The sequence below is a fragment of the Dendropsophus ebraccatus genome, chromosome 1, assembly GCF_027789765.1.
Source record: "Dendropsophus ebraccatus isolate aDenEbr1 chromosome 1, aDenEbr1.pat, whole genome shotgun sequence".
Lineage (NCBI taxonomy): Eukaryota > Metazoa > Chordata > Amphibia > Anura > Hylidae > Dendropsophus > Dendropsophus ebraccatus.
Genome location: NC_091454.1, coordinates 117,799,049 through 117,916,980, shown reverse-complemented (window position 1 = coordinate 117,916,980; position 117,932 = coordinate 117,799,049). Strand labels below are relative to the sequence as shown.

Here is a 117,932-nt window from a genome sequence, read left to right as displayed (position 1 = left end):
AAATAAAAAATAAACAATAGAAAAATGAGTCAAAAAAAAAAAAAAAAAAAAAGGTCTCTTTAAAATGAGCGGTACCGCTGGGTGCCGGCCGGTTGCGAAGTAATATTGCTTATACCTTTAATTGTAAGCTACTAATTCCACTCTAGTTGCAGTTCAGTTTAGAGGGTGGTCTTGGACTTGTAGTCCTTCCAGGTACATATCAAGACTCGGACTGATAGTCTTTTTTAACGTGTTTTACAGACACCCTTTTAGACTAATAGTCCTCCCGAGTCATCAAAGTATGGTCTGCTTTGTTAGATCAGTAATGATATTTTACGCAAACAGTGATATCAGACACAAACTTATGGCGTTTGTAGCGCCTCTCACCCGTCCCGAGGTGGCTGGTGGTATCGCTTCTTTCCTCTCTGCTATCAGCTCGCAACGGCCGAATGAGGTTAGCGGCTAGTGTAGCGATCCCGCAGCGCGTCCTCGTGGTTCTGAGGATACCTTCGCGCGCGATGGTACAGCCTCGATCTCGTCACAGATGACTCCGTCCGGGACAGGGTGGTAAAGATGGTTGTGGTATTCCAAATGGCAAGTGTCCAGATGGTACAATACAATCGGGGGGCCCCCCAGAGGGACAATGGGTCAAGAGTAAATCCCAAAAAAAGGGAAAAGAAAAGAAAAATAAAAAATAATAATAATAATAAAAAAAAAAAAAAAAAAAAAAAAAAAAAAAAAGAAAATGAGAAAAAATAATGTTCGGTTTAAAATCACAATAACTAATCTGATGTAGCATTAGTCTGTATAATTGCCATACGCGTTTCAAGGTTCTCAATGTTTAACCTCTTCGTCAGTGGCGATGATGCTAGTCTTTGCAGGCCCATTTAGTGGGATATTTGTAGTCAGTTACTGATTGATCATGTGATCATGTGATTGATCATGTGATTGATCATGTGATATCCAGAAGAAACTCAGGACTGGATTTGGGTATTTCAGACCATCAGTTACTGATTGATCATGTGATATCCAGAAGAAACTCAGGACTGGATTTGGGTATTTCAGACCATCTTTTGCGATCCGCATAGAAACCCATTTTCCGTATATTCTATGCATACTCAAGAGTTCTTCTGGCATATATTCTTATGAACGTTGTAAACTGCAGGTTACAAGGGTGCAATGGTAAAACACTCAACAGCGTCTGGTTGTATTGTTATTATTGCTGTATTAATACATTCTAGAAAACGCATTACAAACGCAGCATGTGTGAACAGGGGCTAAACACAAAAAACACGAAAAAGGAGAGATACAAAAGGTAAAAGATCGGGGTATAGGGATAAATATACAAAAGAGAAAGATTTGAGGTAAAAGACCGATTAAGTGAATGAGAGTATGCAATATTGTTATGCTGTAACTAACCCATGCAATGTTTACCAAAATTTTCTGATATAAGTATCCTCATCCTCGCATAACGTGGGCAAGTTAGACCACTACATGTGACCGTAAATCATAATAAATTTACTCATAAATACCCACTCCATAGGGTATATCCCATATATCGTGAATAGTAATCAGTGACCCGGGTATCTCAGGATCCGTGGCCCAAGTGGCAGGGACGGCTCCGGCGCCGTGAAAAACGGCCTGGCACGTAGCCGGCCATGACACAGAGGCCGCCAGGACAGGGACACCGGTCACAAAGGGATGGAAGGGGACAATCACACAACACCAGTCACAGAAAACCAAAGAGCTCCATTTCTGCATTCAAGCCTCTGGGTTCAAGGCTATCAAACTCAAATATCCTTTGTGATTCTATTCTAGACATCTTACTTATATGGTCACCCCCTCTCCAATCTTTTTTAACACTTTGGATTGCTGTGAAGGATAGTTGGGAGGGGTCACAATTATGGACCTCTTTAAAATGGGATGATAGAGGGTGAGTCAGTTCTCCTTTTTTGATGTTTCTGATGTGCTCGGTGATCCTAGTCTTCAACTGTCTTTTCGTGCGACCTATATATTGCTTCGGGCAGTTACACTGAATAATGTAGATGACACCCCTAGAGTTACAGGTCAGAAGTTCTTTAATATCAACTCCAAATTCATTCGAAGTGGAGTTGACCCTCAAAGTATGTCTGGGAGTATTAGTACTTTTACAACCCAAACAGGTGCCACATTTATGAAATCCCGGGGTTTCCAACCAAGTTCTGCTAGATGTTGTTTGAGATGCTGTCCTGGATACGGTTGGTGCCACCTGAATCCCTAGGTTCGGGGCTCTAGTGTAAACTACTGGGGGTCTTGATGGGAGAAGGGGTCCTACTGTTTTGTCTCTTTGGATTAGATGCCAGCTTTTGGATAAGAGTCTTACAATTTTCTTATGGTCAGTGTTGAAGGGAAGGATAATGGAGTCTGTTCTTTCTGTAGGGATTCTGTCAATGGGATCAAAGAATGATTGTCTATCTAGTTCTCTGACTTTAGATAATGAATTAGATAGGATATTAGCTGGATAATTCTTTTCTTGGAATCGTGCTGTCATTTGCTTGGCTTCTATCTCAAACTGCTCAGTTCTTGTACAATTTCTTTTTAGTCGCCTAAATTGACCTCCAGGGACATTCATTAGCCATCTTGGAAGATGGCAGCTGTTATAGAGAATGTAACTGTTTCTTGCAGTAGCTTTCTGGAAGGTCTGGCATTCCAGACCTTCTTCAGATGCCAAAATGTGGAGGTCAAGAAATTCAATTTCGGTTTTACTGATTACTGGGGTTAATTTTATGTTCCATACGTTGTCGTTGAGTTCATTTATATAAGTCTCTAGATCATTCTGGGTCCCATTCCATATAAGGACAATATCGTCTATATATCTCCGCCATAGGACCAGGTCCGCACCCAGCTTAGGGGTGACAGCTGTTTCTTCCCAGGAGGCCATGAATAGGTTGGCAGAACTGGGCGCGAACCTGGTGCCCATGGCGGTACCTGTTCGCTGGACATAGTAGTCCCCCTCAAAGTAGAAGTAATTATGTCTCAAAATATAAAGAATGAACTCTAATACTAGTTGTATCTGGTCAGATTTCATATCGCTATTCTCCAGATGGCTCCTAACTGCCTCTATCCCACGCTCGTGTTCTATGATGGTATAGAGGGAACTGACATCCATTGTTGCCATAATGTGGTTGGTACTCCAAGCAAATTGTTCTAATAGTTTAATAGTATCTGTCGTGTCTCGTAAGTAATATGGTGTCTTCTTTACATAGGGTTGTAGGAGTTTATCTATATATTGTGAAAGGTTGGAGGTGATTGAACCTATGCCCGAGATTATGGGACGACCGGGATCGCTACACTAGCCGCTAACCTCATTCGGCCGTTGCGAGCTGATAGCAGAGAGGAAAGAAGCGATACCACCAGCCACCTCGGGACGGGTGAGAGGCGCTACAAACGCCATAAGTTTGTGTCTGATATCACTGTTTGCGTAAAATATCATTACTGATCTAACAAAGCAGACCATACTTTGATGACTCGGGAGGACTATTAGTCTAAAAGGGTGTCTGTAAAACACGTTAAAAAAGACTATCAGTCCGAGTCTTGATATGTACCTGGAAGGACTACAAGTCCAAGACCACCCTCTAAACTGAACTGCAACTAGAGTGGAATTAGTAGCTTACAATTAAAGGTATAAGCAATATTACTTCGCAACCGGCCGGCACCCAGCGGTACCGCTCATTTTAAAGAGACCTTTTTTTTTTTTTTTTTGACTCATTTTTCTATTGTTTATTTTTTATTTTTTATTTCTATTTATTTATTTATCTGTGTATTGAACCTTTATGTGCATTTATTTAATGTTCCATGTATTAATCCTCATTTTTGATAACTATAGGAATGCGTATATATGTTTTTATCTTCTGTTGATGAATATTTATATCATGCGCTATTTATGATTATATTAAATTAATTTATTACTGTCCAAATCTTGGCCAGATTAGTATATGTTTACGACCTGTACAGGTAACCATTTCAACTGGTAAGATAGGACTGTTGTGGTTTAGAGGACTAAAAAAACTTTATGTACTAGCAAGTTAGATTAGTCTAACCTACTGATAGTTCCCCTTTAAGTATGGTGCCAGTTGACTAGTTGGTTTCTTTTAGAGAGATGGTAGTATGGAAATTTAGATAAATCAATAGGGTAGAGTAGGAGAATAGTTCTGATATATGATAATAGGTGGGGGATTCCATGACAGTTTATGGCAAAATAAATTGTAACCATTCATGTTGGATATTTTTCCTTTGAAATATACCTTCTCATGTTTATATGGATTTGGTTGGTCAGAAAAATATTTAAAGAAGATGGGATGCTCAGTGTCCCTCCAGTGTCCTGTGTTCCTCAGTGTCCCCCTGCCATCATCCTCTCCAGCAGCCACAGCCCGCACAGCTCTAGGAGTTGGGTCGTGACATCACCATGTTATCCAGGAAGTGAAGCCTTAATACAGTAGTAAGTGCAGGGAAAAAAGCCCTTTATAAGCATTTCCCGTAATAAGTGTATATTGGTGATTCGAATAACTTTTGGGGGGCAATACAATAATTTAATAAAAAAATTGGCCGAACTTTTCTGTTAACCTCTTAAGGACGGAGCCAATTTTCGTTTTTGCATTTTCGTTTTTTCCTCCCACATGAGCCCTTATTTTGTGCAACACTAATTGTATTTTGCAATGACAGGCTGAATTTTTGCATAAAGTACACTGTGAAACCAGGAAAAAATTCAATGTGTGGTGAAATTGAACAAAAAAACGCATTTCTTTTATTTGGTATTTGTTTTTACGCCATTCGCCCTGGGGTAAAACTGGCTTGTTATGCATGTTCCTCAAGTCGTTACGATTAAAACGATATAGGACATGTATAACTTTTATTTTATCTGATGGCTTGTAAAAAATTCAAACCATTGTTAACAAATATATGTTCCTAAAAATCGCTCCATTCCCATACTTATAACTAGAGATGAGCGAACCTCAAGCATGCTCGAGTCCATCCGAACCCAAACTTTCGCATTTGATTAGCGGTGGCTGCTGAAGTTGGATAAAGCCCTAAGGCTATGTGGAAAACATGGATATAGTCACTGGCTGTATCCATGTTTTCCAGACAACCTTAGAGCTTTATTCAAGTTCAGCAGCCACCACTAATCAAATGCCGATCGTTCGGGTTCGGATGGATTCGAACCCGAACCCGGTTCGCTCATCTCTACTTATAACGCTTTTATCCTTTGGTCTATGGGGCTGAGTGAGGTGTCATTTTTTGCGCCATGATGTTTACTTTCTATCGGTACCTTGATTGCACATACAGATGTAGCCAGGCTTAACATGAGTAGTAGCCAGGGTTAACTTGATCACAGTAACACATTTAATTAACTTTCTAATTGACTTAACATAGCTCCCTGACACAATTGCTGTGTCAAGTTTTTCTGGATTTGATGCGACCAAAAATGCACAATTTTGCACTTTGGGATTTTTTTGCGCTTACGCCGTTTACCATGTGAGATGGTCCCCCCTATATCCCCCTTATAGATGGTCCCCCCTGTATCCCCCTTATAGATGGTCCCCCCTGTGTCCCCCATGTATCCCCCTTATAGATGGTCCCCCCTGTATCCCCCTTATAGATAGTCCCCCATGTATCCCCAGTATTGATGGTCCCACCCTTGTATCCCCCCTTATAGATGGTCCCCCCTGTATCCCTCTAATAGTACCCCATGTATCCCCCTTAAGGATGGTCCTCCCTGTATCCCCAGTATAGATGGGTCCCCCATGTATCCCCCTAATAGTCCCCCATGTATCCCCCTTATAGATGGTCCTCCCTGTATCCCCAGTATTGATGGTCCCCCCCTTGTATCCCCCTTATAGATGGTCCCCCTGTATCCCCCTAATAGTCCCCCATATAAATGGTCCCAACTGTATCCCCCTAATAGTCCCCATGTATCCCCCATATAGATGGTTCCCCCTAATAGTCCCCCATGTATCCCCCATATAGATGGTCCCCCCCCCTGTATCCCCCTAATAGTCCCCCATGTACCCCCCCTGTATCCCCAGTATAGATGGTTCCCCATGTCTGTGCAAAAAAAAAAAGCAACAACACAACTCCTCTCTCCTCCTGCAGTCCGGTCTGGCTGTCGGCTGATGCGCCGCTCCCGTCTCTGTCCACTCCTGTCCCTGGCAGTACATGCATCAGTGAGTTCTGTGCGCGCCAGAGATGTCACTTCCGGCACGGGGGCGCTTGTTATCGATGCACCCTGCACCGGAAGTACTTCCCCAGCGCACCTCACTGACCTCAGTGATGCATGTACTGCCGGGGACGGGAGCAGACAGAGACGGGAGCCGCGCGTCAGCCTGGGGCCCGTCCAAGCCTTCCTCTTGTGATCGCAAGCAAAACTGGTTGCGGTCACAAGGGGGAATGGGAGGAGGGCCATGCGGTCGCTACGACACTGCGCATGTGCTAAAGCTGTCGAGGGTAGTGTGTGTCGTCCTGACAGTGTGCCACTGATATCACATTTTCGCATTGTAAACTGGGGGAGCTGCACATGCGTGCTTAGGGGATAAAGCCTATGCCCACAGTTAGGACACTCAGCACGCATGCACCACTCCCCCGGTCTATGGTGCCCATGCGAACGTAGAGAAGAGGCGTACTGCCTCTTCATTACATTACTGAAATGATAAACAGCGCTCAATGGTGTAAAACCATATGGCTTTAGTCTCTGCAAGTGAATAAGTTGAAAACTTTCACCTGGGATAGTTGTGCAAACCCGAGGCACAACACTCACAAGGGCGTAAACCAAAGTTGAACCGCAGCCACTCTCGTATATCCTCACCGGATAAACAATAGACTAAAATACCTCCACTCCAATACAGGTGCAACAGGCACAGGTCCAAAAATAATGTACATTATTTTATTTTTGGACCTGCGCCTGTTGCACCTGTATTGGAGTGGAGGTATTTTAATCTTCATTATAGTGGAAGCCTCAGGTCGGTTCCAAGTGTTGTCAGATTCACTTTAAGAAAAAAACAAAGAAACACAAAATTAAAAAATAAATAACAAACATCAGTTTCTGGCCCACACCTATATACATCCCATATATGGAAAAGAAAACACATACAATTTATTTTTATTTTTTTTAAGTATTTTAGCAACACTTTGTGCTGTTAATAAACCCAGTAGAGGTGATTTATCAGGTCTGGTGTATTTGTATGCTGGTCATACCTAAATCCACTCCCCCATGCCCCACGCTGGATTCACTGGGAGGCCTTGCCAGTCAGTATAACCAGCGAATCCTAGGCTGCCCAGAGTCAGTCACCAGCTTTGGATCCGATGTAGATTTATGCCATAATTTACAACTTGCAGACACAAATCATGGTAAATCAGGTGCCAGAGGAGGCCACACCTTACTTATTTATTTTCTTATGTATTTTACTACTGAGGTTCAGGTTATAAGTGATACAATATAGTGGATTCAGTGATCTGGTGTCATCCAGCCTTCAGTGCTATATTAAAGAGAACTTGTTGCTAGTTTGATGCTATCTGAACCAAGACCAGCATGAAACACTGACAAGCTCCGTTATCTCAATGATGCATGAGTCACTCTAAATGACTGCGCCATTTCACAGAAGCCACAGTTGTACCACTGGCTGGTAATCAGGCTCCGAGTCAATGGGGCGGTCCACAGGCCCTGACTGACTGGTCTCTCACTATACACAAATGAGTGAATCATATATCTATATGATAAGGGAGTCTATGTTTCATACTGCCTGTAGCTTGGGCTGCATGAAACTAGTGACAGGTTCTTTTTAATAATGTCACAGGGTTCAACAGAAACTTCCTCAATACTGGGACATAGTGAAAAATAATATCAACAGAAGGAATCCATCGATCAGGCTGCAGCCTGCCATTAACCCATTAAACGCTGCGATTGCAGCGTTTAAGTGTAAGTGACAGGGGCAGTCCCCTGTCACTTGCCAATCGGGTCACACTGCAGGGGTCCCAATTATTTTAACGGACCGTCTCTTACCTTCCTCCGTGCGGTCCGATCGGCGCTCTGTTGCTTGAGTCTGCCACAGGCAGGCTCAATCAGCAGACTGTCTATTACACAGATCAATGCTATGCCTATGGCTTAGCATTGTACAGTGTATGCAATCTATGGATTGCATGTAAAATTCCCCCAAGGGGACTTAAAATTTGAAAAAAAAACAATCCTCATCGTAAACGTCGTAAACGAAAAGAGGGAAAAAAGCGTCAGGATTGCCGATTTTTTGTTACATTATATATTTTAAAAAATGTATAAAAAGTGATCAAAACATCCGAGCTACACAAATAGGGTATTAATAAAAACTAGAGATCATGGCACAAAAAATGACACCCCATACAGCCCCATAGGTGAAAAAATAAAACCGTTATAAGAGTCACAATAGGGCCATTTTATTAATAATTAAAAATAAAAAAAAATATATAACATTAGAGAATCTGCGTAAACCTACATATGGTTTTATTCGGACTGACCTATAGAATAATAGTATCATGTCACTTTTATCGTATAGAACATTACGTAGACAGGGGAACCCCCCGAAAGTTACAATATTGCAATCCTTTTTATGATTTCACCAATTTATATTTTCATAAATAATATTTTGGGGTTCCAATATACATGTTATAGTATAATGAAAGACACCATTACAAAGTACAACTATTCCTGTAACAAAAAAAACAAGCCCTTACATGGCTCTGTAGATAGAAAACTGAAAGTGCTAGAGCTCTTAAAAGGGGAGGAGGAAAAAACGAAACGCAAAAATGAAAATTTGTGCTGTGCACTGGGTCATTTTGGGCCTGGTCCTGAAAGGGTTAAGCACAATTCCCCCAAAATGAATACAAAGAACCTTTCACATGAAGGAAAAAAATGTATATAAAATGCCAGTGTATCCTTCTCACTCTGTATTGTAATTGTATGAATTCTCTGAATTAAGCATTTACTGTAATACAGTGTTAATCAGTGCTAATGGAGTGACCTTTGGTATATCCAGGTGCTGAGTTATTATCTATAAGTATCTCCATAGTGGACACCTTTACTTATAATATTAGAGAATGTGTAGTACTAGTACCAACAGATGGTTACAGAAGTACCTGCCAGAAAAAATGCTACATGCAATAAACACAGAAATGAACCACAAGAGTTGTAAAGGTACCTTATTTGTCATCTATCTTACACATGTGTCAGCTTAGCAATACCATGGGAAACACTGCCGGGGTCCCGAGGTAATGCACAAGAGCAACTGAAATCCAAGCTGCTAGGAAAAGAAACATGATGGTTCTCAAGGCAAGAATCACACAAGAGTCAAATCTAAAAAGAAGGAGAGGACTTTTCCTATCTTTAGTATTCTCCATGTGTTAGGCTTAAAAACTGTCACAAAGACAGCATGTGTAATTTCAGCCTAAGGGTAGCTTCACACGGAACTGATCCGCTGCAGATCCCTTCACTGTCACTTTCAATAGGATTACATACTCCTATTGAACATACATACCTATTGAGTATGTAAAAGGCAGCCCTCTTAACTCCCCGCAGGCCGGAGCATACATTACTGGGTCCATGCTTTGGCTTTGGGGGCCTCCCAGTGTCTGGACGTCCCACTCAGCTAATCAGTGCGCTGCCCCGCCACAGCTGAGCGGGACAGGGTTGCGCGGGACGTCCAGACGCTGGAAGCTCCCAAAACAGGCCGGAGCACGGACCCAGTAATGTATGTACTGGGCCACGGGGGGTAAAGGGGGCTGCCGCTTACATACTTACAGAGGGATGACAATTCCACTGCGAGTCTGTAATCCTATTGACAATTACAGGAGGGGAATTGCAGCGGATCTTACTGTGAACCCGCAGCATGAAATCCGCTGTGATTCTGTTACGTGTGGACCTACCCTAAGGCTGTGTTCATACAGTAAAAGAAAAACAAAATATGACAGTAAAATATGTATAAAATGTGTCCGTATTTTGAATCTAATAATGTGCTACAAGTCTATGGAAAAATAGCAGCCTGTGCACACATTGTAAACATTTTCTTTTCACAATGTGTAATAAGACTGACTTTTTCCCATAGCCTTTAATGTACCCATGTAGTAGATTCAAAAAACAGACGCGTTTTATACCTATTTTAACGTCGTATTCTGCTTTCCTTTACTGTGTGAACATACTGTAGCCTGAGAGTGTGGGAGACTAAACAGAGGCACAAATGAATGCAGACTCTATAGATTATTAAAGATAAGATTTAAGATTATAGATTATTTCATGTTTAAGGCTATAAAGCAGTTACAATTATTGCAATGTTACAATTAATAGTTGGATTCTATGGCTCGTGATTTATGGAATGCTTCAGACTTTATATTATTATTATTATTATTATTATTATTATTATAATTATATATTAGTATTATACTTGCTCTTTCATAGTTGATGACAAGAAATTTCTTGATATATTCCAAAATATCAATGTACATAGTGTCGAAACAAGAAGAAAACATTTAATAAAAGTTAAGGCACATGCAATGCAAATGATCAGGAACACAAGATTTGGTATCTATATTATAAGACAGAAAGGTCATTTGTAAGTATGTACAATGTGTTACATCCAAAGAACTTTGTGTGTATATAGACAAAATACCTGTTTGTATGCACACACCTGAGCTCAATGCAAAAAACCAACCATGAACAATGAAGGATCAGCGTACAAATGTCTTTCTATCAGAAATAAGTTTAATCCCCAAATACATTCTGATTGATTAATAACACCCAGAAAAAACTGCACTTAAGGATAAAGGTTTTTAAGAATGTGTTACTAGTGCAGCCAGATATCTTCGTATGTCTATCATGTACATGTAGGAGGTGAAGTAAGGGAAATAAAGCGGCTTCAGTGTAAATATTTGGCTATAGCTGGCAATTCTATTGAGCAGCAGTGACTATTTCTGTAAGTAAGCAGGTTAAAATAAAATTCTAATGAAACCTTGATACTACATAGCCACTAAGATTCCTTCATGTGTCGTGTTATACAAGTGTATTCAAAGGCAAAAGGGTTAATACATGTGTGGTGTGGTGAGTTTAGTCTACCTAAAACTGGTGATGGGAGTCTCTGTTTTCCCATAAATAGAACATCCCTTAGACTGCAAGGACTATATAATGTAATGTCCAGCATCCCTGACAACCTTGCGAGGGGCTGCTGCTGTCACAGGTACACAGAAATAGCACTAGATCAATTTCTGCCATATTTCACAGTCCGTTCCATACAATTCACACACACACACATATAGATATGTATGTATACAGTTCTCTTAGGTGCATATAATTTGCTGTCTGCAGGTGAAAATATATTTTCTAGTTTACCTTCAAATCTTAGAAATACTAAGTGAATGATTTTTGGATATATGTTAAATTGGATCAATATTTTCACATATGTCTGGCTGTGTTCTTCAGGGAGGATGGATATGCAGAGCCCTCCTTACAATCAATATCTGGTGGCACGAGCTGTTTACTCAGACCCAGCTTTTCAGGAAGAAAATGAAAAGAAGGAAATTATCCAGAAAACTATTAAGGAGAGGCTGCAAAAGAACTGCAGGTAGTTACTACAATAAGATGTGGTACCATTGGGTGACATTAGTGCTGAGAGATAACTACTGAACATTTTTACAGTCAGCTTGGTTTTCTATGGATTAAGTAGTAAATTACTGTACCAGAGCAGTGAGGACATAATACTCGGATACAGAAATCTATTGAAGTTGTAACTACTGATCCTTGAGCCAATCTAGGGCAATGGGATCCTGGATGTCCTGTCTACATAGTCACATGCCTGACCATAGGCACCCCAAGTACATTGAAAATGTTGATCTCAAGGAACCTATTTTGCTTTTACGTGTACATCAGCTGAGATTAAAAGCATGTTTTTTTTGTCATGTATTGTTAATCTTCTGTGGCTAATGAAGATCTGTACATTTGTTGTCTTTCTCTAATCATCCATATCTTATTATCCCTACAACTAGGAATATCATATTTTCTGCTTTCAGTACCTAAAGAGTTTTATTGAGTTCAAAGATACTTGTATACACCCATCACTAAGCTCCCCCTGGTGGTGGTTGATAGCAATCAGAATTTTAACATTTGCCTTAATGTCTATTTAAAAGGAAAGGGTTGGAGCATGCACCCCTCTAAATATGTAATTTAAGTAACCAGCTGTACATTTGGTGATGATGTGAGGCACACATTGAAATACTTTTTGAAACATTTTGTCACCATATTCCTTCTGGTTTCTTATTCTAAAGCTGTACATCCAGAAGAGCTCTACTGATTGTGAAGTCATTTTTTCCTGTCCTGGACTGGCTTCCAAAATACAGATGGAAGGAATGGTTTATAAGCGACCTTATTTCTGGAGTCAGCACAGGGCTTGTCGGTACATTGCAAGGTAAATCTGATAAATGAAGGCAGTAGTTCTGAGATTGTATTGTCTATCGTATTGCTATTTTAAAATAAGATATTAAGATCAAATATACTCATTGGGTAATCCACATTTGGACCCCACCATTTATTACAAAGACCAATGGTAAATAATCAGGCTACAGAGCTGTATTGTAATACTGCTAGACTAGAGGGCATCATTCCTCGTAGCTTTACAAATAAAGCTGGAAAACTATGTTTTTCTGATTTGAAGTCAGAATTACTACTAGACAATCACTCTGAAAAGACAGACACATGAAAGATTCATATTTATCTTGTAGCTTTTGCAGATTTTCTTATATTGTAAATATTGTATTATTCATGGTGTATAACTATGGTCTGCCTGGTATTTATTATGGACAGGTCTGGCTTTTGCATTACTCGCTGCGGTCCCTGTTGGATATGGCCTTTACTCCTCATTCTTCCCCATTTTGACATATTTCTTTTTGGGAACATCCAAGCACATCTCAGTGGGTAAGTTATCATATAGGTAAAAAAATTAAAAACATTTTACATTGTGATAAGCAAAGTCAGCTGCTTAGTTCATAGACCTCAATATCCAAACATATGGAGAATATACTAAGCATTTTAAATCTGACTCTCATGATAACTACATATTTCTTATATACTGCAAATTTATTTTAACAACATATCTTATTGTCAACCTTCAAGTGAGTAATCCATGTTGTATGATCTACAAGCGGTAAGAGAGAAAAGGGAAGTGGCCGCTGCTCTCAGAATGATAAAAATTCGGATCACATTTTATAGACCATGTAAAGATTGGTTAGACCTACTAGTTAAAGGGGTATTCCAGTGAATTTTTACATTTTATAACATAAAAACTTATAAGTTCTTATCAGCAGTTGCCATCATGTATATGTAATATATTTGTATATATAATATTTTAAATTATTAAACCATATCTGCATGTTTCAACAGGACCATTTCCAGTGGTCAGCTTAATGGTGGGGTCGGTTGTTTTGAGCATGGCTCCTGATGATAAATTTGTCATACTAAGTAACAACACCGGATTGAACAAGACAGTGATAGACACAGTGGCCAGGGATGCGGCTAGAGTTATGGTTTCGGGAACACTCAGTTTCTTAATTGGAATAATTCAGGTAATAAACATTTCTTTTGAAATAAGTGATGCCACCTGCTGACAACTGAATGATAATGCCACTGATCTCTGACATTCACATGTGTAACACTGCCTATCTTTTATTGATCTTTGTGTTTTTCTTTCAAAGCTTGTACTCGGGATATTTCAGATTGGCTTTATTGTCAGGTACCTGGCAGATCCTTTAGTTGGGGGCTTCACCACAGCAGCTGCTTTCCAAGTATTTGTCTCCCAAGTCAAAACATTGCTCAATGTTCCCACACAGAACTACAATGGCGTTCTTTCTATAATATATGTAAGTTTACCATCATTTTAAATTATGTCTTTTCTAAAGTTTCTATATTGAAGCTGTCAGTTGGCATCTACATGCACTACTTGAGTGTAAAATACATATATGTAACCTAATGTCACTAGCACGTGGTAAATGGTTCATTTTTATTTCTTCTTGTTTTGATACAGACAATTATTGATATCTTCAAAAACATAGGAAAAACCAATATTGCTGATCTGATTGCTGGACTTCTGACTTTGCTTGTGTGCATTGTGGTAAAAGAATTAAATGACAAATACAAGCACATTATTAAAATACCTATCCCGATAGAAATTTTGGTGGTATGTGCAGTTTTTGTACTGATGTATAAACAATATGGATTTATATAGTTCATTTGCTTAGTATTTTATTTTATTTTAAATATAGACTATTGTGGCCACAGGGATTTCATATGGAGCTAACCTAGCAGGAAAGTATAATGCAGGAATTGTCAAAACAATCCCCAATGGGTAAGTGTTTATTTACTTTGAAATTTTACCTGCCTATAGAGATGCAGTGTGTATCACTATGTGTCAGTAAATATCTGAGCAAACAGAGCAGAGTTCATTGAGTACATTGTATTCTGTATTAACCCTTTAAGAAGAGCTGTGTCAGTACAGTAGCACAGAGATATAAACAGTTTCGGAGCTCACAGCATTAAAATAAATGATGATGCTGGGAGTTCTGAAGTTCGGTCCGTAACAAATCAACTGTATATATGGACTATGCATGGAGCATGAGAATAAGGCCATAGTGTTCTACAAGTCCACCATAATATATCTTTTGAATCAAAAGACAGATTCATTTTTCTAGTTGAAGGTGACGACAGTCTGTTGTGTGTAGATGAGATGCACTGTGCCATCTCCAGGAATATTGGAATGCACTAATAGGATAAAGTCTTCATATTATATTAAAGGGGTTATCCAGCAAAAATCTTTTTATTTCAAATCAACTGGTGTCAGAAAGTTATATAGATTTGTAATTTACTTCTATTAAAAAATCTCAAGTCTTTCCATACTTACTAGCTGCTGTATGTCCTGCAGTAAATGTTTTATTTTCAGTCTGACACAGTGCTCTCTGCTGACATCTCTGGCCGAGACGGGAACTGTCTTGGTTTGCTATGAATCCCCATAGAAAACCTCTCCTACCCTGGACAGTTTCTGTCTTGGCCAGAGATGCCAGCAGAGAGCATTGTGTAAGACTGAAAATAAAACACTTACTGCAGGACATACAGCAGCTCATAAGTATAGGAAGACTTGAGATTTTTTAACAGAAATCTATATAACTTTCTGACATTAGTTGATTTGAAACAAAAAGATTTTCGCTGGACAACCCCTTTAATCTGCTATAAAACACATACATTTATTTATTTTACTAAGTAATATGATTTATAAGCCATTTACATGTTGCTAGAATAGTCTTTATAATAAATTTTTTTATTTTTTTTGTAGTTTTATACCTCCTATGACACCAGATGTGAGCCTTTTTTCAGAAATGATTGGCTCAGCATTTTCAATAGGTATTGTGGCCTATGCTGTTGCTGTTTCTGTGGGGAAAGTGTATGCTACCAAACACAACTATGCTGTCAATGGAAATCAGGTATGTGTCTTCTACACATTGCATATTATATTTGTTGTATCATGCTATACTGCAACCATGTGTAGACATCATATATTTTGTAGCAATCACTTAGGACAAAGCAAAATGTTTGAGGCTAGAAACTGCAGTTTTTTGCAAAAGACAGGACTTCTGCTGGATCCACTTCTGGTTTTGGCACAAAAACTACAGTGGCAGTATTCCCCAAAACTGCAGTGTGTCTCCAGCCTCAAGAAGTTTTCTGGGTGAACAATACTGGTGAGCTATTTCCAGCATAGCATATCAGTGACTGATCAGTTGCTTGACGCCTGCACTACATAGTAAACGACACCAGAAGCCATTGTCCCAGTTAAAGCGTAACTGTATCCAACCAGCTCTCCAAAACCACTGGTACTGTCCGTTTGATGGAGTAAGTCCTTCCTGCTCGTGTCTTTTCAAATGCGCCTGGTGCCTTGGTTAGGGCTAAAAAGTTATCTTTTAATCTGCAGCAGCCAAGTCAATGTGGTGTGGCCTAGAGTGTCTGTGCCCTAGGCCTATGATGCCTCTACTTTCTTCCTCCCTCCCTCCTTCCCTCCTCATCATTAGAAACACCCCTGGCAGGATTTCTCCTATTCATTGTTTATCTAAACAGTGCACATGTGCTGCTTTGTTAAGGTATATGTGCACTGTTTAGACAAGCAATGAATAGGAGAAATCCTGCAAGGGGTGTTTCTAATGATGAGGAGGGTGTGGAGAAAGAAAGGAGAGGTGTCGCAGGCCAACAGGACAGACGCTCGAGATCAAGCTACTTTGACTAAAGGCCCTATTACACTAAAAGATGTCTGACAGATTATCTAAAACATTTTTTTCAGCCAAAGCCAGGAACGGATTTGAAAAGAGGAGAAATCTCAGTCTTATCTTTACGACCTGTTCTCTGTTTATAGTCCATTCCTGAGTTTGGCTGAAAAAATCTGTCAGATAATCTGTCAGACATCTTTTGGTGTAATAGGGCCTACAGCTGCTGCAGATTGGTTGGTGGTTACAGTATTGATTTAACTGTGTAGTTGTGGTATCCTGTAACTACAGCTTAAAGGGGTTATCCAGTGCTACAAAAACATGGCCACTTTCCCCCTACTGTTGTCTCCAGTTTGGGTGGGGTTTTGAAATTCAGTTCCATTGAAGTAAATGGAGCTTAATTGCAAACCACACCTGAACTGGAGACAACAGTGGGGAGAAAAGTGGCCATGTTATTGTAGCGCTGGATAACCCCTTTAACTCCTGTTCAAGTGAGCAGCAGCCAAGCTGCAGTAACCAGGTGCGGGCACATCACAGTGAACATAGACAACAGCTTCTGACCCTGTTCACCGTGTAGTGCGGGCATCGAACAGCTGATTGGCATGGTTGCCGGGTGTTGGCACCCTGCCAATCAGTGACTGACTAAGCTGTTCTGTTAAAACATATTTGCAATCCAAAATAAAAATCTTTATGTAATAAATAGGGATGTGAGGAGTATGTATGAGCATAGCAGTATTGCCAACAAGCTTTTAAAATGATTATGTGCTTTATATAATATTTCTTTCTATTTGCAGGAGTTTATTGCCTTTGGGATTAGCAACATTTTCTGTGGTGCATTTTCCTGCTTTTGTGCCACCACTGCCTTGTCACGTACAGCTGTGCAGGAAAGCACAGGTGGAAAGACTCAGGTTAGTTGTTGCTATGTGTTTCAAATGAATGTTTGCATCCACTAGGCTGTGTTCACACAATGCAGTTTTTTTACAGTACTGTTGGGGTACTGTTTCAGTACTGCATCCCTTTAGTGAAAACAATGCAGTACCACAACAATACTGCAATGAAACTGCAAGTGTGTGAACAGAGCTCTAGGAATGTTCCAACTTTACAGTTGTTGTTTTTGTAATAATGGACGTTATTTTATAATGATGGCTGTAAATAATGATCATGATCATTATTTACAGCCGCCATTATCAAAATCTGGCATTTTTGCACATAAACAAGACCTTGTGGTAATGTGGGAAGAGCCTATTAAATAAACATATGTCATGTAACATCATTTTGTGTTGCAGATAGCCGGTATAATTTCAGCCTTCATTGTGTTAATTGCTATAGTGGCACTCGGAAGACTCCTTGAACCATTACAGAAGGCAAGTAACTTCTGAACAGATTTTATTTAATAGGAAACGTTGTATTTGTGTTTTTTTACTGCCATTTTTGTAGCACTTTGCTTATAGTCTGGTCACAAAGAATTATCCCAAACTAGAAGAAAGAGGCCATGTTTTTATAGCGCTGGATAACCCCTTTAACAGCAGGTTACATGTGTTTAGTCATAGGTATTAGCACATCACATGTAATATAGTTTGCACATATGTAATATGGATTGCATCCAGAGTTTTAAATGCTTTTCCCACTCCTACACCAAGCTTTTTTAATGCAGATATGTAAATTGTGAACTTGTGGTACTTTCTAGGGAATCCCCTATAGTAATGTGTTGTTGAATCAGTTTCATGGAAATGGCTGCTGCTCCGTTCATAGTCTGTGAAACTACTGGAGAAATCTAAGTCCTGTACTCAGCCATCTTCAGCAGCTCCATAAACAAGTCATTGCTCATAATAATGAGTCAGGCCTAGGTTCTGAGGATAGGAGATAATACATTTTAACTCAGAATACCCTTTAAAGAAACATATTTTTCTTCTATATTTTTCTTTAAATTCCTTTTATGACTGAATAACATTAACTTTTATAGCATTATAGAAAATTTACATCTAAAAAGTATGGTCATGTACACTTGATGAAGAGTTTACATCACATAATTCCTTCTTAGAAGCATATACTATTTTTTAAGGTTGCGTTTAATAATGTACAAACTGTATATACTACACACAGTAAATTCAGCCATCCCACCTGTGATATGGAGTCCTGTGCAAGGAAATCTACATAATCATTCCACAGCCGTAGTCAGTAGAGGTCATTCAAGTGATCCAGTAACAAGGAATCCCTGTAAAAAAATGATTGGTGTCTTCTAGAGATGAGCGAACCTTCTGATCCCGAACTTTCGGCATTTGATTAGCGGTGGCTGCTAAACTTGGATAAAGCCCTAAGGCTATGTGGAAATCATGGCTATAGTCATTGGATGTATCCATGTTTTCCAGACAACCTTAGAGCTTTATTCAAGTTCAGCAGCCCAAGCTAATCAAATACCGAACGTTCGGGTTCGGATCGACTCGAACCCGAACCCGGTTCGCTCATCTCTAGTGTCTTCTAAAAATATGTCCAGTATAAACATTAGATAGCATCTGATGCATTTCAGCTAGGTGGCCATACTCATTGTAATAGAGCCTTATTCAGTCATAGGGAATCCCTTGTTGTAGGATTACTTGCTATGAACTTTGTTTGTTTATCATTGTAGGTTTTCAGTTATTAAGAATATTGCACAATAATGGTTAATGTATTTATCTTATTACAGTCGGTGCTGGCGGCCATTGTAATAGCAAATCTTAAAGGGATGTTCTGGCAAGTTTTTGATGTGCCTCGTTTATGGAGACAGAACAAGTGGGACTCTGTAAGTATTTAAACCAATTATATGAGGCACAGATGTACCAGAACCATTTGGAACCTGACTAGTCATACTTATAACATTTACATTCATGGAGTGGAGTTCAGAATTACGGTACATCTTCAGTCTATCATTGCTTGGTACTACTGCAGGAGGACAGATTGAGTCGGATAGTCTAAATTCTAAAAAATTTTAAGTTAGCATTTAGGGTTGTTATAGGTAAAATAGTAAATATACTTTCTTCATTCTACAATGATGAAAAGTTCTGGTAAAACATAAGCTGAATTGCAACTATAACAAGTGATTGCATATCATTGAATATAGAATCACTTGCTAATCAATGAAGGTACAAATGCTGGGCTAGAATAAAACAGCCACAGTTGCATAGTTGCAGTTCTCTGCACAGTGACTATATTCAAGTAAGCTGTGCAGAGAAAACGTGGTTAGAACCCTATCCAGCAGCAGGAAATGGTCTATACTACTTATATTTTTTATCCTTCATCATTAGTATTTATTAGGCTAATGAGGTGTTTCTGCGCATTGGGGCCCGGCTATCCCATCCCTTCTATCTAATACTGTTAGGAGGGACAAGCCAGCCAGGAAGGATTGGTGGACTTAGGGCCCTATTCCACTGGACGATAATCGTTCAGATTATCGTTAAATCGTTTGAATCTAAACGATAATCGTTCGGTTGAAATGCAGGTAACGATTAACGACCGAACGAGAAATCTTTGATCGCTATATAAGACCTGGACCTATTTTTATCGTTGCTCGTTCGCAAAACGTTCGCATTGAATAAGACATCGTTCGGTCGTTCGCAATAGATGCGAACGCATTAGCAAATAAATAGCGAAGAAAAAACAATCGCAATTACGATCATAAGAAACGATTATCGTTCCATGGAAATGAGTGAACGTTTTCAGGTCTTTTGCAATAGCGGTCGTTTGAGATCGTTAATCATTAACGATTATGCAAACGATAATCGTCCGGTGGAATAGGGCCCTTAGGATAGTAGCCTGCCCCCGATGCAAGAAAACACATAATTAGCATATTAAGTTAACTGCTAATATCCAGAAACCTTCATCTGTGCTTTAGAGACATATCGGCAGGTTAGATGACCAGGGCATTTCACTGTGAAAATCATGCAGAGGAATAAAGCAAAAGAAAAATATTCTCACTGTTCCCATTATATTTCTCTCTGGGGACTCGTGCATGATATGGCATAAATCTTTCTCTTGAATAAAGCAACATAGCATAATATTCTGTATAACTTTATCAGATAGACATAGACATAGATATAGACATAGGTTCGTTAATGCAACAACATAAAGATTTTATTTTGTTTTGTTTAGGTGATCTGGGTGTTCACATGCATTGCATCTATCATATTAGGACTTGATTTGGGATTGCTGGCTGGTTTAGTATTTGGATTACTAACCCTTGTTCTACGAGTTCAGTTGTAAGTACTTTTTCATTATTAGAATATATAAGTTAAAAAGTTAAAACATTTTTGCACGAACCTCCCTTTTGCACAAAAATGTTGCCCTTTTCCAGTCTGTGTTGGTTATGCCAAAGGGGGTAGGAAGAGGGGTGGACTTTACAAGAAAGGGATGTGTAAAACGTAAAGGGGTTATACCAAGATTAAAAGTTACCCCCTATTCACAGATGAGGGCCCAACAACTATTGGGAACCCAACATTTAATAACAACAGAGGTCAAAAGTCTCTCTAGTGAATGGAATAGCATTGTGAATGCTCAGACGCCACTTCATTCACTCTTTATGGCATCTCTGGACAGTGAGACAATCTTCCTATAGAAATTGAATGGAGCTGTGAATAGGAGATAACCACTTTAAGGCTATGTTCACACTGCGTAAAACTACGGCCGTAGTTCTCGCCGCAGAACTACGGACGTACAGTAGTTTTGCGGGGTGGGACATAGCTTCATTTTGAATGGGATCCCGGCCGGAGCGTACACACATCGTATACGCTCCGGCCGGGAGCCCATGCGGCGCCGGAAAAAACTGACAGGTCAGTTTTCTGTGGCCGGAATTCAGTGAATTCCGGCCACAGAAGGACCTGTCAGTTCACACAGTGAAGCGAGCGGCTCCGGCCGCTTGCTTCACTGTGTGCTATGCGGCCGGAAAGATCACCCGGCCGGGGTCACGGAACGCCCGGTTGTTCACGTAATGTAAATATAGCCTAAAGGTGTGCCATGCAGATATATAATACCATGCAAGGTTCTCCACATTATGTTTCATGAAATGTTGTGATACTTTACATTCTAGCCCCTCATGTGGTGCACTAGGAAATGTTCCTGGAACTGAAATCTACAAAGAAGTAAAAAGATACAAAACTGTAAGTAAACTAAATAATTGAGTTTTATGAACTTGCCAAAACTGTGTATAGTAGAGCTAAGGTTATGTCTTAATACCATTATTATCAGTAAACCCTTATGATATCACTCGTATTGTAGCGATTGTAAAAACTTAACTACAACATCTTATAGCATATAACAGGAGTGACTGACTATATGCAAAATAATGGTTAGTTTTTATGTACAAGCAGCCAGTTAGCATCCACTAAAATGCAGCCAATGAGCACCAGAGAAGTTACTTTAAAAAGGATGGAAAATATATTTGCATTCCAGACACAGGCAAGAATCCAGGACTTACTAACTCTTACCCTTACTAAGTCTTATGCAAACTCACTGTCTTTCTGGAGGAGATTCTGCTTTTGCAAGTATTGCCTTAAAAAAAAAAATTATACAACTGATATCTTCACTGACAGCCAATACCACCCTGTGTCAGTACCCTCCCTCCCTGAATCTTAAAGGGGTAGTGTGGCGCTCAGAAATTATTCACAGAATAACACACATTACAAAGTTATACAACTTTGTAATGTATGTTATGTCTGTGAATGGCCCCCTTCCCCGTGTCCCACCACCCCCACCCGTGTACCCGGAAGTGTGGTGCATTATACATTACCTGATCCGTGTCGAGGGCCATCCGCCATCTTGTGCCAAACGTCATCTTCGGACGGACGGCCGAGTCGCTGCCGCCCGTCCCCCCTCCGCCGCGTCACAACTGTGCTCAGCTGCGATTGGCTGAGCACAGTTATGCTCAGCCAATCGCGGCTGAGCATCGGATGACGCTGCAGAGGGCGGCCGGCATTCGGTAGTCGGAGCTGTTCGCCGTCCGCCCGAAGAAGACGTCACTCGCTGAAGATCGGAGACAGGTGTCGGCACGTGACAGGTATGTATAGCGCACCACACTTCCGGGTACACGGGTGGGGGTGGTGGGACACGGGGAAGGGGGCCATTCACAGACATAACATACATTACAAAGTTGTATAACTTTGTAATGTGTGTTAGTCTGTGAATATTTTTTTACTGCCGCACTACCCCTTTAAACATTCCTTTGTAATATGGTTGGGTAGTCAGGAGACAAAGTAACTTCTTTGTGACACCAGGTGCACATGTATGCTAGAAGTGTGGAGGGGGCATATGGAGTGGGTGCAGGAGCTGGGTCTAAATGCCTGAACCCCCCTCCCAACTTCCTATTTGTTGATCATAACTTAGAGAAATCTGTACAGCACAATGAAAACAATACTTAGAGATCTGCGTATACTGCCCAGGGAAGTCTATGGAGAGTGGAGAGGTGGGTAGGAAGGTGGAGCTAAGGGATAAAGAAGGAAGAGAATTCTAGAAACAAAGAAATACTGCTGTCTCATCCTAAGTACTCCATGCTGCTGCTACTTCTGATCATTTGCTTCAAAGAGGTCGGAGAGCAGGATCCTGTTTTCTGTGTCTATGTAGTGTATCAGAGCCATCTCAGAGGCTAATTTCCATCCACTATGGACCTGAGTGCAAGGAAAGCTGACATATAGAGATGGAGCTTGCAGAGAGGTAACCAGAGAGGGACATGCCAGTTACAAATGGGCATAAATAATGCTAGTACACACATCATATAAATAAATAAATGAAATAAAAGGTAAACTTTGAAGTGTTAAAGGCCTTTAAGCCTCATGTAGCTCCTGATACATAACTAGTAGTAAATTAAATTCATTACTATTAAACATACCCACCTAACCCCTCAAGTAATTGGTAAGTTATAGTCAATATGGCAGATTTATAAAGCTGTCTAATAAAAATATTTTAATTTGCTGTCCATAGCAACCAATCACAGCACAGCTTCCATTTTTAAAGAGCAGGGTATGAAATGAAAGCTGTGCCGTGATTGGTTCATATGGGCAACTTTATAAATCTTTATAGTTAAAAGAATTGTGGCAATAAAAAAAATTGATTAATTGCATTATGTAAAATCAAACATATTTCAAATGTAGCAGCATTTCTGAAACTGTTCTGTTTAAGAGATACAGACTTGATAATCTCCCATGTGCCTGTATTACTTGTTGGGCCAAGCATTACTTTACTGAAAACAGCACATTTGTTCTACTTTACATATATGTAAGTGGCACAAATCTCATTTTGCCAACTTTGCTTCATGACACCACCCCTTTAAGACAAATTTTTTTTTTTAAAGGTTTTAATTTGTATTTTCTACGCAGGTTGTGGAACCAGAAGGAGTTAAAATCATTCGGTTCACTAGTGGTATTTTCTATGGTAATATTGATGGACTAAAAAGTGGCATCAAAAAAGCTGTGAGTGTATAACCTTTTGTTTTTATTACTAAGTATGAGTTAAAAATACTGCCTCCTATTGTACGTTATAAGTAACTATATTTTCTGTTTCATCATAGGTTGGGTTTGATGCTGTCAAAGTTTTTAATAAGAGAACTAAAGCACTACGGAAAATAAATAAACTGATTAAGAAAGGACAGCTAAGAGCAACAAAGGTAATGGCTTGTCCCCACATCTCCTTTGTTATTGCTTTAAATAAGCTTTATCACATATGATAGTCTATTAGATGATCAGAATATTAGAACTCACTATAGAGTTTATTAATGATATCTTGGCCATTGTATGCCAGGGAACAAGTATGCGTAAAATTGCTTCTGTGGGGCGGTTTAAGAGCTTATTTGTGTACCATGGTCTGAAGTTTTTTTTATTGTTACCACTTTGGTGTAGGAGGGGATATACAATTTGGAGGCTGAGTAGTAGAGAGCATATGGTATGTCAGGGAACAGCTAATATTTCTAAATATCTATAGTATGTTTTGTAAATGACTACAAAATATTTGATATAGCTTGTAATAGAATTCAGAATTCTATGTTTAGCATATGATGACTCTCATCTAAAGATATGCAAGTGTATTAAATATGCTCACCCAATGTGTCACATACAGCAAAACTTACTATTGCTGTGGGACTATGAAGGGACTTTTCTATAAATTGTGTTTGTATATGCTTATTTATTGTCTGCACTGTATAAATATTAACTCCTTTTGGTATGGTGGAACCTATTTAGCTTAATAAACATTATTTTCCTTACTAGAATGGTATCATCAGCGATGTCGGTACAGATAATGAAGGGTTTGAGCCAGATGATGACATTAACGAACTGGAAAAAGAAGAAAACCCAGAAGTGAGAGAAGTGGAGATTCAAGTCGACTGGAATTCAGAGCTGCCAGTTAAAGTGACTGTTCCCAAAGTCACTATTCACAGCCTTATTTTTGACTTTGGACAAATACCTTTCCTAGATGTGGTTGCTGTAAGATCATTAAAAGTGGTAAGTCAAATTCTGATTTCTTGGGAAATACTATTCTTTATGAATACATCTCAAGTATGAATACTTTTTCAAAAATCATAACTTCTTTAACATAGACGTTGGCTCTGTCACTACGGGATACTTCATGAATGCCACGATTTCCCAATGGTAAAGGTCTTATTGCCCATAAACTTATATTCTTAAAATTATTATAGTCTTTAATGGTTACCAAAACAAATTATGTTCAATAGTAAACTTTTTAGACTATTAGACTTATCAGGAATAGCACAATAACAAAGTATATGAATAAAGACATAAGCTGGAAAAATTACATGAAAAATGAAGCAGAAAAAAATTGAAGAGTAAATCCTTGTCTCACAGATGCAGTGTGAAATTTTTACTGTCTGTGAAATGCAGATACCAGGTGCACCCACTACCAAATGTATGGAGCTAGGTCACAGTGCTTGATGGCGTATACTTATGCTACGTTTACACAGAGAGATTTATCTGACAGATTTTTCAAGCCAAAGCCAGGAACAGACTATAAACAGAACAGGCCATATAGGAAAGACTGAGATTTCTCCTCTTTTCCAATCCATTCCTGGCTTTTGCTTTAAAAATCTGTCAGATAAATCTCTCTGTGTAAACACACCATTAGGATAGGCCTTCAATTAAAGAAAAAAAAGGAAAACCTTGAAATTACACATTTCTGACTGCTGTTTAGACTAATTTCTTTTATTTTGTTCGCCATTAAAGCGACTCTGTACCCACAATCTGCCCCCCCCCCCCCAACCACTTGTACCTTCGTATAGCTGCTTTTAATCCAAGATCTGTCCTGGGGTCTGTTCGGCAGGTGATGCAGTTATTGTCCTAAAAAATACTTTTAAACTTGTAGCCGTTTCAAACTAACCTGGCCTAGATTGTGTGTGCCCAGGCTTGCACCACCTCTCTGTCCCTCCTCCCCACCCTTTTCACCATTAGGAATGCCCCTGGGTAGTTTTTATTTTCTATTCATCACTTGTCTGAAAACTGCACAGGTGCCTTAATGATCCAACACATGTGCAGTGTTCACACAGGTGATGAATAAGAGAATACCTGCTTGGGGCATTCCTAATAGTGAAGAGGGTGGGGAGGAGGGATGGATGGCTGGTGCAAGTCTAATGCACAGACACTCTAGGCCACGCCAATTTGACACAGGGCTGCAAGTTTAAGGGTATCTTCACACGTAACAGATCCGCAGCGGATTTCACGCTGGGTGTTTGCAGTGAAATCTGCTGCGGATCATGGTAGTGTGAAGGTCTTTGGGGGTTACATATCCGCAGTGGTATTTTCATTCCACTGCGGATATGTAACCCGGCCTCTTTACACACTACCAGGATCTGCAGCGGATTTCGCTGCAAACTCGCAGCGTGAAATCCGATGCGGATCCGGTACATGTGAAGCTACCCTAAGGGTACGTTCACACTTACCGGATCCGCAGCGTATTTTCTGCTGCGGATCCACAGCAGATTTCACTTAAATAACTGAACACAGCATCAAATCTGCACCATCAAATCTGCTGCAGATCTGCTGCGGATCCTGTAAGTGTGAACGCACCCTAAAAGTTGTTTTTTAGGACAATAACTGCATCACCTGCAGAACGGATGCCACGACAGATCTTGGATTAAAAGCAGCTATCCGAAGGCACAAGTGGGTTTTTTTTGGGGGGGGGGTCAGATTGTGGGTACAGAGTCACTTTAAAGGGTATCATAACTGCAAGAATATAATTATGTTTTCATCTTGTTGAGAGCAATAAGACTTTATTTCAAAGGGTTAACCATTCTTTTTCCTATTGATAAAAAATGTTTGCATGTATGTATGTCTCTAAATCACCCTCTTACTAATATGTGAATATTATTTATGTACTGATTTTCCATTGCTTATTAAAGGGGATGTCCAGCGGAAAAATTTTTCTTTCGAATCAACTGGTGTAAGAAAGTTATATAGATTTGTAATTTACTTCTATTAAAAACTCTCAAGTCTTCCCATACTTATTAGCTGCTGTATGTCCTGCAGGAAATATTGTTTTATTTTCAGTCTGACACTCGGTTTTCTATGAATCCCCATAGAAAACCTCTCCTACTCTGGATAGTTCCTGTCTCGGCCAGAGATGTCAGCAGAGAGCACCGTGTCAGACTGAAAATAAACAACATTTCCTGCATGACATGCAGCAGCTAATAAGAACAGGAAGATTTGAGAATTTTTAATAAAACTAAAATAAAACATTGGAGGATATTTATCAAACTGGTGTAAAGCAAAATTGTCTTAATTGCCCCTAGCAACCAATCAGATTCCACCTTTCATTCGTCACAGATTCTTTGAAAAATGAAAGGTGGAATCTGATTGGTTGCTAGGGGCAATTAAGAAAATTCTACTTTACACCCGTTTGATAAATCTCCCCCATTGTCTTGTTTTTCTGTGCCTAACCTCCGTTTCTAAGCAGTCTTTTGATTTTTATAGATATACAAAGAATTCAAAAGAATTGATGTGGATATCTACATTGCAGCTTGTGATGGTAAAAACATCTATTCCTGTATATGTTTTCTTTTATGACACCATTTGTCACCATCACTTGGACCTGATGCAGCTGATATAAAATAAGTGTATGTTTTTCCTTACCTTTAATAGATCACGTGTATAAAAAATTTGAAGACTGCCTCTTTTTTGATGACCAAATCAAGCCAGACATTTTCTATTTGACTATTCATGATGCAGTGTTATATATAGAAGAAAAGAGAAAGTACTGTGAAGGACACGATCCACTAATGGAGAAGGTAAAGGAAGTGTGGCTTACTTATTTTAACATCTATAAATCTTTTCTGGATTGGCTTTTGTGACATGCACAGACAAGGTGAGGAATGGTGAACTAGCTGCAATAGACGGTAAAAGTATTGTCTAGATGAGAAACCTAGCCTTTATACTTAAGGCTAGCTTTACATCTTGTCACTGTGACATGTCAGACGCTTAGTGAATTTATAGGTCCAGTACAAAATTCATATCTGATAAAATAAAACGTCTGTTTCTTTTTAAGATCTCACTAATGCAAGAATCAAAGGAACCCCTGGAATACACAGATATTGAGCCAAACCCAGAACTAGATGCCCAAGAGGAGGTAAGAAAATGAAACATACAATTGCTGTCAGCCACCACTTTTTCATAAAGAAATAAAGTACTAGGTTCCAAATATACTTGAATATTATAGTGTTCTAGTAAAGTGTGAGATGCATTGCTTTGAGTATGTATTACTCTGGTGCTTAGTAACTGACTCATTGTCTTTTATTACTTCACAGGCTCTCAGAAGACTTGCTTCATGAACAATGCCACTAGAAACTCTAAATTGGGATGTACAACATTTACTTTCCCTTGTATTCTTAAACAACCTATTTTTTCATGTGTTCAGAACTTGTCAGTTTTAGGCTAGCCCATATGGACAAACATTTACAAGTTAAGTGCTCATAGGAGATCATGCAGTATGGGAATAACAAAACAAAACATAATAGTGTTGCTTGTTTCATTCATCTGACAAATGAAGCTTTGGTAGAGAATGTGTTTTCACATCATTCATAAAGTGGTCAGAATGGAAAAAAAATCACACCTAGTTACTGCAGGTTTCTTCTGGACACAGTTTAAGCACTTTAGCATTAATCGAGTAAGTACAGTAACAGTACACAGGGCATTACTATGACCATCACTGTGCTAATAAAACCTCAACTCCTGTGGCTGTCACGTTGTCAGTTATCATTATACAACAGCAGGAGAATCACAGGTTAGAGACAACTGTACAATGACTATTAGTAAGGACCCTGAATTAGTATATTTTGTTTGATAAGTTATTTCTAGGAACGACCAAATTTACAGTAGGAACAGAGCAGATCGCATTGTTAGGATCAGCCGGCAGTTTGTCACACTGCTGGCTTTGAAGTTAGTGCCGCTCCACTCCAGGTTCCAGGAAAAGCTGGATCCAGTCCTGGGAAACTGGGAGAAGCTTCCTAAGACTGGATCCAGCTTTTCCCAGCATCCGGGGAGGAACAGCACAGAGTTTAAAGCCCAATCCTAATAAAGCGATCAGTTTTGTTCCTACTGTAAATTTGCTCATCCCTTGTTATTTACCTTTAAATCTGTAAGTGTATACAAAAAAAATTATCATATAATATTATTATAGGTGCTATCTAATATTATTGCACTTTAATTATTGATTTCCATCTTATATTTTAATGGGCAAAGTCAAGGGGCACTTTGATTCCTGCAAAACACTACCTCCCATGATGATTCTCTGCCTGATGAGATCCTGAGAGTGTAGGGACTTTAGTAGTGGCTAAAGCGTAACAGATTTCTACAGTTTTTCAAACCATGATATGTGTCTTCATATTTATATATCTATATGTTATCAGTTGGGCTTTGTTGTATTTAAAGGAGAAGTCCGGCAAAAATCTTCATTAAAGTACTGTACTGCACCCCCCCCCCCCTCCTCCAATGCATACACAAATATACACGTATGACTGGAAATGCTTATTAAGTGCTTTTTTCCCTGCACTTACTATTGCATCAAGGCCTCACTTCCTGGATAAAATGGTGATGTCACGACCCGACTCCCAGAGCTGAGCGGGCTGTGGCTGCTGGAGAGGATGATGGAAAGGGGGATGCTCAGTGTCCCTCCAGTGCCCTGTGACCCTCAGTGTCCCCCTGCCATCATCCTCTCCAGCAGCCACAGCCCGCACAGCTCTGGTAGTCGGGTCGTGACATCACCATGTTGTCCAGGAGGTGAAGCCTTGATGCAGTAGTAAGTGCAGGGAAAAAAGCACTTTATGTGCATTTCCCGTAATAAGTGTATATTGGTGATTTGTATCACTTTTAGGGGGGCCATACAATACTTAAATGAAAATTTTTGCCGGACTTTTCCTTTAACTGCAAAGAAGGATTAGTGTAGAGCTGTACAACTTAACAATGTGGAGACGTTTGTTGGAACAATGTACGTCCCAGATGGCCAAGTCTCAGTGAAGTGAAGACACATCTTAGCTGGTGGAAAAACAATTACCATAAGCCCTAAATATTTTATTTCACCCATGTGCAAAAGAACAAGACAAATGCTAGCTACTAAAAAAAAAATAACTATGAAAACATAATAATCAACTGATCTAAATGTTTCTATGAAAACTGTTTTTCTCTTTAGATACCAATAGAGAACTAATATGGCATTCCCATTCCGTGATTGTTCCCTGAATCTACATAATACAGTATAGAGCTGGGTTATTGTCTGTATAAATATGGTTTTGTGAGTTTCTTGGATTTAATAAAAAAATGAAATATTTTCTTTTATCTGAGGCCACCATTATTACAATCATCTTGATCTATTTTTATTAACGATTACAATACAGAGACAGTGCTCCAAGCCAGCTGTGTTTTACATTTGATAACTGACTAGCCTTTTCCCTGTCCCTGGTGGCTGAAACCCCAGAGCAGGCCCACAAGGTAGCAAGGGGCCAGGTTCCTGCAAAACATGGACTGGCCCACCCCTTTACCTAGTAGGCATAGCCTGAATAAGAAGCACAACACATGCATAGAACAGCCAATGGGCTGCCACTCTTTGGCTTTTTCTACAACTTTCTCTATTTTCTTTCCTCTAACCCCTTAAAAAAGTACAAAAGCATTGAAACTATACTGGGTAACTAGGGTTGCTCTATGTATAGACTAATACAGACTTTATTTAAGAGAACACCTAACTTTAGACATTTAAAAAAATGGAGATTGTTGGAATGATGTGCAATATTAACCCTTAGAGGACCCGGCCAATTTCTGAATTTTTTCATAAAGTACACTGCCAGAACCAGAAACCAGAAAAAAATTCAAAGTGTGGTGAAATTGAAAAAAAAAAACGCATTTTGTTTATTTGGGAGGTATTTGTTTTTACGCCATTCACCCTTGGGTAAAACTGACTTGTTATGCATGTTCCTCAAGTCGTTACGATTACAATGATATGTAACATGTATAACTTTCATTGTATCTGATGGCGTGTAAAAAATTCAAACCATTGTTAACAAATATATATTCCTAAAAATCCCCTGGGGGACTTCTAGTATAAGTGCACTGATCTCTCATTGAGATCTATGCTGCATAGATATGCAGCATAGATTGATAAGATAGGCACATTGATTGCTTCCGGCTGCTGCAGCCGGAAGCAATCGGGTGCCGAGCCAGGATCAGCACCATTACGGTGCTGACCCCGGAAGGGGTAAGATGTGTGGATCGCTCCTCCGGGACAATGTCATCTTCGGGAGGCCGGCCGAACCAATTCAGCCGTCCCTCATGCCGGCCCCCCTCTACCGCGTCATCAGCTGCTCAGCCACGATTGGCCCAGCATAACTGTGTGACGTTGTCGACACAACATGGCGGCAGGGTCGACAGCGAACACGTAAGTATAATGCACCAGCATTTCTGGGGTGGGGGGAACATGGGGAAGGGGGCCATTAACTTAAATAACACACATTACAAAGTTGTATAATAGTGTTATTTAGTGAATAAAAGTCAAACGCCGCACTACCCCTTTAAAGACCTGAGTAATTTTTCCCTCCCTTCTTAAATGGTTATTCAAAGAACTGCCTGTTCTTAGGCTTAGTTCCTCTCTAGTAACAGAGACACCAATATGGAACACACTGTGTATGGGACTGTGTACCTGAAATCTGTAAGCCTGTCTGCCTCCTCCAGAGAACCCACACTGTCCCTGAAAGGTAAATCAAGGCTTTCCTCTCAGCTGTTCCTTGTGTTCTTGCTGCTGTATGTACACAGTGCTGCCTTCTTAATGTATTCCCCAACTGCCTCCCTTTAGCTTGTCATCGTGTGCATCAGCTGTTCAGTGCTTAGTCCTTGCTTTGCTGTTTCTTTAATTTGTGCTCGAAAAGCCCCTTGAAAAGTCAGTGCATCAGTAAGCCTTCTCTCTCCATGTGCCATCTATAGTAGTGTACTGTAGATCCCCCAGCACAGTGCAGCCTGTTCAATCTAGTGCATTTTCACCAGTACTGTCATGGTATAGTGGTGAGGAATAGGTGCTGTGACTTACCGGAAAAGTATGGGAAAGGAAGTCCCTGTGTGTGTACTACCAGTAAACAGCAAAATTCTGGGACCCATGCAGGGTCTCTCAAGGGCTTAATAGCACTAAAATCACCATGTCATCACTCTAAATAGTTAAACGAACAAAACCATGTACATTAAAAATATGTAATTAAATGTACATTTTATTAAGGTATCATTGACTCATGCCTGATTTGGACTTTAATCTCTTAAAGACGGAACCAATTTTTGTTTTTGCGTTTTTGTGTTTAAAAGGCCATAGCACTTGCATTTTTTCACCTAGAAACCCACATGAGCCCTTATTTTTTGCATCACTAATTGTACTTTGCAATGGCAGACTTAAATAAAATATGCTGCGAAACCAGAAAAAAAATTATGTGCGCGGTGAAATTGAAAAAAAAAATGCAATTCTTTTTCTTTGTTTTTCGTTTTTATGCCGTTTGTCCTATGGAAAAACTGACATGTTATACGTGTTCCTCAAGTCGGTACGATTAAAACAATATGCAACTTGCATAACTTTTATATTATTTGATGGCTTTTAAAAAAATATAACCTCCTACAGAAAAAAAGGTTCCTTAAAATTGCTCTGTTACCATACTTAAAAAACTTTTATCCTTTGGTCAATGGGGCTGTTTGAGGTGTCATTGTTTGTGCCATGATGTGTTCTTTCTATCGGTACCTTGATTGCAAATATGCGACTTTTTGATCGTTTTTCATTACAAGTTTTCTGGATTTGATGCGACCAAAAATGCACAATTTTTGCGGGTCTTTGCGCTTACGCCGTTTACCGTGCGAAATCAGGAATGTGATAAATTAATAGTTCGCGCAATTACGCACGTGGCGATACAAAACATGTTTTTTTTATATATATAAATTGGGAAAAGGGGGATGATTCAGACTTTTATTAGGGGAGGTTTTTTTTTTTTATTAATGAAACCCCTTTTTTTTTAAATTATACATTAATTAGAAGTTCAGTGTAGCTGTATTATACAGCGCTGATCCATGAGATCGGTGCTCTATTGCTTTGGTCTGCTGCAGACCATTACAATAGAATACCGAGGCGGGATCAGCGGCATTCCGACGCTGAGGCCCGGCCCGGTAAGATCAAGGGATTTCCCCCTCCGCGATCGCATTTCGGGGGGGAGCCCGCCACTAACCACCAGGGATGGGCTGCAAATAACACTGTTAGATGCAGCTGTCATCTTAACGGTGTTAATTAGCGGAAGCGGCAATCGCTAGCCGCGGTCCCGTGCTGCAGATAGCAGTCGGGATCACGGCAGTTCAGAGCGGGGTCGCGGCGCAGTCCCCCTCTGAACACCTCTTGCGGACATATGCCGTACGGGTACGGCATGTCCTTAAGAGGTTAAACACTAGGGGGACATGTATGAAAAGGCGTAAATGCCTTTTTTAGGCGCAGATGGGGCAAACTGGCATAAAAATATTCGCAAATGTGATGATTTTTGATCACATTCACAAATTAAAGAGTTACATCATTATACACTCAATAGGGTACCGTTATGAAGACCGGCAAATTAGGCCCCGCTGGATTCACTAAGAGGTGCATGCCTCTTAGTAAATATGGCCTAACCTGCACCTGCCACACAGAGGGTGCAGAAACGTAGACCTGTTCCTGAGGTGTAGATTATAAAGTAAATGTCCTCACATAATTTTTTATTGTGGATAACTAATATAATTATATGAATCTGTGGTGACAACTATCCTAACAACATAGAATATAATCTTGTGAGCTGGTGATTGCCAAACAACAGATCTCAATATTGACAAAGCTAGTCTAATAGCACCACATCTAAACTTAAAGGGACTTGGTCTCTAAGTGTATGCTTTTCTATCTAAGGGAAACAAACTACAGACAGAAATACTAAACAGGACAATGCAATACAATTACATTGTACTTACATTGGTTCTGTGCAGCTTTTCTCCTTACATCAAGGAGAATGATCACCATGCTACGTCACTCCCTCTGCCCACAAAGGGTGCAGGTGGGAGGAGGCAACAGGACCTCTCATACAAATAGAGATGAGTACTATGCAGTGTTTGGGGTCCTCAAAGAGGATATCTTCAGAAAGACGACACAGAATAATAAAAATAACATTGTTATGTTCAGCGTTTCTGTCATTAGGTTAGCATGGCCTAAGCTTACGCAGACTTACCTTTCCAATAACATGGCAAAAAAATATTGAATTACACATCCATATTAGGCTGGGTTCACACTATGTTATTGTTTACGTTTCATTTTGGTTAATTTTGCTGTATACAAAAGCATCAACTTTGCTACTGTATATAACAAAAAAAAACTATATGTTGCATAAGTGTAAAAAAAACCTGTATATGTTGCAAGAGGTTTTTTTTTTTTTTTTTTTTAAATTTAAAGTGTCATTTATAACTTTCAAAATCTAAATCAACAGTAGATGTGATATAAAGCAAGTTTGCAATATACATTTATTATTTTGTTGTTATTGTGCTGTAAAACAAAGCTGAACTTACCAGAAATCCATGCCCAGTCTCCTGAAGGCAGATTTTCTGACTTGTGCTGGTTAAAAAAACCCAGAGTAAACACAGGAATTCGGGCCACTACAGAGAGTCACGGCTCAATGTGTCCGTCAGTCACATACCTGCCTTCTCTCTGTGAGCGCTCAGACGGCCTGAAATACACAGCACTTCCTGTTTTCTGACTCTATGAGAAAAAAAAAGTCAGAACACAGGACGTGCCGTATTTTCCATAACTAGAAAAAAAAAAAAAGACTGTAAATTGCAAACTTGCTTTATATCACATCTACTGTTGATTTAGATTTTTAAAGTTATAACAACAGTGACACTTTAAATGGGTTCTGCTGTATGGCATACAGCAGAATCCATTTAATGTATGCATTTAAATCCCCTTCAAGAGTATAAAACGTATACATTAAATGTAATTGCAACCACACTGTAAATCCACTGCAGCAAGTGCCCCCTCAGCTAGTGACTGGCTGGGCAGGCATTTCCAGCAGGGCTGACACATAGGACGAAATGGCAAGTAGTAGGGACCGAACACTGTCAGAATAGCAGCTGCGAGGATTAACAAAGGTGAGTGTTGTTTTATATTTTTAGAGCGATTCTGTACCCACAATCTGCCCCTCCCAAACTGCTTGTACCTTCGGATAGCTGCTTTTAATCCAAGTTCTGTCCTGGGGTCTGTTCGGCAGGTGATGCAGTTATTGGCCTAAAAAACAACTTTTAAACTTGCAGCCCTGTGTCAAATTAGTGTGGCCTAGAGTGTGTATGCCCTAGGATTGCAACACCCCTCCTCCCCACCCTCCTCATCACTAGGAACGCCCCGGGGCAGGATTTCTCCTATTCATCACCTGTGTGAACACTGCACAGATGCCTTAACAATCCAGCTTGTTGTTTTTTAGGACAATAACTGCATCACCTGACAAACAGACCCCAGGACAGATCTTGGATAAAAGCAGCTATCTCAAGGTACAAGCGGTTTGGGGGGTCAGATTGTGGGTACAGAGTCACTTTAAAGCGAGGGTATGTTTACATTGAGAAATCAGTGTGGAATCTCAATCAGATTCCGTGTCAAAATGCATGTGGAATCCGCTTGAAATACCGCCCATAAAATATGAACATTTCTATTTTCCATTGTGCATAATAGGTTTATTCATGCACAAGGCGGAATTTCTGCCAGTAAAATTCCATTGCGCATCCGTGTTCCGCCTCAAGAATTGACATGTGAATTCTTTGGTCAGATTCCGCTACAGAGTCCTATAGAAGCCAATGGGGCTTGAATTCTACTTGAATTCTGCCAGAGCTGAGTAGGTGATTTCAAGCAGAAAACTTTTCTCTTCAACTCCTCGCCTATTCCTCAGTGTGAACATACCCCAAGGGAGTGAAAGCAAAGGCAGCAAAATGGTGTTAAGAGTGTGAGGTGGAGGCCAGGTGTCTAGGACCACTTGCATTTGTGTGTATACTTTTTTTGTCAGCAGCAATGTTTTTATACCATTTAAATGGATTTTATAGCCTTAGTCTTTGGCAATAGGAATTGCACCATGCTATTTAACTTTTCATGCCAATAGAGGGCAATATACATGCATATGATATGTGTTGTTGATGCACTGCTTGCATATTATTATGATATCTTATTAAGATATGGTGTGCAATTTATCTGGTCTCCTTCTTCCATGGTCATGTTTTTTTTTAACCTATAAGTGTTTTTTTTAATTGGTGGGTTATTAACGCTGATTACCATATTGCCTGATTGCAGCTATTTGATGATACAAATTTGATGCTGTGTTCCATCATTTAGTTACCTTGATATCTGGAGTATAAAATCTAATCTAATCAGCAACACATTCTGCAAGTGTGAATTGACCCTAAAAGTAACAAACCATTAAAAAAGAAATATTTATTGGATATTGACATATTTTTACCGACCTGCATAATAAAGTTAACATGTGATTTAGCTTGACATGCCTAGGAACATAAAAAAAAAATAAAAAAAAACATGGCATTTTTTTTTTTTTTTTATTTACACCCTTTTCTAAAAATAAATGGGATAAACAGTGATCAAAATGCTTCTGTCTGTTTCCGTTCAATAGGTGTCTCAGCAATTAGACCCAACTGGTTAAAACTTTTTACATGTCAGAAGTTTTTGAAAGCGACCCCACTGGTTAATACTCATAGATGCAGGGCTGATGATGTGTTTTAGACCTTATAATGCTGAAACTAAACAATAGTGGAGCGTGGGAATTTTGTAAAATTGCAATAACTGCATGTCCATGTCCTGGTAAATAATGACCCATATATGGATGCCAATCTAAAATCTAGCAAGCTTGATCATTTTAGCTACGCCACCTGAAGAGGAGGTTTCCAATATGAGGTTAGTTCTCTGTGGTTTTCAATAGGTACATGGTGCCCAGGAGTGGTGTAGCCAAAAGGCTGGTGGGCCCTGGTGAAAAATTTTAGGTTGTGAGAACTGCAGAATGACAGCAGGTGGTGAGGGGGGCCGGTGATTGTAACCTTTGTGATCCCTATAGCTACACCACTGATGCCCAAAAATCAATTCTAGTAATTTTAATGCTCTAAAAGCCATCAATCCCTGCAGTATGACTAAACGGTAAAATCCACATATATGGCAATGCAATACCTTGTAGAACTTGCTTAACAATTGAAGAAGTGCGCGTCTCTGGGGCGCAAGCTGGACACAGCATATGGGGCACTAGAATCACAGATCTGTAGAAAACAGCTTTTCAGTAGAAAACAGTTTTTACTTTACTGTGATTTAGTTTCTGGAAAACAGCAGTGGGGTCAAAATGTTCACTATACTATAAAAATGCAGTGCCAGGTGTAGTTTCCAAAACTGGGTAACTTTTTTAATATTATTATTTAATGTCAGGCATCTGCAACTGGGGACCAGTGCTGTGTAAAGAACTACATATTACTGGGAAAATTTAAATTTTACATTTTCATGACCAAATGTCAAAAACTTTACACAAACACCATTGTGTCAAAATGCTTACTAGACCTCTATATGAATTCCTTGAGGCTGTACTTTTCAAAATGAAGGGGGGGGGGGGGGGGTCCTTAAGGGGTAATACCTTACTCCTAAATTGTCACATGCATACTCCCCTGTATTCATTGGGAAAATTATGGGATAAACTACATATGTTAGTCAATTTTCAAGGCCTAATCCTAATAAATTTTACAATACACTTGTGAAGTTGGTGAATGCTCGCCAAACACCTTGATAAAACCATGAGAGGTATAGTGAAGACGCCAACGGCCTCCTTCCCTCAGTAAGAATATTGAAGATTGGATGTGGATGGGTTTTTTAGCATGACCACAACACGAAAATAAAAGTCAGAGCAACTAAGGAGTGGCCCCGAAAGAAGCTTTTCAAGGATCTGGAGTGGCATAGCCAGTGCGCAGACCTGAACCCAACAGAAAATCTTTGTAAGGAACTGAAACTCAATGTTGCCCAGTGACATCCCCAAAACCTGAAATATCTGGAGAAGTGGGACAAAAGCCTTGCTGCAGGGTGTGCAAACTTGGACAAGAACTACAGGGAACATCTGACCTCTGTAACTGCAAAGTTATGCTTTTCTATTGTATCAAATACCTATTTCATGCAATAAAATGAGAAATAATTATTTCAAAATCATACAATGTGATTTTCTGGAATTATTTTTATAAATTCTGTTACAGCTGAAGTATACCTACGCTAAAAATTACACATCTCCCCATTCTTTGTAGGTGGGAAAACTTGCAAAATTGCCAGTGTATTAAATTATTTTCCCCACTGTATCTGTGAAAAGTGGGAGACTGTGCAAATAAAAAAGAGCAAATGTTGATAAAGACATATGGAGTAAAAAATGCGTTCGGAGGTGTTCACGGCCTTAAAAGGGAACTCCGGCCAAAATAAAAACATCAGCTGCAGGTAGAGGGGCTGCAGTAACATAACAAAGAAACTCTACTTACCTGTCCCTGTGCCCCCATAGCGCCTTGTCACACGCTCCCTGACCACTGTCAGTCTCCAGTTTCTCCCTTGGTCCAGTTGTCATCATGACCTGGAGGAAAGTGATTGGCTGATCGGGCATTCTAAAGCCTGGATCGTGACTTTGCAGGGGATCCAGGAGCCCAGTGGCGGTCTGTGAGCAGTAAGGCAGCACGGCAGAGGCATGTATGTGGAGCTTATTTATTATGTTCCATCACCCCACCTGCCTGAAGCCAATTTGAATTTAAAAAAAATTCTTCTCTCTGCAGATCCTCTCAAGCTCTGTCTGGGTGCATGGGGACCATAGGTGGACAAAGAGATAAAGGGGTTGTTTGGTCATTAGTTATAATTAAAGTGTCACTGTCATGAATTTTTTTGCAGAAATCAATAGTCCAGGCGATTTTAAGAAACTTTGTAATTGGGTTTATTAGCCGAAAAATGCATTTTTTTTTATCATGAAAAAGCAGTTTGAAGCTCTCCCCCCTGTCTTCATTGTTCTCCTATGGAGAGAGCTAAATAAAAGACCAAAACAGGACAACAAAGAGTTAATCTACAAATACCTCACCTGTTATCTCCTCTGACAGTCACCACTGACCTCTCTGAGCTCTGATTACAGCTGTCACCCAGCTCTGTGTCTGTAATCATCTGTTATCTGCTTTCTGCTGTCGGCTAACTCCCCCCCTCCCCCCCCTCTCCCTAGAACAGACTGGGCACGTCTGATGCAACAAGTCACAATTTCCTAATTTTTTGCAGTGGATGGAAAAGAAAAGGGAGGGGACCTGGGAAAAGGCTTTTTAAATGCAGATAATGGCATATTTGGCTAATAAACCCAATTACAAAGTTTCTTAAAATCACCTGGACTATTGATTTCTGCAAAAATAAATAATAATAAAAAAAAAATACGACAGTGACTCTTCTGGGCCTGCGGGGAAAATAACAAATGTGTATACTTACCAGTCCACTTCCGTCACCACTGCAGGTTTCCAGGCTGCTCAGTTGCCTGCCATCTTCTTCAAAACATTCACTGATAAGCTTATTAAACCAAATGTAATTTTTTTAAGGTACCACCCCCCTCGCTGCTGCCAGCATTTGTGTTGGGAGAGTGGTGATTGCTATCACTGCTCATTCAGCTAGAGCAATAGTAGAAAAAGATGAATGCCGTCAGAAAAAGACCACTGGGTTCATTAAAGGCCCTATTACATGAAACGATTATCGTCCGTATTTGGACAATAATCGTCTAGTGTGGTAAAAGGCAACGATCAGCCGACATAAACGATGTCAGCTGATCGTTGCAGTCATTTGTCTTTCTATATGTTGAAAGACAAACGACTATGATAGCAGCGATCTGCTGCCGTTGTTCCATTGAATAGAAGCGGCGCAGTAGACTGCTGCTATCTGCTATGGGCTGCCCGGAAAATCTTGCGATCACCCGGGCAGCCCCCCCTGTACTCACCAGCTCGCTACTGACACGTGTAATAGCATCGGCAGCGAGCGGGGAACGAGGAGCAAACGAGTGCTGTCAGTCGCCCCATGTAATCCCCGGCTTCAGTCTGCCCTTTTAATATTCCCTTTATTATTATTTTAGGATACATATGTGTTTATCCCAGGCATGTTTACATTCTAGTATTGTAAATTTAACAATTACTTCTGCTAGAAGTTTGTTCCAAGCATCTACTACTCTTTCAGTCGTCTCCTCACGTGAGACAGGAAAGGACTGCTCCCACTCGGTTGCAGTTTTAACACTCAGACCTTGACTAATCAAACCTTTTCACTTCTCTCTTATATATTAACTTTATTTTCGTGACAGTGTCTCTTTAAAGCGACTCTGTACCCACAATCAGCCCCCCCCCCAAACCCCTTGTACCTTCGGATAGCTGCTTTTAATCCAACATCTGTCCTGGGGTCCGTTAGGCAGCTAATGCAGTTATTGTCCTAAAAAAATACTTTTAAACTTGCAGCCCCGTGCCCAACGGGCGTGGCTTAGAATATCTGTGCCCTAACCTTGCACCACCCCTCTGTCCCTCCTCATCATTAGGAATGCCTCTGGAACATTTTCTGTCTGAACATTGCACAGGTACCTTAACAATCCGGCCCATGTTCAGTATTCACACAGCTGTCGAATAGGAGGCAATCTGCCTGGAGCATTCCTAATGATGAAGAGGGTGAGGAGGAGGGACAGAGAGGGTGTGCCAGCCTAATGCATATACAATCTAAACCACGCCCGTTGGGCTCGGGGCTGCAAATTTAAAAGTTGTTTTTTTAGCATAATAACTGCATCACCTGCCCAACGGACCCCAGGACAGATCTTGGATTAAAAGCAGCTATCCGAAGGTACAAGAGGTTTGGGGGGGGGTCAGATTGTGGGTACAGAGTCAGGGTCGATTTACACATAAAGATTATCTGACAGATTATCTGCCAAAGATTTGAGGCCATAGCCAGGAATGGATTTTAAAAGAGAAGAAATCTCAGTGTTTCCTTTATGACCTGATCTCTGTTTATAGTCTGTTCCTGGCTTTGGCTTCAAATCTTTGGCAGATAATCTTTCAGTGTAAATGGACACTCACTTTAATGACATTTTCCTAAGTGATATAAGACAAGTTAAAAAGTTTTGATCAGACGGGGTCAGGATGCTGAGACGCCCAGCGATCTCTAGATGTCTGTGAGAAAACATACTGGGATGGCGAGTGCCTGCTCTGGGGGCTCAGCGGTCTGTGGAAGGCGTTATGGACGGGTAAGCTCAGCTCAGGCCTCTCACCTCACCAATAGGTGTTTTAGCCCCAACTGCCTGACACTATGGAGATTACTCAAACACAAGGGCAAGTATTTATAGCAGATGTAGCAGAGCTGCCTCAGTCACCACATGGAACAGCACTGGAATATCACAGTACATTGTTCCGAATGTGCTGCTATTTACACTCTGCGGCTCTGCCGTATTCACATCTAGCGGTAATAGAAAACTCATTACAATGAGTTCCGATAGGAGTCTGTAAAATAACCTTTCTATGAAACAAATATGTGACCCGTCTGAGTGAGTACAGAACGGACCGTCTGTGTGAGTGCCGTGCACGCGCCCCCTTCGTGACGTCTCCCCAAGCGCCCTCCTTCTGGGCCCGTTCGTTAGCAGTAGTTGTTTCCGCGCATGCGCGCTGTGGTTTGTCGGTGGCGGTCTTTTTTCTTCCTTGGAGCTCTCTTTGGCTTCCGCTCCCGGAGTGCCCCGCGCCGCACCATGGACCATAGTGGTGAGTAGAGCGGGGGCCAGATTGGCTAATTCGTAACGACTCCCGTGTTTTCTACGCTGCGTCCTCCCGGTCCTGCACTCTCTATGTGACGACGATTATCAGCGTTGGTTACTTGAGATGTGCGTTACGCGGTGGCGGCCTACAGCCGGCCTGGGGCCTGGTTACGCCGCTGCTTCCTGTGGAGCAATGGGCGGTGTGGAGGCCTCTCCTGTCACCACGGGCGGCCGGGCGCGCAGCTCATGCCTGCCACATACGGCTAGTCGTTAGTCCGGGCACCTCGGCTCTTGGTTACTATAGAAACACACTGCTGTCCTCTCCCCCTGCATGGAGGAGCGCCCGTACTGTGCTCACAGCCGGCTCTTCTTACTGGGCTTACTTATAGTAGTGATAGGGGGAGAATATCAGTAATATTACATAGTGTAAGAGAATATCAGTAATATCACATAGCGGGAGAGAATATCAGTAATATCACATAGTGGGAGAGAATATTAGTAATATCACATAGTGGGAGAGAATATCAGTAATATCACATAGTGGGAGAATATCAGTAATATCACATAGGGGGAGAGAATATCAGTAATATCACATAGTGGGAGAGAATATCCGTAATATCACATAGTGGGAGAGAATATCAGTAATATCACATAGTGGGGGAGGATATCAGTAATATCACATAGTGGGAGAGAATATCAGTAATATCACATAGTGGGAGAGAATATCAGTAATATCACATAGTGGGAGAGAATATTAGTAATATCACATAGTGGGAGAGAATATCAGTAATATCACATAGTGGGGGAGGATATCAGTAATATCACATAGTGGGAGAGAATATCAGTAATATCACATAGTGGGAGAGAATATCAGTAATATCACATAGTGGGAGAGAATATCAGTAATATCACATAGTGGGAGAGAATATTAGTAATATCACATAGTGGGAGAGAATATCAGTAATATCACATAGTGGGGGAGGATATCAGTAATATCACATAGTGGGAGAGAATATCAGTAATATCACATAGTGGGAGAGAATATCAGTAATATCACATAGTGGGAGAGAATATCAGTAATATCACATAGTGGGAGAGAATATCAGTAATATCACATAGTGGGAGAGAATATCAGTAATATCACATAGTGGGAGAGAATATCAGTAATATCACATAGTGGGAGAGAATATCAGTAATATCACATAGTGGGAGAGAATATTAGTAATATCACATAGTGGGAGAGAATATCAGTAATATCACATAGGGGGAGAGAATATCAGTAATATCACATAGTGGGAGAGAATATTAGTAATATTACATAGCGGGAGAGAATATCAGTAATATTACATAGTTTGAGAGAATATCAGTAATATCACATAGCGGGAGAGAATATCAGTAATATCACATAGTGGGAGAGAATATCAGTAATATCACATAGTGGGAGAGAATATCAGTAATATCACATAGTGGGAGAGAATATCAGTAATATCACATAGCGGGAGAGAATATCAGTAATATCACATAGCGGGAGAGAATATCAGTAATATCACATAGGGGGAGAGGATATCAGTAATATCACATAGCAGGAGAGAATATCAGTAATATCACATAGTGGGGGAGAATATCAGTAATATCACATAGTGGGAGAATATCAGTAATATCACATAGTGTGAGAGAATATCAGTAATATCACATAGTGTGAGAGAATATCTGTAATATCACATAGTGGGAGAGAATATCAGTAATATCACATAGTGGGGGAGAATATCAGTAATATCACATAGTGGGAGAATATCAGTATTATCACATAGGAGAGAATATGAGTAATATCACATAGTGGGAGAGAATATCAGTATTATCACATAGGAGAGAATATGAGTAATATCACATAGTGGGAGAGAATATCAGTAATATCACATAGTGTGAGAGAATATCAGTAATATCACATAGTGTGAGAGAATATTAGTAATATCACATAGTGGGAGAGAATATCAGTAATATCACATAGGGGGAGAGAATATCAGTAATATCACATAGTGGGAGAGAATATTAGTAATATCACATAGCGGGAGAGAATATCAGTAATATTACATAGTTTGAGAGAATATCAGTAATATCACATAGCGGGAGAGAATATCAGTAATATCACATAGTGGGAGAGAATATCAGTAATATCACATAGTGGGAGAGAATATCAGTAATATCACATAGTGGGAGAGAATATCAGTAATATCACATAGTGGGAGAGAATATCAGTAATATCACATAGCGGGAGAGAATATCAGTAATATCACATAGCGGGAGAGAATATCAGTAATATCACATAGGGGGAGAGGATATCAGTAATATCACATAGCAGGAGAGAATATCAGTAATATCACATAGTGGGGGAGAATATCAGTAATATCACATAGTGGGAGAATATCAGTAATATCACATAGTGTGAGAGAATATCAGTAATATCACATAGTGTGAGAGAATATCTGTAATATCACATAGTGGGAGAGAATATCAGTAATATCACATAGTGGGGGAGAATATCAGTAATATCACATAGTGGGAGAATATCAGTATTATCACATAGGAGAGAATATGAGTAATATCACATAGTGGGAGAGAATATCAGTATTATCACATAGGAGAGAATATGAGTAATATCACATAGTGGGAGAGAATATCAGTAATATCACATAGTGTGAGAGAATATCAGTAATATCACATAGTGTGAGAGAATATCTGTAATATCACATAGTGGGAGAGAATATCAGTAATATCACATAGTGGGAGAGAATATCAGTAATATCACATAGTGGGGGAGAATATCAGTAATATCACATAGTGGGGGAGAATATCAGTAATATCACATAGTGGGAGAATATCAGTATTATCACATAGGAGAGAATATGAGTAATATCACATAGTGGGAGAGAATATCAGTATTATCACATAGGAGAGAATATGAGTAATATCACATAGTGGGAGAGAATATCAGTAATATCACATAGTGGGGGAGAATATCAGTAATATCACATAGTGGGGGAGAATGTCAGTAATAAAACATAGTGGGGGAGAATATCAGTAATATCACATAGGGGGAGAATGTCAGTAATAAAACATAGTGGGAGAATGTCAGTAAGGGTGGGTTCATACTGAGGAATTCTCGCGAATAAACTCTGCAGAATTCCGCAGTATGTCTGCGCGCCTTTCCGCCGGCTCCATAAACACTATTCTATGGGCCGGCGTATTCCGCTATCGGCCGAAAGACGTGACATGTCACTTTTTTCGGCGGATAGCGGAATACGCCGGCCTATAGAATGGTGTCTATGGAGCCGGCGGAAAGGCGCACGGACACACGATGGAATTTCGCGGACATTGTTCGCGAGAATTCCGTAGTGTGAACCCACCCTAATATCACATACATGGAGTACACAAATACTACTGTGGTGGAAGCATAGAATAAAAGTACATGGAGGAATAGATCATTATTACTATATAGCGTGGTAGGTTAGTAATAGTACATGGAGGAGTAGATCAGTATTCCTGGAGCAACAGGAATAAAGGGGTTGTCCTGGATAAACTATGGATCTAGGCTGCTGGGGACATAACAGTGATGTATACTTACCTGTCACAATCTACCTCAGCTGCCTGTTCCCAACCACCTGCTCTCCACCACTGTTAGTGTTTTTACAACATCCCCTGACATGCACTTCTGGCATACTCAGCTCTTTCTGTCGCTCCATAGGAATGAATAGAGTCGACGGAGTTCGATATGGAGATTAGCGGGGTACAGAGGTCGCCCCAACCCTGCAATCTTCTACTTTTTCCCTATCCTGCGAATAGGGGAAACGTTGATTTTTCCTGGAATACCCCTCTAATAGGAAAAAAAAAATTCATTAATAAAAAAAATCCCATCCCATAATAAAAAATTAAATCCCCTCCCTTTTCCCATTTTAGCACATTTATTTGCTATTGCTGTGTGCAGAATCACCCAAACTATTAAATTATCACATTCCTGATCTTGCACAGTAAATGGTGTAAGTGCAAAAAAATGGCAAACTGCAAAATTTTTAGCTGCATCAAATCCAGAAAAATTGTAAAAAAAGTCACCTATACGAAAGCAAGTTACCAATGGAAAGTACAGATCATGGCGCAAAAAATGACACCTCACACAGCCCCAGAGACAAAAAAATAAAAGCGTTATAAGGATGGGAATAGAATTTTTTTAAAAGCAGTCAGATGTTATAAAAGTTATACACGTTGCTTATCGTTGTAATCGTACAGACTTGAAGAAATTAGATAACATGTCTGTTTTAATGTAGTTGAAAAAATGCAAGCGCTGTGGCCTTTAAAACACGAAGAGGAAAAAGCCAATGTGAAAAAATGAAAATTGACTCCATCACTTTTCATATGTTGCTGCCCATGGTATGAATAACAATTCCTTCCGTACTGGTTATTATCTGTTCAGTCTTCTTTCCCAAGTTCTGAGTTGCTGCTTTCTGCTGAAGACACAAAAAACTGAGTGTGAGTTTTCCTCTCTGTCTCCCCGTCCTCCCCCTCCCCTCTGAGACAACTGATGTAAACAAGTCCCTGGCAGGTTTATCTGCAACCTTGTAGCTTTTTTGTAATGTTGGGCGGTTTAATCTGACGTCACGTTGCTGACAAACTCACTGTGATTAACCCTCCCAGCATTACAAAGTTGCTGGGGCCTGTTTACATCAGCCACAGAAGGGAGGGGAGGGGAGACAGAGAAAAAAAAGCTTACACACAGTTTTTTGTGTCTTCAGCAGAAAGCAGCAGCTGAGAACTGAGGGAAGGTGACTGAATAGATAACAAGAGGTATGGAAGGAATTTTTAGTCTCACCATGGACAGCAACATATCAAACGTTATGTTTGAACCGAATACCCTTGTAATAAGGCTGCAGTAACAGCGCTGCGTGGCTGCTTCATTACAGCGCGGCGCTTATGAATACAGTCTCCCCCGCTCCCAGCATCTAATTACAGATGCTGTCCAGGTGTGGGGGGACTCTGGTACTGGCATTCCACGTCCGTGTTCCGTCAGGAACAGGGAACGTAGGAATGCAGCCTTAGGTTAAAAAATATGAGTCTATGAAGTTCAACTTAAAGGGGTATTCCGACTAAGAACCCTTTTAGGCAATGCCCGTGGAGGGGGGTGGATAAGAACGATTACATGCACTTACGTGCTGCTGCCTGCATTCCACCACTCCGATTCCCCGGTGTGCAGCCACTTCCTGGTCTTGAGATGTGACGTCACTGCTCCAGCTCAGCCACTTTTTGGCAAAGGCAATACACCGCCACAGCTGCTGAATAGACAAATCTTTTTAAACTACCTGGCTTTTAAGCAGATTTCACATTGCAGGTTTTATGCTGTGGTTATTAATGTAAATGGAGAAACATATTTGATTAATACCGCTCCAGTTGTTGGCCGCCTCCTGGTTGTGAGACGGGACCTGGTATGCGAGGTGGCAGGCCTGATTTAAGTGGGCCTGCTACGTCCATCCTGGACAGCTTACTGGTGGTTAGAGGGGATCGGAGCGGCATCAGCGCTGGAGCTAGTGAGGTAAGTGGATGTTTTTGCTTTCACCCACCCCTCCCCCGGCCATATTGGGAAGAGAACACACACAATTGATTCTTCAGGAGTCATTGACAAGCATAAAGAGGAGAATTATGAATTTTTCGGTCTTCCCAGTCCTCTGTGACAGCTATCTGTGGTCTGGTGGGGTGAGCATAGAAAGTAAGGACCCGGTTTGGTTTCAGGGATTTCTCTGATGGTGTCTGTTCTTCTCTTTCACAACTCACCCTGCTTTAGGGTGCATTCACACGGTGTTTTCAGCGGCATGCTGTGTTTTTTGTTACAAGTCTGAAGCACAGGAACAAGCAGAAGTAAATACCAGTCAATAACATGCAGCATCAAACATGCTGTGGACTACGTAGGGATGTGCTCTTATTCAATAAATATCACTATTTGCATGTAAAAACTCTACTTATGATATCTACCTACGCACTGTATAGATGCAGTATAATGGCTAACCAGTGTCTTTATTGCATCTCATTTCAGACAATGATTTACAAGGGACGAATAGCATGGGATCACTTAGTGGACTCGATGTCAGACGGCGGATTCCAATTAAACTGATTTCCAAACAGCCAAACAAAAATAAACTCTCAGCTCGACCAATGAGAAATATGCCCAGGATCCCTTCAAAGCCACAGCAAGGTGAAGAAGGTATATTGTTGAGTAGCTATTTAGTGTATATTTTATTCCATGGGCCCTACATTCCACAGTAACATTTAATCCCCTCCCCCATAGAAATACAAATAGCCCCCCCTTTTCTCCTGAAAATGTCTAAACTGCAAATTGGTATCACTGTGTCCACTATTAGGCCAGGTTCACACTACGTATAACACCGGCCATTCTGTGACCCGGCCAGGTCACAGAACAGCCAGTGTCAGAGAAGATCATCCTGGCCGGTACTACAGTACTACAATGATGATCTTCATTTCTGATGAATTGGGATGCGGGCACATTAGTGTGTGCCTGCATCCTATTCACCGCTGCTCACAATGGAGCGTGCGGCCAGGGCCGCACACTCTATTGTGTGAACTGACAAGTCTTCTACGGCCGCTATTCAATGAATTGCGGCCGCATAAAACTGCCATATCAGTTATATCGCGCAGCTGGATGGAATCCTGGCCGGAGCCTTTAATATGTGTATACGCTCCGGTTGGGATTCCATTAATTCAAATTCAACGTATGTTTTGCATAAATCACGGCTGTTGTTGCATATTCCATCAACTGCCGATATTTCAGTAAAACGTTCGTTGTGTGAACATTGCCTTAAAATAGAAGATTAGAACAATATTGATCATGCTGTAAACACTGCTGGAGAAAAAAAGGACAAAGTGCAAGAATTGGGGGTTTGGCTGTTCATATCCTAGAAAATAAAGGAATATTAAAGTGATAACCCTGTAGCCCTGTCTACTCTAAGATGTTACTGTGCCAAAAACAAGACCATATGTAAAATAAGTTAAAATGAATTTGCCAATTTTGATTTTCAATTTGTATTAAAAAAAAGTAAAATTTTTCAAAAATAGTGAAACATAACACACAGTATGAATTGGGTATTGATATAGTAGTACCCAAAGGCTAAAAACATGTCAGATTTATGACAAGGAACAGTGTAAAAACTATCTGGGTTAGGCTTTAAGTACACTTGATAAAATTAGGTACTATGATAAAATTAAGGGTGTCAATGTAAAGGACTTATGGTCCTGTTAAATCAAAAGTTACATCTCTTAGAAGATGAGGAGGAAAAACAAAAAATGAAACTTGGCTGAATCCTCAAGGATGAATTTATTTTTTAGAAAATGTAATTAAAGAAAATATAGGCAGAAATTGTGTCTGTGTGATTTGCTCCTAGTGAGGTATTACCAGCATTCTTGGTAAATTCATAGTGTCTGAGCTTCATGTAAATGAAAATATTTTTTTATTTATATGGTCAATACTTAGTGGGAATTTTTTTCTTTCAAGAAGGTTTTGATTATAATGAAGATGAAAGGTATGACAGCAAAGGAAGCGATATGTTTGGTAATCAAAGAAGATTTCCTGCTCACACTTTCTGGGACTTTAAGGTACAGTTTTTTATTAATGAATGTATTTATTTTATATTGATGCATTAGCAGAAATCAATAAAATTGCATAATTTATAATATAAAGAAAGGTTATAATACCTTTCCTTATATATGAGTTTCACAGTTTCATACTACCACAATATTTGGTATTTTCTAGTCCGTGCACAGAAAGTAACGACTCCTCCTTAGATACTGTTCGTTTTTTATTTCTTGTAAATAGGTTTACCATCTTGTATTGATGGCATTTCCCAAGGATATGCTATCACCTTGTGATCTGTGGGGGTCCAGACTCTGGGACCTGCTTACAGTTGAGAAAATAAAAGGGTCTTAGTGCCTTCTGCCCAAAGCAACTAATCACAGTTCAGTTTACAGCTCTGGTAAAATGCAAGTTGAGCTGTGATTGGTTGCTGTGGGCAGTTTACACCATTTTCTGTTTTATGCTGTTTGTTCTGAGCCATACGTATACACTTATTTGATTTGTTTCACTGTGCTGTTATTTATCATTGATATTAGTTTGATTACACAACCTTTCTATATGTGTTTTGTTTTTACAGCTTAATCTTATAGGAGAAAAGGATGATACGCCTGTTCATTTCTGTGACAAATGTGGCCTGCCAATCAAAATATATGGACGTATGGTAAGTGGTAGCTGAGGTAGAGCTTGTCTGTCTTGCTTAACTATTTCTGGCCATTCATTTGAACAATGTGTTTTCTTTGGCGATAACCACAGGCTTTTTTTTTACAAGGAGTGCTTCAAAGAGAGATTGCTGGCAAATTTTCATAATAATGGAAAATTACTTGCTAGGGTCTTCTAACTTACCAGGGCTGTTTAGGGGTTATCCAGGAGTAGAAAAAGCACAGCTCCTTTCTTGCAGAAATAGCACCACCCCTGTCCCCTGTTACTTCAACAGAACTGACCTGAAAAACCACACCCAGACTGAGGACAAGAGTGCTACTGTTTCTGGAAGAATGCAGCCATGTTTTTCTAAGCCTAGATAACCCTTTTTAACTCTTTTGCGTGATCCCTTAAATTCGAGATTCTGTGGTACTTGCAGCTTGGTTCCTTTAGGGTGCGTTCACACGTATAGGATCCGCAGCAGTTTTGATGCTGTGTGCAGTTATTTAGATCAAATCTGCTGTGGATCCGCACCATGAAATCTGCTGCGATACGGTATGTGTGAAGCTACCCTTAAAGTGAATGTTGTTTTCAGAAGAAAGCAGCTATGTTTTCTAATACTGGATAACCCCTTTAACACCACAGACAATAACAGATACTACTGCATGTTACTGAGATGTACAGAAGTTGCAAAAACAGCATCCCCTCTTCAAGTCCGTTCCTACTCTACCTGTCCCTACTGTTCTCTGCTTATAATATTAAAGGGAACCTGTCACCCCCCGTACCGGGGTGACAGGCTCCCGACCCCCCGTTAGAGACCCCTATACTTACCTCATCCCGCCGGGTCCCGCTTCTGGATTCGGTCGGGTCCCGGAGATCTCAGCCGCTGCAGCCCGGCGCGCGCGCTGAGAGATGAGTCCAACACTCATAGAGAATGACAGGAGAGTCCAGCGCTCCGTCATTCTCTATGAGCGTTGGACTCATCTGTCAGCGCGCGCGCCGGGCTGCAGCGGCTGAGATCTCCGGGACCCGACCGAATCCAGAAGCGGGACCCGGCGGGATGAGGTAAGTATAGGGGTCTCTAACGGGGGGTCGGGAGCCTGTCACCCCGGCACGGGGGGGTGACAGGTTCCCTTTAATGCTGAGAATTCTTTATTCCCTTTCATCTACTGCCCCCTACTGATTGGTGTACATGCGGCAGACATCAACTAAAATAATTTACTCATTTAACAAAATTGTGTAGCATTGACACATTAACCAATGCTCACGTGTTAGTTGCTCACCATAAGGATATTATAGACAAAGGGAATATATCACTGGATAATGTTGGAATTCTTTTCTTTAGCTAACAAAATATATTCCTCAGACTAAGCCATTTAAAGGGTTTCCCACTTTCCTACATTTGTTGGATAAAGGTTATTTATGATGATGTCATCACATGTTTTATTGATGCTCTGCCCCATCATGTAAAGTCTATTTCCCTTGCTTCTCTCCCTTCTGTGTGATCTGGAAGGGCAGCTCATCCATAACATGGCTACTGATGGAGGAGCATGTGACTATTCACACAAGCCTCTCCCATAGTAATACACTGCACAGATGAATCAGCAGAGGGGGCTGTGTAACATGTATGCATGCGCTTTTATCTGCAGCCACATTATGGATGGGATTAATTATATCAGATGAATTTTATTGTAAGGGCTGCAGGATAGTAAATCATCTGCCTTTTATTATATTTCTTTTAGATACCTTGCAAGCATGTTTTCTGTTATGACTGTGCTCTTCTTCATGAGAAAAAAGCAGATAAGCTTTGTCCAGGGTAAGTTTACTTTACAATTTTCCTGCCTCAATATGTAAGGGTTCATGTTCTGTTTTGAGAGTAATATGTTTTGTAGTTTCTTCAATTTTATTGGATAGTTTTTATAATCCATGTTGAGGCAAAATATATATAGTATCACTTTGTTTTAGTTGTAATATTAGTTTTAAAGTTGTTCTGTCTATTTTTGATAATGTAGACATGCCTAAGGCTGCATTTGACATACCCAGTAATACGCTAGTCATCGTCATCATCATGTTCTTTATAGCCTAAAGATGTGCTTATTGTTGTCTTTTCTTTTTTTACTTTTATTTTGTGGTATAATGTTTTTCTTTCCCCTTCCCAAAAGAACTCTTGTTGAAGAAAGTACTGACACCTATAAACGTGTAAGGTAGGTTTTACAAGAATGGTCTATTTTTTTTTTTCTTTTTTATATGAGAGCACTGCACAGGGTTGGTGGTAGTATGTTTCTTTTTCATGGCCATGGCAATTTGTACTGACTGTATTTTACAATGACAGTACTATATACTCAAAACAGAAGCCAACCCCAGTGTAGGTTAAATGTACAGTATATTTCTACACTATGACTGATATAAGCCATGGAGTGGCCTTTATCCACTAAAGTAGTTATTCAGAAAATAAATTGCTCTTGTAGCCAACCCTGCCACTCATGCCACAATATGTTTCTTACCTGCCTGAGAGTACCTGATAGGTAAACTTTTACCCTTGTATATCATCTTACTGTGTAGCTGTCATAATTCCTCACCTTGTCGGCGTGCAGTCGACACTGCTGATGGAAGTCTGTTTAACTGTGGTAACAACCACACCAGGACTGTGCTGTGCACAGAATAGGGGTCTTGAACAGATCCAACTTGGTCTGGTAGTGTCCATAGTAATGCAGTCCACTGCATACCAATCAGCTGATTAAACATCCTGACACGTAAGCTGTGAGTAACTTATCATATGATGATGTTTTCTATGAGACAGTAATCAATGAAACCTGCCTTGTTTGACTTTGTGTAGAGATATCCAATTGAGAATAAATGTCTTAAGAGGGGAAAAAATTGTTGCACAGATATAAGGTTGTTTTCCAGGCAAACTGTGTTTCTCTGAAAATAAGACGTAGCTTAATTTTGCAGGCTTTTTGAAGTAGGTTTGACATATAAGCCCTACTCCAAAATATAGGCCCTAGTTACTGTATAGTCAGTTGACCAGTGGCTTCAGATCCTTCCTTTCAACAATGTTTTGTTCCCGCAGGAAATGCTCACTCAGCCGACTGCTACCAGTAGTGGTAGAGCGGGCATTTCCTACATGAAAGAAAAGTCTTTAGAAGCAAGAAGTGGAGACTGAAAGTCATAACAATAGCAGCTCTGGGGGATTGGGGCAATGTAAAACTTTCTGTATGCCTGGATATATATATATTTTTTAATTACATTGCCAATTTAATCGTCAAGAACTTTTTTTTGTACTTGTTGCAGTGTTCATTAACACAACACATTTTTAATGGCTTGGAAAGATCATGGCTCACATTTGGCCCCCATCTAGCCACTACAATCAGTGTACTGCAAAATGATACGGTGTAGTAGACTGAGCTGTTCCATTCCTTGTAGTCCTCCAGCGTTACAAAAAATGGCCACTTTTCCCTGTCATGTCTCCAGATTGGGTGGGGTTTCAAACTCGGTTCCATTGAAGTGAATGGAGCTTAATTGCAAACCACATCTGACCTGGTGACAAGAGAGGGGGAAAAGTGGCCATGTTTTTGTAGCGCTGGATAACCCCTTTAAAGAAAGTTTACATTTAACATATGTCCTTGTTTGACATCCTCTACATGACTACCTTGGTAGCTTTTAGCTAAGTTGTTGTAGAAAATTCCTTAATATTTCTTAAATAGAGAATGCTTGATAATAAGAGTTATCCGGTATAGGAAAAGTATAGCTGCTTTCTTTCATAAATTGCATCACACCTGTCCTCAGGTTGTGTGCAGTATTAACTCTGTATAAAGTATTGCAACTCAGTATCATTTAGGTATATGAAACAAACTGAGGACATGAGTGGTTGTGTTTTCTGGAAGAGAAAGCAGTTGTGTTTACTCTAGGCCTGCATAGCCCCTTTAATTTTGCCACAGATCTGGATGTGTTATGCACCAGGCCTGTTTTTAGGCCCCATGCATATGACTCCTCATTCACTGAATTGTTGTCTGGCAGCTCTACCAAGCAGCATACTGCTTGCCTTCTTTCAAGCCTAATGGGAGTGCAAAGTTACAACAACACCTCACTACTAAACTAGCTTGTTTACACATTAAAACAAAAAAGAAAATTTGAAATGCAAATTTACTAAGCAAGTATAAAAGCTGGATGTCCTGGCCAACTGCATGTTTTACTGACTCTAGTTTGGATCGGTAAACCTATAAACAGGCTGGGGTGCTTGGCAGTAATATGTGCACAAAATGTGCCTGTAATAGGCCTAAGGTTTATGCTGCATTTTCTGATTAGCCACAAGTTAACCCCACAGTAGGACGACACACTGAGGTCTGTGTTTTGCTGAGTACACCTAAAGGTCCATCCCAAATGCAGAAATACTGTTTTATGGTAGTAATAAATATTGGTAACGTATCCTAGTGGAACTTTAAAGAGTATCTATCATCTGCAATTCACATTCCAAACAGCTGACACTGTTAAATAGCTGTTAGGGCAAGGTGACATGTGCATGCCGATTGGGTAAAGCTTCCTTATGACAGGTACACTGATTAAGAGAGTCCATCTTGGTAGCAAGTACTATTATACAGTTTCTTTATATGGGAAATAGTTGTCACGAAACAGTTCTGTAGTTTGTTTTTGGACTTGTCAGCATAGAGCCATTATTACAGAAATGCCAATCTGTCAACTAAATTCTAAAGTAATTTATTGTCTTTTTCAGCTGTAATGATCCTGTTCAGAGAATCGAGCAATGTGCACGTGGAACGCTCTTCATGTGCAGCATCGTGCAAGGATGCAAGAGAACATACCTGTCGCAGAGAGACTTGCAGGCACATATTAATCATCGACATATGAGAGCAGCAAAGCCAGCAGTCCGGCCTCAGCCTGAACCAATCCATCCTCCTATGGCTCCACCCCCCACTGATCTGGCTGATCGTTTCATAATGCCCCCAGATAAGCACCTTTTAAGTCACATGCCACCAAAGCAGCACATACTGATGCCCCCACCCCCTATTCAGCATGTGCCACATGAGCATTTTAATCAGCAACATGAAGATATGCGTGCTTCTCCTGCTGAAATGTCCATGGCTCCGCCTCCACCTCGCAATGTTCCTCAAGATGCTTTCAGAATTAATACTAGAAAACACAGCAACTTAATAACTGTACCTATACAAGATGATTCTGGTTCTGGAGCTAGGGAAGCTCCTCAAGTACCCAGTCCTCTTCACCACCCTGAGTATCCTGGTCAACCAGTAGTAACTCACCCTCATCATATTATGCCTCCACAGCAACATTATGCACCACCACCTCCACCACCACCCCCAATAAGTCATCCTTTGCAACACCCTCCCCAGGGAGCGGGTACACCCCACCTGGTGTACAGCCAAGGACCCCCACCACCTTTGACAACTGCTCCACCACCAATTACACCTCCACCTGGACATATCATTGCTCAGTTGCCACCCTACATGAATCATCCTCCTCCAGGACCTCCACCACCACAACATGGTGGTCCACCTGTAAATGCCCCTCCTCCACATCATTACAATCCTAACTCTTTACAACAGTTTAATGAAGAACAAGGAACTCTTAGCCCACCTTTCACACAGCCTGGGGGAATTAGCCCAGGCATATGGCCTGCACCAAGGGGACCTCCGCCACCTCCACGAATGCAGGGTCCACCAAACCAAGCCCCTATTCCTGGGCCCCATCATCCTGACCAAGCTAGATACAGACCATATTATCAATAATTTATCGATTGAACTGCTAGATTTTATTTTTCTGCTTGATTACTTTGAACTTGCGTTACAGTCTATTGCTGGGGTCTGGTGTGTACATACCGTTTTACTTCCTAATCCATATCCTTTAACCAGCAAGGTAATTATGTAATTGTGTAAACACAATATAATAACTTGTTTCCTCCCAATCTATAGCCCTAACAGTTTAAAGTCTCTTACCACTTTGCCTCTGCCTTTTGTTTCTGTTACAGCACATCTTTAGGTATAAGTTGTAATGGGTAATTAAACTACTCACAATGAATGTATATTTAGATGTACAGTTGTATTTGTTGCCCTTTAAATGGAGTGAGTTATAATGCAGTAACCCCTGCTGTTCAGTAGTCTGGTATTTTTACCAGTGGTTGAATAAATATACTTTGCTAGAACTACTAGATATTTACATTCATTTTATATTCTGTAATAAGTTTTATTGTGTTCATATTACTGTGCAGGCAATACAGTTGTGTACTGGAGGTCTGGGTTAACTAGTAAAAAAAAAAAAACATCTGGTATGTAAGGGTCTGTTTACATTGGCTGAATAACTTTTATGGCTATGTTCACACATAGTATTTCTGTCAATCTTTTCGTCAGTGTTTTTTTTTTTTTTTTTTTTTTACTGAAACTAGGATTGTGTTAAAACGTAAAAAATGTGCAAATCTTTCCATTATAAATTTGTCCTGTCAGTTCAATGCCTGGTTTTGGTTTTAAAAAAAAAAAAAGACTGACCTGATGGAAATAAGTGCTTTAAGTGCTGCTCAACTATATTCAGCTCATAGAAGGGAGAAATGGAGTTGTTGCAAGTGAATGGCTGCACAAACAATCTCTGATTATTTATTGTATTCTTGGTAGCCCATCTCCTGTTTCTCTAGGGAAATAAGCTGCTGTCAATGAATTTTCTGACTGCAGAAATAATGTGGTCAGTTAATAAATGAGCATTTGCTCATTTGTCAGCTGGTCGCAGGATCTTTTAACTGATGCAATCATAGTTTGTGTTTTCAGCCAATAATGGCCTTATGTACAAGGGTCTTAACTGGTTATTAAAGGGGTTATCCAGAACTACAAATACATGGCCACTTTCCCCCTACTGTTGTCTCCAGTTTGGGTGGTGTTTTGAAACTCAGTTCCATTGAAGTAAATGGAGCTTAATTGCAAACCACACCTGACCTGAAGACAACAGTAGGGGGAAAAGTGGCCATGTTTTTGTAGCGCTGGATAACCCCTTTAAGCACCGTCATCTACTTTTTCCCCTCAGCAGTAGGCTGCTATATTAGTAATTGTTGCTTGCTGCATCAAAGATCAAAGATTACAAAGATCTCTTAGGCGCTGTACATTGCCACTTTTCCTTTAAAAAAAAAAATAGTGCCAAAGCAAGTCTACTGGATAGATAAATTAAAAAATATATATAGATATAGAAATATATATACAGTAATGGCACAAGCACGGAGATAAAGGATCACCGAAGCACTCACCGGTTTGTAGTAGTCTTCAAGAGTTTATTACATAAACATCACAGGGAGGGGAGATGGTGAGTAAGGTGCGGGAGCGTCTCTGCAAACAACGTTTCACGCCGAAGCGCTTTGTCAAGTTCAGAGTACGTCACTACCGGGGTAGGTGTGTCTTATATACAAACAGTGTACATGAATGAGTCTTGAAACACAAAAAACAAGTGATTAGAGAAAAAACAAATATATATATATCTTACAAGAAAACGCTCCAATCATTCCTTTCGTTGAGCCCCCCAGGGCCAGTAGCGTCTAACTTAGCGATCCATAGAGCTTCATGCCTAAGTAACCTTTGATGCCTATCGCCTCCCCTTACATGTGGCTCAATACGTTCTAGGCCTAAGAAGCGAAGGCATTTGGTGTTCCCTGCATGGACCTTATTCACATGGTCAATGAGCCGTGGGACTCCTTTACCCGTTCTAATAGAGTATGCATGTTCCTTATATCGTGTCCACATTGGTCTCTTAGTTTTGCCGATGTAGAACCGATTGCATGGGCATATGATGGCATAAACAGTGAAGGGGGTTCTACATGTGATAAGGTTATCAATCTGGCAATCTACACCGTTGAGTTTAACGTAGTCAGTGGGAATGAGTTGGGAGCAGTAATTACATGTACCACAGCGTTTATTACCCTTTATAGTGCTATGACTTAACCAATCGTTGCGCACTCTTTTTTGGGACATGTTCACATTAAGAACATCACCGATGGTGCGATTCTTACGATAGGTAATAAGTGGGCCTAATGCAGCTACCTCTAAGTTCTTCGTCCTGTTCAAGCAAATGCCAATGCTTGTGTATGCTATTGGCAATAATATTATTTAACGGGGAGTTCTGGAATGCGAAGGTGAATCTATTAGTTTCTTTATCGGGACTGGACTTTGGTACAAGTAAATCGGCTCTAGAGAGTGTATTGGCTCTTTCCCTGGCTGTAGATACAATATTACGGGGATAGTTCCTTGCCAGTAATCTCTGTTGGAGGGCATCGGCTTGCTTAGAAAAGGACTCATCAGTACTATTGATTCTCTTAAGGCGGACCATCTGACTGTAGGGGATTGAGTTTTTTACTCGGGTGGGATGCGAGCTCCCGTAATGGAGTAGAGCATCACAAGCAGTTTTCTTTCTAAAAACCGAGGTTTCTAATCTGCCATTGGTAGCTTGTACCTGGACATCTAGGAAATCCAGAGAGGTACCTCCTATGGTGTATGTGAAATACATGTTAACCCCGTTGTTGACGTTCAGGTAATTAACAAAATCAGTGAAACTGTCGTGGCTGCCATCCCACACAACGAAGACATCGTCGACATAACGAAAGTATGCTCTGATGCCTCCGATGTGTGGGTTATGGGCACTAAATACCAGATCATTTTCTAGCTTAGCTAAAAATAAATTAGCGTATGTGCAGGAGACCGGCGTACCCATCGCGGTGCCGACCTCCTGCACATACCACTGATCATCAAACAGAAATACGTTGTTACGTATTGAGCCACATGTAAGGGGAGGCGATAGGCATCAAAGGTTACTTAGGCATGAAGCTCTATGGATCGCTAAGTTAGACGCTACTGGCCCTGGGGGGCTCAACGAAAGGAATGATTGGAGCGTTTTCTTGTAAGATATATATATATTTGTTTTTTCTCTAATCACTTGTTTTTTGTGTTTCAAGACTCATTCATGTACACTGTTTGTATATAAGACACACCTACCCCGGTAGTGACGTACTCTGAACTTGACAAAGCGCTTCGGCGTGAAACGTTGTTTGCAGAGACGCTCCCGCACCTTACTCACCATCTCCCCTCCCTGTGATGTTTATGTAATAAACTCTTGAAGACTACTACAAACCGGTGAGTGCTTCGGTGATCCTTTATCTCCGTGCTTGTGCCATTACATTTCTGTGTTTCCTGCCGCAGCACCCCGGTATTAGTCTGACACATTTGTTGTGGACGTCTATCCATTGTGCCTCACCTGCATTCATTACCCTTACACACCGAGAGTGCGGGCACTACGTTCTCCTTGTTTGATTCATATATACAGTAATACCTTGGTTTTCGAACGCTTTGGAACTCGAACTTCTTGGTATTCGAACGAAAATTTACCCAGAAGTAGTGTTTGGAATTCGAACTTGGTTCTCGAACGTTTTTCGAATGTTTTTGCGAGCGTGGATGGTGGGTTGTACCTGGCGAGTTAAGCAGTGGTGAGGCTTCACATACAGTACAGTGCTGTATAAGATTGCTGGAGTGCATATACAGTGCAGTAGTAGTACAGGCAGTGCACCACCATCTCCCATACATTATTGCTTGGATGGGGGGGACACTATACAGTAAAGGATGGGTGAGGAGCTGGTGACTACTGTACTATAATTGCTGGTTCTGATGAACATTTCTTATGTTTAATGTCCTGTATAGTACTGTACTGTAGTGATTATACTGAGCACTTATCACTGTAATAAATGAGTATTGTAGGTAATTATTGGTGGCTGCTGGAACCAATTAATCGCATTTACATTATTTCCTATGGGAAGACACTGCTCGGTTTTCAAACTGCTTGGTTCTCAAACTGTCTTCCGGAACCAATTAAGTTCGAGAACCGAGGTAACACTGTGTATGTGTATATATATATATATATATATATATATATATATTATACACACTCATATACTCACCGGCCACTTTATTAGGTACACCATGCTAGTAACGGGTTGGACCCCCTTTTGCCTTCAGAACTGCCTCAATCCTTTGTAGCATAGATTCAACAAGGTGCTGGAAGCATTCCTCAGAGATTTTGGTCCATATTGACATGATGGCATCACACAGTTGCCGCAGATTTGTCGGCTGCACATCCATGATGCGAATCTCCCGTTCCACCACATCCCAAAGATGCTCTATTGGATTGAGATCTGGTGACTGTGGAGGCCATTTGAGTACAGTGAACTCATTGTCATGTTCAAGAAACCAGTCTGAGATGATTGTAGCTTTATGACATGGTGCATTATCCTGCTGAAAGTAGCCATCAGATGTTGGGTACATTGTGGTCATAAAGGGATGGACATGGTCAGCAACAATACTCAGGTAGGCTGTGGCATTGCAACGATGCTCAATTGGTACCAAGGGGCCCAAAGAGTGCCAAGAAAATATTCCCCACACCATGACACCACCACCACCAGCCTGAACCGTTGATACAAGGCAGGATGGATCCATGCTTTCATGTTGTTGACGCCAAATTCTGACCCTACCATCCGAATGTCGCAGCAGAAATCGAGACTCGTCAGACCAGGCAACGTTTTTCCAATCTTCTACTGTCCAATTTTGATGAGCTTGTGCAAATTGTAGCCTCAGTTTCCTGTTCTTAGCTGAAAGGAGTGGCACCCGGTGTGGTCTTCTGCTGCTGTAGCCCATCTGCCTCAAAGTTGGACGTACTGTGCGTTCAGAGATGCTCTTCTGCCTACCTTGGTTGTAACGGTTGGCTATTTGAGTCACTGTTTCCTTTCTATCAGCTCGAACCAGTCTGCCCATTCTCCTCTGACCTCTGGCATCAACAAGGCATTTCCGCCCACAGAACTGCCGCTCACTGGATGTTTTTTCTTTTTCGGACCATTCTCTGTAAACCCTAGAGATGGTTGTGCGTGAAAATCCTAGTAGATCAGCAGTTTCTGAAATACTCAGACCAGCCCTTCTGGCACCAACAACCATGCCACGTTCAAAGGCACTCAAATCACCTTTCTTCCCCATACTGATGCTCGGTTTGAACTGCAGGAGATTGTCTTGACCATGTCTACATGCCTAAATGCACTGAGTTGCCGCCATGTGATTGGCTGATTAGAAATTAAGTGGTAACGTGCAGTTGGACAGGTGTACCTAATAAAGTGGCCGGTGAGAGTGTTTGTGTGTATATATATATATATATATATATATATATATATATATATATATATATATATATATATATATATATTATAAATAAATACCTTGTGCCTTTCATATATGTCTGCGCTTCCAGAAGGTAAAAAAAAAAAAGTCTTCTATTTTCCAGTGTAAAGTGTCAGAGAGGATTTACCAAGCTCCTGATATTCAGCAAGCTTGAAAGCCTCCTTGCTCTCCCCTCCTATACCTGATCGACAGTCATCTTCAAGCAGAGATAGGGCTGGGAGGAAAGTGAGCAGGTGAGTGATAGAAAATTAAGGACTTTGTAGCTCTCCTGTAAAATCTCTAAAGTGTTTCCAAGGGCAACAAAATACCCTACAACATGATTCTGCGAATACCATTCTTTATGGTTGGGATAGTGTTTTTCAGCTTATAAGCCTTTCTTGTTTTGCTCCATACATACCATAGTCACTATGGCCAAACAGCTCTATTTTTGTTTCATCAGACAAGAGGACATTTCTTAGAAAACATCTTTATCTCTGTGCTGTTGCAAACTAATTTGCCTTTCCTATGGTGGTTTTGGAGTAGTAGCTTCTTCCTTGCTGCTTGGCCTCTCAATTGTTACTGTTGATATAGATACTTCTGTACATCTTTCCTCTAGGTCTTCATCTTCCAGCATTGATTTTTTTAATGTACGTCTCTAGGCAACAGAACACACCCCCATCCTCCATGGTATGATGGCTATGTGGTCCCATAGTGTTTTAAACTTGCATAATATCAACTGAAAAGATGCATGTGGTGCCATCAGGCATTTGTAAACTATCCCCATTGATGTAACGGACTTGTGGAGGTTCATCTTTTTTTTTTTTTCCTGATGTGTGATTTTTGATTTTCTGTTTATGTCAAGCAAGAGTATAGCAGGCTTTAAAATACCGCCACAGGTACACCTCTAAATACTGTGCATGTCTATTAGCCTTTAACTTATTTTAAGATACAGTGTATTTGTAAAATATGTGTATGTAAATTTCTGACACATTTGGGATTTAGATTTAGGAAATTACTTGTTAAGGGTAGCTTCACGTCCTGTATCGCAGCAGATCTTGTTTGCGATCATTTATTGTTAAATAAACTAAATTGCTAAAAATAGCTTTGTCTGATAGGACCAGTGTGATACTTTTAGCTAAGCGTGGGATAGCCACCAAGGGATTGAAGACTTTTTTTTTTTTTTTTTTTGTTCCCCAACAAGTGTAGAACAAATTTAGAGTAGCTTCACACGTACCGTATCGCAATGGATTTTCTGGTGTGGATCTACAGCAGATTTGACTAAATGAATGAACACAGCATTAAATCCGCACTGTCAAATCTGCTGCGGATCAAATCTGCTGGGGAACAAAAAAAAGTCTTCAATCCCCTTGGTGGCTCAGTGATCAAATGCACTACTTACTGGCAGCACCATACCTGTTCCCCTGTCTGCAAATTGCAGGTAGATTTAAAGGTACTGTATTTAAACATGACTAGCTAAAAGTATCACACTGGTCATTTAGGGTCCTATTAGACAAAGCTATTTTTAACAATAAACTATCGCAAACAAGATTTGTCGTTTATCGTTAAACTAAAATCATTCACCATATTGCACAGAATTATAGTCGTTTGTTGTGATTGTTACTACGATAGTTTACTTCATCTAATCCCAGCAAAAAAAGGAACGATGTGGTATTACACAGAATGATTAGTGAACAAATGCGGAATTAAAGTGAATAATCAATAAACGATTAACCATGATTTTAGGGTCAGATCTAAATCAACGACACATGAACAATTTTTTGATTGTTGCCTCTTATTACACAGGACGATTATTGTTTAAATTTGATATAACTATTTTCTGCACCATAATCATCCCGTGTAAAAGGGTCCTTAGTTAGGCCTAGTCTTCTAAAATAATTCCTTGAAGGGGAACTCCAGGTAGAGTTTAAAAAATTAAATAAACCTACTGCAGAAGCATACAGTATTGCTTACCTGTCTAACACAGTTTTTTAACTACCAAAAATCTATTTGTTTTGGGGGTCTTTGTTCTGTATTTTGTGGATGTACTTCCTGGTTGAGCAGTTGTACACAATACTACAGGCTCCAGAATGCAATGCTTTCCCTCAGCTGTTCATCACAGTCCTCCACCCTGCCCGTTCCCCACCCAAATCTGTTGCTGAACATCTAGGCTGTGTTCACACATTGCAGTTTCATTGTGTTACTGAATTATTTGCAGTATTTTATATAATTTCATGGTGGTCCCGACCACACAGCACACTGTATTCTCTACCTGTAACACCACACAGCACACTGTATTCTCTACCTGTAACACCACACAGCACGCGGTATTCTCTACCTGTAACGCAGATATTGGAATAGAATTTTTTGAATTTCATTTAAAAAAAATTTCTTTTCATCTCCACGCACATTTAGTGATCAAGCATCTTTTATCTTTGAAGTTGAGCCTACAATAAGGACCTTATCCGATATTACCTTACATTGGATATACTGTGTATGCCTTGTTTTTTCTCCAGGTGGGATTGGTATTGCCGGATCTGATCCTCTCTGCCATTTAGCAAAAATACTGTGTGTGAACATAGCCTTAAAAATGATACAATAATGAGAAAAAAAACATCTATTTAATTTCCATCAGGGGATTCAAACCAGAGAATGAACTGCTGTCAGGTCTCCAGACAGGTGAATTACCCCTAGACCACAGCTCCAACACATTAGGGAGGAGAGATTCTTTCAGAGATAACCTGCCTACAGAGGACTGATCTGCAATCTGACAGCTGAGCAAGCAGGAGGCCGGGCAGCATTGATTATTCATGAAGAGGGAGGAGGATGCATGACAAGTGTGGCACGAACAACTGCTCTGTGACAGTAGGAGACATAAGATTGTACATAATACACTGCACGGAAAATTACCAAAAAGGCACCATGCTTACTGGGGGACTGCCAGCTACAGCACACTGTCAACACCTTAGGTAGTGCCCGGGAGCTGACGGATTCCCTTTAAGAGCAGATAACTCTTCAATTCCTCGCCTTTTGCTCAGTGTGCATGAGCCCTTAGGCCCAGTTCACACTGAGCAAAAACCGCAGCGGAGCTCTCGCCATTCTCAGTGTCATGCAGTGGGTGAATGGCGAGGAAGCGGGCACGTGCACGGTTCGCGGTTTTTGCTCAGTGTGAACCCGACCTTACAGAGTGATATAGGGACAGAGAGGATAGGAATGGTGGAAATTGGCTGATTGAAAAATTTTTTTAATTGTTTTCCGATTTTTGAAACTTTTACAACAACATGCTTTAAAAAATTCTCCCTTCTGTAATAGTCTCAGTATTGTAGCTACTATAGTTTTAGCTTTTTTAATTAAATTTGTTAAGATTCGTTTTGTGAATCTTAACGAGTTTGACCGAAAATTTATGAAGTTCGCAAACCAAATTTCCAGCTGCCTCGCTCATCTCTAATGGAAACTTCTAATTGCTTATGCCAATCCTATTTACAATAAGGCTCCCTACGCTAAATAAACCCTGTGCATATTGTGCAACAAAAAAGAATTACAAAAGGTTTCATCTGTATTAGGGTATGTGCACACTGCGGAATCCGGGCAGATTACCGACCACAGATTCTGCCACCCCCCACGCATTTCCGCCCGTGCCATAGAGTCCATTCTATGCATAGGCAGATTTCGTTGGCCCCCAAAAGAATGAACAGCTTCATTCTTTCGGTGGACGGTCGGAATCCGCCTGCACATAGAATGTAGTCTATGGCACAGGTGGAGATGCGAGCGGTGGGTGATCCACTTGGATTCCATAGAATGTTGTTTATGTCATTGCCTGCATTACAGTTATTTATTAGCCAAATCACAATCTATATCTTGGGAGATATTAGTGATGAAAAAAAGGTCAAATATCTGAAAAGAATTACTTTATGTTTTGGAATTTATTAGAAAAAGAATTCTCTATTGTTCTCATGTTCCTGGTTAAAGTGATCAATAAACTTTGCCAGTTTAACATTGTTTCATTGATTTTCTACACATGGATGTCACTACTTTGTGCATTACCCAGGTAGGATAATGGGTCATGGCTTGGAAATAAGACTGCATATTTAAAAAATCTTTGTGTAGAAGGTAGCCTTTATAAAGATAAACTAACTTTAATTTAATTGGTAGTCCATCTGCTATGGGAGGAAAAAACGGCACTGTCAACACACAACCCACTTGTGTTTAATGTAAGACTAATAGTGTTAAAGTTACAATTATTGTGTAACCACAACATTTCTGGCTGACCAAGGCATTGACTTCATAAAACCTCGGAAAGTGTCCTGTGGTATCTTGCATCAAGATGTTTGTAGCAGATTCTTTAAAAGGAGAGTGCCAGAGAATGTTTTGGTAAAAATTTTTCACTTTATTGAATTTAATAGTAAAAACAGAGAAAGAACGGTGACAAAAGAAAAACTGTTTGTGAACAACTAATAAAAAACGCCTGCTGTTTGCAAAAGACGTCCGATAATAATGATCATGTTTATTATTGTGCCGCCTGCGGCAAAAACGTCTGTTATTCAATGCATTGTGTGCATTGGACGTCTGTCTTTCAATTGACTTCAATGCATTGCCAATGCAGTAAAACTGACTTTTTTTTAATATGAAAATCGTCCGCCTTTTCAATATTTTTGATGTTATGTGAACATGAGTTTTGTAACTTGTATGGTAGGGCCTGACATGCTAGATGCTAGGACTGATCCCACTGAAAACCATACAATTGATCCTTATATCAGTTTCCATCTGGCATTTTCTACCTAACTGGAGGGAAACTGGTATATGGGAATGAACCCTTAGAAACCAAGTTACCACCTTGAACTGTCATGTTTCTGCATCTATTCCTGAACAAACTTTGCATAGTGTTGCAGGGCACATTATCCTGCTGAAAGAGCAATACAGTGGTACCTTGGTTTAAGAGTAACTTGGTTTAAGAGTGTTTTGGTTTAAGAGCTCACAGTTTTTCAAAATTGTGACTTGGTTTAAGAGCTCCCTGTGCTGGGTGGGGGCGCGAGTAGGGGAGGGGCATGGTCTGCATAGCAGGGTCTACAGCCCTGTACTCTGACCCAGGAAGTCTCCCTCACCTTCCAAATCATAGCAGATCCACTCCAGGCTGGGGCTTACATCAGGGGACAGGACTGTGAAGGTAATCTCTCCATAGCTATTACCCCTCTCTCCCCGGACAGAGAGCGCTGCATGTATGTGCCCACATCTGCCCTGCTCATGCCTTCATGCTCCCTGCAGTCTCTGTCAGCCCTTGTGTTTCCCATCCTCTCCATTACTGTACAGTAACTTATAATATCACATATTCTGCTCTTTCTGAATGTTTGTTTCATTTGTTTTACATGTTTTTCAGAATAATAAATCATTATTTTGGGGGTGTGGAACCAATTGTCTGCGTTTCTATGATTTCTTATGAGAAAATTTGCTTTGGTTTAAGAGTGGATTTGGATTACAAGCACGGTCCCGGAACCAATAATGCTCGTATTCCAAGGCACCACTGTACTTCTACTTTACTGTTTAGGTAGGTAGTAGTCTTGAATGGCAGGCACTAAGACCTTACACCCATGTTCCAGGCACGGTCTGTAAATACAGACAATGTGCTGCTGAGCAGAGAAAGGAGCTCCTGGCATCATCATTCATGATGATGCCTGAAGCCCTGAATCAATTTAAATCTTCGTGCTACTGTACTGACACAGCTTCGCAGGAGTTCTATGTCTACAGCACATAATCTGTATTTACGGACCATGCACGGAACGTGGGAATGATAATCTTGATTGACCTCTTTACATAGTGCGTCCTGGTTCTTTCTCTTTAGCACAGTGCTTAACAGCAGGACAGGAAAAGTTCACAGTGCAGGTAGGTATAATACACTCCCCAATAGACCGGGTCCATGTAATATCTATAAAAGAGTTTAACAAAGGCAGTGATCGGAAGTGAAATGTGCCATTTGATTATAGCAATGCAACATTTCAGCTATAACAAACCTTTTTTTTTTTTTTTGCTACAGTTTACTTTCTGTACATTATCCATCACCTACCCATCTAAATGTTATTTAATGTGTCATTATATATATTTACATGATTACATAATTGCTTACACCATCATTACTGTATGGCTGCATTAATATAATACATTTACCTTTCATGTTCAGCCACATGCTATACATATATAATTCATAATAAACATAAAAATACAGGTAAGAGTTGTCCTTTCAGTTGTTTGGCATTATGTTAGTGTCCTATATTGGTAATAGAAGGTAGCCATTACATTAGCCTTAGGGTTGGCATGTAGAATCTGCACTATTAAATTACATGACTAAACTGCTCCTCCTCCTCCATAGACTTCATGTTAGTACACGGCCTAGGAATGCCGCTGTGTGGGTCCAGTCCAGGTTGCAGATGCAAGAGTTGTGGAATGACAGATACAAATAGAAACAATCCTTTTTTTTCTTTACAATAAAATGTGCTCATCAGTAAGCGAAGTTACATCACAGACTGCTTTCTATGTAGACCTGTTTACTTCACGCATTTATTACATACAGAAATCATTCACATGTGGAGCCCTTTAAGAAGGTAATGTGCTGAGCGGCTTCCTGTGATTACAGCTTCACCCCAGTCTGAATCTGTAAAAAAGACATTAAGAACTTTACATGTCTAATATCGGCTCATATAGTTATTGTGCTTCCCAAGGCTGTGTTCACACACAAGCAGTAACGCAGTGAAAATGCTATGTAAATGCATCAGTTAATTGCAGTAACTAAACATTTAATTGCCATCCAGCCGCATGTAGTCAGCTAGTAACTACATTTGGGTCACTTCTGAGTATATACACGTTTGGGCTGGGACGCAAAGCCATAGCCATAGCACTCCATGCTTTGGGTCTAAGTAAAACATGTATATGTTCGGGACATAAAAAAGCAGGATTCGTGCCTCTCCATGAATAGATAGCCCAACGTTACATATTGACTTTTTGTCGACACATCTGTCCCTCAGAAGGCACATTTGGGGTGTGTACCCCTAATCTCAAAAGGAAAATCTACATGGCAACAAAGCCAATAGCTACTGATCAAAGTCTGCATGTAATTTTTTCTATAACATGCCTAACTGGCAGTTGTTGAGACCTCTTGCTATCACCTTTAGGATGAGTTCACACAATTGGGGTTTTCATTGCAGTTAATAAATACAAAGCCAGAAAAAGTAAGGGGGGATTTATCAAACTGGTGTAGAATAGAATTGGCTCAGTTGCCCCTAGCAACCAATCAGATTCCACCTTTCATTCCTCACAGATTCTTTGAAAAATGAAAGGTGGAATCTGGTTACTAGGGGCAACTAAGACAATTCTACTTTACACCAGTTTAATAAATCGCCCCCTATGTGGGAGATTGATCAAACCAAGGTATACATTTATTTTTTAGCCTGCTTTTTGGGGTTAATTGGGGCACAAATATCGAGAAATGCCCCCTCTACACCTATATAGCGCACAGGACTAGCAGACTTGAGAAAAAGCGCACTTTTTGTGCACTGGGTGTCCTTGCACAAACAAAATGAGCTTTTTTCGACGTTGCGCTAGGCACAGACACTGATAAATGTGCCCCTGAGACGTCTCCAATTTCAAATCCGGTCCTTTCTTAAAGGGGTTATCCAGCGCTACAAAAACATGGCCACTTTTCCCCCTACTGTTGTCTCCAGTTCAGGTGTGGTTTGCAATTAAGCTCGATTTACTTCAATGGAACTGAGTTTCAAAACCCCACCCAATCTGGAGACAACAGTAAGGGGAAAGTGGCCATTAGGGATGGTCTGAACCGAGTTCGGTTCGTACGAACCCGAACCCTCGGTAATGATTCCCGCTGTCCGCCCGCTCCGTGCAGCGGGCGGATCCAGCGGGAGGAACGCCTGGGAAACTGGGATACAGCCATAGCCATAGGCTGTATCCCAGTTTTCCAGGCGTTTCTCCCACTGTATCCGCCCACTCCACGGAGCGGGCAGACAGCGGGAGTCTGCTGCCGAGCGTTCGGGTTCATACGAACCCGAACCTCGGCAGGTTCGGACCATCCCTAGTGGCCATGTTTTTGTAGCGCTGGATGACCCCTTTAAACCCCAATCATCTGTTGGACACCAAAAAACATGTCATTTTGGCCTCCCTTTGGGTTGTTTCTGTTTTTCTGCTAGATGGAATAGAGCAGACCTAAGTGCTAATCCACGAGAGACAAGGGAGAGAGAAAAAAGCCAGGCAGCAGCGCCTCGTGTGATACCGTACAAACAAGTCAGTTAAAAATGCAAGGTGCTGATGGGGTGCTCACCTAATCCATGAGAGGCATTTGTTGGGGAGTCCCCTGATGTATTCCACACAAAAAGGTGGGAAAAGATCCTGCCTGATAAACTGATAGCATAGTGCTATGGGTGAGGTCTGTCCTGAAGGAGCCACAATGCTGATTTAACCCCTAGACGACCCTGGACATAGGGTTACGTCATGGAAGTCTGTCCCCAGACGACCCATGACGTAACTGTACGTCCTGGGTGTTTCTCCCGCTATGAAGCGCGCTCCGGAGCGGAGCGCGCTTCATAGGAAGTGGGGGCCGGCTGCAGTGAGCAGCCGGGACCTCACCGGTAATGACACGCTGCAGCGATCGCGCTGCCGCGTGTCATTAACCCCTTAAACGCCGTGGCGTTTAAGTGTAAGTGACAGGGGGAGTCCCCTGTCACTTACCGATCGGGACCCCCGCAGTGTGACTGCGGGGGTCCCGATGGGTAAAACGGACTGCCGGAGGTCTCTTACCTGCCTCCCTGCGGTCCGATCGGCGATCTGCTACACTGAGCCTGCACAGGCAGGCTCAATGAGCAGATCGCCGATAACACTGATCAGTGCTATGCCTATGGCATAGCAATAATCAGTATAGAAATCAAACTAGTGAATGTAAAAGTCCCCCAAAGGGACTTCAAATGTGTAAAAAAAAAAAAAAAGTTCAAAACACTATTACACTACCTTAAAACACCTCCCCCAATAAAAGTTGAAATAACCCCTTAACCCATTATATAAATAAAACATATAAAAATAAATAGATAAACATATAATATACCGTAGTGTGCGTAATTGTCCTATTAAAATATAACAAGCGTCATTGTGATCGGTGAATGGCGTACACGAAAAGAGGGAAAAAAGTGCGCGGATTACCGATTTTATGTTACATTATATATTTAAAAAAATCAATAAAAAGTGATCAAAACGTCCGATCTTCACAAATATGGTATTAATAGAAACTAGAGATCATGGCGGAAAAAATGACACCCCATACAGCCCCGTAGGTGAAAAAATAAAACCGTTATAAGCGTCACAATAGGCCCATTTTATTAATATTTAATTGCCAAAAAGAAGGATTTCATAAAAAAAATACATATATAACATTAGAGAATCTGTGTAACCTGCATATGGTTGTGTTCGGGCTGACCTATAGAATAATAGTATCATGTCGCTGTTACCATATAGTGCATTACGTAGACACAGGAACCCCCCAAACGTTACCATATTGCATTCTTTTTTACGATTTCTCCTATTTATATCTTCATAAATAATATATTTGGAATTTCATCATACATGTTATGGTAGAATGAAAGACGCCATTACAAAGTACAACTATTCCTGTAACAAACAAGCACTTACATGGCTTGTAGATAGAAAACTGAGAGTGCTAGAGCTCTTAGAAGGGGAGGAGGGAAAAACGAAAACACTAAGATCAAAATTTGCGCGGTCCACTGGGTCATTTTGGGCCTGGTCCTCAAAGGGTTAAAGGGGTAGTGCGGCGTTTAAAAATTATTCACTAAATAACACACATTACAAAGTTACACAATTTTGTAATGTGTGTTATGTAAGTGAATTGCCCCCTTCCCCATGTTCCCCCCACCCCCGGAAGTGTGGTGCAGTATACTTACCAGATTACTGTCAACCCCGGCCTCCATCTTGGGTCGAACGACGTCATCTTCGGGAGGGCGGCCGAACCGCTCCAGTCGTCCCTCATGCCGGCCCCCCTCTGCCGCATCATTAGCTGCTCAGCCGTGATTGGCTAAGCAAAGTTATGCTCAGCCAATCGGGCCGGCCTCCCAAAGATGACGTAGTTTGACCCAAGATGACAGCTTTTTGGTTTGGTTTGGTTTTTGTGTTTCATTTTAGACTTTTAAACTTTTCTTCCCCCTAAATCATGTAAAAAATTGTCACTATCTGGCGATAGGATTACTTTTGGGGTTTTGAATTGGTCACAGATATGTTGCATGAAATTCTACAACTGTGCTGTTTCTTTAAATGGAGCTTGAAAAATGTGTGTGATTCTCCTGGAAACAACATCATTAAGTTGAATGGAAATTCCTGCAACAAATCTTACACATGATGTGTGAATATATTTCAATTTTTCCTGACCAATGAATACAGGAAGTGCATCAATGCCGTCCAGTTTTCGAACCCGATTCATAAAAAGGATGTTCTAGAGCTGGAGAGGGTACAAAGACGGGCAACTAAACTAATAAGGGGAATGGAGCATCTTAGTTATGAGGAGAGATAAAAAAAATTAAATTTGTTTAGTCTGGAGAAGAGACGTTTAAGGGGACATATGATTAATTTATTTAAATATATAAATGGCCCCTACAAGAAATATGGGGAAAAGATGTTCCAGGTAAAACCCCCTCAAAAGACAAGAGGGCACTGCCTCCGCCTGGAGAAAAAAAGGTTCAATCTCTGGAGACGACAAGCCTTCTTTACCATGAGAACTGTGAATCTGTGGAACAGTCTACCACAGGATCTGGTCACAGCAAAAACAGTAGAGGGCTTCAAAACAGGGCTAGACAAGTTCTTAGAGCAAAATAATATACATGCATATGTATAGAACCTATCACCCCTCCCCCTTCCCTGTATCCATCCCCTCCGTGGTTGAACTTGATGGACATGTGTCTTTTTTCAACCGTATTAACTATGTAACTATGTAACTATGCAATGTGCGCTGGATGTTCAGTCAATGCACTAAACAGCACTTTAACCCCTTAGCGACCCATGACGTATCTGATACGTCATGGTGCCGCGGGGGGTGTTCAGAGCGGGGTCCCGCCGGGACCCCGCTCTGAACGGCGCTGATCCCGGCTGACACGTGCAGCCGGGCAGTGCCTTTATTAGCCGGCGCGGGTCCCGTTGCCGCGCCGGCTAATTAGGCCTCTAAGTGCAGCTGTCAAACCTGACAGCTGCACTTAGAGGCTTCAGACCTCACGTCCCTGGTGTCTAGTGGGACGGGGGGGGGGGGAGATCCGTTCTTCTGCCCGTGCCGGGCCTCAGCGTCGGAATGACGCTGATCCCGGCTCGGCAATAGATTGCTATGGCCTGCAGCAGGCCATAGTAATCTATGACCGATCTAATCGATCTTTGCTGTGTATATACACAGCATTGATCTCTATGAGAGATCAGTGCTGTCTATATACAAGTCCCCCAGGGGGACTTCTAGTTACAGTAAAAAAAAAAAAAGTAAAAAAGTGTTTTTATTAATAAAAATCCCCTCCCCTAATAAAAGTCCAAATCACCCCCCTTTTCCCATTTTATAAATATAAATTAATAAATAAATAAATAAATAAACATATTTAGTATCGCCGCGCGCGTAATCGCCCGAACTATTAATTAATCACATTCCTGATCTCGCACGGTAAACGGCGTCAGCGCAAAAAAATTCCAAAGTGCAAAATTGCGCATTTTTGGTCGCATCAAATCCAGAAAAAATGTAATAAAAAACGATCAAAAAGTCGTATATGCGCAATCAAGGTACCGATAGAAAGAACACATCATGGCGCAAAAACTGACACCTCACACAGCCCCATAGACCAAAGGATAAAAGCGCTATAACCCTGGGAATGGAGCGATTTTAAGGAACGTATATTTGTTAACAATTGTTTGAATTTTTTACAGGCCATCAGATACAATAAAAGTTATACATGTTATATATCATAGTAATCGTAACGACTTGAGGAACATGCATAACAAGTCAGTTTTACCATAGGACGGACGGCGTAAATGCAAAACTCCCCGAAATCAAAACAAATTCGTTTTTTTTTTCAATTTGACAGCGCAAATGATTTTTTTCCGGTTTCGCAGCATATGTTATGGAAAAATAATGCCTGTCATTGCAAAGTACAATTGGTTTCGCAAAAAATAAGCGCTCATATACGTCTCTAGGTGAAAAAATGCAAGCGCTATGGACTTTTAAACTTAAAATGGAATAAGCAAAAGCGCAAAAACGAAAATAGGCTTAGACCTTAAGGGGTTAAAAGAAATATACTCACTGTGTATTCGTAATTCATGCTTACTGGTCTATTTAAATGTTCTCTTTCATCAAACTTTGTCTCTTTCATTTCCTCCTAATAAAAATATTAAATGTAAAAAGTTATTGTAATGGAAAAAGTGTAAAAGGTCAAGTAGTGAATTGCATGATGCATTAAAATGGAAAAGAGAATTGGTTTAATAACTTTGATTGCTCATGTAACCCATACTCTTTGCTCTTTTTAGATTCTATACAGAAGTTGACAAAAGCATTGGGCCAGATTTATCACAGTGTGTAAAATAGAAACTGGGGTAAACAGCCCATAACAACCAATCACAGCTCAGCTTTCATTTTACCAGAGCTGAAAGCTGAGCTGTGATTGGTTGCTGTGGGCAGTTTACACTAGTTTCTATTTTACACACTATGAAAAACCTGCCCCATTGTCTATTTTGCAGAACAGTTGTTTCTCATTTGTTTTGGGCCAGCTTAACTTGAGTCTTTGTTCACATATATCATTTAATTAGTGTTAATTAGGACCATTTTGCAGTGAATTGCGCACTTTTAAAAAAAAAATGCTATAACAATTGGAAAATGTTTATTTAACCTGAAACAATCCTCCTTTAATAAGATCAATATCCATATGAATTGGCACGTATTGTTACCCTCTATATGCTTAAAGGGAATCTGTCAGGTCAATACCAGGTATTAAGCTGCAGAGCCAGGCACATAGGTGATAGCGAGATAAAAGAAATGATGCCTTTGTCTTTGCTGATGGCCATTTGTAGTGTTATAAAATTGCAATTCTCTATGCCTTAATTGATTCACATACAGGCCCAAGCCTCCAGCCCTGAATGTCCTAATAATATTAGTCTAGTGTCAAAATGTGTGTAAACATTGTTGGATGAGAGTGCAATGATGCATAGTGGATGCTTTGGACACTACACAAGCACTTTTACCATAAGACAGGTTAGCGGTAGGAGTTCAGGATATTCTAGTTAAACCAACTGGTATATTTACTTGCTTTATAAGTGTAGCCGGCTCAGCACCACGAGGCTTACTTACTTGATTTGATATTTACTTGCTTACATTTTTTCTATATCCTGAAACATCCTTGCCTAGGTTTGTAATAACAGACACCATGCAGCTGCATGCATATGATATTACCTTAGCCTCTTTTGATTTTGTTATGCTATCCAGATTCTTCTTTTCTAGTACATATAAGACTGCATCATGGATGGTAAGGAAAATCATTGAGGTGGTAATATCATCATCAAAAAATCCACATCTTATAAGTTTTTCCAAAAGATTACCTGAAAACAGAAAAAAAGCCAGAAATACTGTAAGAAACATTGTTTATATGCACTACTTCACCGTTGGTATATATCTAAGCTTTAATCACATAAAAGGTCACTCAGAAAAAAAATGTGATCATTCCAAGTCCTATTCTACAAAGTTTGAGGACCATTTAAAGGCTTTAGAAACCAAAACGATTAGTCCTGAAATAAATAAATGCTTAAGTAGATAACACTTTGTGTAATTAAAGGGGTTATCCAGGCTTAGAAAAACATGGCTGCTTTCTTCTGGAGACAGTATGACTCTTGTCCTCAGTTGAGGTGTGGTTTTGAAACTCCGTTCCATCAAAGTAAATGGAGTTTAATTGGAAAACCACATACAACCTAAGGACAAAATTCATACTGTTTCTGGAAGAAAGCAACCATGTTTTTCTAAGCCTGGATATTAATGTATATAATATATGACTTTCACTTTTTGAACTGAATAACTGAAATAAAGAATACGTGCCCTATTACACCAGCAGATTATCTGACAGATTTTTTTGAGCCAAAGCCAGGAATGGAGTATAAACAGAGAACAGGTCATAAAGGAAAGATTTCTCCTCTTTTCAATCCATTCCTAGCTTTGGCTTAAAAAGATCTGTCAGATAATCTGTTGGTCTTACCAGTCATTAAAAAAAAATTGTATGTCAGAGGGACATACCATAGCAAAAGGTTTTATTGGTAGAACGAGCAGCCACATGTTCCTCTCTCTTTTCTGTGTCTGGGACCAAAATGGCCCCATAAACTTGCATTGATAGTCCATCCAGGTCACGTGACACAGAATCTGGAGTGAACGCACTAATGGTGCATTTACACGGAACAATTATCGTTAGAATTTTCACAGGTACAGGCCTTCCACGTCTGTGTTCCGTGCAGAACACGGAATGTGTGAATGCGGCCTTAAGCATATCTCTGAATGCTGTTAAGAGCAGTTCTAGTATGATGACTGTATATATAATCACATACAAATATATATAGAAAATATAAAATCTACTATCAGAAAGTTTTTTTAATTAATTATTATGAGGGTATAAAAAGGTGACTTACTGTCAATTCCAGCAATATACACATCCACATTAACCTTAATAAAGTCTTTCAAAATCTAAAAAAAAAAGGTTTTTTTTTTTTATTAAATCTTAATAAAGCATACTGAAATTCTTTTACAACAGTAAAGAGAACAGTCCAAGTATTTTATCTTATCTTTTCTCCTGATTGCTTTTGAATAGATGGTTTAACCCTTTCAGGACCTGGGAGCCTGGAACTATAAGTCCATTTTCGTGGTGTGTTCCCTCTCATAGACATATAGTTGTTTTAATAGAATGACAAAGGCTGCAGAAATTTGATAACTAATGTTGGTCTGCATATTTTTCTGTGTTCATTGTGAAAATAAAAAATTCTGGGGTAAAACCATATAATATTTGAAAAAGGATGTATGTTAATTTTTACAGCCTTAGGCCAGGTTCAGACTATGTAAGTGTGCGGCTGTATTTGCGGCTGTAATTGTGCGGCGGTATTTTTGGTGGTTCATGCGTACGCTGGAAAGTATAGGATATACGGCTGCACAGTGCACACTATGTATGAATCTACGGCCCGATCGTAAACGGACCCGTAAAAAATGAACAAGACCATTGTTTGCGGCTGGAAACGCGGCCGTGGATTGACAGGCGGTCCGTACGGAGTACTTCAAAAATAGCCGGCAATGATGCCGAATGCCGATGCCTCTAATAGTTAATATATTAAATTACTAAAACACATTTTCTTTGTATTAAAGTCCCTTTCGTTGTTCAATAATTTAATTCTAACTAATCCATCATTTTGCAATTAAATATACTGTTAAAATAAATATATATATAAATAAATGTATATTTATATATATATTTATTTTTTGACAGTATATTTAATTGCACAATGATGGATTCGTTAGAATTAAATTATTGAACAACGAAACTGAATTTATTTCATCGAAAATGTGTTTTATTAATTAAATATTAATTAGTACAGGAAGCTCCATAAGCCGTTAATTCATATTGCCGGCAAAAGAGCATTCTGTACTAATCATCACTTTACTTTAATGAAAACATCAAATGTTTCTTCTAATTATGTTATCACAATAGCATTATTAGAAGAAACCTTTAGAATTATATGTGCGCTCAGCTGATTGGCTGATCGGCTCAGCGCACATATAATGAGCCGGTCCGCAGCACAGTGACTTCATTGTGCTGCGGACCAGCGAAGAGGACACATCGGGGTGAGTATAGAGCTCTCCCCACCCCCTCCCCAACACTGCACCCCTCCCAGCAAGGAAGGGGGGGTCAGTTAACCCCTTCCTTGCTGGGATGGGTGCAGTCTGACATCAGTCTGGCCCCCAAGGGGTTAAGGGGGATGCAATACATCCTCCCTTAACCCCTTGGGGGCCAGACTGTAAGCAGCGATCTGTAAAGATGCTGCATACTGTAAGGAGCACAACACCGCTCACAATGATGGGTGTTGTGCTCCTGTTTGTGTGTTTTTTGTGTGTTTCTCCCTTTTTGTTTTTCAGATATCGGTATCCTGGGGATTCCGTCGGATTCCGTGGACTACGTCGATGACCAGCATTTTTTTTTTTTTTTTAATAGAATGGTCAATGAGGGGTGTGGGGGTGTTTTTATTTGAATAAAAAAATTTTTTAACTTGTGTCTTGTCTTTATTTCTTTACTTTATAGACTTAGTAGTGGAAGCCGTCTAATAGACGGAATCCATTACTAAGTTGGGGCCTAGTGTTAGCCGGTATAAAATGGCTAACACTAACCCCCTATTATTACCCCAGTACCCAATGCCACCAGGGGTACTGGGAAGAGCCGGGTGCCAGTGGTCCTGGAGCGTCAAAATTGGCGCTCCTGGACCGGGCAGCAGCAGGCTGGTAAGATTTAGGCTGGGGAGGGCCTAAACCAATGGCTCTTCCCACCCTGGTGTTACCAGGCTGCTGTCGTTTAGTTTTTAACCCGGCTGGTTCTAAAAATAGGGGGCACCCTATGCGGTTTTTTTAATTATTTATTTATTTTTTTTAAAAAATATTACCTGTCGTAGCGTGCGGAATTTACGCCGTGGTGAACGGTGTAAACGGAAAAAAACCCACCAGGATTGCTGATTTTTTTCAATTATATATTAGAAATTATTTTTATAAAAAGCAATTAAAATTTTTCTTTTACACCAATATGATACTAATTAATACTAGAGATCATGGCGCAAAAAATGACACCCCAACCAGCCGTGTTGGTGGAAAAATAAAAGCGCTATGGCTCTTAGAAGGCGAGGAGGAACATTGTATTAATTTGGCCTGGACACCTGGGCAACAGTGACTTTGGTCGTGAAGGGGTTAAGAAAGAAAAGGCTTGTGTGAAAACCAAAATAATAATTTTAGATATATGTTACTACCTCTACCAGGGGTCTTCAACTGGCGGACTCTCTGCACTCTTTGCTGCTCTCTGCACGGTAACTATGAGCGCTCGTTACGAGCCGTTGGCTCCCTCCCTGTCAGTCACTCTTGTGGCCGCAGCGGTCACAAGAAGCTGCTCTCTGGTGCCAGCGCTCGAGTGATGTCAGTGGAGCGCCGGCGCCAGGACAAGGGGAGAGCGGGGAAGAGAAGAGGAAACGCCTGGACCCAGGGGAATATAAGTGTTAGTGGAGCACAGGGGGGCTATATACTACTGGGGAGCACAAAGCTGGGGTCTATATACTACTGGGGGCGAGCACAGGGGGACTATATACTACTGGGGGAGCATACAGGGGCTATATACTACTGGGGAGTGCACAGGGGGCAATATACTACTGGGGGAGCGCACAGGAGGCTATATACTACTGAGGGAGTGCACAGGGGGCTATATACTACTGGGGAAGCACACAGGGAGTCTATCTACTACTCGGGGAGCGCACAGGTGGCTATATACTACTGGGGGAGCGCACAAAAGGACTATATAAGGGCTGGTGAGAGAAAAATGCCAGTTTTCCCACTAATAAGCATCAATTCTGTATGTAAATAGTTCAACAACGTTTGTGAAAAGTTAACAAAACATCACGTTTACTACTGATGTTCAGCTCGGAACTTCACCTGACAATAGACCCCGGTAAGTGGACCTTCACTAAAAGTTGTTGAGCACCCCTGACCTATACTATCCTATACTATTGGGGCAAAATTGCCCCAACTTTACAGATAGATACATAGCTGCTAAAAAACATAAATGTGTTTTAAATCAACATCTGATTTGGATTACATACCGATTTTAAGCCTTTCATTCCAGACATATCAAGAAAAGACACTGCTCCAAAGTCAATAATTAAACTATGGATATCGATTTTGGGAACTTTTAAATTGCTTGGAAGATCTGAATTCCAGTCGATGACAAAGGGCAGGTCAGATATGTTTATTGGTTGATCCAGCTCTTCAATATGGTTATTGTCCAGTTCTTCTTCAGATTCATAATGGTTTTCTGGTATTGATACTGTACCTTTCTGCAATAGAAAGTGAAATCCAATAAACTAAATTACAAACATAATAAGGTTATTTAGACTGCAAAATTCACTGTCCCCCAGTTCTATAATCTATGTACTTATACAGTATATCTGTGTTAATATGTATTATACAATCCAAGGCCAAAAAATTTGGATATTCTTTAAAATTATTGGGAGGAATTTAATAATGCTGCCACATGAAAACTTTTGAAACAAAAAGTCAGAAAGTTTTCAGCATGTTATTTAGTAGTTGTTCAAAAAAATTGGGTCAACATCTACACAAAAAAAAACCTGATAAATTCCTCAGGTAATATAAAGTCATTTTAGCTATGAAATAATATAAGGCAAACATTAGCAGTGGAATTGGTTATACCGAATTGTCCAGTGATTTTAATGTTGCAATATCAGAGGAAGACTCCATGCATTACCACCACTGCACATTCACTAAAATATAATATAAAAATATTTCTCTCCCTCAAAGCTCCACAATGCTTACTTCCCTCAACATCTCCATCCATAATGTTGTCTACTACCCTACCCTGGATTTATGTTCTGCCAATAATTTAGGACTAATATCTTCAGTAATCTGAGCATCCCACTCTTTCTTCTAAGGCCCAAATTTAGTGTGTAAAATAGAGATTTGTGTAAACTTCCCATAGCAACCAATCACAGCTCAGCTTTTAGCTTTGGTAAAACGAAAACTAAGTTGTGATTGGCTACTTATACCAGCTTCTATTTTAGACTCTTTGAGCAATCGGGGCCTATTACTTTTCTTCAAGCTCTGAGCAATTAAAATAATTCCTAACATCCATAGAGTCAAACATGTCATAAAAGCACAGATCTTGCCTTTATTTAATTTTAAAAAAGTTAACGAAATGATTGGTATAAGGAAATACTTATGAACACTCACAGGAAGGATCTGGAATTCCCCTTTTTTTATCAACCTCTTTATTTTTCTTAGAGCTTTGTTGCGTTTGCGTAACACTCTCAGTGGATTAAAACCTGCCTGTAATAGATAGATGTAATGCACTGTTAAAATTATATTTTTTTAGGACATCAAAGCTTTATTTCATATTTTTTTGGAACTTACAGCATTTATTAGTTTATCTTTAAAAAAATCAATATTGGCAAAAAAAATTGGTGATGGACATCTGAATATCTTGATTCCGTGATGCTCATAGATCTGCAAAAGACAAACAGAAGAGTTCAGCTATAACACAAGGTGTTGGATTAAATTGAAAAAACATAGTTAAATCTACCAATATCATTCTTGTTAACCCTAAATTGTTAATGGGGTTTTCTGGGCAAATTGAAAAGGCTTCCCTGGCCCATAACACAATAAAAGTGCCCATATTTACCACCTCGTTCTCCTTCTTGCTCCCCCGCAGCTCCTGTTGCCACATTTTCTGGTCTTGGTTGCACCTATACTAGCAGCTTGAAATCACGTTTTGCTCCCAGCTCAGCTTCGTGGTTGGCTGGGCGGGAGCGGAACATCATGCTGCCAGAGCGGAAGGGAAGATTCCTCAGTTGGAGCCACGTACAGTGAAAGGAATAAGTAAGTAAGGGCACTTTTATTGTTTTATGGCATGGGGAGGCAGTGCAAGAAGATTTCCGGGCAAACTTTATGGTTCTGTTGTGTTTGTGACTTACATTTTTATAGTCTTTTCTATTTCTGTAAATGTCATATCCTCCAATATTAGCCACTTGGGAACATTTTGGACTTGAAAAAAAGCACAAATAACCAATTAAACACCACAATGCTTATCTGTTTTACAATGTCATTTTCCAATGCTTTTAAAGACTTAAGTCAGGTTATCCAATTGGAATGTTGGGAACAGTAGGTGCAAAAAGCTTTATTATTTTCACATAAGGCTCATCAAAACTTTACCATGGTTTATGTCGGGGGGGGGAGGGGTTGTTCTTTGTTTTCAGGTGCACTTCCTGTTATGTATTTAAACAAGTTCAGTGTAATTGTGTATCACACCATGGCTAAGGTGCCCTGCTCTGAAACACATTAGCGTTTCTTGATGTCCTTTATTTTTAATATGCAGCGGAATCTGTAAAGCGCAGTGGAATCTGTTGGGGGCTATACAAATAAATTATTATTATTATTATGATCCAATAAACTACAAGTTTTACTGCACTTGGAGCTAAAGGCTGCTTCATTTGTTAAACTCTAGAGAATTACTGGGAGTCAGCCACTATTCTGCATTGCATGCACCTGCACAGGGACCTGTATACACTGTTAGGGTAGCTTCACATGTACCGACTCGCATCGTTAATAATGCTAGGAGTCGGCTAGGTCCTGGCAGATCACTTTCACTACATACACACAGCGGTCTGAATGACCACTGAGTGTATGTAATTCTGCTGGCCGCCTATCCCCTTCTGTTGCCGCCTGGCTCCCGCTCTGTATACATTACCTGTCCTCGCTGCACGGGGTTCCGGCGTACTGCTCTCCCGCCCGGCCAATCAGTGGCTGCGGCAGGGCAACACACTGATTGGCCGGGCGGGAGAGCAGTACGCCGGGACCCCGTTCAGCGAGGACAGGTAGTGTATACAGAGCGGGAGCCGGGCGGCAACAGAAGGGGTTAAGCGGCCAGCAGAATTACATATGCGCAGCGGTCTGAATGTAGTGAAAGTGTGTATGTAGTGAAAGTGATCTGCCAGGACCTAGCCGACTCGCAGCGTTATTAATGCTGCGAGTCGGTACGTGTGAAGCTACCCTTAATTGAATCTGGTGAGCTGCATCTGCTAACTCCGAAGCAGGTGTCGATTTCTGCGCAAGCCCTGTAACAGACGCAGATCCTGACAAATTTTAGTAAATCTGGAAGGGCAGTTGGTGGAAGGGCTTTATTTAAGATCTGCGTACGAGTACCTCCACTTGTCATATAGCAACAGTGGTTGTACCTATCTACATCTTCCAGTTATAGGCCATAAATACAGACTTCTTAGAGAATAATGCACTTGAGTACTTACAATTGTGCACGGAATACTACTGTCAGCAGCTCAAATCCTACTCCTGCTGCCAGTCCAAGGTCAAGCCCAAGTAAGACAGCAGCAAGAAAGGTCACCACCCATACTAACTGCAAATAATAAGTGAACAATGATAAGTAATTTGGATATCTTTTATTATACAAATATCATACTAATACCTTACCACTAAATATGAATAGACAACATCCATGGAAACTTACAGCAGGGAGAGCAAAGGATACGGCAGGGAGAAGGGGCGAATCTGCTTCTTTTCCCTGGTGTACGCCCTGGCCACAGCCTTCATAAATGTTCCCCAATATGTGGAACTCTGCCCTGTCACAATTTCAACCTACTACTAGCACTCTCTAGCATGCCTTGAAAATATATTTGCTCAAAAAGACCTATGTCACATATTAATGGTCCATACACAATTTGGCGTGGTCACAGATATGTCCCTTCTACTCTGTCCTCAACCAGCTAGCCATGTTGCATAATGTGTTATAAATTATAATTTTATTTAATTTTCACCTTGCCAGTTGTAAAGCGTCTGCAATATATTAAGGCCCCCCCTGCACACACCAGGAAAATCTATTTGGATTTATTAGGAAATCTGGATAGATTTCCTAACCCATAGGGTTCTACTGGGCATGGACACCCTTCAGGATTTTTCCTGAAAGGTTTTCATGCTGGAAAATAGGCCCAGAAATGATGGAACATGACCTATATTTGTCCTGAGTTATGGCACAGATGCCCCATAAAACCCTTTGGGGGTATCCAGAATTCTGGACAGCTGTGAATGCACATTTGGAAACTGTCCGGAATTCCAAATGCAAAGCTTATGAGCCCAGGCCAGCACCAGCATCAAGTCAAAAGCCACCGGGTTCTGATGCTGGCCCTTTAACTGTTCACGCTCCTAATCAGGACTGCATACGGTTACATCCAGCACTCTGTTTGACAATCAAGCATTCTTCTAGCTGGAAGCAGCATTATGCCTCCAACCACAGGAGCATCCATCTACTCCACCCAGCATTGCGGCACACGAGTGACATCAATCATGTGCTCGCAAAGCCACTGGAGGGGAGCACCACCACAACCTGCAGTATCAGTATGTTTATTTCTCCTCTGCTCCACTGATGGTTTCCTGAAGCCTCCTGAAAGGCTTCCTGATCAGAGTGTCCTGACCATAAAAACAGCCATGGACATGTCAAGGGGGCCTAGAATATTTTTGTCTTCAAGTTTAAAATACTGTACATTACTCTATCTTTGTAATAGGTCTTTTTTCATCGATGGTACTGTAATTCTAAGTGGTAAGTTTTTCCTTGATGTATACATTTTACCCATATATAAACTAGAGTTGTGGCCATAACAATAATCGTTAAAACAAGTCTTTCTATAATTAAGTCCCTTTGAATTTTCTAGATAAAGTTATCTAAATGACTTGGCAATTGTAATTTACAGAGTTTGAAACTCTATAGACTTCCATTTTATTACTCTATTTATTGTAACACTTTGGACCTAGACGAGCAATCATACTACGCAAACAACTCATTTGTTGTCATTGTTTAAAACTTTCATTTAGTTTTGGCAGCTGTTTAGAGCACACTGAGGTAATATAATCTATTAGCTTATTATTATTGGCTCTGGTCCTTGGACATTGCACTATTATGTTCTGAGCACTGATTCATACCAGCTAATATATTTTTATATACAGCTTAAATGTACCACTTACACAATCATATTTATCTTTCCGGAACAAATTTGGAATTTCGTTGAACTGCATTAGCATGCCCTTCAGATTAATGACGACTAAGGCTGCAAGCACAGACTACAGGAGAATAAGAGGCAAAATCAGTGGTGTTATATACATTTAGAATAATTTTCTATCAAAGAGTTATATATTAGAATTGTACCTTTTGCAGCGGTTCAAGGAGGAATCCAATAGCCAATGTAACAATCATTACCATTATAGCTGATAAAAGCCCTGCCACCTGTTGAGGATATATCAATATATAGATAATTAATATTAGTTTACTTTTTAGGCTATTTTTATACACACTATAACACTACACTACACAATACACTTTTTTTTAAGAAAAAATCTTCTCTTTGATAATGACAGCGGTTAAAAAGATAAAAAAAACAATGCCCATTATTTTGCCTAAAAAGACGTTGTGGAAACATAGCTTTAGAATAGTATAATAGCGCACAATTTACCAGTTGCCTGATCGTTTAAAATAAAAGAAGAGTTTAAATAAGAAGAGGGGTTACTTACTAGATTACTTGTACTTTCTGCATATGGTGCTCATATATTGTAATATGACCTGTAACACCAGCAGGTTGTCCCTGTCAGCAAGCATGCAGAACCTCCCAGTATACACAGCCACAGGCCTAGCTCTTATGACTGTGGTCTTACCTGGGTCTTTCCTAGCTTTATTCTTCCCACTCCTGCTGCTGCTGGTGTTTCTCTGCCTGCTCATGGGGGGTGCATTCTTAAAGTGATATTGTCACCCCCATTAGCCGAGGTTACGACCTGTGCAGTATCATAGATAGTGGCTGCTGCATGTTGTAAAAGTACTTTTGTAAACACTATCTGTATCTTCAGCATGCAGCTGCTGTTCATGATGCTGTGCGGATTGCCACCTCTGCCAACAGGTTTGACAATATCACTTTAAAGAGTTAATGTCCTAATCCTATCCACAGCTAACCACCTTCCACCACCACCTATTTACATGTCTCTGACCACAATACTGCAATACTACTCTGCCTGATCACATTCTCAGACTATGGAATATCACAGGAGGTCCCTTAACATGCGCATTAGCATGCCAAGTCATAAGTCTACAGGAGTCAGCTCCCTCAGGGCCAGGAAATATAGTTTTGTCACCTTATAGTTATCTGTTATTTTATACAGGTTAAGGTGCAAAAGTGTATCTAAGGATATAGATACTATTCATGTTATCAAGAAATCTCAATGCTGGTAAATCATATTCATAGCTAATCCAGACTTAGGGTGGTATTACACGGAACGATTACTGTTGAAAAAAAATGTAAATCGTTTGGATTTGAACGATAATCGTTCAGACAACAATTAAATGACCAACGAGAAATCTTTGGTCGTTTAATAGAATTTGGACCTATTTTTATTGTTGAGTGTTGCATGTAATAAAACGTTGTTTGCAGTAGAGGCGAATGCAGTGGCGAAGACAGGACAAACGCAATAGCAATCATAAGTAATGGTTATCTTTCTGTGTAATTGGGTGAACGATTTCAGGTCGTTCACCATAGCGGTCGTTTGAGTTTGTTTATTGTTAATTGTTGATCGTCAAAAAATCGCTTTGTGTAATAGTACCCTTAGGCTATGTTCCCACAAAGTATGTTTGCTTAGTATTTTTGCTCAGTATTTTTCAACCAAAACCAGGAATGAATTGGAAACACAGAAAAGTTATGTTCACACTGTTGAAATTGAGTGGATGGCGCTATTTAGTGGCAAATAATGGCCGACAGCAACACTAGATTTCCACTACATTTCAACAGTGTGTGAACATAGCCTCTCTGGGTTTTCTATCCACTTCTGGTTTTGGTTGAAAAATACTGAGCAAAAATACTGTGTGTGAACATAGCCTTATAGTAAATTAACGCAACAATATTGTTAAAGAGGACCTGTCACCCCCGGTGCCGGGGTGACAGGCTCCCGACCCCCCCGCTAGAGCCCCTCATACTTAACGCTCATAGAGAATGAATGGAGCGTCAGACTTATCATTCATTCTCTATGAGCGTCGGATCCATCCCAGCGGCTCGTGTGCCAGGCTTCCCGTGGGGATATTTCCGTCCCAGGACTGGCCGAAGAAGCGGGACCCGGCGCGATCAAGTAAGTATGAGGGGCTCTAACGAGGGTTGGGAGCCTGTCACCCCGGCACTGGGGGTCACAGGTCCTCTTTAAGCCCATGTCTATATATTTTAATATTTGAATGGAATTCATCAGCAGAGTCTGTAATTGTCATAGCGAGAGAATACACAGCACTCAATATGCCTTTTATATACAGCACAGCAGGAGACAGGCTTCCTGCTTTCCATCCTGTGATTGCTGGATGTTGGGTAGCTGTAGGAGGTGCTGGTTCTTAGCAGGCCCAGATCAGTGTCAGGGGGCTGTATTCTTACTTTGACAGGTTAAAAAGCCAACCAGAGTTATGTATGCACACAGTAATATAGACATGCACAAATGCAGAACCCACATACTGTATGTTCACCTGACCAAGTGCTGTGAGTAAGCTGGGAAATTGTCATACCCTCATCTAACAACCCAATTTTGTTTGTGGAGAGAAATGGAAAAAGAGAGTTGAGTAAAAGAAGATACAGTATAACCAGAAGAAGGAGATGGTAGAGGGCAATAGCTTCAAACACATTATTGCTACAGTGGCTTTAAGGCAATATATCTGATTTATAGGCAAGTTTATATATGGAATATTCACCTGCGTTTTCCCCCCTGTGCTTTCTTGGACTGCAGATCTTGACAATGAAGTACTTGCGGCAAAGCCTTTGAAACAGCCACCAAAGATGTTGCTCAATCCAAAGGCTACCAGCTCCTGAAAATGTGTTAAAGAAGCCACATTACCAAAGATAACCACTGAAAACATTTACAAACATGGGAATGATTTGCATATGGGAAATCTTCCCCACTTTGTATTACTGTACATGTGTTTTCTCATCCATTATCTATTATTAAATACACAGCTCATACAGACAACAATGAGCGATAAACATTGAAACATGTATACTTTTTGCTCCAGCTGGCATTCTTATAGTTGCACTATTTGTATTAGGCTATGTTCACACATAGCATTGCATGCGTGTTTAATTACCACTAATTAGTGCTGTGTTGCCACAACTTTGCAGTTTTGCTGTAAAATAGTGATATTTTTTGAGTTGTGGCTAAAGTATTGATATTTCATTGCAAATTGCACAATTCACAGTAAAATAGCTATAATTAACACAAATTAACAACGCTGTAAATCCGTGAACATAGCCTCAGGGCCATAAACATAATAATATCCTATCATTTATAGTTTAACAATTAAAGGAAATATCCAATGAAAAATATTTTCTTCATGACATCTATAGCAATTGATTAAAAAAAATATCTGCTTCCAATAATAAATATATTACATAAACATCAGTGGTAGCGCCCCCTGGTGTTCTCTGCTCTGCTGGTTTCTGGGTCCACCTACTCTCATTGCTTATTTTATATCATATACTAGCTTTATGCACTTCAATAGGCCTGAGAGAAAACTGTACTACATAAAGGTTTATATAAATATATCTCTTTCTGAGAGCGAATGGATATATGTGTAGTACTACTTTTCTCTCTCTTCACATATACAGGCTTACAGAATTGCGTACAGGAAGTATTATGACAATAATATCACAAATAATAAGGCTAGATTCACACTGTGCTATACATTTATGTCACAAAAATATCTGTTGCTCCCACTATTACTAATTCACTGGGTTGTTGCTATGCTGGGAAATTGTGAAGGGGCCACAGGACTTTTTGAGCAAGACCCCAGAACCTTTTCATAAACCCTGCATGGTATTTCGGGTTAATTCCCCCCCAAAGTCCTGTTTATTCTTGACTTAGGAGTCCAATAGGCAATCCTACTCAGTAATCAACAATTATTATGTAGACACACATAGGAAAGCTGGCAAGTACTAAATAAGACTCCAACTGGAGTCCTATTCATCATTATAGGTGGCTGTCTATAGACCGCCTCCTTCCCCAAATATGTTCAGGAAGTGGGAACATAGCCTTATGGCGCCATGGACTTATAAAGGGTCTCAATTTACCTTAATATGCCTCTTCTTTTATAGGAAGGCATACAGAAATTTGGAAAAACATGTTTAATGCTGTATTAAAGGGGTTGTCCAGCAAAAATCTTTTTCATTCAAATCAACTGATATCAGAAAGTTATATAGATTTGTAATTTACTTCTATTAAAAAATCTCAAGTCTTCCCATACTTATTAGCTGCTGTATGTCCTGCAGGAAATGTTTTATTTTCAGTCTGACACAGTGCTCTCTGCTGACATCTCTGGCCGAGACAGGAACTGTCCAGAGCAGGAGAGGTTTTCTATGGGAGTCATATAAAACCAAGACAGAGTTCCTGTCTCGGCCAGAGATGTCAGCAGAGAGCACTGTGTCAGACTGAAAATAAAACAACATTTCCTGCAGGACATACAGCAGCTAATAAGTATGGGAATACTTGAGATTTTTTAATAGAAGTAATTTACAAATCTATATAAAGAAAAAGATTTTCGCTGGACAACCCCTTTAAGAAATAGATGACAATTTATCTGAAATGCAGTGCTGAACAGACTATGGGTCCATATTATTGTGTGTGAAATTTGTAAGCCTTCCTGCAGGCTCTGTGCACATACCTGATTACCATTTATTACATAGTCATGCTTTATGGAATAGACTTTGGCCACAGAAAAAGCTACAGCAAATCCAACAATTCCAATGGAAAAGCCGTCAGCTACACAGTCCTTAAATACTGAAATACTCGGTGCTGCTGGAGGCTGAAAGCTGTATAAGAAGAGATATATGACAAAAAGTTAGAATTATGATAGTATTTTTTTTACATTTATTATCTATTCATAAACTTAAATGAATAGCATTTTTAACAGAACATATGAATAGTTAAGGGGTTATCCAGTTTATTTCATTTAAACCAACTGGTGTCAGAAAGTGCCAGAGTTTTGTAATTTACTTCTATTAAAAAATCTTCAGTCTCCAGTACTTATTAGCTGCTGTATGTCTTGCAGGAAGTGTCAGGAAACCAGTTGATTTGAAAGAAATATTTCTTTGCTGGAGTTCCCCTTTTAAACTGGTTTCAGAAAGTTATATAGATTTGTAATTTACTTTTGTTAAAAAATCTCAAGTCTTCCCATACTTATCAGCTGCTGTATGTCCTATAGGAACACATTGCTCTCTGCTGACATCTCTGGCGGAGACAGGAACTTTCCAGAGCAGTAGAAAAGACCCATAGAAAACCTCTCCTGCTAAGTTCAGTAAGGTCAAACAGGTGTTGAGCAGTCTCTTTGTTAGGAGTTTCAATTTTTTTAATATTAGACAAGATGGAAGAAATCTTTTGAGATCTTTCTTTTTTAAGGTGATGTCCTAATTTGATAGGAGACTATATGTTACGTGGATGTCTAGGAATCTTTCCTCAGTATAAATGTTTTTTTCTATTAAAATCTTCATATTGTTATAATCAAGATAATAATAAAGGAAATATTATAAAGGCAGACTAGATGGACCAGGTGGTCTTTTTCTGCCGACAATCTTCTATGTTTCTATATTGGAATTGGATCTTTGCATTGCCCGATATGTTTTTTTCTCTGATGATAATACATACTGTGATTGTAAGGTTAAAAACTGGGGCAGAATGTCTGTAATCAGAAATTAATTTAATAATAATTCTATTTAAATAGTGCCAACATATTGTGTATTCTGCAGCACTTAACAATTCGGGGGGAGAGCCGCATTGTTAAGGAACACATAAGGAATGAGGGCCCTGCTTGTAAGAGTACTAAAAAAATGCATATAAGGCTATGTAAACATACTGATAGATCACCCAGCATACTTCTCTAACATAGTATTGGCTTTAGTAAAGACCTGCACTGTATGTAAATGAGCCCCCAACTAGTCGTCTAGGTGTTGTCATTCTTCCAAGTAGTCACGGTCCTGGGCAGCATCAGCGCTGTAATTATGCCCCTTTAGGCGTGATTCAAAGCACTGTATCCCCAGTAAGTCATTGAGAAGTGGGCCTTCCCTAGCATCGGAGCTCCAAAGTCTTAATTTGGGCAGATACGTGCAGAACAGCACAGATGTACAACATGGATACGATGCCACTTTGAAGTTCCAATGCTAGGGAAGGCCCGCCTCTCAATGACATAAGGGGGATAACAAAGCTCTGAATCATACCTAGAGGGGCGTGATTACAGTGCTGATACTGCCTACTACTTGACTACTTGGAAGAATGACAACGCCCAGTTGACTATTTGGGGGCTCATTTACATACAGCCTGGGTCTTTACTAAAGTAAGTTTGCAGATTATTGCAGGCAGTGACAGAGGCTATAAGCATATGTTAGCGACATATGCTGGGTGATCTATCAGCACGTTTACTTAGCTTTATATGTGCTTTTTTACTGATTCCGTTCTCTTTAATCACTTGTTTCAACATTAATACATTTTGAGTAACCAGTGGAGTGAAATAAGAATTCAAGTGTACATGCCATTCAGGTTTTGAGAGAGATTAAAGAAAATCTCTGCATGCACTTTAAGGCTATGTTCACATAACCTTTTTTTTTTTAGGTGCAAATACCTCCGTATATTGGTAATTACAGCCATAAATAAAGAAAATGTTTATTATTTACATCCATAATTAGCTAAATACAGTTGTATTTTCACCTCAAAAAACATTGTGTATAGCCTAATAATTACTCGCTGATACAATGCATTTTACCTTTAAAGCGACTCTGTACCCACAATCTGACCCCCCCAAAACCGCTTGTACATTCAGATAGCTGCGTTCGGCAGGTAATGCAGTTATTGTCCTAAAATACAACTTTTAAACTGGCAGCCCTGTGCCCAACGGCCGTGGCCTAGAGTATCTGTGCATTAGGCTGGCACAACCTCTCTGTCCCTCCTCCCCACCCTCTTCATCATTAGCAATGCTCCAGGCAGATTTTCTACTATTCATCACCCGTGTCAGCACAGCACATGGGCTGGATCGTTAGACACCTGTGCAATGTTCAGACAGGAGAAAATGTTCTAGGGGCATTCCTAATGATAAAGAGGGTGGGGAGGAGGGACGGAGGGGTGGTGCAAGGTCAGGGCACAGATACTCCAAGCCACACCCGTTTGACTCCGGGCTGCAAGTTTAAAAGTTTTTTTTAGGACAATAACAGCATCACCTGCCGAACGGATCCAATGACAGATCTTGGATTAAAAGCAGCTATCCGAAGGTACAAGTGGTTTGTGGGGGCCGGATTGTGGGTACAGAGTCGCTTTAAAGTGGCTTAAGAAACTTTATGGAAAAAATATATTAAAAGTCACAGAAGAGGATTAGTCAAAACCAGTGTATTGGACTATTTTATACAGAGACAGATCTAGATATTCATACCCCTTCTGCAATTTTCCAACAGTATCAACGCCATATATTTTCTTGAAATCAAATCCATACGATACACCGGTTGCAATAACTGTCTGCAAAGTAAAAGAAGTATATACAAAATGAACACATGTAGTAAGCATAAATACACAGAATTATTGTCAGTTAGAAATTCTTTCAGCTTGATCCCTTAACCATCATATTATCTGTAGATTCATTTTATTACCCTTTTTATTCAGAAATTAGACACAAATATTATTATTATGTAGATTGTGAGCCCTCGCGGGCAGGGTCCTCTTCCCCCATGTACAAGTCTGTCTTTTGCCTTCATGTAATGTTTTCTGATCTTGTATTGTTCCTGCCTGTTGCCTATCTATTGTATAGCGCTCTGGAACTAAGGGCGCTTTATAAATAAAGAAATAATAATAATAATAATAATAATAATAATAATGTAGATTATACTGTTCAGAGCCTCCATCAGCAGTCCAAAAGACTGAGATCACTTCATGGGGTGGGGGTGGGGGGAGTATTTCTATCATTTTGACACCTATGTGCTTTTATATATATCATAACAGTTAACTTTTACAGCCTAAATAAAGTAACATAAAAAACATTGTAAGGTATTGTTCACACAATGACAAAATGACAGCTGTTTTTTCGGATGGTTGTTATTTAATGGCAAAAGATGGACGCAAATAATTAGCATGAACATTTGCGGCCATCTTTTGCTGTTTAATGACAGCAATACAAAAAAAATTGTATTTAAATGTATTGCTTACTTACCATTATAACTTCAATAGGGATTGGTACAGGTATCTTTGATTTATAGCGATCGTTGATTTCTTTCACTGCAAATACTACAACCATTATAATTATTGATGTCACTAGGTCGGCAATGTTTGTCTTTGTAATATTTTTAAAAACACCCTCCAATGTCTGTAAAAGAAAATAAAAGCTTATTACACCAAAAATATGTGTGTGCTTCAACAGCGTACTGAAATTTATGTAATTATATTCAGAATTATATTAGAATTGTCAAAAAATATTTGTCCTATGCAATGTACTATAGGTAATAAAGTATAAATCTACTGTAGCTCTAAAAGTGCCCATACTCAACAAGCAACCTTTGGCAGGTCCCCATACGGCAGCCTCCTAACTTAGAGAAATGAGACATGTTGCATTTTTACCACCAACCCTTTTGTTTCGAAAGAAGTAAGCTGGTGCCAGAGCTGTCTGGCTGCGGCTTACCCCTGTCCTCCCCATAGAGTAAATGTTAGGTTGTGCTGAAGGTTCATGTGTATGATGAGGTCGGGAGAGATGGCTATGATAGCTATCTCTATTGGCTGTTTTAGACAACACTAAATAAATGAGGAACATATGAGCATTTGGGTTAAATAGCGTTAACTTTTTTGTTGACTTTAGTTTTCTCACTAAAATCATACAGTTAAAAGAGTAATTGTGGACATAAGTAATTTTGGTTCTGCATTCAGAATTGCTGGTGAAAATGTACTAACCGCATAAGTATACTTACATAAAATAAGGACAAAGGTCCACTAAATGGTGCAACTGTTAAGCCGAATATGAATTTCAACTGTGAGACTAAAACATGAATAGCAGCAGCAGTTGTAAAACCACTAATCAAGGAATCCGACAGGTAGATGACTATAAATCCAATTTGCAGCAATCCTAGAGCCAACTGGAAAACAAAAAAACATTGGCATTCAGTGTACAAGTGGAAGAGCAGAGTATTGAGACAACATGGCGGCACTGACCTGGAAGATCCCAGCTAGTACTGTCACTGAAGCTGCTACAGTAACTCTTTTCTCATTCAAATCTGGATCATCTGGATTATCGGGGTACAAGCGAAGTACAGCTGTCCCAACCATTAAACTCAACACAGGAAAGGGACCTGTAATAAGACAGTTTTACCAAATAATCTCCAGTAATTTATTTAAGTAGCAGAACTTATTAGCAGTTTCCTATAATGTTACCAATGCATTTATCTAGTCTCTTCTATACTGTAAGGTTTATTATGACAAGCTTTTTATTCATGAGCCTCTTCGACTTCTGAGGAAAAGTAACAGTAGTATTCAATAAAGCATACTAGCCCAAAGTTATCAGTCTGTGCAGAACAAAAAATGGTGTCATTTTGCCCAGAACAACCAATCACAGATCAGCTTTCATATCCTAATGAGCGCTGATAAATTAAAGCTGAGCTGGGATTGGCCATTTGGCTAAGGGCAAATTACACCAGTTTTTTTTTTATACAGATTAATAACCCTATGCCACTGTGTATACACTATATGACAAGAGTGTGAAAACAGATCTGATCTAGAGATCAGCGAATTGCTGATCTAAATGAAGCAAAGTGCTTCTTTTGTACTGCGCTCCGCTCATCAAGCCGCCGGCCTTTCAGCGTTGCTCCGCTGCCTGCCACTCCTCTCAGGATGCCGGGGAAAGCTGGATTCAATCCTGGGAAACTTCTCCCAGTTTCCCAAGATTGGATCCAGCTTTTCCCCAGTACCTAGGATGGAGTGACAGAGAGCGGAACAGTGCTGAAAGGCCGGCAGTTTGATGAGTGGAGCGCAGTACAAACTAAGCACTTTGCTTCATTTAGATCAGTAATTTGCTCATCTCTGAAGTTTTATGATGCCTATACCACTTCCCAAAAAATGATTGGGACTTGGCAGGAGTGGGCATGGCTATCTGAGGTCTTGTCCATTTAACATATTTATACCAGAAATCTAGTGGAATCTAGTAAGGACAAGATTTGTGTCTTTTAAAACATCTGGCACATCTTACACCACCGTACTTTGACTTTACTATTTTGAAAAAGCTTGTCTGGAAAAAACTCCTGAATCACCTGAATCAAATCTTCTGTTATTTTATTACATGTTGGCTATATTAACACAATGTTTTTTTTTTAGGCAAAAATATGGCGGTATTGTGTTTTTCAAATAAAGACCATGATTGTTATTTACAGACGTAATTATTAAAGTATGGTCATATTTCAAAAAATGTGTGAGCATACACTAAAAGTTGTATAACAAAGTGCTATAGTCCCTTGGATTACAAGCATAATTCGTTCTGGGACCATGCTAGTAATCCAAATCACTCTTAAAAAAAGCAAAATTCTGAATAACGTAAAACAAATGAAACAAACATTTAAAAACAGCTGAATATGTGATATTATAAGTTACTGTACAGTATAGCAATCGGCATGTGGAGTATAATGTATAGTAACATAATGCAGTAGCGTAGTACAATAGGCTAGAATAGAGAAGCAGGGCTGCTGTCAGAGGTCTGTGTGGTCACATGACAGCAACGGGGAAGGGGTGTGTGTTCAGCATGGACCAATCAGGAAGTAAGAATCACAGAGCTGTGCAGGAGTACATTGAGTGTAAGTGCAGGCACATTATAGCAGAAATGGAGAGGATGGGAAACACAAGGGCTGACAGAGACTGCAGGGAGGATGAAGGAATGAGCAGGGCAGATGTGGGCACATACATGCAGCACTCTCTGTCCGGGGAGAGAGGGGTTACAGCTATGGAGAGATTACCTCCACAGTCCTGTCCCCTGATTCAAGCCCCAGCCTGAAGTGGATCTGCTATGATTTGGAAGGTGAAGGAGACTTCCTCGATTAGAGTACAGGGCTGTAGACCACACTATGCAGACCATGCCCCGACCCCACTTTTCCTCCCACCCAATACAGAGAAGCTCTTAAACCAAAGCAATGCTCCTAAACCAAGTTACAATTTTGAAAAACTGTGAGCTCATCTTGCAAAGCACTCTCAATTCTCAAGTTATTCTTAAACTGAGGTACCACTGTACATGTAGAAAAAACATCAGACATGTTTTAGGCCTGCCAGAGTCACAGAACTTTAACTTAAAGTGTCACAGTCATTTTAAGTTTCAAAATCTAAATCAACAGTAGATGTGATATAAATGAAGTTTTCCATATACATTCATTATTTTTTTGTTGCTATCATGCTGTCAAACAAAGCTGAACTTACCAGAATCTCCAGGTCCAGTCTCCTGAAGGCAGATTTTTTGACTTGCGCTGGTTAAAAAAAACCCAGACTAAACACAGGAATTCCAGCCACTACAGAGAGTCAATGTGTCCATCAGTCACATGACTGTCATCTCTATGAGCGCTTAGATGGCCTGGGATACACAGGACTTCCTGTTTTCTGACTCTGAGAAAAAAAAGAGTCAGAAAACAGGAAGTGCTGTGTTGTCCATGATAACAAAAAAAAATTAATGTAAATTGCAAACTTACTTTATATTACACTTATTTTTGGTTTAAATTTTAAAAGTTATAATGACAGGTACACTTTAAGACTGACGCCTTGTTACGATTTGTTATTTTTGGTTGCTAACATGTCGCGGCAAGCATGATGTTACCTTTTAGCCATGTGGACCACTGCTGCTTTTACTACACAATAATATATTATGAGATTGCTTCCATTGTCGTTGCAGTGACATTAACAGTATGGCATTGTACCTATACTTTTACATTTTCGTGCATTTGCATGTTTACCCTCTTTCCTATGTTTTGTATTATTCTCGTCTTAAAAAATTGTAAAATTGAGAGTAAACCTAAGACTGACGTCTTAAGTTAAGGAGTGGCAGTAATATTGGGAATTTACAATTTACTGGAACACTAAATAAATGGTTATAAAGATGGATTTGCCTTCAAGGTAGCTCAGACATGTCGGATCCACAGCGGATTTGACGCTGCGAGTTTGCAGCAAAATCCGCTGCGGATCCTGGTAGTGTAAAGTGAATGGGTCACATACCCGCAGCAGAATTTTCATTCTGCTGCCAGTAAGTGACCCGGCCCCTTTAACCCCCTGCATCCCGCCGCCCGCAACCCCCAGGCCTGGAGCATACATTACCTGCTCGGCGCTGTGGCTGTGTGTGAGGCTCCCGACTCCCCTCACTCCCCACCAGCCAATCAGTGCACGGCAGCAGCAAATAATGTATGCTTCGGGCCGGGGGCTGCGGGCGGTGGGATGCAGGGGGTTAAAGGGGCAGGGTCAAGTACTGGCAGCGGAATGAAAGTTCCTCTGTGGATATGTGACCTATTCACTTCACACTACCAGGATCCGCAGCGGACTTGGCTGCAAACTAGCAGCGTGAAATCCGCTGCGGATCCAGTACATGTGAAGCTACCCTTAAAAGTATAATAACCTAAAAGCAGTTCTTATATTCTACCCCCACAATAAAGTGATCCGTTGTTTACTAATTATAAAAATTCAGTGACTCACCAACTGATATGTGTTTCGATGTACCTAAAAAGAAGTAGATGATGACTGGGAAAAATGCTGCATACAGTCCATAATCAGGGGTCACATTCACCAACAGAGCAAATGCAAGACCTGAAATGATAAAAAGTGATAACTTTATATGTTAAAAGAATTACACCAGAATTGTCCAAATTCCATAATACTATTTACATGGTTTATTTACCTTGTAGAACTGCTACCAGGCCAGTACTGACTCCAGACACAATATCGCTGAGAATCCAATCCTTGATTTGGTACGTGGGCAGCCATGACGCAATGGGAAAAAATGTAAATGCAATTCTTTTAGCTTTTGCTTTTGAGCACCTAGAAATGGATCATAGTGACATTTTATTATATAGTATAAGAGCTACTGAAGGTATATAGTTAGTAGTGTTCAGATGAGTTAGGACCGAATAGTGATCAGTAAGTAATGATATTGCTTTACTTAGTTGCTGCCTTGGTATGGAGATCATATGTTTCAGGCTACGTTCGCACTGTATCTTTTTATTTAAAATGACGGCTGCTATTCATTTTTAAAATAACAGCTGTTGTTTTCAGTTTCAATGATTCCCCTTTGAAGTCTAAGGAAACAACGGACGTTAGTTCACATAATGTATAGAATAATGGCCGTTGTTTGCAGGGGACAGTTATTAAGTAACTCTTTAGAAGCCACACCCAAAAGGGTATTAAAAGCGGCCAGCGGTAAACCTAAACATGAATAATGCACCAGATGCAACAGATTTCTGTGTGGCCTTACAGCACCTCTAAATGTCTCTACATCTCAAATGGCATTTTTCGGGAGTGTTGCCAGTATACACTCACCGGCCACTTTATTAGGTACACCATGCTAGTAACGGGTGGTCTTCTGCTGCTGTAGCCCATCTGCCTCAAAGTTGGACATACTGTGCGTTCAGAGATGCTCTTCTGCCTACCTTGGTGGTAACGGTTGGCTATTTGAGTCACTGTTGCCTTTCTATCAGCTCGAACCAGTCTGCCCATTCTCCTCTGACCTCTGGCATCAACAAGGCATTTCCGCCCACAGAACTGCCGCTCACTGGATGTTTTTTCTTTTTCGGACCATTCTCTGTAAACCCTAGAGATGGTTGTGCGTGAAAATCCCAGTAGATCAGCAGTTTCTGAAATACTCAGACCAGCCCTTCTGGCACCAACAACCATGCCACGTTCAAAGGCACTCAAATCACCTTTCTTCCCCATACTGATGCTCGGTTTGAACTGCAGGAGATTGTCTTGACCATGTCTACATGCCTAAATGCACTGAGTTGCCGCCATGTGATTGGCTGATTAGAAATTAAGTGGTAACGTGCAGTTGGACAGGTGTACCTAATAAAGTGGCCGGTGAGTGTATATCAAGTTAGTGGCTAAAAGGTATACTAATGTATACTGGAGAGGGCCTGTTAATTTTAATGAGCTAAACTTTTGTCTACTACTAACTACATTAAAGGGGTATTTTGGCTGGTCCCTTAAAAATAAAAGTGCACAAAACCCATCTGGCTTACTCACCACTCCCCCTATGGACGTTTTGACACCTTCCCAGCATCTCTCCACCTCTACAGTTGCTTGTTCTGAACTTTTACATTTTCAAGATGGTGTCCGGACAGGAAACTACATCTCTCAACATGCACTGCACTTCCTATGTTACATTATGATGCCTACACTCGTCTGTCCAGTTGTCCCTGTCCACCTCTGTGTGCACCATATCGCTCTCCAATCCGCATCTTCTATCCAACACATGTGCAGTATAGGGGAAAGACCTTTGCCAGGGAAACGGGGGAGTATAGGGGAAAGGTCTTGCTCAGGGGGAGTCTTTTTTATTCTACACTGCGTATGCACCAAAGCTCTCTGCTGTCTGCATCTCTTTCTATTATTACATGCTGTCTCACAGCTCTGGGACCCCCGCCTGTCTCTGGGATCCCTAGCTCCAGCAATGTCATGACCCTGCTAATAGACTGCCTGCTCAGCCAATTAGTGACCGGGACGCGACACCACTGCAGTCACTGATTGGCTGAGCGTGTGATCCATCAACAGGGTTGAGCATTTTTCGTGACATTTTTCAAGTGATGACAATATTGGAAAATTTTACACATTTACATATTTTACAAATTTAACACATAAAGTGTTAGAAAAGTCTATACAATTAATATCAGTATGTGACAATAATAATGATATCATTATTTATGTACCAGTAAGAAGAATCTGCATTATACAGCACATATCTGGTAAGAATATAAACTCAGTTTAGTGCAGTTTCTGTTTATTGCTAGCTCAAAGTAATAAATATATGTTGTATTCATTTGACCAAAGAGCAATTGCTTTGCCAGTTCAGACAATAATCTTGAGGTTACTCTTGCAGCTCTAACTTTGTATATGATTTATTTATATGACATTATAATGCATTCTTTTTTGCAAACTGAGGAAAAATGTGAAAGTAACAACCAGCTGTTAACATTTATTAACACTTAAGTTTACACACCATTGAAATGATGGATGTTTTTATTGTACGACAAATAACAGCTGTTATTTTATAAAAATGGCTGTCAATTTGACAGTGTGTGAACACAGCCTAAACAGGTTCTTCAGGACCACAATATTGATGGTCAAACTCAAAGACCATCAATATTAGGTCAGTGGTGTTCTGATTCAGAATAACCCAGGGGCCACCATCTCACAACTGCACATAGGTGCTTTTAACATTTATACACGCTCATCCAGATATGAAGGGTATGGGCTGCATGCATTGACATTTTATGTAAACAGCTTGTTTATAAACATTAAGGGGTTTTCTGGGCAGAAAAACTTTTTTTTAAAATGTGTGCCCTTTCTTATTATATTTTTTTGGCTTCATATATCCCCAAGCTTAACCCCTAGACCACCCTGGACGTAGGGTTACGTCATGGAAGTCTGTCCCCAGACGACCCATGACGTAACTCTACGTCCTGGGTGTTTCTCCCGCTATGAAGCGCGCTCCGCAGCGGAGCGCGCTTCATAGGAGGTGGGGGCCGGCTGCAGTGAGCAGCCGGGACCTCACCAGTAATGACATGCTGCAGCGATCGCGCTGCTGCGTGTCATTAACCCCTTCAACGCCGCGATCGCTGCGCGACCGCGGCGTTTAAGTGTAAGTGACAGGGGGAGTCACTTACACTTGTGATCAGTGAAGAAATCAAACTAGTGTATGTAAAAGTCCCCCAAAGGGACTTCAAATGTGTAAAAAAAAAAGTTCAAAACACTATTACACTACCCCAAAACCCATCCCCCAATAAAAGTTGAAATAACCCCCCCTATCCCATTATATAAATAAAACATATAAAAATAAATAAATAGATAAACATATAATATACCGTAGCGTGCGTAATTGTCCGATCTATTAAAATATAACAAGCGTCATTGTGATCGGGGAACGGCGTACACGAAAAGAGGGAAAAAAGTGCGCAGATTTTATGTTACATTATATATTAAAAAAAAAACAATAAAAAGTGATCAAAACGTCCGATCTTCACAAATATGGTATTAATAAAAACTAGAGATCATGGCGGAAAAAATGACACCCCATACAGCCCCGTAGGTGAAAAAATAAAACCGTTATAAGCGTCACAATAGGCCCATTTTATTAATATTTAATTGCCAAAAAAAAAGGATTTCATAAAAAAAATACATATATAACATTAGAGAATCTGTGTAACCTGCATATGGTTGTGTTCGGGCTGACCTATAGAATAATAGTATCATGTCGCTGTTGCCATATAGTGTATTACGTAGACACAGGAACCCCCCAAACGTTACCATATTGCATTCTTTTTTACGATTTCACCTATTTATATCTTCATAAATAATATATTTGGAATTCCATCATACATGTTATGGTAAAATGAATGACGCCATTACAAAGTACAACTATTCCTGTAAAAAACAAGCACTTACATGGCCCTGTAGATAGAAAACTGAAAATGCTGGAGCTCTTAGAAGTGGAGGAGGGAAAAACGAAAACACTAAGCTTAAAATTTGCGCGGTCCACTGGGTTATTTTGGGCCTGGTCCTCAAAGGGTTAAAAACAGAAACAAACATGCCTATGTAGCCATCCAGTGCTCTGATATGCATTGTAGTCTGTGACGTGCATACCAAACCTGTTGAACCCAGATTCGGTTGAAACTTTTTTTTATAAAAGTGAACTTCAACCTTGGGTAATTTTTTTGGGCAGAGCCTGACACACAGCAGAAATTAGAAGAAGGAAGGATCATATATCCTCAGGGTAGCTTATAGTGCCTTGCAAACATGTTTCCCAGCCAAATAACGAACATAGGGGGAGATTTATCAAACATGGTGTAAAGTGAAACTGGTTCAGTCGCCCCTAGCAACCAATCAGATCCCACCTTTCATTTTCCAAAGAGTCTGGGAGGAATGAAAGGTGGAATCCAATTGGTTGCTAGGGGCAACTGAGCCAATTTCACTTTACACCATGTTTGATAAATCTCCCCCATAATTTTTATGGTGTTGTGAAGAACAAGTGCAGACAGGGTTTTTTGTCACTTTTGTGCACTTTTTAAGATGCCAGTCCTGTAGTAGAAGTAGAATCTGTCAGCACCTGGACACTACCACTGGTGCTGACAGTGTGCTGTGCTGTGGCAGGCAGTCCCCTAGTGAGCATGTTACCATTTAGTTATTTGTTAGTGGAGTGGATTGTGTGCAAATTTTGGCCCTCTACTGTAATAAGGAGTGAATAAGGAGTTGTGCCTCATCACTCCTTTCTCCTCCCTCTCCTTCATGAATAATCAATGCTGCCGGCTCTCCTGCTCACGCACGTTGTCTGTCAGTATTTGCCAACAGAGGACTGCTCTGCAATCAGATATAGTTGAATATCTTAGTCTATTTTGGAGCTGTGGTCTAGGGGTAAAGCACCTGTCTACAGACCAGCAACTTCTTTTTCTTTGGTTTGAGTCCCCTAATGGAAATTAAATTCCCCTATTTATTTTTTGTATTATATTTCGTTATCATTTTTAAAAGTTAAAGAAATTACAAATCAGGTCTCAATTACTTTAGTTCTTTAATACAATGATGAGAAAGAAAAAAATAACTATATATTTATTTTTCTAATCATTTTATTTAAAAAAATTAATTAAAAAGTGATTAGTTAAAAACGAATCCCGATTGGGAAAAGATGATACAATATTGCGGGAAAAAAACAACAACTATATTTCATTTCCTTCAGGGGAGTCAAACCAAAGAAAAAACTGTTGCTGGTCTCTAGAAAGTGCATAATCCACTCCACAGACAAATTATGCTGACAGATTCCCCTTAACAGTTTGTAAAAAGGTGCATAACCTGTTGCCACTCCCAAAAAGGTATAAAAAGGTATTGCTTCTTCCAATGTTTATATGTGCATATAAATACTGGCATGCATCTACCATCAAAACGACCTTTTTAAAAAAAAAATAATAATAAACAAACAAATAAAGAAACATGAAAAATCCACTAGTGGGCTATGTTCACATGACGTTTTTTTTCTGTTCATTTTCTTCCTTTCAAAATTATGTGCCATCATCTTGAGTATTAAATGACGTCGGTCAATTTGGTGCCCGTCATTACAACAACGGCTGTTGGTACATTATTCTAGTTCAGGCCCATTTGAGTGTGGGTGTGGCCCTTTTTGAATTTGTGTCCATGAGCGAACCGGCCGAGGTTCAGGTCCGTATGAACCTGAACTCTCGGCTCCTGATTCCCGCTGTCTGCCCGCTCCGTGGAGAGGGTGGACACAGCCTGGGGACCGCCTAGAAAACAAGGATACAGCCTATGGCTATGGCTATATCCCAGTTTTCCAGGCAGTCCTCAGGCTATATCCACCCTCTCCACGGAGCGGGCAGACAGCGGGAATCAGAAGCCGAGAGTTCAGGTTCATACGAACCTCGGCCGGTTCGCTAATCTCTAGTAATGACAAACAAAAAGTCAAAATAATGAGTGTACAGAAATATATGCTGTTTGACTTTAGCATTTGTTTAGCCAAACAGACTTTATTACATTAAACGGCAATGGCAAACATAGCTCTTACCAAACTGTGCGTTTGGCATAAGCATTATACATGTAAGATTTATGTCTGCCGAGCATAGTGGGAAAAGGATGCGGAATGGTAACTGAAGCTGTTCTAGAATCAGAGAATCAGCAGCACTCTAAAAAATGTGGTGAACGAAGGTAATTTATGCCATTATGGGCCATGCAACAAGAGTGAGCAACCTCCCAGGGCCCTTTTCAAGAAAGGGAAGCTGAAATGTCTGTCTTGTTTGTATGGCACATGATAGAATTAACCCCTTAAGGAGAGACCCTAAAATGGCCTTAATGACTGCGACAATTTACAATTTTACGTTTTTGTATTTTCCTCCTCGCCTTCTAAGAGCTATAACTCTTTTACATTTCCATCTACAGGACCATGTGAGGGCTCAGCAACAGGTGTACTTTGTAATGGCACCTTTCAATGTACCATAAAATGAATGTTAGAATCCCCAAAATATTATTTATGTTGTGAAGCTGGGGAAAAAATGCAATTCCACCAATTTCAGGCGGTTTCTGTGTTTACGTAATAGTCTTTATGGTAAAACTGACATGATATCTTTAATCTATAGGTCAGTCTGAATATAGCGATATGCATGTTTATATAGCTTTTCTAATGTTTTACAATTTTTTTTTAATAATAAAACTTTATTTTTTGCAAATAGGTGTGATTACAATGGCCCTATTGTAACTCTTTTAATGCATTTATTTTTTTTACCTATATGAAGCATCATTTTTGCCGGCATGATCTCTATACTACAGACAATTACGGACAATTACGCACGCTGCAATGTATAATATGTTTATTTATTTTATTATTTTATAATGTTATTTATAAAATTGGAAAGCAGGTAATTTAAACTTTTATTGGGGTGGCTGTTATGTCATTGTTTTTAAAACTTTTTAAGGGGACTATTATATTGATTTATTACATTGCATTGACTGGTCAATGCTAGGCCATAGAATATCAGTGTTATCTGTGATCATTACATAGAGCCTACCTGTGGCAGACTCTATGCAATGATCACCAAGCTGACTGCATGGTGGAAGGTAAGAGACCTCTGTCAGTCAGCTAAAACAATCTTAACCCTTGCAGTAACACTGCGGGGGACCCAATTGGACAGTGACAGGAGCCCAGCTCCAGTCACTGTGTTAAATGCTGCAGGGGTTAATGGCAGATGGCTGCGCGATGATGGGTGACTTGGCTGCTGATAGCTGCTGGTCCTCACACTCTGTGAAAAAAGCTCAGCTCCTGAGCTCGCTTAACAGAGCCTCCAGACCTATTGGCATACTGGTACGTCATGGGTCCTTAATTTCAAGAAAAATAAACAGATAACTAACATGGATAAAGCAAGTCCTTACATATAACAGTCAGAAGAAGCTAGTGGACACTGTAAATAACTTTATATGTAGATAATTTTTAGGGCTCTATCTATGTTTTCCAAGTCTTTCTAAGGCTGCATCCAACTTCTTCAGTCACCGGTAATAAAATGCCACGCAATCAGGTTCGGATGAACACGAGCGTGCTCGAGGTTCGCTCATGTCTACTTAAAATACAAATACAGCACTTACCCAAAAAATACACGTAAATGATCCAGGAATGTTTTATGGTATCTTTCAACTTTTTCATTCTCAACCTGAAATCCATTTTCCGAGTATATAGGCCTGGACACCACATACTGGTTTCCCACTGTCTCATACATTGTTTTGGGTTATTGATCTTGAAGTAAATTACAGAAAACAAGAACATTGAAATTAATAGTAATGAAATAAAATAAAGTCTATTAATTGTTAGAATAATAAATATATAGATATTTGTAAGTCATGTATAGTGTTATAGTAATGTATTCAAGAAACTCTGTGGGGAAATGTATTGATGCTTTCACTAGAAAGCCAGTGTAAAAAATGTTGCAAATTTTTGTGCAAAAATTGTGCACATGAAGTAGGAGCCACACATTTTTAGGCTGGGTTCACACTACGTATATTTCAGTCAGTATTGTGGTCCTCATATTGCAACCAAAACCAGGAGTGGATTAACCCCTTAACGACAAAGGGCGTATAGGTACGCCCTATTGCCGGTAAGGGCGTTCAGAGCGGGCCGCGCGGCGACCCCGCTCTGAACCGCGGTGGTCCCGGGTGCCGCGTGTAGCCCGGGACCATAGGTATTAGCGGGCACGGTCCGATCGCCGTGCCCGCTAATACAGTAATCAGATGCAGCTGTCAAACATGACAGCTGCATCCGATTACCGGATCCAGCATCTCCCTGGTGTCTAGTGGCGGAGATCGCTCCTCCGGGATGGTTTCTCCGTTTCTGAAGCCGGCCGGGGACCGCTCCAAGATGGCGCCGTCCCCGGCTCAGCACTCGTTTGTTTCCGGCTGCAGCAGCCGAAAACAAACGAGTGCCGATCTCATGGATCTCAATGAGAGATCAAAGTGTATATACTAGAAGTCCCGCAGGGGGGCTTCTAGTATATGTGTAAAAAAAATAAGAAAAGTGTTGTTGTGAATAAAAAGCCCCCTCCCCTAATAAAAGTCTGAATCACCCCCCTTTTCCCAGGTTATAAATAAAAGTAAATAAATAAATAAATAAACAAACATGTTTGCTATCGCCGCGTGCGTAATCGCCCGAACTATTAATTAATCACATTCCTGATCTCGTACGGTAAACGGCGTAAGCGCAAAAAAATCCCAAAGTGCAAAATTGCGCATTTTTGGTCGCATCAAATCAAAAGCGATCAAAAAGTCGTATATGCGCAATCAAGGTACCGATAGAAAGAACACATCATGGCGCAAAGAATGACACCTGACACAGCCCTATAGACCAAAGGATAAAAGCGCTATAAGCCTGGGAATGGAGAGATTTTAAGTGACGTATATTTGTTGACAATGGTTTGAATTTTTTACAGGCCATCTGATACAATATAAGTTATACATGTTATATATCGTTTTAATCGTAACGACTTGAGGAACGTGCATAACAAGTCAGTTTTACCCCAGGGCGAATGGCGTAAAAACACATTTCCCCCAAATAAACAAAATGCGTTTTTTTTTTCAATTTCACCAAACTTTGAATTTTTTTCTGGTTTCGCAGTGTACTTTATGCAAAAATTCAGCCTGTCATTGCAAAGTACAATTAGTGACGCAAAAAATAAGGGCTCATGTGGGTTTCTAGGTGGAAAAATGCAACTGCTATGGCCTTTTATGCACAAGGAGGAAAAAACGAAAACGCAAAAATCGAAATTGGCTCTGTCCTTAAGGGGTTAAAAACACAGAAAGGATCTGTTCACACAATGTTGAAATTGAGTGGATGGCCGCCATATAACAGTAAATAACTGCCATTAATTCAATATAACAGCCGTTGTTTTAAAATAACAGCAAATATTTGCCATTAAATGGCGGCCATCCACTCAATTACAACATTGTGTGAACAGATCCCTACTGTGTTTTCAATCCACTCCTGGTTTTGGTTGCAATATGAGGACCACAATACTGACTGAAATATACGTAGTGTGAACCCAGCCTATACCAGCAATTGCTTAAAATTTTTTAGCAATTTTAGACTAGGTTGAGGCACTGTAACATAAGGGTAAAATTTAGAGAGATTTATTTGACAGATTTTTGGAGCCAAAACCAGGAATGGATATGAAAAGAGGATCAGTCTTTCCTTTACGACCTGTTCTCTGCTTACAGTCTATTCTTGCCTTTGGCTTCAAAGATCTGTCAGATAAATCCCTTTGTGTAAACGCACCATAAGTTTCGACAATGAGAGACTTCCCTCATTTTCCTGTTGTAGGAACATAGCCTTGTAATGCACTCCATTAAAGTCAATAGGAGATTAGCCAATTGCACACATTGTATAGTATAACAGCCTTAACTGAATAAAACCGTCTAAATTATGAACATGCTCATTATTTATGACCTGATTTTGTAAAAATATGTCTGTTTCTTTTCATCTGTTCAGACATTATTTTAATTTCACTCAAAATTATTGTATTGTATTGTATTTAGCTTTTATTTTACTGTGTGTGAACATAGCCTTCATAAAAACCATTGATAAATTCCCCCTATTTTCAAAGAAACACTTCATATTTACTGTAGGTCACTAAATGGTTTTATTTTAGGCTATGTTCATACAAGAGAGTTTGCACATGGATTAGCTCAAAATAATGGGACCAATCTACATGTGGCTGGCTACCCATCAAGAAGTGACATGTAATATTTATTTTTCTAAAACATTGGCTTTAATCAGCAGCAAAGAAAATAAACTGCAGTGTATTAATTTTATGTTTGCACACTGTTTTTTAAAGGCATTATTTGCCATTCAAAACAATGGCTGTTAGTTTGATTATTGAATATTGGCCGAGGTTTAGCATGTTTCAACAGCCGTCATTGTAATGACTCAAAGTTGGCCCTTCTGGTTGTTTCTTAAATTAAAATGTCTATTGAATTTAATTAAAAGGACAGTGGGAAAAAAGACAATTATTTAAGACATTGTGTGAAGCAACAGCTGTTGTTCTATAGACTTCAATGTTAATTATAAAGGCCTTTATTCTAAAATAAAATGGTGGCTGTAATCAGGGCCGTTTCTAGCGGCGGGTGGGCGGGGCGACCGCATGGGATGCTGACAGCTAGGGGGCACTGGTGGCACCTCCACAGACCTTACCTAGCCGCACACACCCCTGCCCGCCTGCTGGCCCGCCCGCCACATCATCTGTCTCTCCGCCCGCCGGCAACATCATCTGCTTCTCCGCTCGCCCCACCACCTACGCAGATCGTCAGACCGCAGTTCCTCCCCGTCCCATCACCTGACAGCCCGCTGCCACCTCTGAACACATCTTCTCTATCCTCCAGCACGCGCAATGATGTCATATCACGGTGCCTGCTTGAGGATAGGCCTGCTCCTCGCAGGCCGGAAGAGAAGATCAGATGAGAGATAGAGGGACCCGCTGTATGCAAGAAGGTGAGTATAATGTTTTTTTTTGTGTGTGTCTTGTTAATTGGCAATGAAGGGTATTACTATGGTGCAGAACATGGGAGGGGGGATTAATACTATGGGATAGAACAGGGAAGAGGAGATTAGTACTGTGGGGCAGAACATGGGGGGATTATTACTATGGGGCAGAACATGGGGGATTATTACTATTGAGCAAAGCACAGGGGGTAATTACTATGGGGCAGAGCACGGGGGGATTAGTACTATGGGGACAGCAAAGGGGGGGTAAATACTATGGGGCAGGACATGGGGGATTATTACTGTTGGGCAAAGCACAGGGGGGTTATTACTATAGGGACAGCAAAGGGGGGGATATTACTATGGGGGTGCAGCACAGGGGGGATTATTACTATGGGGGTGCAGCACAGGGGGGATTATTACTATGGTGACTGCACAGGGGGGATTTTTACTATGAGGACTGCACAAAGGGGATTATTACTATAGGGACTGTACAGAGGAGATTATTACTATGGGGCAGACCACAGGGAAGATTATTACTATAGAGACAGCAAGAGGGGATTATTACAATGGGGAAGACCACAGGGAAGATTATTACTATAGAGACAGCACAGGGGGGATTATTACTATAGGGACAGCACCGGGGGGGATTATTACTATGGGGATGTCTTTTGCAAACAGCAGACGTTTTTTAATTAGTTGTTCACACACAGTTTTCCTTTTGTCATGGTCCTTTCTCTGTTTTTTTTTATTATATTCAATGGACTTTTCAATTAAGCCGCACCCAAAGGCCAATTAGTAACCCAAACTAGAATAATTGACCAACAGCCATTATTGCACTAAGGGAAGGCCATACAGCTAGCATAATGTCCATTATTTTAGCCTCAAAACGACAGATGTAATTTTAAACTGTGCAGAAAAAAACGTGTGAACAACTGTATCTGCATGTCTGTTTTCTATATATTTACCCTGCAACAATACATGGTACCTATTGAAGTATATGGTAATACAATTTAATATGTAGAAAATTTTAGTTAACAAGGGATATACAATCCCTTAAATACATGGAGAATTGGAAATTCACAATACTTACTCTCCTGTAAAACAGAATGACATGTGCAAGGAAACCTTACAGAGCATTGCCTTGACTGGATACAATTGTATCCACTTTGGTCTGTACAGGATTTCAGTCTGTGACTGTAAATACCAATGTTTCTATTCACTGACAGCAAAGATCCTCATAATGTTGAGGGAATAAAACACAAAGTATAAGAAAGATTACATGTAGAGGCTATGTTCACACACTATATTCGTACAATGACATACATTGTAGCAACATAGCCAAACTGTGTAATTAAAATACTTTTAGGCTATGTTCACATGGCTGTAATTTAGAGGTAAAAGTAAATACTTTCAATATAATAATGTGCCCCATTGAAGTCAACAGGAAATTGAACAGCAGTGCATGCACAGTATATAATAATGGTCGTTATTGGCCATAATAATGAACATGCTCATTATTACCTGTTATTGCAAAATACAGCCGTTTTATTATCATCTGTTCTCAAATTGTTTTATTTTCTTTCAAATTATGGTCCTATTTAGCTTTTATTTTATTGTGATAACCTAGGCTTAGCATCCAGTGTCTAGAATAATGATTATAACCCCCATCTATGTATTGATAAAAATGTTACAGATCTTAGAAATGACTAATAACAAGTACAAGTCGGCTATGTTAGTATGCTTACATTTAGTACCCTCCCATGTTGTGGCGGTAAAGACCAAAGCTGGTTTGTGGCTAGAATCCAGCTTTGGTGCACTACACGAATCTCACTGGTTAAGATTTAGGCAATTATTTCACGCAATGAAAACCCAGATGGGTGGGAGTAGGGCTAAGTTTCATATTTTTAGTTTTATGGAGACAGTAGAAGAAATGCACGGTAATAAGAAAGGGGAACTGAAGAGACTATATATGATTTTCACAGAAAATTTATACGCAGATTGGTTTATTAGTAGTAAGAAAAGAACAGAGACAGAAGTAGAGTGGGATAATATCCTAGGTAATGTTAGGAAGTGTAGTTTGAATAAAAACCATCAGATGGTCCAGTTTAAAATCTTACATCGTTTGTCATCTGACCTTTTTACGTAAGGTTGGGGTTAGATTGGATGACACATGTCCTAAATGTGGCCAGGTTGGGGCAAATTATATCCACATGTTATGGAGGTGCAATGTAATACAGGTCTTCTGGAGGAAGGTTGTGGACTGTATGGTTGAGAAAATGGAGATTGTGGTACCATATTGTGCGAAATATATTATACTTGGCTGCTCGGTGGGCTTGGAAAGCCATCAGAGCTTTGTACTTAAAGCTTTGCTCTTAGCCAGGATAGTAATTCTGAGGGCTTGGCTGGACCCCAATCCCCCTGTGTTTGAACGGTGGTTTAACCTCATGGGGAAAATACAAAAGTATGAAAAAATATTAGCTGGGGCAAGGGATAAACCCAGGAAAAAATATTTGAAAACCTGGGGGAAATGGTCTGAGGACTAAAGGAGTTGTATGTTTTTGTTTTTTTTCCCCCCCTCTCTCGCCAGTCTCAGGGGTGGGGGGGATATATAGTACTTTGGATTAGTAGGTATTTGTACTCGCTGCGAGGAGAACTATTTGTATTGTCTTTTTATGGAAAATAAAATAAAAATAATATATAAAAAAAAGAAAAAAAAAAAAAGAATCCAGCTTTGGTCTTTTATACCACAACATGTGAGGGTACTAAAGTCAGCTTCACGGGTACTTAGAGGAGATGTCAAAATTATTCTGGGTCTTGTAGTACTTTGGAACAATGTATTATATAAACAATTACTTTAGTCCTGAATGAAATTATGTTGTTTGTTAAAAAAAATCTATATACATATAGAGGCTATGTTCACACAGCATCTTTTTAGGCAAAATAACAGCTGTTCTTTGATTGTTATTATTATAATAATAATAATAATGTTATTTTAAAAACAACACCTGTTATTTTGCATAAATGACATTGTGTGAACATAGCCATAAAGTAGAGGAGTCGTAGGAGTGCTGTAAAGCTCTGCTGCAGAAATGTAAGCATACTGTAATGACACTTTCTGCATAGTTCTTCTACTTACTCTACTGCTACTCATTCTACTTCACTTTGTGAAACTTACCCATGTATTGAATGACTTTGCCTTGAGTTCCCAGGTTTTTGTGATGTCGTAGTCCTTTAGGTGCCTAAACTGAAATGAAATCTTTGACATTTATTCGCTAAGGACGCATCAGTAGGATGTCTTATCACCTCCTTGTAATTATTAACATGTATTAACTTTTACAAGATCTCTTAGATCTCAAATGGCCTTGACCATTGACAGTGGAATCAATAGAAAATAAAAAAAGTTGTGCAGAAGTGTCTATAAGGCATCTTGGGCTACGTTCTCATGACGTTAACATTGAATACACGTGTATTTCACACCCAAAACATGAAATACAGACACTCTCAGATTCACAGTCACATGTCAGAAACTGTCCGGAGCAGGAGAGGTTTTCTATTAGAATTTGCTACTGCTCTGGACAGTTCCTGTCACAGACAAGAGTAAGCCTTAAAAAGAAAATACCTTTATCGCATACAGCAGCTGATGATGAAGTAATTTAAAAATCTTTTCAAGTTTCTGTCACCTGTTGATTTCATTTATTTTCTCCAGATTACCCCTTCAAAGGGGTATAAGAAAATTATGTTAAATGCATACAAACATATAACTTTCTAATATAGAGTTATCACTGATAGTAATGGCTTCAGGGTTCTTTGGCTTGATTAACAATTGACAAAAAATAAAAAGCAGCAGAACTACAAAATAAGTATTGCCTACAGCTCCCCAGATCCTCCCTCTGGGTAAGAGTAACTTGGATTAAGAGCCTTTTGCCAGAAGAGCTCACAGTTTTTCAAAATTGTAACTTGGTTTAAGAGCATTGCTTTGGTTTAAGAGCTCCTTATACTAGGTGGGAGGGAAAGTCGGGGAGGGGCATTGTCTGCATAGCGGGGTCTACAGCACTGTACTCTGACCTAGGAAGTCTCCCTCACCTCCCAAATCATAGCAGATCCACAGATCCACTTCAGGCTGGGTCTTGCATCAGGGGACAGGACTGTGGAGGTAATCTCTTCATAGCTGTAACCCCTCTCTCCTGGACAGAGAGTGCTGCATTTATGTGCGCACATATGTCCTGCTTATTCCTTCATGCTACCTGCAGTCTCTGTTAGCCCTTGTGTTTCCCATCCTCTCTATTCCTGCCATAATGTGCCTACACTTACACTCAGCTATACACACTGCTGCTATAATGTGCCTGCACTTAGCCTCAGCTTTACACACTGCAGTATAGAAAAGTTTCTGTCACTGTCCTCCTGCACAGCTCTGTGATTCTCACTTCCTAATCGGTCCATGCTGAACACACACCCTTTCCTCATTGTGATCATGTGACCGCACAGATCTCTGACAGCAGCCCAGCCCTGATTTTCTATTCAAGCCTGTTCTATGCTCCTGCATTATGGGGATCTGCACCTCCATTCTATATCTACAAACTGCTGCTGTTTTTTCATCCTTATGCACTTATTATACATTATACACCACATGCTGCTTGGCTATACTCTACAGTAACTTATTATATCACATATCCAGCTTTCTAGATGTTTGTTTTACCTGTTATTTAGAGTAAAAAACCAATATATTTGGGGTGTGGAACTATTTTTCTGCATTTCAATGATTCGTTATGGGAAAATTTACTTTGGTTTAAAGTCTGTCGAAAATTTTCATTAAAGTATTGTATTACCCCCCAAAAGTTATACAAATGCCAAATATACACTTATTACGGGAAATACTTATAAAGTGTTTTTTTCCCTGCACTTACTACTGCATCAAGGCTTCCCTTCCTGGATAAAATGGTGATGTCACGATCCAACTCCCAGAGCTGTGCGGGCTGTGGCTGCTGGAGAGGATGATGGCAGGGGGACACTGAGGGACACAGGGCACTGGAGGGACACTGAGCATCCCCCTGCCATCATCCTCTCCAGCAGCCACATTGCTATTATGTTTAGCAGACAGTTGTTTATCTAATTCAATGCCATAAATAAAATATTGAAATAATGTATGTGCAATTTTGCTACATTATTTCTATACTATTACTGCTGCTAACAATACTCTGCTTACTAAAGTATGGCACAATGAACTTTATTTGATCCTTAACAGTAGAGACAAAATTACTCTTATCTTATCTCACTTTGTCATCCAGGATTTTCTCAAGCCAACCATGTTCACACAACCTTTTTTTCAAGCCTGTTTATTATGGAATAAATAGACATAAAACAGGATAGTGTATGGAGACAGACACTCCCTTTTTATTTCAAACTTTTTATTAAGTAAATGTTTTTAATGTATCATTTGTTTTGTGAGATTATTTAATAAAAAAAGTGTTTTTGCTCACAGCTCATGGCGTACAGCCATAGGCTATGTTCATACAACGTATAACACCGTCCATTGCATGAGAGAAAGGGTGGAGGGGGGCGCTTCCTGGTGTAGTAAGAAGAGGCAGGGAGTGTACTAGCAAGGTACTGCAGAGAACCACTCACCTGGACAAGTTGTGCAATGGATAGGCACAACTCTATAGATGGCGTGTAGGAGCGTACTTCGCAGCTATTCCCTGGGGCATCACCACCAAAGGTGGGAAAGGAAATGTAGCAGTATGGCAATCACAGCGGATCGCGGGACCAGAGAGACTTCCCACGAGGCAGGATTAGCGCTGGAGTACAGAGGTTTGCACATGGTTAGTGTGCAGCCAAGATCATCGAATCGTGTATATAGAATAAAATTATTTTATTGCAACGCGTTTCGGCCCAGTACATACAATCTAGGCTTTTCTCAAGCATTAAAAAGTAGACAGTGTGCACACATTATATAGGGGATCATTAACGAGAGTAGCTGATAAACAAGGGCTTCCGGGTCTGTGACCTCGGAGGCTTCGGGTGGAACGCCCATAGGTCAGAAATGGAATGTCAATAAAGTATATAACTCTTATTTATAAACAATACAAAAATATCAACCCCAGGAAGATATAATAAATAAATAAATAAGTCCGTTAGGAATGAATGCGTAATAGAATCCAATACACAAAAGTGCTGAGTGCAATATAATCCTGTGTCAGGGATTCCTAATCAGTTAGAATATGCAATAGCCCATAGTATGCAGCATAAAATAAATAAATAAATACATATGTGAATAAATAAATACATATTTGCATATTCATGTTTCCCAGGGGGCAATGCACCTAGGATTTCACTGCATTGAGCGCTTTCATTAGCAGCCGGCAGTGTTATGGTTTGGCTGGTCTCCCTGAGATCAGCGATCTGTTTCTTTTATGGCTCTACTAAGCATTGCTCCCACCTAGCCAGAATTCTGCTCCACACTGATGAGGGGCAACACCCCGCAACAGCTGTATGTGGATGGTTACCTGGCCGTTGTTTTTCCCTTGTCAATACATTGACTTATAGGGCCACTTAATATGGTGGTTTCCTTACAGGAGCCACCCCCTGGCTGGGTCTTTCCCGGAGGGATATCTGGCTAGTCCTGTGTTTCGAGACTCTTCAATGAGGCTCCACTGGCTCTTCTTTTGATAATTGTCCCATGTAATATGGCCCTAACCTTGCACAGCCCTCTCTCGCAGGTCGTTCTGGTAGGCCCTATGGGGCTCCATGCCTAGGATGTCCTCAAAGCCATTTGAGCAGCGCTCTAAAAAAAAAAATAAGTCTGAACTTACACAATGATATTACATGGTTGCCAAAAAAATTATAGCTATCAAGAGCATATTACTCCTGATTTTCAGACACCATAAGCCATCATTTTTCACCTGTGTATATTAGAAGTTCAGCTTTCTCTATGCTCTTTGTCCGCCACTCTCTAAAGTTGCCGCTGTCCCTACACTAAGGGAACTCTGGGTGGCCCCATAGGGAAGTCTTACATGCCACCTAGGCTTAATGCCAACACTGAGGATATCGCTGAGGATTAATAAGCATCTGAGGGGGAGATGGGAGTAAGGGGTTGCAACGTGAAGAAATAATTGGAGGTGCCGGGGGGGTTACAAGTTCCACTAACAGGATTAGATTAAAGTAGTTACTTGTTGCATGTAACCAGCCAAGGACATGGGGTAGTAGACAAGCTAGGCTGTACCCTTTTATATTTGGGGAGTTGATTCCACATTTGTATTTTTTGAGCATGAGCATGGCCCATCCCTCCCTCCTTCAAATGAAGTGGGTAAAGGTTGGATTAAATTGGGAGATGTCTCTGTGTTTTAATAGACTAGGTATTGTCTGAAAGGGTTATAGAAGTTTGGAAAACCCAAACATTTTATTAAGTGGCATTTTCTTATATATATTCAGCACATATTTTGTCTATGAGAGGTAGTAATTGAGTTGGTATAGGGAGTGGGGCCTGCTCCTAGTTCCCAGTTTCAAGATTTCTGTCCTGGACGTATTGATTTTGTCGTAGCAGAATTGTGATAGCAAGTATTTCACCTAAGGTGTACACAATTTGCTAATTTTGGTCTTGCACATCATGTTGGATTTTATTATGAATATGAAATAAAAGTTATGTTTTAATTGGATACATGTTGAGCTGGGTTCACACTACGTATATTTCAGTCAGTATTGTGGTCCTCATATTGCAACCAAATCCAGGAGTGGATTAAAAACACAGAAAGGATCTGTTCACACAATGTTGAAATTGAGTGGATGGCCGCCATATAACAGTAAATAACGGCCATTATTTCAATATAACAGCCATTGTTCTAAAATAACAGCAAATATTTGCCATTAAATGGCGGCCATCCACTCAATTTCAACATTGTGTGAACAGAGCCTTTCTGTGTTTTCAATCCACTCCTGGTTTTGGTTGCAATATGAGGACCACAATACTGACTGAAATATATGTTGTGTGAACCCAGCCTAAAAGATATTTTAAGATATAAAGGAATTTCTGTATGCCTGGAAAAAAGGAGAACTTAAACGGATGGATGGTCTGAAGAAGAAGTTAATGTCATTGCGTTGTGCCCAGAGTAAAGTAAGAGTAATAGTTAGAAACTTAGACTTGAATAAGATATATATATATATATATATATATATATATATATATATATATATATATATATGTGTATATTATTTGCATAAGGATATATATTTAGGAATGTGTATATGTAAACATGTGTACATAAGCAAATTGAATATAACTGGTGATTTAAACTGATTGTATACAAGCACAGGATATATGTTCACCTAGTCTTTTAGGTAAACCGGGAAGAGCGAGGGACCAGAGCTGCAGGATACCGTCATCAATGCTGGAGCAAGGGAGGTAAGAGCATGTTACTTCTTTCATCCTCCCCAGCACTCTACTAAAAATCACCCCAGCACGGAATTCTCATTTTTGTCCCCTTTAACCCCTTAATGACCGTGGGCGTACATTTACTCCCTCGGCGCCTGGGCCTTAGCGCTGAAGGATGTAAATGTATGCTGGGGGGGGGGGGGGGTAACACTAGGAGGTGGGGACCGGCTGCGATTGTGCGGCAGCCTGCCATTAACCTTTTAACGCAGAGACTGCTGCGTTTAAGTGTAAGTGACAGAAGCCGCTCCTGTTACTTACCAATCTGCCAGGGGTATGCAGTTTAATTACCTGCAGTTTGATCTTCTTCACTCTTCTGATAGAGTCTGCCACAGGCAGGCTCTATTAAAAGATCGCCGTTAACACTGATCCCTGTTATGCTACTGCATGGCAGTGATCATCAGTGTATGCAATCCAAAGTATGTGTGTAATAGTCCCCTAAGGGGACTTCAAAAGTGTAAAAAAGTTTTCAAAAACACGCCATGAAATCATGAAATCACCCCCCTTCCCATTTTGTAAATAAAACACATAAAAATAATAAAATAAACATATTATATGTCATAATTGCATAATTGTCTGATCTATTAAAATAAAACAATAATATTCCTGCATGGTTAACAGTGTGAACAAAAAGTGGTAAAAAATGCCAGGATTGCAGATTTATATTACGTTTTTTACATTAAAAAAAATAATAAAAAGTGATCAATACATCCGTTCTACACAAATGTGATACTAATAAAAGCTAGAGATTGTGGCGCAAAAAATGACACCTCATACAGCCCTGTAGGTGAAAAAATAAAAGCACTATAAAAGTCACAATAGGGCCATTTTAAATATACAAATTTGCAGAAAATAAAAATTGTAAAATATTAGAAAACCGTCCTGCTCTCCCTACCTGGCCAATCAGTGGCTGCGGCAGGGCAACACACTGATTGGCCGGGCGCGAGAGCAGGACGCCGGGACCCCGTGGAGCAAGGAGATAATGTATACAGAGCTGAGCGGGAGGCGGCCGGCCGGCATCAGAAGGGGTTAAGTGGCCGGCAGATTTACATACACGCAGCAGTCGTTCAGCCCGCTGCGTGTATGTACTGACAGTGATCTGCCAGGACCTATCCGACTCACAGCATTATTAACGCTGCGAGTCGGTAGTGTGAAGGCACCCTTAAAGAGATTTTCTGTCTGTAAGAAGGGTGCTGCTTTGGGTCTTTATTTGGTTTCGTAAGGAGTTTGATATGAGTAGTGTTGGCATGTGGGGGCAGCGTACTGATATGTAAATGTGATTGAAAAAGCTTGTCAGGGTAGGGGCAGTTGCATCTTGGAGAGCTTTAAAAAAACTCTCCTGAGTAGCTGTCTGGACCAAGCGCTCTGTTGTTGGCTGGAGCCATGATTGCAGACTGAACCTTCAACTCAGTAAAGTCTGCATTTAGGCTACCCTTTATTCTTGTGTGATGGTAAGAAGATAAACATTATCAAGGAAATCTTTCTTCTTTCCTCCTACAGGGGCTGGTATACTAGCTGGGTCATTATGGAGTGGTTCCTCACAGTCCTGCAGAGCCGCTATGAATTGAGGTGAATATTTGCCCCTTCACTAGTCTAGCTAAGTGTCTGCCTGACATATGAAAGCTGAATTGTAGCATGCGCAGTTCTTGTCTTCGGGACATATTTGTATAGATGTATAATTCTTCATACCCATGTGTCATTCCTCTTTACCTACAAAGTATTAGTTAGTTGTTTTGGTCAGTATTTTCAGCAAAAAACAGAAGTGGAACCGACACACACACAAACTATAATAAAAAGATTTGTACTTTTTTATTGTGTTTTACACCAATTCTTGGTTTTGGCAAATAATACTGATGAAAATGAGCACCAAATGCTGGCCAAATGCTACATGTGAATCCAGCCTAAGGAGGTTTAAGACTAGTGTAATGGTGCATTTACACAGAGAGATTTATCTGACAGA

The 117,932-nt window shown here is 40.2% G+C and overlaps 3 protein-coding genes across 6 annotated transcripts; 2 read left to right on the top strand and 1 right to left on the bottom strand.

Annotated features, from left to right (window-relative positions):
• Positions 1-11,192: 11,192 nt before the first annotated feature.
• SLC26A4 (solute carrier family 26 member 4) lies at positions 11,193-29,289 on the top strand. Its single transcript, XM_069977377.1, has 21 exons — positions 11,193-11,207; positions 11,450-11,591; positions 12,292-12,431; positions 12,827-12,937; positions 13,403-13,584; positions 13,714-13,878; positions 14,043-14,195; positions 14,281-14,363; positions 15,345-15,492; positions 17,058-17,171; positions 17,550-17,627; positions 18,947-19,042; positions 20,389-20,495; positions 21,323-21,392; positions 23,604-23,696; positions 23,795-23,890; positions 24,489-24,722; positions 27,201-27,255; positions 27,369-27,514; positions 27,772-27,852; positions 28,031-29,289. Exons 2-21 carry the CDS (start codon positions 11,455-11,457, stop codon positions 28,052-28,054), a joined length of 2,313 nt encoding a protein of 770 aa, XP_069833478.1. The 5' UTR covers positions 11,193-11,207; positions 11,450-11,454; the 3' UTR covers positions 28,055-29,289.
• A 12,153-nt stretch (positions 29,290-41,442) lies between these two features.
• CBLL1 (Cbl proto-oncogene like 1) lies at positions 41,443-55,971 on the top strand. 4 transcript variants are annotated; one of them, XM_069977364.1, is made up of 7 exons: positions 41,443-41,540; positions 47,610-47,768; positions 49,086-49,183; positions 49,738-49,821; positions 51,542-51,615; positions 51,962-52,003; positions 54,529-55,971. In XM_069977364.1, exons 1-7 carry the CDS (start codon positions 41,528-41,530, stop codon positions 55,556-55,558), a joined length of 1,500 nt encoding a protein of 499 aa, XP_069833465.1. In that variant the 5' UTR covers positions 41,443-41,527; the 3' UTR covers positions 55,559-55,971. The 4 variants fall into 4 exon arrangements, with proteins under 4 accessions (XP_069833465.1, XP_069833457.1, XP_069833446.1 ...); XM_069977356.1 differs by having other exon boundaries at positions 49,083-49,183; XM_069977345.1 differs by having other exon boundaries at positions 47,610-47,777.
• Positions 55,972-66,156: 10,185 nt separating this feature from the next.
• Positions 66,157-110,827, bottom strand: LOC138797323 (chloride anion exchanger-like). The gene is made up of 21 exons (XM_069977323.1): positions 110,729-110,827; positions 104,172-104,319; positions 96,730-96,869; positions 96,528-96,638; positions 93,030-93,166; positions 92,789-92,953; positions 92,041-92,193; positions 91,270-91,352; positions 88,519-88,666; positions 86,557-86,670; positions 83,998-84,075; positions 83,817-83,912; positions 82,091-82,197; positions 80,762-80,831; positions 80,202-80,294; positions 80,022-80,117; positions 78,878-79,111; positions 75,671-75,725; positions 74,454-74,599; positions 73,312-73,386; positions 66,157-67,628 (listed from the first exon to the last, which is right to left on the bottom strand). The coding sequence occupies exons 2-21, from the start codon at positions 104,300-104,302 to the stop codon at positions 67,605-67,607; spliced, it is 2,256 nt and encodes a 751-aa protein (XP_069833424.1). The 5' UTR covers positions 104,303-104,319; positions 110,729-110,827; the 3' UTR covers positions 66,157-67,604.
• Between the last annotated feature and the right edge of the window lie 7,105 nt (positions 110,828-117,932).

Excerpts from the sequence above, each read along its gene's own strand:
- SLC26A4 (XM_069977377.1), top strand. The coding sequence starts at position 11,455 with ATGGATATGCAGAGCCCTCCTTACAATCAATATCTGGTGGCACGAGCT. Across the intron at positions 24,723-27,200 it reads CTGTAAGATCATTAAAAGTG|ATATACAAAGAATTCAAAAG; the intron begins GTAAGTCAAATT and ends TGATTTTTATAG. Across the intron at positions 27,256-27,368 it reads CTACATTGCAGCTTGTGATG|ATCACGTGTATAAAAAATTT; the intron begins GTAAAAACATCT and ends TACCTTTAATAG.
- CBLL1 (XM_069977334.1), top strand. Across the intron at positions 47,778-49,082 it reads GCCACAGCAAGGTGAAGAAG|AAGGTTTTGATTATAATGAA; the intron begins GTATATTGTTGA and ends TTTTCTTTCAAG. Across the intron at positions 52,004-54,528 it reads GACACCTATAAACGTGTAAG|CTGTAATGATCCTGTTCAGA; the intron begins GTAGGTTTTACA and ends TGTCTTTTTCAG.
- LOC138797323 (XM_069977323.1), bottom strand. The coding sequence starts at position 104,302 with ATGTATGAGACAGTGGGAAACCAGTATGTGGTGTCCAGGCCTATATAC. Across the intron at positions 96,870-104,171 it reads CATTTACGTGTATTTTTTGG|GTGCTCAAAAGCAAAAGCTA; the intron begins GTAAGTGCTGTA and ends ATCCATTTCTAG. Across the intron at positions 88,667-91,269 it reads GTTGGAAAATTGCAGAAGGG|CTTTCAGCCTCCAGCAGCAC; the intron begins GTATGAATATCT and ends CTTCTTATACAG.